Source organism: Budorcas taxicolor, chromosome 1, assembly GCF_023091745.1.
Source record: "Budorcas taxicolor isolate Tak-1 chromosome 1, Takin1.1, whole genome shotgun sequence".
NCBI classification, from domain to species: domain Eukaryota; kingdom Metazoa; phylum Chordata; class Mammalia; order Artiodactyla; family Bovidae; genus Budorcas; species Budorcas taxicolor.
In genome coordinates this window covers 206303330-206447508 of record NC_068910.1, presented here as the reverse complement: position 1 = coordinate 206447508, position 144179 = coordinate 206303330, and the positions used below count along the sequence as shown (strand labels likewise).

Genomic DNA, 144179 nt, shown 5'->3' with positions numbered 1-144179 from the left:
TAAAAGACTGTTTTTGTTTCATTTGTAGATAAATGGCATTACTGCCATTCTTCATGGCACTATAGTGTGGAGCTCTCAGTATAGAGATCTCTCCACACTGAGCTTGTCAGAAAATGCCTCCAGTTCAAGCCTCCAGGAGGTGTGGTTCAGTGATGCAGGTCCTGGGGTGCCCACCTGTTGAGGTGGGAGTCAGTGCATGGGTCACTGTGGTCGGCATTACCCAGAGGGAGGTCCAAGGTTATGGTGTCATCCCAAGCAGGGATGTGAGCCAGGGAGGAAAAAGATGGATGGGAAGAACTGATCCCCAGACTGAGGCAAGCTTTCATACAGCAAGAATATCAACTTGTGCAGCAATCTCTGCAGGGGAAGCCTTGAACATCCTGCTAAATTTCTGATCCCACGCAAGCAAGGGTAGATGAAATGACTCCAGCCAGAGGTCCCCATCTGGACAAAGGTTTTAATCTGGAGAAAGAAAGTTAAGGTTCATCCCTCAAGCTAAGTTGGACCCGTCAGGAAGGCTGTCATTGCCTTCATCTCTATTATACCAAGTCCAGACTCAGCAGCCCTCGGTGTCCTGATTGATTGGTGATATCTGCCAAGGGAAAAGGCAGGGATAGTCTACCTGGTGGGATGCACCCTCCCTGGGTAAGTCAGTTGTTTAAGTTGTTCAGTCGTGTCCAACTCTTTGCAGCCCCGTGGACTGTAGCCCGCCAGGCTCCTCTGTCTGTGGGATTTCAGCACCTCCCCGATTTTTAGAATTTTCCCAGGAAAGATGTGGTCTTATATACAAATAGACACTTGGATCTTTTTTCAGAAGTCCATAATAGAAGCATTACTTGTCAGAGATTATACAGTTAGGCATATATGTAAATCTAAAAATATCTTACACCAAATGACGTCTATATAATGTACAGAAAAAGAAAGTCGCCATGTTCTGCGGGAAAAGTTGTCTTTGGGTACATGAACTAAGTGTACCCTGGAGAGTGGATATCAGTACTATTGAAAATTATGAGTATCCAGGAAAACGTAGTTATGTGGCCACTGTGTGTGTATAGTTGCTAAGTTGTGTCTGACCCTTTGTGACCCTAGGGAGTGTAGCCTGCCAGGCTCCCCTGTCCTTGGGATTCTCCAGGCAGGAATAGTAGAGTGGGTTGCTGTGCCCTCCTCCAGGCCACTGTGCATTGAACCTGAATTTTTATTGTGATCGTATCTCACCAGACTTTGTGTGCATTTCCCCTGTTGGGGAAAGTAAACTACTATTTCATTGATTGTTTTGCAACATAATTTAAATGATGCTTTATCTCTAGAATGCAGGCTTAATAGCTCAGTTGGTAAAGAATCCGCCTGCAATGCAGGAGACCCCAGTTCAATTCCTGGGTCCGAAAGATCTGCTGGAGAAGGGATAGGCTACCCACTCCAGTATTCCTGGGCTTCGCTGGTGGCTCAGGTGGTAAAGAATCTGCCTGCAATGTGGGAGGCCTGGGTTCGATCCCTGGGTGGGGAAGATTCCCTGGAGGAGGGCATAGTAACCCACTCCAGTGTTCTTGCCTGGAGAATCTCCATGGACAGAAGAGCCTGGAGAGCTACAGTCCACGGGAGCACAGAGTTGGACACGACTGAGCTGCTTTCACTTTCATATCTCTAGAATACTAAAATTTTATTATTGCAGCTTTAAAATGTTTTTCATCTGCAATCGTCCCTCAAACTGTAGTTTTTCGTGTAGGTTTACGAATTTCCCCTCATGTAGTGTTTATGCTGGGTAGGTGTTCCAGACCTCTAGGGGAACATGGCAATAATCCCGGAACAGGAGTCTCCTTGGGAGATTTCAATGTTCATGATGCTCCGCTGAGAGAGTTAGCTGCAGCACAAACAGCCCAAGGCCTATTGACCTACAAGCATTTATGTGGTTCCCAACCGAGCCCTCCAGCAGAGCTGTGCGTGCTGGTCCGGAGCTTCAGGTAGGAAGCGCTGGTTAGCTCCCTGACCCCTGCAGAGGTCAGTTCTCCACTGAAATCCACTGCAAAACTTTCTTTTTTTTTTTTTTTAATAAAAAAGTTTATTTATTAATGTAAGTGAGTGCAACTCACACAAAGCAACCACATTTAGGACATCTTCCTAAATGAATGAATAAAAGGTAGATAGATGATAGATACAGATGTGGATGGATGATAGAGATAGAAATAGACAGATAATAGATGAATGATATATAATGGATGGATAATGGATAGCAAGAAGGATGAACAGACAGATAGATGATAGAAAATAGATCGATAATAGATAGTATTAATAGATGGATAGCTAGCTAGCTAGCTAGTGGATGGATAAATAGATAAATAGATGGATGATGAATAAATAATGAATTAGACAGAGGGAGATATGACAGTTGAAAGGTAAAAAAATCTTTAGATGAGTAAATGCCTGACTTGGTCCCTTTTGCTAGTCTTTATTTGACTGCTGCTCTGAGGTCTAAATTCTGGGCTGAGGACACAGCTCTTCCTGGTTGAAGGTTTGCTTTGCCTTCCAGAGCCCACTCCTTAAGGACTAGCCGCCTTGCGCCTAAAGGACTGGCTCCACTCCTTAAGGACTGGCCGTGTGGGCTTCTGGTTGTCAGGACCTCCGCCATAACGTCTGATCACAGTAAATAGCCTGGTTTCTCCTTCTAAGCTTCTTGCTAAGCCTCCTGCACACCCTCTCAGCCTGAGGGGAGAAGGATGCAAGCAGCCAGGCTCCCAAGCCCTCCGCCAGCCTAGTGGTGTCAGACTGCAGCTGGCTGGGCAGTGTGCCCTCCTGGAATGTGGTCACCACTGCACTGATCCTCACTACAGCTGCTGCGTGTAAAATAGACCTAGCAGTGCTCACCCCGGAGGTGGAGGAGACGCGTGTCCAGGTTGCCAGCAGCTGGCCATCCCTTCAGCTCATCACTGGCCTGCAGAGTCAAGTAAAATAGAAACATATAAACATGGGCTTCTGATCAGCTGGCTTGTTTATAAGCCCTAGCTAGTCTGTTTGATACACTAGATTTTAATATTTCACACTTTCTCCCAAGTAGAAAATGTTTGCAAACTGTTTCCATTATCATGAAAATAATAATTTCCTTTTACCAACTGTCTTACATATGCCTGGCACTTCCTTGAGCTGTTATGTTTCCCACACTTCACTCCTTAGGACAGCCTGTCATGTCCTGTTAGCCTCTCAGTCATGTCTGACTCTTTGTGACCCCATGGACTCTGGCCCACCAGCTTCCTCTGTTTTTGAGATTGTCCAGGCAAGAATACTTCAGTGGGTTGCCATACCCTTCTCCAGGGGATCCTCCCAAGCCAGGGATTCAACCCGGGTCTCCAGCATTGCAGGCAGATTCTTTACTGTCTTAGCCACCAGGGAAGCTCAGGACAGCCTAGAGGCAGGGTATTATGTGGGGTGACCAGCTATCAGGTTTTTTTCAGAACTGAGAGGAGGGGTGAGGCGTTCCTTGGATGTGGGTCATAAAATAAACAATTGTTTGTGTGCACTTGTGTGTATGATTTATGTAAAGTGTTTTCTTTTAAGTAGATATGGAACTATATTTGACACATTACTTTTTTATCACATGAAAGTATTCCATAGCAAAATACAGATATCTTGCCAATTGTTTTATTGACCACATCATTGAATTGTAAATGCCATAAATTATTCAGCCACTTCTTTATGTTTGAACATGGAATGTCTGCCATTTTTTTTTTCAGTTAATAAATGCAACCCTAGCTACATTTTTTTCTTTGTTCTTTCCCAGCTGATCTAAATGTCACTTACATCTCAACTTAATTCAGAGAATGGACAACAATATTGCATTCTTTGTGAGCCATGGTTTTTCCTTACCTTAGTTTTTTTCTAAGAAATTGACAATATTTTTACATGTATTTTTCCAGTTTTGCCTCTTATATTTGAAACAGGGTTTTGCTTTGCTTTGGAAGGACTATCTTTTCCACTTGCTCAACTAAGACTGTGAAACACTCGCTTTCCAATAAGAGAATGGTCACCCACATTGCTAATCTCCTGTTTTAACCAAATGACACAGATGTGAGGGGTGAGTGAGTTTCATCAACTGGAAAACTAAAAAGCTACAGCTTTAGGAAGTGGTGTGTTGAGAATGGCCATCAGCTAGCTATTGGGGGGTAGGGTTGGGGGTGGGGAAGGAAAGGAATGTCTCTGACTTAGAGAGTTTCCCAGTTTCCAAGTGCAGATGCTCCCACCACTGACCAGTTTCAAGTTCCAACACAACTGCCCTGACTACAGCGTTAGGAAGGGACCGTCACAACGTATTCCCACCATACAGGTACCACTGACGTCAACAACCTCACGAACACAAGGAAAATGTGCTAAAGATGATCACGAAGTGGTGTGGTTTAAGTGTTAATTACCTCTGGTTTTAAAATTCCTTAATTTTGAAAAATGACTGGATTTGCCATTGGCTCTTGTGGGCTGGAGGAAGCCGACACGGACCTACCCTGGGCGAGGTCCCAGCCGTGTGCTCGGCCACCTCCATATTCCTTTCCTTCTGCCACCAGCCCAAGGCACAGCGCTCATGCAGGGCAGGCTCGCCTAAACAATGTGGTTAGCTGCCCAAGGGATTCTTCACTTCTGCACACAGAAAGTGCTTATGGTTTTAGAAAACTATCTTCCCACCTTCTAACCATTAAGGTCTAAAGAAAAAAATCTCAGGCCCAGTTTTCCAGTAGGCCCCTGAGAGGTTAACTCAGGGAGCTCCTCACTGCTTTTCCACACACACACATTTACTTTTTCCAACAACAAAAACCATTGGCCTGGGTTAGTTTATTTGCCGAACAGTTTCATAATAGTTCAAGTAAGTTTTTGCAGTTGTCCATTTCCTGTGACTATTTTAAAGGCTGTTTTTAGTGCCTCAGAGTCACGTGGTCCGATGAAGTGATCTCTGAGAGTTGGAAGAGCCAGCCTCCGCTCCTGACCCTCAGCTCACCCACATGTGGTCCTGGGCAAACTCGTCTTTCCTCCTACCTCTTCCTTTGAAAGGGAGAGGGCATATCCTGCCAGGAAGGTGCAGGAAACTCATGCTGCCCAAGCGTAAGATCTGAATAGAGAAACTGTGGCCAAAGCTGGGTTAGAAATTCCTGAGACCCCGATAGGACATGGAGGTATAGAGCCACAGCCTCAATGGGATCTGGTATTGGAAGCAGGTGTGAAGGTCAAGAGTGAGCCAGCCTCCACTTAAAACCAGAGAGGGGCAACCCAGCCTTGCTGGTGACAAGCAGCAGAGAAACAGCTGCTACAGACGGCTCTGTGGTTGATGTCCTCTAGGATGAGGACAGCAGGGAAGTTATGGGTATCATCAATGCTGTACAGGGGCCCCCCAATCACAGAGAAGGACAGAAGGCTGGCCTGGGTGGGGAGGATGTGAGGGGGCGAGTCAGGCACAGAACCAATGGTGAGGGAGACGGAGGCCCAGGGGGACAGATAGACACAAACAAAATTCTTACCTACAATGAACCTGCAACCCTAAATCTAAAGTTCAAATGACCAGCCTACAGAATCAACATTGAAGCATGAACTTACTCCAAATAAAGTTAATTTACCAGATATTCTGGCAGACACAAATTTTAAAAAAAATGTTTTAAAGAAAAACTTTTATGACAAAAATATGTATACAGAAAAGCCACTCAAAACTGTTGGAAAGGAAAGATAGAATTATTCAAATAAAAATTAAAACACTTTTATACCTGATAAAAAAGAATAAATTAATGTACATAAAGGGAGAAATTGTTGTTATATTATAAATCAGATAGTTGAATGAATAAATAAATAAATAGGCTGGTTCTCAAAAAAAAACCTCTATTAGAATAGAAAAACTAAGAGTTAACCTAATTATCTAAAAGGAACAGAAAATAAAAACAGATTTATTGATGGTTCTTGAAGCTTGATCAAGGGTATAGTCTTTGTCATACTGTTCTCTCCACTTTTATGCTTAGAAATTTTTATTACAAGGTAAAGAGAAAAAGACAGAGAGAGAAAAATAATGAGGAAATATTAACCAAGAGCTATATGTTAATATCAGACAAAATGTAAGGAGAAATCATAACAGCAAATCAAGAGTGTGGGTTCCCAGCCTAAGGTTGCACTCACAGCACAGCTGGACACTCAGGGTCAGCAGCTAGCTAGTCCCCAGCCCTCAGTCCCACTGTCCGATGGCGCCCCTGGACCATCAACTTGCCCTGCATCTCTTCCTGCTCTGCCTTCTGCCGTCCTGGATAAGCCTTCAGATGCAGAGATGAAGATACTGGTAGTTGGAAGTTGGACAAAACATCCCTGAGGGACACAGATGGGCACTAACAGACCGGTGACCAGTGAGAACAGGCATTTTTCAGGCACATACAAAACATCTACAAAAATCTGCCTGCAATCTGGGACACAGAGCCAGTCTCAAAAGTTTTCAAGCTTAGCTTCATTGCATCACATTCTTTGTCCCTAATTAAGAAATTAATCATAGAAAATAACCTGGGGGGACTTCCCTGTGGCCCAGTGGATGAGAATCCACCTGCCAATGCTGGGGACCTGGGTTCAATCCCTGATCTGGGAAGATTCCACAGGCCACAGAGCAATCACGCCCATGTGCTACAACCACTGAGCCTGAGCCACAGCACTGAGCGGTTCCCACAAGGGAAGTCGCCGCAGTGAGAAGCCTGCCCGCCAAAAGGAAGAAAAGCCCCTGCGTAAACAAATACATAACCTATAAAAAATAACTTGGGGATGGGGAATTAATAAGTATACTTCTAACTAATGATTTTAAAAAAAAAACTAAATTGAAATTGTGCTATGTGCTAAGTTGCTCTAGTCATGTCTGAGCCTTTGTGACCCCATGGACTGTGTAGCCCACCAGGCTCCTCTGTCTGTGGGGTTCTCCAAATAAGAATACTGGAGTGGGTTGCCATTTCCTTCTGCAGGAGATCTTCCTGACCCAGGGATCAAACTCACTTCTCTTATGTCTCCTGTATGGACAGGTGGGTTCTTTACCACTAGTGCCACCTGGGAAACCCCAAACTGAAATTAGAAAATACTTTTTAAAACCATTACATCTTAAATCTAGAGGGATGCAACTAAAATATTTTTTAGATAAATATTTAAATTCTTCCATCAACAGACAGATGGATAAGGAAGAGGTGATAAATCTGTCTATCCATATCGATCAATATATATACAATGGAATATTAGCCATAAAAAGAATGAAATTTTGCCATTTCTAACAACATGAATGGACTTGCAAGTTATTACGCTTAGTGAAATGTCAGAGAGAGAAAGACAAATACTATCTGATATCACTTATATGTGAAATCTAAAAACATAAAGCAAACTAGTGAATATAACAAAAAAGAAACAGACTCCCAGGCTGGTAGCAGTTATCAGTTGGGAGAAGGAAGAAGAGAGGGACAAGAAAGGGGAAGGGGATGAGGCACAAACCACAACGTATAAAATAAATAAGCTTCAAGGTTATGTTGTCCAGCACAGGGAATAAATCAATATTTTATAATAACTAATTGTGAATCACCCTGCTTATTTAACTTATATCCAGAGTACATCATGAGAAATGCTGGGCTGGAAGAAGCACAAGCTGGAATCAAGATTGCCGGGAGAAATATCAGTAACCTCAGATTTGAAGATGACACCACCCTTATGGCAGAAAGTGAAGAGGAACTCAAAAGCCTCTTGATGAAAGTGAAAGAGGAGAGTGAAAAAGTTGGCTTAAAGCTCAACATTCAGAAAACGAAGATCATGGCATCTGGTCCCATCACTTCATGGCAAACAGATGAGAAAAGAGTGGAAACAGTGGCTGACTTTATTTTTCTGGGCTCCAAAATCACTGCAGATGGTGATTGCAGCCATGAAATTAAAAGATGCTTACTCATTGGCAGGAAAGTTATGACCAACCTAGATAGCATATTGAAAAGCAGAGACATTACTTTGCCAACAAAGGTCCATCTAGTCAAGGCTATGGTTTTTCCAGTGGTCATGTATGGATGTGAGAGTTGGACTGTGAAGAAAGCTGAGTGCTAAAGAATTGATGCTTTTGAACTGTGGTGTTGGAGAAGACTCTTAAGAGTCCCTTGGACTGCAAGTAGATCCAACCAGTCCATCCTAAAGGAGATCAGTCCTGGGTGTTCATTGGAAGGACTGATGTTGAAGCTGAAACTCCAGTACTTTGGCCACCTGATGCGAAGAGCTGACTCATTGGAAAAGACCCTGATGCTGTGAAAAATTGAGGGCAGGAGGAGAAGGGGACGACAGAGGATGAGATGGTTGGATGGCATTGCCAACTCAATGGACATGGGTTTGGGTGGACTCTGGGAGTTGCTGATGGACAGGGAGGCCTGGCATGCTGCGGTTCATGGGGTTGCAAAGAGTCAGACATGGCTGAGCAGCTGAACTGAACTGAACTGAACTGATGTTGTATACCTGAAACTTAGGTAATATTGTAATTCTCTAGGCAAGAATACTGCAGTGAGTGGCCATTCCCTTCTCCAGGGGAATCTTCCCAGCCCAGAGATCAAACCCAGGTATCCTCCATTGCAAGTGGATTCTTTACCATCTGAGTCACCAGGGAAGTCCGTATTAACTTTATCTCAATTAAAAATAATTTTTTTACAGCCTCAAAGCTTACGTTAGAAAAAATAAAGCAGAGACTAAAACGATAATAACATGTTTCCAACACAAGAGGTTAGAAAAAGAACAAGCAAATAAACCCAAGGAAAACAGAAAAAAGGAGCTAATTAATTAGCAGAGCAGACATTAATAAATCAAAAGACAAATTGTACCAGATGCCATGCGTAGCTCAATTCAGCCTGGCCTCTGTCTGCTGCCTGCTGTGGTCTCAGCCTCCAGCTGATGGCCCTCACTTCACCCCACATCTCTCAAGTCTTCTCTGATGAGGAGCCCACTCAGTACTCACCCCAGAGCAGCCCAGAAGTACAGGAGGTTACCATCCAATGGGATAACTGTCCCATTCCTACCCAGGGGAAGCCAGAGTCCTGGTCTTTTATTTCTTGGACAGAAATGTCTGGGAGAATTCTACGCCCAACTCAATAGGTCCCAGCCAGGCCAAGCCCCAGTTACCCATGGCAGTGGCCAGCAGAAAAGCTGTATTCCTTCAAGTCCATGTGGAAACAGGCTAACTTATGAGTGAGGCTTTTTTTAAGTTTCAACATTCTTTTTAAATTGCCATCATCCAGAGCACATTCTCAGACCTCAATGCAATTAAACTACAAATCAACAACATAAACTCTTCCAAGATGTTTAGGAAATTTCAGTGTTCTCATAAATGACTTGAGTTAGGAAATTGCAATAGAAATTGTGAGACACTGGTCCCACCAGAATGGATGATTAGCACAAGAACACAAAATTTCATAATGTTACTGAGTCCAAGCTAATACTGCTCACTGCACAGCAGGCAAATAAATTGAGAGATGAATTGTTAGAGGCAAGAAATAACAACTTTATTCAGAAAGCTGGCCGATGGAGAAGGTAGTGGACTAGTGTCCCAAAGAACCATCTCACTCAAGTCAGAATTCAGACATCTTTCTCACTCGGAGGGGAGGGAGTGTGGTTGGTTGTTGCAAGCTTCTTGATGTCTGAATCCGTCCATCTTGCAGGGGTCTCCTGAGTTCTGGTCACAGTATTCCAATAAAACTCTAAGATAAATGTTATTCCCTGATCAGAAACTTTTCATCTTTCTGTGAATGGAAAATGTTATACTTTGGAATGAGGTCAGAGCCTTGAGAAGGGACCACCCTGTATGTTTCAGGCTACAGGCAACATTCTTAGCTTGTAGCAAAAACTATAGAATAAAGGTTAAAGTATAAGAAACAGATCCAATATGGAGTCCGATCTGTTCTTCCCTATGACAGTAATAGTCAAATATCTCTAGAAACAACAACAAATCAGTAAACTTAGAAGTGAGTTCTTTGTAAAAAGAAAAAGCTAAGAAAACAGACAAATCTACAGCCAGAGAGATAAAGAAGAGGCAGGGGCAGGAGGGAGGAGTAGGAGGAGGGGGGAACCATGACTCAGAAGGATGAAAGGTGGGGTTTAACTGCAGTGAAAACTAAAAGCACATTTAAAAGACACTATGAATAACTTAATCCAATGACTCTGAAAACAGCAATGAAGTGGATAATCTTTAGAAAAGTAAAAATCGCCAAAATTGAATCGAGAAGAAAACAAAAGCCTGAGTAAACCTATGACCTCTTACATAAAGTCAGCAGTTAAAAGTTTCCCACCTTCCCAGGTATCCCAGGCAGATTTTCAGGTGAATTTTATCAAATATTCAAGAAGTAGATCATCTCCATTTTATACAAATTGTTTCAAACAACAGGAAAAGAGGGAGTGCTATTACAGTTCATTTTAAGCTGCCAATACAAGTTTGATGCTTTTGAACTGTGGTGCTGTAGAAGACCCCTGAGGGTCCCTTGGAGTGCAAGGAGATCCAACCAGTCCATCCTAAAGGAGATCAGTCCTGAATATTCACTGGAAGGACTGATGCTGAAGCTGAAACTCCAATACTTTGGCCACCTGATGTGTAGAGCCGACTCATTGGATAAGACCCTGATGCTGGGAAAGATTGAAGGCAGGAGGAGAAGGGGACGACAGAGGATGAGATGGTTGGATGGCATCACAGACTCAATGGACATGAGTTTGAGCAAATTCTGGGAGACAGTGAAGGACAGGAAAACCTGGTGTGCTGCAGTCCATGGGGTTCAAGAGTCGGACACAACTTTATCGACTAAACAACAGCAGCAACAACAAGCTTGATAATAAAGTATGACTAGGAAGATATATTAGACCCAAGTCTCTTGTGTCTCCTGTATTGGTGGGTGAATCTTTACCATGGCACCACCTGGGAAGCCCCTATTTATGTGCAACTCAACCGCAAGGAGTACACGAACTAGATAAAGAAATCCTACAAACTAATAGCTAAAGAATCCGAACAATCTAACATTTAAAGTGTGCAAAGTTGACCAGCAAGAAATTCACAGAAGAAATTCAAGTGTCTAATATACAAACACAAGAAAAGATGCTCAAATTTGTCAGGAAACACTGACCTAGAAAGTAAAACAATGAAATACCATCTCACGCTCGTCAGACTGGCAAATAGCTTAAATCTTTAGACAAAATATTACAACCACTTTGCAGGGTGAATGGCAGTCTTTGGTGAATTTGAAGACACTTGTCTTCTACAATGTGGCTCTTTCGAGGCCGACAGAGACAAACCGCTCAGTCCAGGTACATGTTCAGCTCAGGACAGAGCCGGGCTCTGTCCATCAGATGGCCTGCCTCTCTACTCAGGGGGTTCATCCTGAGTGGTGATCAATTTCTAACAGCACTTGGACATTTTGATAAGGTATGGCTTTTGTTCACTCTAAGAGTGTCTCATAACTTAAAAAAAAAAAAACACTTCCAAAGTGTTTAATCCAAATAGAAGTTCTAACCATAAGATGCCACCCCCTTGAGTGTGTCGATATAAAGGAAGTCAAAATTGCAAGTAGAGAAAAAGACAGTGGGTGTATTTTCAGCTTTAATGCTAACACAGATCATCCAGTGCAATCATGTGAAAATGTTTCCAAGAACATTTTAACCACTTAAAAGTGGCCTGTTTTCTAAAAGGAAACTGAGGCTATTTTACTGGGGGAAATCCATGTTTCTAAGAGGCCGAGTCAGATTCTAGGTGAATGGCCAGACCACTTTCAGGAATCATCTAAATAAGGGACCACTTTTAGGAACCATGTCCCCCGATCCTACCACATAGACTGTGCTCCTGAGGCCAGGCTTTTAGCTGGAAAGAACGCAGTGTGTCTGGCCTGGGCTCTTTAATTTACAGATGAAGAACAGCATGTGTATTTTCCCTATTTCACTGGGAGTTCTTGGGGAGACATTAGAGTGTCTCCTAGCCACCTGGTCTGCCTGGCCATCTTTCTCTGCTCTGGGGGAGCACAGTGTCCCTGGAAGGAAAGGTGCCCTGAACTTGTCAAGAGGCACATGGACTCCTCGGTGCCACCGGGTTTTCTACGTTCAGATGTTGGTCCTTAAAATCAGTACCATGTGGAGGTTCCAGAAAGAAGCATGAAAGCAGTTCCATCATCATCCTCTCTGTGTCTGTGGGGCTCTAGGGGATGAACAGGCAAGAGGACAGGCAGACAGATGGTGACCGTGAGCTCTGATCTGTCAGGGTGACCTGCAGAGCTGGGAAATAGAGCACGGGAAGGAAAAGACACATCCGTACATACCAAAATAAGTCCTGGTAGTAGCAGCTAAGTGCTCAGTTGTATGCGACTCTTTGTGACCCCATGGACTGTAGCCCGCCAGGCTCCTCTGTCCATGGGATTTCCCAGGCAAGACTACTGGAGTAGGCTGTCATTTCCTTCTCCAGAGGATCTTCCTGACCTAGGGATCAAACCTGCAACTCTTGTGTCTCCTGCATTGGCAGGCAGATTCTTTACCACTGAGCCACCTGGGAAGCCCTTGAGTTTATTTAAAAGGATTTATCCCTGGTGGTCACTCATTAAGACTTCACCTTCCAGAACTTCCCTGGTGATGCAGTGGATAAGAATCCACCTGACAATGCAGGGGACACGGGTTTGATCCCTGATCCAGGAAGACCCCACATGCCACAGAGCAACTAAGCCTGTACACCACGACTACTGAAGCCTACATGCTCTAGGGCCCTCGATCCAGAACTAGAGAAAGCCTGCATGTAGCCACAAAGAAGCAGATCAGCCAAAAGTAAATAAATAATAAAAACACATTGCCTCCCAATGAAGGGGGCACGGGTGTGATCCCTAGTCAGGAAGCTGAGATCCCACATGCCTTGTAGCCAAAAAACCAAAACATAAAACAAAAGAAATATTGTAACAAATTCAATAAAGACTTTATGTTTTAGAAAAAATGTTTAAAAAACATTTATCGAGCAGAGGCTCTAATGTAAGTCATCATCCGAGGCAGGTGCTGAAAGGGTGCTGAGTTGGGGACACTTTCAGTTCAGTTCAGTTCAGTCGCTCAGTCGTGTCCGACTCTTTGCGACCCCATGAATCACAGCACGCCAGGCCTCCCTGTCCATCACCAACTCCCGGAGTTCACTCAGACTCACGTCCATCGAGTCAGTGATGCCATCCAGCCATCTCATCCTCTGTCGTTCCCTTCTCCTCCTGCCCCCAATCCCTCCCAGCATCAGAGTCTTTTCCAATGAGTCAACTCTTCACATGAGGTGGCCAAAGTACTGGAGTTTCAGCTTCAGCATCATTCCCTCCAAAGAAATCCCAGGGCTGATCTCCTTCAGAATGGACTGGTTGGATCTCCTTGCAGTCCAAGGGACTCTCAAGAGTCTTCTTCAACACCACAGTTCAAAAGCATCAATTCTTCGCTGCTCACCTTTCTTCACAGTCCAACTTTCACATCCATACATGACCACTGGAAAAACCATAGCCTTGACTAGATGGAACTTTGTTGATAAAATAATGTCTCTGCTTTTGAATATGCTATCTAGGTTGGTCATAACTTTTCTTCCAAGGAGTATTCCCCCTTTAAAGGAGAGAGTTGAACTATAAAGAAAGATGAGTGCTGAAGAATTGATGCTTTTGAACTGTGATATTGGAAAAGACTCTTGAGAGTCTCTTGTACTGCAAGGAGATCCAACCAGTCAATCATAAAGGAAATCAGTTCCAAATATTCATTGGAAGGACTGATGCTAAAACTGAAGCTCCAATCCTTGGGCCACCTGATGTGAAGAACTGACTCATTGGAAAAGACCCTGATGCTGGGAAAGATAGAAAGCAGGAGGAGAAGGGGATGACAGAGGATGAGATGGTTAGATTTTATCTCTGACTTGATGGATATGAGTGAGCAAACTCCGGGAGTTGGTGATGGACAGGGAAGCCTGTCATGTTGCAGTCCATGGGATTGCGAAGAGTTAGACACGACTGAGCAACTGAACTGAACTGACTCCCCGTTTGCTCAGGCATCATTGTTTTGTAGAAGCTCAGAGGAGAAAGTACTGCCACAGATTGGAGCAACGGGATGTCTTCCAGAAAGAAGTGGGAGTGTGTCAGGTGTGTGTTGGAGCTGGTCAGATCACCAAGCAACCTGGCATATGGTCCCTGACTTTGACCATCTACAGCAGTTCATCCCTGCTTTACAAAGGCAACTTCAAAACTACTACTGAGGTCATTTCTTACAAAAATACATCAGATTACCTATTTGCAGGGCAGAAATAGAGATGTGGGTGTAGAAAGCAGACATGTGGGCACCAGGAGGAAAAGGCGGATGGGATGAATTTGGAGAGTAGCGTTGGCACATACACACTGTGCGTGCATGCTAAGTCACTCAGTTATGTCCAACTATTTGTGTAGCCCGCCAGGCTCCTCTCTCCACAGGATTCTCCAAGCAAGAATGCTGGAGTGGCTTGCCACGCCCTTCTCCAGGAGATCTTCCCAACCTAGGGATCGAACCAGCATCTCATCTGTCTCCTGCATTGGCAGTACAGTTATTTACCAGTGACACCACCTGGGAAGCAAAGCAGATAGCTAGTGGGAAATTGCTGTAGAACACAGGGAGCTCAGCTCAGTGCTCTGTGATGACTTAGAGAGGTAGTCTAGGGAGTGGGGGGAAGAGGGAGGTCTAAGGAGGAGGGGGTGTGTATATACAAAGAGCTGATTGTTGTATAGCAGAAACTAACACAATGCAAAATGGCAACCCACTCCAGTATTCTTGCCTGGAAAATCCCATGGATGATGGAACCTGGTAGGCTACAGTCCATGGGGTCGCAGAGTCAGACACGACTGAGCAACTTCACTAACACAATGCAAAGAAACTAGAGTCCAATTTACAAAAAGGGAGGCACTGAAATTGCTTCCAATTATTTGATATTAGGAATATCAAAAAACTACATCAAATTAAAACATCTAAGAGAAGGTATGAGGAGCCAAGAAGCTCTGAGAAGTTGTGATGGGAAGGGTGCTGATCACAAGGTCTCCACAGCAGGCAGAGGGCCCAAGATGAAGGGGAACAGGCAAGAGCTTGATGACTCTGGGGAAAATGTGGATGGTTTTTGAGAACATTGCCCATGATGAAACAAAATTTATCTTTGAGGCAAAACAAAAAAATTAAACATACATTTCTTACCGGGTGTTTGGGGCTTCTCCCTCCCTCCCTAATGTACAGGATGTCTCTGCCTTACACACTGACCACACCTTCTCCAAGGAGGGAAGGGCTGCTCCACTGTAAAGATCCATTATTTTTTTCCTTTCTTCTGACACTAGCAACGTAACTTCTTCAAAGAACATAGTTCTTTTCCAGCTCCACAGGAGGTCATGGTGACCTGCTGCTTGCTTGATATGAGTTTACCTGGATTATGTTTCCTTGGTGAACTTGATGTAAAATAGTAGCATGTCATTTTGACCGGACGATCCTTTGTCTCAAAAATGTACATAACTGTGCCTTAACTTCTAAGGGGCAGAACAGTCCTCAAAGTTTATATATATAGTCCTCAGTGTAGATCAAATAAAATTCTCTTTCTTCCTTCTTAACTTGAGAGTTAATTGAATTTTCATCAATACCAGGAAGAGCAGGAATACACAAGTTGCTTCCCCTGCTGAAGGTGTTCCTGGCAGGTTGAGGCTTGGTGTGTCAGGGAACTCAGGTGGCCAAGGGCAGCAGATGGAAGAGTGTATATTGCAAAGACATCCCACAGCTAAAGCTCCCTCCGTGGAGGTGTTGCTACTGCTGCTGCTGCTGCTAAGTCACTTCAGGCGTGTCCGACTCTGTGCGACCCCATAGACGGTCAGCCCATCAGGCTCCCCCGTCCCTGGGATTCTCCAGGCAAGAACACTGGAGTGGGTTGCCATTTCCTTCTCCAATGCAGGAAAGTGAAAAGTGAAAGTGAAGTCGCTCAGTCGTGTCCGACCCTCAGCGACCCCATAGACTGCAGCCTTCCAGACTCCTCCGTCCATGGGATTTTCCAGGCAAGAGTACTGGAGTGGGTTGCCATTGCCTTCTCCGGGAGGTGTTGCTAAATCTCTCTGAATTCTCAAAACTGAGGTTGTGGTGCCAGAACAATTGTCTCTACCAGAACAAAGGTAACGAGACTGAAAGTTAAATAGGATTGTTGTGGATGGACCTAGAGCCTGTCATATAGAGCAAAGTAAGTCAGAAAGAGAAAAATATCATATATTAATACATGTATGCGGAATCTAGAAATATGGTACTGATGAACCTATTTGCAGAGCAGGAATATAAACACAGACACAGACAACAGACACGTGGAACAAGGAGGGAGGTTGGATGAACTGGGAGGTTGGGATGGACGTATGGGCACTGCCTTATGTAAACAGATAGCTAGCAGGAGCCTGCTGTATAGACAGGGAGCTCAGAGCTGTGTGATGACCTAGAGGGGTGAAATGGTGGGGGTCAGAGGGTGGGAGGGAGGCTCAACAAGGAGGGGATATGCGTATACACACGGCTGATTCACTTCACTGTACAGCAGAAACTAGCACAACAGAGTAAAGCAACTATATCTCATTTAAAAATTTTTAAATTAAAAAAAGAATTAAAGCATGGGTGACAAAGACATTGGCAACAAGATTTCTGTATGAACCACAATATATGTTTACACATATGTATATTGGGATCCACCCTTGTTCCAAAAAGTGAATGGTGCCGTTTGTGAGCCTGTTGCCTGATGGCTCCCACGGTAAAGCGTCTGCCTGCAATGCGGGAGACCAGGGTTCGATTCCTGGGTCAGGAAGGTCCCCTGGAGAAGGAAATGGCAATCCACTCCAGCACTCTTGCCTAGAAAATCCCATGGACGGAGGAGCCTGGTAGGCTGCAGTCCGTGGGGTTGCAAAGAGTCGGACATGACTGAGCGACTTCACTTTCACTTTTAAGATAATTTAAGGGCTTCCAGGGTGGCTCAGATGGTAAAGAATTTGCCTGCAATGCAGGAGATGCAGGTTCGTGTGGGAAAGATCCCCTGGAGAAGGAAATGGCACCCTACTCCAGTATTCCTGCCTGGAGAATCCCATCAACAGAGGATCCTGGTGGGCTACAGTCCATGGGATCACAAAGAGTTGGACACAACTGAGTGACTAACACTTTAACACTTCAAGATAAGAGCTGAAGAACGGGCTCTGACTCTGGCAGGCTTTGTGTGTGCTGACTTCTTTCAGTTTACCAACCCGGTAATGAAAAATGTCCCGCCAACTGGCTCAGGCAGGGCTGACTTGCAAGCATGTGGTCCAGCTCTGCCATATGATGAGCCTGGGCTCTGCCAGGGGCTTGGCCCTAGCCTCGTATGAGAGATGACATCATTGGTGCCCTCCTGGGCGCCTGTGTGCCTGGACTTCCCACTTAAGGGAGCCAGCAAGCGCTCTGCTCTGCTTAGGCTAGTTTGAGATGGTTTCAGCTCAGAGTCCTGAGTAATCAGCCTTTTATGATAATGGCTTTTAAAATGGCCTTTTAGGAAATTATAGCTAATTATTGCCCCAAATAGAAACAACTGGCTATTAATTCGGGCCATTGAGAGAGGAATGTTCTACATTTTAGAGGCACAAATACACCTTTGCAGTATACATTGTTTCCTCAAACACACACTCTCTCTCCCTGTCCCCTTTCTCTCTCACATACACACTTAGAGAGTGTTAGGAGATGAAATCAACTTTCCCATGTTCTAGGATGTCATCAAGTACTGGAGAGTGGTAATTTACTAAATGGCCTTCTCCCTTTGGAAAAGTTAATAGAACTTCCAGAACAACGCCTGGCTCACTTTCTCAGAGCAGTTTTTGAATTAGTTAAATCAGGCCGAATAGTTTCAGAAAATTCCCAGCTCTGGCAGTAGGCTTCATTATGAATGTAAAGGAGATATTGCCCTACTTTAATGCAATCACTTGGGGTCTCAGACGACAATCTGGAAAGTTCTCCCAGATCAAATGTGCTACCTCTTCCCTGACAATCCATATAGGGGGTTTCCTGAGGGAAAAGCCCCACCCTGATTCCTGTCGGGGGATCTCCTGGATGTTTCTAGGTCAGGGGTCCCCGTGCTCCTTCCCACCACAGCCAGCAGCCCTCCTTGCTGTCCGGAGCCCCAAAAGACACAGAACGGGCATTTACGTTGGGACCTGGACTAGCCTCCAGGCTCAGAGGGATCCCACTTCAAGGCCCCCTGGACACCGGGAATCCTGATCCCTGACTCAGCCAGTCACACCACTGCAAGCCCCTGTCCAAATGCCGAGGTACTGGTCATTTTCCATGGCTGCCCCCTGTCTCCCTGCCCACACCCCTGGCCGCCACAGAGGGACAAAGCTCTGAAAATAAGGCAACACTGGCCCAGAAGTCACAAGCCTCCGCATCCAGACCAGCTCTGCGCAGGGGGCTCTGTGGCCTTGGACAAGCCACTGAGCCTCTCTGGGCCACCAATTCCCCATGGGAATGTGAACTAGGTCAGTGAGGGAATTTGGGCTGGGCCAGTGAAGGAATTTGGATGGGTCAGTGCTTTTCAAACAATTACTGCCTACAGCTCGGGCCAGGTGGCAGGGCTGGAGGGCAGAGGCAAAAGTGTGAGTCTCCTGCCCCCTCAGCAGTTGGGTGATTCCTCTTCCACCAGAATCACTGGGCGGTGGACTCCTTGGCTAAAAGCAGTTTGAACCCCACCTCCCACCCCCAGCCCAGTACATTGTCCTCAAAGGCCTTTCCAAGTTGTGATACAATGAATGGGATTTACCCACAGGGCATAGAAGATATAATCAATCCAGAGAGAGCCAGTAATAAGTTGGGGGTGGGGGGAGCAGGGGCACTGGCCCAAGAGTGTCTCTGGGCCTGAAACACGATTGCCTGGTTCCACAGTGACATCACCTCTCTCACTCATCAGTGAGTGCTTCATACATACCTGTTAAATACTAACAAAACACGAAACAGGAAGCTTGTTTTTTTTTTTTTTTTTTTTAGGAAACTTGTTGAACCTAATTTTAATTTCACATTTGAAAGAGAATTCTTTAGCTTTGTAAGAAATTTTACTTACATTTGCATTTAAGATCTCTCTTGGAAATGAAAATAAATAGTAATGTAGCTTTTACTGACTGTGATATTCAGAATTTTTTTAAAAATCCCTCTTGGAAATAAGGTTTTTTCCTATCATACAGGGTTAAGACTGACTAACTGGAAGGGGAAATATTATTCCAGGGTTTTATTTATTTTTATGGAAACTTTTTTTAAGCACATTGTTAACATTTTAAGAATCTGCCCAACATTTTAAGAATTAGAAAATTAGAGAAAGGTCAGAGAAGCAGGCTAAAACCCACAATGCTCTGATTGTTCTAAATTCAAAACCTAGAAGAGAAAATATTCCCACACTGTCATTTCCAGAAGAATTCCCTGTGGCTACTGCCAAGTCACCCAGCCGCTTCAGGAAGCACTCAGGGTATAACTTCCAAGTTGTAGGCAGGGGATTCCCTGGTGGCCCAGCAGTGGACTTCACCTTCCAATACAGGGGCTGTGGGTTTGATCCTACATGCTTCCTGGACAAAAAAAAAAAAAAAATCAGTAAAGACTTTAGAATGGTCCACATCCACAAATAAACAAAAAGAGCTGCAGGTCTGATTCCACATCCCAGACAATTACCACATCTGCACTGTTAAGCAGCCTTCACTCTAGCTTAGCTGCAGAGAACTCTGCATTTGATAATGCTCTGGGCCTGAGTCTCCCCGGCAAGGTTGGGAGCACTCGAGTTGTCAAAGATTCAAGCAGCAGGCATGACCACCAGGCCCCTTTCCAGGCCAGCTAGAGCACGTCCCAAAGTGACCTGCACTCCATTCCCAGACCCACGCACAGTCCACCTGTGTTCATAGCACAAACCTCTGAGGCCTCCAGACATAGTGGCATATCCAACCAGAAGGCAGGGCCCAGAGGCAGCCAAAGACTCTCCACACTGAGCCCTGACTGTGACCTTTTAAGGTCATGTCGCCTTGGGTCTTGTTTTTCAGCTGGCCAGACGGTCACTGGCAAGCTCCACAAAACATTTAAGGCAGAAAAAATATTAATTCTTCATCATTTTTTCTGAACAATAAAAGTGAAGGGAAGACTTTCCCCTTATTTTTTTGTTATACATGCACATGTATCTATTCTTTTTCTAATTCTTTTCCCATTTCAGTTATTACAAAACATGAGCAGAATTCTCTCTGCTATACAGTGGGTCCTTGTTGGTTATGTATTTTACAGATAGTAGTGTGTCCATGTTAATCCTAAAACTCCACTCACGTCCCTTTGAAGCAAACTTTGGAAATCCATGTCTTCCTCTTCCCACCTGTCAAGTTTTGAATGGTAGGCTGATGGTAAGAGTGCAGACGGAAGGGAGAAGTTACACACATAAGCAGTTATGTAGGTGGTGTGCACACCTGTCTGCCTGCTAAAGGCTGCTCCATCTCTGCTCAGTATTTGTATGTCAGCAAGTCAGTTGGGAAATTAGTGAGTGGTAGAACATTTGTTTTGCTCCTCTGAGCTCCAGGCGCTGTGCTAAGGTTACCCGATGAATAGATATTGTTTCAGCTCTCAAGGACTTTATTGTCTAAGGCGGGAGAAGGACAAACAAATAATAACTGCATAAAAAAGCTTCAATCACAGCACAAACAGTACATTTCTGGAAGCAAGAAGAAGTCATGCACTTGTATTATTTTGACATTTTGTGTGAATATTTTTATTTGAAATATATTTAGTTTCTTTAAATTGTGATTTAAAACAAAAACTTTAAAAAGGGATACCAATTATTGTGGGACCCCTAATACATGTGCAGACTGTGTATTACAAAGCAGAGACATCACTTTGCTGACAAAGGTCCGTCTAGTCAAGGCTATGGTTTTTCCAGTTGTCATTCAGAGATGTGAGAGTTGGACCATAAAGAAAATTGAGCATTGAAGAACTGATGCTTTTGAACTGTGGTGTTAGAGAAGACTTTTGAGAGTTCCGTGGACAGCAGGGAGATCAGGTCAGTCAATCCTAAAGGAAATCAGTCCTGAATATTCATTGGAAGGACTGATGCCGAAGCTGAAGCTACTTTGGCCACCTGATGCGAAGAGCGGACTTGTTGGAAAAGACCCTGATGCTGGGGAAGACTGAAGGCAGGAGGAGAAGGGGATGACAGAGGATGAGATGGTTGGATGGCATCACTGACTCAATGGATGTGAGTTTAAGCAAACTGAGGGAGATGGTAAAGGACAGGGAAGCCTGGCATGCTGCAGTCCGTAGAGTCACGAGTCGGACACTACTGAGCGACTGAACAATATGTGTGCAGGTGAAAGGTATGAAAACAGTATTACAAAGGCAGGGATGTGGAAAGGAAGACGCACCACTGCAGGTGCAAGGTTTGAACACTGAGTGAAGAGGTGCAATGTTATTTGAAAGTTAAAGATACAAAAGAACGTAACACTAGTAACAATACCACGCCCACAAATAACAAAGTATGAGAGCACAACTAATAAGCCAGTGAAGTGAAGTGAAGTGAAGTCGCTCAGTCGTGTCCGTCTCTTTGAGACACCATGGACGGTAGCCTACCAGGCTCCGAGATCCATGGGATTTTCCAGGTAAGAATGCTGGAGTGGGCTGCCATTTCCTTCTCCAGCCAGTAGAGGCAAGCAAATGGAACTCTAAATAGTATTCAGTTTAAAACAAATGTTATGTATATTTTACCAAAATTTTAAAAAATATCCAAAGCTCAGCTGATCAAATAAGGGAGAGAAAAAAAAGAAAAAGTAATAAGATGATAGATTTAAACTGGACCATATCCTAAATTGAGCGAAACATTCCAATTAAAAGTCAGATATTGTCAAAGTGGATCAAGAAACAGAACCTGAATTCATATTTCTATAAAAAACCCATTTAAAATATAATGATACAGATGGAGTAAATGTAAAGGAATAGAAAAAGATATAGTGTGCACGTACGAGGCATGAGACTAGCTGGAGCAGCCGTGTGAATACAGACAGACTAGCCTTCAGAACAAGGACCATCACCAGGCATAAAGAGGACATTCCAGACTTCCCGGTGGTGCAGCGGATAAGAATCCGCCTGCCGATGCAGGCGACATGGATTCAATCCCTAGTCTTGAAAGACTCCGCATGCCACAGAGCAGCTAAGCCCATGCACCACAACGACTGAGGCCATGTGCGCCCTAGAGCCTGTGCTTGGCAGCAAGAGAAGTCACTGCAATGAGAAGCCCATGCAGCAACGAAAAGCCAGTGCAGCCAAAACATCAATAGACTGTTTAAAAAGTGCATCTCAAAATGATGATGAAAATTTCATCATGAAGATACAACAATTCTAAATGTGTTCAGTTCAGTTCAGTCGCTCAGTCGTGTCCGACTCTTTGTGACCCCATGAATCAAAGCACGCCAGGCCTCCCTGTCCATCACCAACTCCCAGAGTTCACTCAGACTCACGTCCATCAAGTCAGTGATGCCACCCAGCCATCTCATCCTCTGTCGTCCCCTTCTCCTCCTGCCCTCAATCCCTCCCAGCATCAGGGTCTTTTCCAGTGAGTCAACTCTTCACATGAGGTGGCCAAAGTACTGGAGTTTCAGCTTTAGCATCATTCCTTCCAAAGAAATCCCAGGACTGATCTCCTTTAGGATGGACTGGTTGGATCTCCTTGCAGTCCAAGGGACTCTCGAGAGTCTTCTCCAACACCACAGTTCAAAAGCATCAATTCTTTGCCACTCAGCTTTCTTCGCAGCCCAACTCTCACATCCATACATGACCACTGGAAAAACCATAGCCTTGACTAGACAGACCTTTTCTGGCAAAGTAATGTCTCTGCTTTTGAATATGCTATCTAGGTTGGTCATAACTTTCCTTCCAAGGAGTAATCGTCTTTTAATTTCATGGCTAAATGTGTACACACCTCATTACAGGGCTTCAAATGTACATAAAGGGAAAACTTCTAGATCTAAAAGGAAACAGACAAATCAATAATTGTAGTTGGACATTTAAATGTTTCTCAATAATTGACAGAACAAATAGAGAGAAAATTAGCAATAATATCACCTTTACTCGAGAACACAGAATCAATGCACTTCCCTAATTTGTGGTTTCAGACACTCCACCCAACAATTGCACCATCCAGTTTTTTCAAGTACACATGGAACATTCACCCAGAGAGACCATCTGCCAGGCTACGAGTCACAGTAAATGTAGTGATTCAAATTACGAAATGTCCATTCCTTTACCGTAAAAGAAGAAAACTATGTAGAAACTCTCCTTAAAAAAAAGGAAATCTCCTAAATATTTGGAAATTAATCATGCATTTCTAAATAGTCCATGGGCTTCCCTGGTAGCTCGGTGGTAAAGAATCTGCCTGCAACGCAGGAGACGCAGGAGACTTGGGTTTGATCCCTGGGTGGGAAAGAGCCCCTGAAAAGGAAATGGCAACTCGCTCCAATATTCTTGGGCTTCCCTTGTGACTCAGCTGGTAAAGAACCCGCCTGCAATGCGGGAGACCTGGGTTCAATCCCTGGATTGGGAAGATCCTCTGGAGAAGGGAACAGCTACCCACTCGAGCATTCTGGCCTGGAGAATTCCATGGACTGTATAGTCCATGGGGTCACAAAGAGTTGAACACAATTGATTGATTTTCACTTTCACTTTCTTGTATGCTTGCCTGAGACATCCCAGGAACCGAGAAGCCTGGCAGGCTACAGTTCATGACGTAGCAAAAGAGTTGGAGACAACACACACACACACACCCATGGGCCAAAGAAAATTCACAGAAAAAAATAGGAAATATCCTAAATAGAGTGAAAATGAAATCAGAGCATATCAAAATTTGTAGGAGGTAGCCTAATTAGTGCCTAGAAGGAAATTTATAGTTTTCAAGACTTTTTTATAAGGAAAGAACAAAGGCCTCAAATAATTGATCTAAGTTTACTAGACAAGAGACTAGAAACACAACAGTGAATTAAACCCAACCTAAGAAAAAATAATGACTGGTAGTGAGCACTTGCATGCATGCTCCTTCACCCAGTCATGTTTGACTCTTTGTGACCCCGTGGACTGCAGCTCGCCAGGCTCCTCTGTCCATGGGATTTCTCAGGCAAGAATACTGGAGTGGGTTGTCATTTCCTCCTCCAGGGGATCTTATGGACCCAGGGATCAAACCTGCATCTCCTGAACTGCAGGTGGATTCTTTACCACTCGAGCCATCAGTGAACAGTGGTATCTTCATACAACAGAATGACACTCATCAGGACAAAGTCTTCATCACCAGTACATACAACACTGCAGCTCTCAGAATACCATGCGAAGGGAAAGAACCCTTACACACAGAAGTACCTGCTGTGCAGTTCTGTTTACATGAAGATCGAGAACTGGCGAACTAACTAGAGTGGAAAAAATCAGAACTGGGTTGCCTTCGTGTCGGGAGAGGGCTGGGAAAGACCTTGAGGGAATGTTAATTTTTTTTTTTTTTAGATGTAAGGATTTTTAAAAGTTGCATTTTATTAAAATATAGCTAATTTACAATGCTGTGTTAATTTCTACAGTATAGCAAAGTGATTCAGTTATACATATATGTACATTTCCCATATTCTTTTCCATATAGTTTATGACAGGATATTGAATATAGTTCCCTGTGCTGTACAGTAGAACCTTGTTGTTGATCCATTCTAAATATAATAGTTTACATCTGCTAATCCCAAACTCCCAATCTATCCCTTCCTCATCACTTTCTCCTTTGGCAACCATGGGTCTGGAATTTTCTCTATTTTGATAGAAGTTTGGGTTAGGCTTAAATTTGATATATTTTGCTGCTTATAAATTTTATCAAAAAAAAAAAAAAAAACCCATAAACTAATACAGTAAGTCCCATACCTATGAGCCTTCATGCCGGGAGCCAGCGTGAGGAATCCCACCCGTGACAAGGTCATGCGGCAGAGATCTGATGTGCAAGGTCGAGTCAGATCTCAGGTTTTCCCCCTGGTATTTCCTGAGCATGTACCCGCCCAAAATATAAGAATATGCCTGCCTTATTGTATTGTACTTTTCCACTCTCCTGACACACTCCGGAAAAAGTCATCTCAAGGCTTTAGTCTTCTGCATTTGAAAGGGTGTTTCAATTCAAAAACCCCTCTGATGGCTTTCTAGCCTGCCTGCAGGACTCGTACAGCTGCCCATGTGATTGTTTGAGGCCTCCTGACTGCGGGAGGCACAGGAAGCCTAAAACATCCTAGGAATGTAGGGGCTTCTGAGGAGTCAAAATCATTAGAATAGGACTGATTAAAGGTTTCATTTGTTGAGCCAATACTTGCTGCCAAATTTTCATATCCTCTATTTTTAGAGATAGTTGGTATATAGAAAAACAGGTACTGGCCCTGGTATTAGCAACACTAGATCTTTGAGTTAAGTACTTTCTTTGCTATAACCCACTGCACCTTTGTTCTACAGGAATGCAACTTTATTTAGTACTTTGAGGGTGATGCAGAGTAAAGAAAAAACACTTCTAGGGAAAAGGAGTTTTCTGGTTGATAGACAATTATCCAGGAAGAGCGCCATAAAAATGTTAACAGGCCTCTTGGCTAAAAGATAATGTAAACCACCTGAGACCTTTTGTATACGGGAGGGTACGCAAAAAGAAAGCCTTGTCTCAATGAGCCCTGCATAACTCTGCATATTCCATTATGTACAACTTGGGGTATATAAGCTGATTTTGAAAAGTAGTTTTTGGAGTCTTACACCGATGTCCCCATGTCGTTCTTTTCTCCCTTTTTTGGCTGAATTCCCATCTGGGGTGTGGAGGCTCACCATGTTTACTTATTTGTCCCGGCTTCTAAGATCTGTAAGAGAGAGAGCCCAAGGAGGGGCACTCTCCGATATTCAAACGGACGCCGGTGGCTTAACGTAGATGGTGCAATTTCCTTGTCTGGAACTTTATTGGCTTTCCACGTAGACCAAGTTATTCAGCCTCATTTCTCCACTTAATTTTCCCACGATACTATTTCATCTTAATCTAATCTTATATTAATAAATAAATAAGTTTTTTCCTCGCCTATCCGTCTTCCCTTCGAATCACCCTGGATCCACCGGGGCTGGACCCTGGCACCTTCAAGTTGCAAACTTTCAAAGATGTGAACATGCTTTCCCATCAAAGTCTGGCATGAGTAACACTGTAGCTTGCCCTTCATCTATCTCCAGTGATCCTTCAGTTCTACCATCTCCAATCTCCTCTCCTTCCTCTAGTCAGTAACTCGTCTTGTCTGTTCACCCAATACCAGCCCCTGTATATCAGCTGCTGTACTGGACTACTGTGCTTTTCAAGGTGCTCTTAGTTTAGTTCAGGCATTCAGTCGTGTTCGACTCTTTGCGACCCCATGAACTGCATCACTGGACATGGAACAACAGACTGGTTCCAGATAGGAAAAGGAGTATGTCAAGGCTGTACATTGTCACCCTGCTTATTTAACTTCTATGCAGAGTGCATCATTAGAAATGCTGGACTGGAAGAAACACAAGCTGGAATCAAGATTGCTGGGAGAAATGTCAATCACCTCAGATATGCAGATGACACCACCCTTATGGCAGAAAGTGAAGAGGAGCTAAAAAGCCTCTTGATGAAAGTGAAAGAGGAGAGTGAAAAAGTTGGCTTAAAGCTCAACATTCAGAAAATGAAGATCATGGCATCCGGTCCCATCACTTCATGGGAAATAGATGGGGAAACAGTGGAAACAGTGTCAGACTTTATTTTGGGGGGCTCCAAAATCACTGCAGATGGTGACTGCAGCCATGAAATGAAAAGATGCTTACTCCTTGGAAGAAAACTATGACCAACCTAGATAGCATATTCAAAAGCAGAGACATTACTTTGCCGACTAAGGTCTGTCTAGTCAAGGCTATGGTTTTTCCTGTGGTCATGTATGGATGTGAGAGTTGGACTGTGAAGAAGGCTGAGTGCTGAAGAATTGATGCTTTTGAACTGTGGTGTTGGAGAAGACTCTTGAGAGTCCCTTGGACTGCAAGGAGATCCAACCAGTCCATTCTGAAGGAGATCAGCCCTGGGATTTCCTTGGAAGGAATGATGCTAAAGCTGAAACTCCAGTACTTTGGCCACCTCATGTGAAGAGTTGACTCATTGGAAAAGACTCTGATGCTGGGAGGGATTGGGAGCAAGAGGAGAAGGGGACAACAGAAGATGAGATGGCTGGATGGCATCACTGACTTGATAGATGTGAGTTTGAGTGAACTCCGGGAGATGGTGATGGACAGGGAGGCCTGGCGTGCTGTGATTCATGGGGTCGCAAAGAATCGGACACGACTGAGCAACTGAACTGAACTGAACTGAACTGCAGCATGCCAGGCTTCCCTGTACTTCACCAACTCCCAGAGCTTGCTCAAACTCATGTCCATCAAGCCAGGGATGCCACCCCACCGTCTCATCCTCTGTCATCCCCTTTTCCTCCTGTCTTCAACCTTTCCCTGCACCAGGGTCTTTTCCCCAGTGAGTCAGCTCTTCACATCAGATGGCTAAAGGATTGGAGCTTCAGTTTCAGCATCAGTCCTTCCAATCAATATCCGGGACTGATTTCCTTTAGGATTGACTGGTTGGATCTCCTTGCAGTCCAAGGGACTCTCAAGAGTCTTCTCCAACACCACAGTTCTAAGGCATCAATTCTTCGGTGCTCAGCTTTCTTTATAGTCCAACTCTCAAAACCACACACGACTACTCGAAAAATCATAGCTTTGACTAGATGGACCTAATGCACTATACTCTAAGATTAAAACTGTTTTCTTTATTTTTTGTGTTTTGTATAATTATCTGTGTGAAAAGTATTATAAACCTGTTATAGTACAGTACTATAGTGCTTCCCAGGTGGCACTAGTGGTAAAGAACCACCTGCCAATGCAGAAAACATAAGAGACATGGGTTTGACCCCTAAGTTGGGAAGTTCCCCTGGAGGAGGGCATGGCGACCCACTCCAGTATTCTTGCCTGGAGAATTTTACCGTGAAAAGGAAAAAAGAGGAATGAGTTTTTCTCTTTTCCTTCCCTGAGAACAAAGAAGATAAATCGAACAATGAGCAGGCCTGAACATTCCTATTTTATTTATTTATTTATTTATTTTACTTTAACTGCTCTTAACTCTGCATGTTTGTAACTAAGTTTGTTTTTTTGCCCCCTAACTCTGCAGGAACTACAGGTCACATTTTTTTTCCTTTGATTCTAAGCTAAATACATTCCCTGTCTGGTATTTATCCTTACCACACCCTTCCCCTTGTAGTTACATATCAGAAAGAAGGAAAAAAGGCTGCACAGCAACCGAACTGTCAGACTCAATCACTGGGTTACTGACGCCAGTTTATGACTGTCTTTGAACCAATGCAAGAGGAAGAAATCAAGTTCCTACCATCTTTGTTCCTCATCACTGACTCCTGGCTGCAAATCCTTGCCTTATATACGCCCTTAGACTCCTCATGGAAGAGGGGCACAGTTCTTGAAGGGTGAGCCTACTGTGTTTCTATCTCTGTCGGCTATCAAAGCCACCTTTTTATTTCCTCCAAACTCTGTCTCTGTATGCTTTTGTTTTTTGTATTCGGCTTCGGTGGGCAGAGAAGGCCAAGAGTTTGGCCAGTAGAAAGAATCCCATGGACAGAGGAGCCTGATCACAAACAGTCAGACATAACTGAAGCCACTTAGCACAGGCACGGTACTATCTTGTTGACTGTGTTAGCTAGGCTAACGTTGTTGGACTTACAAACATGCTCTCAGACCGGAACTTGTTCATACATTGGGAACTTACTGTAATGAACTCTAATTAACGATATGCATACTGAATCATTTAAACAGTGAAATATATTGCTATCTAAAATGTTAAGGTGATTCCAAAACAGCCTGGATTAATGGATGGAGGGATAGACAGATGTATGATAAAGCAATTATAGAAAAATATTAACTTTAGAATATAGGGCAGGGGTGGATAAACTTTTTCTGTAAAGGGTCAAATAGTAAATGCTTTAGACTTTAAATATTATCTGATCCATCCATTCAGCTCATTCATTGGTGCAAGAGATCCACCATAGACTATATGTAAATGCCTGAGCTTGTGTTTCCATACAGCTTTATTTAGGGATGCTGAAATTTCAATTTCACATGATTTTTGTGTGTCACAAGGTATTTTTCTTCTTTTGAGTGCTTTTTCACCATTTAAGAATATAAAGACAGCAAAAAAAATTGTAATTATCCTCCAATTAAAATAGATAAATTAATTTTAAAAAAGGAACATAAAGACTGGTATTCTTAGCTCACAGGTCCTACAAAAACAGGCAGTGGTGAGGTGGGGCCCACGGACCTCAGGTGGCTGACCCCTGATCTAAGGGCTGGGTATATGAGTGTTCAGTGCATAATTCTTTCAATTTTTCTGTTGTTTGGAACTTTTTCATAGTAAAATATTGGGCAAAATACCAAAAAAGGGTAAAAAAATTAACCAAAGCATGTATTTTCTTAAGTCGGCTATTAGTGCTATGATCCTATGCATATGTCACGGTATCTCCTGTAATTCTTACTCTGTACATGTTGAAACCTGTCCTGTGTGTTCATGCCTGGGACTTGTTGGTTGTGAACCGCATTCTTGATTCATCAAAAGAGCCCTTCTTGGTCTTGCTCAATGCTTTTCTACTTAAACCCACCTGGCCTCACATAACCTACCTGTCTTCACACCTATCTTCTGGGTTAAAAGTGCCCCCTGGATAAGGCACAGAATTGCGTTTTAATTGTTGAGCTTATTCCACTTCTAAAAGACCTACAAGACCTTTTAGAACTAACACCCAAAAAAAGATGTCCTTTTCATTATAGGGGACTGGAATGCAAAAGTAGGAAGTCAAGGAACACCTGGAGTAACAGGCAAATTTGGCCTTGGAATGCAGAATGAAGCAGGGCAAAGGCTAATAGAGTTCTGCCAAGAGAATGCACTGGTCATAGCAAACACCCTCTTCCAACAGCACAAGAGAAGACTCTACACATGGACGTCACCAGATGGTCAACACCGAAATCAATAGATTATATTCTTTGCAGCCAAAGGTGGAAAAGCTCTATAGAGTCAGCAAAAACAAGACTGGGAGCTGACTGTGGCTCAGATCATGACCTCCTTATTGCCAAATTCAGACTGAAATTGAAGAAAGTAAGGAAAACCGCTAGACCATTCAGGTATCACCTAAATCAAATCCTTTACGATTATACAGTGGAAATGAGAAATAGATTAAGGGACTAGATCTGACAGACAGAGTGTCTGATGAACTATGGATGGAGGTTCATGACATTATACAGGAGACAGGGATCAAGTCCATCCCCAAGAAAAAGAAATGCAAAAAAGCAAAATGCCTCTCTGAGGAGGCCTTACAAATAGCTGTGAAAAAAAGAGAAGTGAAAAGCAAAGGAGAAAAGGAAAGATATACTCATTTGAACTCAGAATTCCAAAGAATAGCAAGGAGAGAAAAGAAAGCCTTCCTCAGTGATCAGTGGAAAGAAATAGAGGAAAACAATAGAACGGGAAAGACTAGAGATCTCTTCAAGAAAATTAGATATACCAAAGGAAAATTTCATGCAAAGATGGGCTCGATAAAGGATAGAAATGGTAGGGACCTAATAGAAGCAGAAGATATTAAGAAGAGGTGGCAAGAATACACAGAGGAACTGTACAAAAGGGATCTTCATGACCCAGATAATCATGATGGTGTGATCACTCACCTAGAGCCAGACATCCTGGAATGTGAAGTCAAGTGGGCCTTAGGAAGCATCACTATGAACAAAGCTAGTGGAGGTGCTGGAATTCCAGTTGAGCTCTTTCAAATCCTGAAAGATGATGCTGTGAAAGTGCTGCACTCAATATGCCAGCAAATTTGGAAAACTCAGCAGTGGCCACAGGACTGGAAAAGATCAATTTTCATTCCAATCCCAAAGAAAGGCAATGCCAAAGAATGCTCAAACTACTGCACAATTGCACTCATCTCACACACTAGTAAAGTAATGCTCAAAATTCTCCAAGCCAGGCTGCAACAATGTGTGAATCATGGACTTCCAGATGTTCAAGCTGGTTTTAGAAAAGGCAGAGGAACCACAGATCAAATTACCAACATCTGCTGGATCATAGAAAAAGCAAGAGAGTTCCAGGAAAACATCTATTTCTGCTTTATTGACTATGCCAAAGCCTTTGACTGTGTGGATCACAATCAACTGTGGACAAGTCTGAAAGAGATGGGAATAGCAGACCACCTAACCTGCCTATTGAGAAATCTGTATGCAGGTCAGGAAGCAACAGTTAGAACTGGACATGGAACAACAGACTGGTTCCAAATAGGAAAAGGAGTACGTCAAGGCTGTATATTGTCACCCTGCTTATTTAGCTTCTATGCAGAGTATATCATGAGAAACGCTGGGCTGGAAGAAACACAAGCTGGAATCAAGATTGCCAGGAGAAATATCAGTAACCTCAGATATGAAGATGACACGACCCTTATGGCAGAAAGTGAAGAAGAACTAATGAGCCCTTTGATGAAAGTGAAAGAGGAGAGTGAAAAAGTTAGCTTAAAGCTCAAAATTCAGAAAACGAAGATCATGGCATCTAGTTCCATCACTTCACGGGAAATAGATGGGGAAGCATTGGAAATAGTGGCAAACTTTATTTTGGGGGGCTCCAAAAAAATGCAGTTGGTGATTGCAACCATGAAATTAAAAGATGCTTACTCCTTGGAAGGAAAGTTGTGACCAGCCTAGACAGCATATTAAAAAGCAGACATTACTATGCCAACAAAGATCCATCTCGTCAAGGCTATGGTTTTCCAGTGGTCGTGTATGGATGTGAGAGTTGGACTATAAAGAAAGCTGAGTGCCAAAGAATGGATGCTTTTGAACTGTGGTGTTGGAGAAGATTTGTGAGAGTCTCTTGGAGATCCAACCAGTCCATCCTAAAGGAGATCAGTCCTGGGTGTTCATTGGAAGGACTGATGTTGAAGCTGAAACTCCAGTACTTTGGCCCCCTGATGTGAAGAACTGACTCATTGGAAAAGACCCTGATGCTGGGAAAGATTGAAGACAAGAGAAGGGAACGACAGAGGATGAGATTGGTTGGATGGCATTACTGACTCAATGGACATGAGTTTGAGTAAACTCCAGGAATTGGTGATGAACAGGGAGGCCTCACGTGCTGCAGTCCATGGGGTCGCAGAGTAGGACACGACTGAACGACTGAACTGAACTGATTCCACTTGTATTTAATGACCCAAGGTGTGTGTGATCATCCTCTTGAACTTGTGTAGGGTATGCTTCCTGTTTATATAAGAAGACAGGACACCCATACACAGACTCCTCGCAGTGTGAACTGCTAGGCAATTCCTCATTCATTCAGCCCCACATACTCAGCTTCTCAGAACCAAAGCAGGTTTGGGGACCGCCCCCCATCAGCCCGTCCATCTAACCCAGCCTCCTGAACCCACCCACCTCAGCTCAAGGCCACTTGCAGGGTGCCACCTTCGGGGAGCTCCCCCTCCTCGCTGCCCCTCCCCTTTCACCCCCCTCCCTCCTTGCTTTCCCCCTCCCATCCCCTCTTCCCTCTCCTCTTTGTGTCCACCCTGCCCCTCCCCACATCTCTTCTTCCTACCCTGTCCCCTTTTCACAGGAGTCTCCTGAGTCTTTATTTTCTCATCTGAAAAGCAAATGAGAAAAATAGAAACTTCCTCCTGAGACCTTGGTGTGAGGAGATTAGGACCACAAGTATTTTGAAAACTCAAAGGGGCTACGTTTGGTACTGTTTATACAAATAGGAGCAGCCTTGTGAGCAGGGTCGCAGGTAAACTGATGTGTCCCGGCCACCGGGGGTGGCCACAAGCATGCACCTTTGTGTGTGTGTGTGTACATGTGTGTGTACATGTGTGTGTGAGCGTGTAACCTGCTGAATAAGCAAACAAGTCGGTTAACATTTGCCTGTGAGTTGCTGCTGCCTCAAGCCCATCACATCTCTGATTGGAAGTGATTCTAACTATGTTTGCAGTCATGGTAAAACCTGGCTCTGTTCCCAGTCGGAGCTGCTCGGAGCATCCTTCTTGTCACTGCTTATCATCCTAAGTTTAGCTTCTTCGCACCGTAAGAGAATGTATTCATATCCCTTGTGGCCACAGGCACTCGGCCATACCCTGAGACGTACGAGGGCATCTCAGGGAATCCTGCAGCCAGCAGTGCTGGAGCCATCCGCCTGGAGACCTGTCCTTCTGCCGTCTCCTTGTCTGCATGTCTCCCATCTCTCCCTGCTGTCTACCCCAGGTCAGCAGGCCTTCCTGGAGGAAAGCTGCTTTCCCACCACTTCCCAAGTCCAGAAAGAGGCCGCATGTCCTGCTCTTCATTGGTTCCCTGACTTACCACCTGCCTCAATGCCCGCTGGCATTTCACAGCTGCGTCCTGACAGGACAGACAGACAGCATGAAGGCCCACAGCTGGGAGGGGCCTCAGGGACCCAGTGGTCCTGCCCTCCCACCCCGCCCTTCCCAGGTGGGTGTGTCCCCCTGGGGATCAGGTAGGGACAGTAGAGGAGCCCCCCACTTAGTGACAAGCACAGAGGATGTTGCAGGCCCACAGTTCAAGCCAGGCCAGGAGCTTGCAAATGGCACCCCATGTTTGAGTATCACGGTCAGAGTACTCTGTGGTAGTTTGTCCCAGCCTGTGTCTGGGAGGCTACCGTGGTGCTGACGTTCATCAGGGACAAACGTTCAGTATTCCATCTGCAAAATGAGTGATCCTGAGAGTCGTCCACGTGGACCTGCACATAAAGAAGGCCCCGGGCCCGCCAGCAGAGCCAAGGCACCCCGCCAGACTCAGCACCTCTCCTGGAATTCCATGTGGTCTCTCCCCCAACTCCACCCATCACCCTGCCCACCAGTAACTACACAAACACGTGAGGCAGGTGAGGCCTGCAACCTTCATCAGCGCCTCCACCATGTGCCTGGTGGGTGTGGGCAAGTAGGGAGGTGGGGCAGTGGGGAGAGCCCCCCACCCAGACAGTCTCCCTGCTTCCCCGTCTCACCAGGGGCTCTGGGAGCTGTTTCCTCATTAACCACCTCACTTTTGCTCCTGCTGATCCTCTGAGCACATCCAACCCAGGATCTCAGCTCCCAGGATCCCCCAAGAGGCCACTAATCTGGTCTAGACCCCCAACAGATCCCTAGATCCCTAGATCCCCAACCCCTGTGGGTTTGCATCCAGAAGCCGTTTGTTGGGGATGTTAGGTGTGCAGGCAGAAGGGGAGGGGCTCCCTCCAGACTCAAGGGGATGGGGCAGGGGGCCATTCTCTCATCCCCTTGACATGCCCTGGAGAGCCTTACAAGCTAGGAACTGGCTCCCTCCACAGCTGTCAATAGCAGGGCTTCCTCCTGGGTCCTGGGAGAGACCTGAAGGCCTTACCCACTGAAAACAGTCCCAGCTCCTTCCAGGGATGTTTGTCGAGCACCTGCTATGTTGGGGTGGTTTTGGGCTCTGCACAGCCAGGGCCGGTGGCAGAGAGAGAAGTGGCTGGGTTCCGAGTCAGAGGTCGGGGCTGGGGGGCACTGTGAGCTGAGATGGGAGAGGCCAGGGGTGGGGGGCAGTGAGCACCCAGGATGGGCACTCCACCCCACCCAGGGCCAGGAAGGTGGCTCCGGCGTGGTACCTGCAGGGCCAGCTGGACAATGGGACAGGCAGAGTGGGAAGGGGTCATGCCACACTGAGGATTCTGGAAAGTGTAAGAGGTTCAGAGGACAAGGGCACGAAGCAGCGGGACTGGCAGGAGAGTCTGCGGTGGGGAGTGATTAACAACCAGCTGTCTGCAGAGAGAAGCATGGGCAAGCATACAGATGTCAGTTTAGTCTCCATTTTCCTGAGATTAAGAAAGTACAGTATGCCGTTTACACATAATAACAAAAGAGAAAGTACTTTTTGTTATGAAGTCCCTGTGGCCATGATTCACTCAGAATGCTTTGGTTGATTTTTGCCGTTTTTTTTTTTTTTACTAATAAGTTTATTTTGACCACAGGGCATTTAGAACTTTCCCGATCAGGGATCAAATCCCTGCCCCCTGCATCGGAAGCATGGTGTCCCAACCACTGGACCAGCAGGGGAGTCCTCATTTCTTGTCAAAATCTTGCGTCTGTAGCCAATTTGGAGTTGCAGTTCAGCTCTGATGGGACAATTTTCTATGCTATTCACAATGTAATAGTCACAAACACGACCTACCTTTAGGTCAGTCTGCATTACTAATCTTTTCTCCAGCACTTTCTAAAGATTAAACCATCAACGCAAAATATATCAAGCCTGATCTGTAGCCTCTGCTGAATTCTGGGATGTAAACACTGCCCCCGTGGCCAGTTTCAAGCTGCTGCCATGATGTCCCTGAAGACAGAGTCAAGAGCGTTGTGCAGGAGTGAGGGGCTGCAGGGAACCGGGGATTAGCTAGGACTTCTGCCCCTCAGAGGTAACAGAGGCCAATAACCGGAAAGGCAGAGATGACAGCAACCTGCAATAAAAGGATGAGGAAGTGATGAGCCTTTTTCCTTTAAACTTTTTATTTTATAGTGGGGTACAGCCAATTATCAAGGTTGTGATAATTTCAGGTGGACAGCAAAGGGACTCAGCCACACAAACACATGTACCCATTCTCTTCGAAACTCCCCTCCCATCCAGGCTGCCCTAGTACACTGAGCAGAGTTCCCTGTGCTAGACAGTAGGTCCCTGTTGGTTATCCATTTTAAATCTAGCAGTGTGTACACGTCCATCTCAAATTCCCTAACTATCCCTTCCCTGTCCCCCACCCCCACCCCAGACAGACATAAATTCATTCTCTAAGTCTGTGGGTTTCTTTCTGTTCAATTGCATCATTTCTTTTTCAAGTCCACATATAGAGGATGTCATACAATGTTACTCCTCTGTCTGACTTAAGGAAGTGATGAGCTGTGAGCATTTGTTTCCTCTGTTTTTTAATATATTTAATTGCGCATTTATATCTGCTTCTAATAACAACTGTTTCGTAACACTCAGCTCTCAAAAGCTAATCTGCAGGTAGAGACTGGACCTTGGAGGGGGCGGTCAGTCCAAGCGACAGAGGGGAAGGTGACCGTGGAGACATAGATCCCGCCATGCCTCTCCAGGTCCCCATCCTGGAATTCGCGAATGTATTATTTTACACGCATGAAGGATTAAGGGGAGCAGATGGAACTGAAGTTGGTAATCAGCAGGCCTTAAAATAGGGAGCTTATTCTGGATTATCAGGGTGGACCCAGAATAATCAACCAGATCTGCAAACCTGGCAGAGGGAGGCGGCAGAGAGACTCAGAGTGATGGGACATGAGGAGGCCATGACCTACCATCCTGCCCCTGCAGATGGAGGAAGGGCCACAAGCCAAGAACTGAGGCACCCCTTGAGTTGCAAAGATGAATCTTCCCCTGGAGTGTCCCAGAAGGGCCAGCCTGCCCACACCCTGATTTGAGCCCAGTGAGACTCACGTCAGAGATTTAAGCCCTGACATGTATGATGATCGATTTGTGTAGTTTTAAACCGCCAAGTTTGTGCTGGTGTGTTTCAGCCACAGGACAGGAGTGCACCACCTTCCATATTTCTGAGTCCTGTGAACAGCCCAGCGAGGGAGCAGCTGGGAGTCTGTGCTGACCCACCGGGGCCTTGGGCGGGACTTAGCTCCTGAAAGAATACCCGGAAGAGCCGCCTTGATCTTGGTGGGTTGTTATGAGGACTAAAGAAGATCACAAGTGCAGAGGTTTTAGTGCCTGGTGAAGCTCCGATTGCCCATGGGCCACGATTATCTTCGCACCTGCAGAAACTGGAGGCAGGAAGGGGCCAGTCCTTATGAAGCCAGTTTCTCTGGGAGGCTGGGTCCAGAGTCAGCCACAGATGGAAGCCAGACCTCCAGCTGGCATTGTTTCCCACAGCTGTGGCTGCAGCAGCTCCCCAATCCTGACCGCAGCATGGCCCCTGGCCAGCGAGGCCGCTGATGTGTTTGCCTGCCTTTGTCTTTAATGTCTTGGGCAAAAGCCATCTCTGGGCGACACGTCCTTCAAACGGATCAACAAAGCAGAAAATGCCCCTTTTCTCTGCCACAGCTGGACGGGTGGGGGTGGGTGGGGAGGGGGAGTGTCAGCCCCTCCCCTCAGCCTCTGGAGCCCACATCCCGGATGCCCAGGGCTCACATGGAGGTGCCCACCTCCAGTCCTGCGTGTGGTCTCACCTGAGAGCAGGTGTTGGAGGCAGAGCAGGTATAAGCGCGGGCAGAGGCCAGGACGTGGGCCAGCAGACCGCACTATCTCAGAAGCACCTGCTGAGAGAATGAGGGATAAAGACCAGAAACCAGGACAACCGGCTCCTGTTTGCAAGGTTCCTCCCACCTGCCAGAGGAGACTGTCTAGTCTGGGCCGAGTCAGAGTCCCTCTGAATTCAAAGATACAGGCCAAGGTGGACGTGGACAGGAAGGGACAGACTGAGAGTTTGTGGCTGGGAGGTGCAAACTATTCCATATAGGATGGATAAGCAGCAAGGCCCTTCTGTAATGCACAGGGGATGGATAAACAGCAAGGCCCCTCTGTAATGCACAGGGGATGAGCGCTTAGTCTTGTCTGACTCTTTGCTACCCACGTGGACTGCAGCCCACCAGGCTCCTCTGTCCCTGGGCTTTCCCAGGCAAGAATCCTGGAATGGGTTGCCATTTCCTCCTCCAGGGGATCTTCCTGACCCAGGGATCAAACCTGCGTCTCTTGCATTGGCAGGTAGTTCTTCACCGCTGTGTCACTTGGGAAGCCTGTAACACGAAAGGAACTGTATCCAATTTCCTGGGATAAACCATAATGGAAAAGGATATTTAAAAAAGAATGTCTATATGTAAAACTGAGTCACTTTGCTATGCAGCAGAGATTGGTAAAACACTGTAAATCAACTATACTTCAATTGAAAAAAAAATACAGGCTTCAGAGCCTAGAAAAATCCACAGAATTGAGCTGCTGCAGCAGGGCACACTGAAGCAAAGTAGGGAGCTGAGGGTGAGCTGTGGGACGGCAGGCTCCCCTTCTGCCTGCCCCCCCCCAGCCCCCTCCTCCCGCCCTGCTCCGGGTCTCCATGTACTGCTGGACTCTTCCCCAGGGAGCCCCGTACAGGTGCCACCAGCGTGCCACCCCAGACCCACTCTCAGGAAACGCTTCCTGCCACGTGCCCGCTGGCCCACCTCCAGCACAGCCAGGCTTCCTGCCATGCGCTCTGGTTCAAGTTCACACTCCGCCTGGTGCCTGTACGAGGGCTTCTCAGTGGGAGGGGCTGCCAGTGCCCCCACCGGCCCCAAGAACCACCAAGGGTCACTGATGGTGAGCACCCGGCAGGCTGGCCCTCCCTCAGCTTGGCCACCGTGGCCACAGCACATTTGAGGTCATAGAACTTTCTGGACTGCACTGGAAGGGGAGGGCAAGGCTACAGGAAGGAGGTGTGGGGTCCTGTCTGCATTGCCCAAATATTCTGAGATCATTTTCACACAACATTTCTTCTAAGGCTGCCAACCCCAGCTAAGCTCATGCCAAGAATGCACGCATGCCCAGACCTGAACACTCAGACCAGATGCTGGCCGTGCCCAGGCCCCTGTCTCCTCCCAGGATCACAGTCCTTGCTTCCTGGGGGTGTGCTCCCTGCTGGCCCTCTGTCATGTTCCCTGTCCCCTGCCTTCTCTGCCCCACATTGCCTCCATCTCCTGTTACAGGGTGGAGAGACCTCAACATCACACCTTAGCATAGACGTGGCACCCAAACTCAGAGTCACCCTGCAGGGCTGTCCTCTCGCCTTACCTGGCGTGGATGCGATGAGCTAGTTGTAACTTGTACCAGGTGGTTATATTCAGGGCTCCACAATCTGTGGAGAACTTGTCGACGATTTGGGGGTAATTTTCCACTGAAAATTCTGTATGCTAATTATATATATTTTTTTCTCTGTGTCTTAGTCCCTTGGGGTTTTGTTGTTGTTTCTCATTCTCCCTCTCTTTTTTTCTTTAATCACAAAATCCACAGAGAGAAGGCTGGAGTTAGCTGGTCAGCTTTGCAATACTTGGGCTTCCTGGCAACAACTTGGTGAAAAAGACACCCAACAGTGTTGGGCCACCGGGAAGGAAGCCTGGCTGTGCCGTGTGCAGGACTCTGGCCCCAGGTAGACAGGACTTCTGCCTGGGGAACTCCTGCCTGTGGCCTCAGGGGACTGGCCCGGGGCTTCAAAGGTTGTGAAACTGGACAGACGCTCTGCAGGAGGATGGAAAATACTGTGAAGCGCTTCAGTCTGATTGATCCCACCTGGAATCAAACCCCAAGATGGCCATTAAACCTTGAGCCCGCCTGCGGTGCTTTCTGCCCTGGGCTGAAACACCCCGGTCCCCATGGTTACCAGCATGCGTGTTTCACTGAGATGATGGCAATTTCAACAACGTTCTGAAACATATTTATAAACACTTGGAGAGATGTGTAAAATGCAGTGCTGCCCAAAACGACGGAGGGAATGTCTTCCCCTGGGTACTCTGATCACCCCATCCCCCTAGTGCTGGCTGTTACACATGGCCAGGTCCGGGGCTTTGAGCTGAGGCCGCCCCCACCCCCTTAGCCCAGCTCTGCCTGGGTCATGGGGTGACCTCTCTGCTCTGTAAGGAAATCAGAGCTGGGGCAGAGAGGGGCCAGTCTCCTGGCAGCCTGGGCATCTCTTTAGCCAGATTCGGCTCTCAGAGGGGCCCTCGATGACTTCTGACAGCCATCCCCTTCTGCACCCACCCCCCCCACCCCCCACCGCCCCTGTGCAGGAGAGGCTCAGTGGGGCTAGGGTGTTGAATCCCACACATTCCAGTTCCAGCAGGGTCCTAGGAAGGTCCATAGTCAAAGCTATGGTTTTCCCAGCAGTTATGTATGGATTTGAGAGTTGGACCACAAAGAAAGCTGAGTGACAAAGAATTGATGCTTTTGAACTGTGGTGTTGGAGAAGACTCTTGAGAGTCCCTTGGACTGCAAGGAGATCCAACCACTCAATCCTAAAGGAAATCAACCCTGAATATTCATTGGAGGGACTGATGCTGAAGCTGAAGTTCCAATACTTCGGCCACCTGATGTGAACTGACTCTTTGGAAAAGACCCCAATGCTGAGAAAGACTGAAGGCAGGAGAAGGGGACGACAGAGGATGAGATGGTTGGATGGCATCATCGACTTAATGGACATGAGTTTGACCAAGTTCAGGGAGTTGGTGATGGACAGGGAAGCCAGGCATGCTGCAGTCTGTGGGGTTGCAAAGAGTTGGATGTGACTGAGTGACTGAACTGAACTAAACTGAGGAATGTCCACCTGATGAGGCTGTGTGTGCACCCAGGGACCCAGGCTCTGCTTGGTATTCCTGCTTATGCTGTGAGTGATGAGGGAGCTGTGGGCTGAGCACCTCAATCTGGCCTGGCAGGGGAAGGGGCTGGGGTCTGAGTAGTTCAGGTCACCAGTGTAGCTGCTCTATGCCTACACAACTGACCAGTAAAACTCTGGACACAGAGGCCTGTGAGCTGCCCTGGTTGGCAGTGACCCACATGGGTCATCACATGCCATTGTCAGAGCTTAGCATCGTCCGCAAGACAGGACCTCATGAGCTCAGCCTGCTCTCCCCTGGGCTCCTCTCGTGTGTCCTCTCTCTTGCTGATCCTCATCTGCATCCTCTCACTGTAATACCGGCTTCCCTGGTGACTCAGATGCTGAAGAATCTGCCTGCAATGCGGGAGACCTGGGTTCAGTCCCTGGGTCAGGAATATCCCCTGGAGAAGGGAATGGCTACAGCCATGAAATTAAGACACTAACTCCAAGGAAAGTTATGACCACCTAGATAGCATATTAAAAAGCAGAGATATTACTTTGTCAACAAAGGTCCGTCTAGTCAAGGGGCTATAGTTTTTCCAGTGATCATGTATGGATGTGAGAGTTGGCCTATAAAGAAAGCTGAGCGCAGAAGAATTGATGCTTTTGAACTGTGGTATTGACTCTTGAGTGTCCCTTGGACTGCAAAGAGATCCAGCCAGTCCATCCTAAAGGAGATCAATCCTGAGTGTTCATTGGTAGGACTGATGTTGAAGCTGAAACTCCAATCCTTTGGCTACCTGATGCGAAGAGCTGACTCATTTGAAAAGACCCTGATGCTGGGAAAGATTGAGGGCAGGAGGAGAAGGGGACAACAGAGGATGAGATGGTTGGATGGCATCACCGACTCAATAGACATGGGTTTGGGTGGACTCCGGGAGTTGGTGATGGACAGGGAAGCCTGGTGAGCTAAGGTTCATGGGGTCACAAAGAGTCAAACATGACTGAGCGACTGAACTGAACCCACTCCAGTATTCTTAACCAGAGAATTCCACAGACAGAGGAACCAGGCCAGCTACAGTCCATGGGGTGATAAACTGTAACTTCTGTGCCTTGAGTCTCTCTAGAGGGTCATCAAACCGAAAGGTGGTCTTGGGAACTCCGGTACACCCTTCTCTGCAACAATGTCCCTGACTGGTTGTGCTGTGCTTAGTCACTCAGTTGTGTCCAGCTCTTTGTGACCCTATAGGCTGTAGCCTGCCAGGCTCCTCTGTCCATGGGATTGTCCAGGCAAGAATACTGGAGCAGGTTGCCATGCCCTCCTCCAGGGCATCTTCCCAACCCAGGGATCGAACCCAGGTTTCCCGCATTGCAGACAGATTTCTTTACCGTAGACTGAGCTACCAGGGAATCCCAAGAATACTGGAGTGGGTGGCCTATCCCTTCTCCAGGAGATCTTCCCAACCCAGGAATCGAACCGGGGTCTCCTGCATTGCAGGCGGATTCTTTACCAGCTGAGCTACAAGGGAAGCCCATCCCTGACTGGAGCCTCCATCAAAACAAGATCAAGACGATTCCTGCCCTTTATGGGGCCTTCTCACATTCTCATGACAGGAGGAGGGGTGGACAGTTATGAAGGGGAGGAAAATGACATCACCTCCTTCAGTGCGTCTAAGACTTGAGATCCAGCTGACGTGGCCCAGCCCTCATCTGCAGCACGAAGCCCAGGAGAAGGCACTGGGCCTCTCTTCACGGGTTCTAGGACAGTCAGAACAGCGCGGTGCCCATCCTGATTACAACTGGGTCTTGCTCCCAAGCTGGGGCTCCTACACTGAAGCCACGCACCGTGGTCGGCCACTCGGAAGCCTGGCCCCGCCACCACCCCGGGCCTCAGACAAGTTTCTTCCTCTCTCTGGGCTCAGTTTACCCACCTGAAGAATGTGGAGCTGGGTTCCTGCCTCAAAGGGTGGATGAAACTGTAAGATCTGTGTGAAACCTGAGGTCCTATCAGTGTGAGCACTGGAAAGAGTGCCCATGCCCAAGTCAGAGGCAGAGTCCCAGCCCGGAACTCTGATCAGCGGGCCTGGCAGCCGTCACCCCCCTGCCAGGTTACTCAGCCACAGAGAGCTGAATCTGGTCACTGATGGGGCCACTGGGAGATGACTGAAGACTAGTCAGAGGGGCGGATGGGAAATGATCTGGGGGAACCCAAGGGCTCAGCCTGGGAGACAGACGCCTGGGAGACACTTCAGCAGGCGTCAGGGTGACGACTCTCACCAGAGGTCTCATCAGTGGCCTGATAGACGCATCTGGAATGTCACAATCCCTGGTCTCAAGTCCAGACCCAACCCTCTCCCACTGTGACAGGATAACTTGCTTAGAGTGGTAAAATTGTTTCTGAAGTGGAGAAGCCTCTTTTAACTCTAGGGATGTTTAGAATCACAGGCAGATGGTAAAATAAATCAAACCCATTGTATTAATTCTTTCCTGTTACGTTCAGGAAGAGTCTGTATATTTGCTTTAAAATCTACAATATTTAAGAGAATGAGGCACGTTAGAGGCTCCCACAACACAGATTTTTTTTCTCTAGTTTATCCCATAAGTGAAAGAAAGTGAAGTCGTTCAGTCGTGTCCGATTCTTTGCGACCCCATGGACTGTAGCCTACCAGGCTCCTCCCTCCATGGGATTCTCCAGGCAAGAGTACTGGAGTGGGTTGCCATTTTCTTCTCCAGGGGATCTTCCCAATCCAGAGATCAAACCCAGGTCTCCTGCATTCCAGGCAAACACTTTAACCTCTGAGCCACCAGGGAAGCCCAGTTTATCCCATAGAATAGCTAAAAAACTGGCTTACAGTTCAACATTAAAAAAAACTAAGATCATGGCATCCAGTCCCATCACTTCATGGCAAATAGATGAGGAAGAAATGGAAACAGTGAGAGACTTTATTTCCTTGGACTCCAAAATCGCTATGGACAGTGACTGCAGCCATGAAATTAAAAGACGCTTGCTCCTTGAAAGAAAAGCTATAACAAACCTAAACAGTGTGAAAAAGCAGAGAGATCATTTTGACAACAAAGGTCTATATAGTCAAAGCTATGGTTTTTCCAGTAGTCATGTATGGAGAGTTGAACCATAAGAAAGGCTGAGCGCCAGAGAATTGATGCTTTTGAACTGTGGTGTTGGAGAAGACTCTTGAGAGTCCCTTGGACTGCAAGGAGATCCAACCCGTCCATCCTAAAGGAAATCAACTCTGAATATTCATTGGAAGGACTGATGCTGAAGCTTCAATACTCTAGCCACCTGATGTGAAGAGCCAGCTCATTAGAAAAACACTTGATGCTGGGAAAGACTGAGGGCAAGTGAAGGGGACGACAGAGGATGGGATGGTTGGATGGCATCACCGACTCAATGGACAAGAGTTTGAGCAAACTCCCGAAGATGGTGAAGGATAGGGAAGCCTGCTGTGCTGCAGTCCATGGGCTTGCAGAGTTGGACACAACTGAGCTACTGAACAACAAGGAATAGAAGAGCTGAGTCTAGTTTAAAATACCCTGCTCCAGAAGGGGGTTCAGGATGGGAAACACAAGTACACCTGGGGTGGATTCATGTCGATGTATGGCAAAACCAACACAATATTGTAAAAAAATAAAAATAAAAAATAAAGGAATGTAGAAAGAAAAAAATTTAAAAAAAATAAAATGCCCTGCTTCTTATAGGCTTGTACATTCAAGTTGAAAGGCATAAGAAAAACGGACTTGATATGTAAAGAGAATCCGTATGTGCCTCAGACCCTGAGACCAAGCGTCCAGGCTTGGTCTGTTCTCAGCAGCCTCACTGGAGATTTTTAAAGCACATGGGTCATACAGCTGAAGCTCCTTAGAAGGAAAAATCAAAGAAATCAAATTTGTAAATACAGTTTTAAATGCCCAAGGGAATTTAGTTAACAGGATTGGTCACAATAGTTCCTGTCACTTTTCATCAGACTCCAAGGTCCCCTTCAAAGTGACTGGTAGAAGTCCCCAGATGCATGCAAAATAAATTTAGAAGATTCACAAGTTGAATTTAATTAAAGAAAATGAATTGTCTTTTAAAAATCAACCTCAGAAATGACATATTAAATTTTCAGTCGCCATGAAGGTGTTTTCTGCACCTAGCAGCCTCCCAGGGCATCAGAGCCCCAGAACTTGGTCAGCAGCTGGCAGGAGTGGTACCCAGACGTCCCGAGGACTGGAGGCGGGAAGCCTCCAGTGATGAACAAGCCAGGGTAGCAACCTGGATACTGTGCTGCGTCCCATCCCTCCCCAGTCACAGGAGTGGGCCTGGCTGCAGGCCCGCAGGTAAGGGAGGGGCCCGGTGGAGGCGACCCAGCAGGCGTGGGGGCAGTTGCCCACCCAGCACCTGCCCCCTTCTGGGTGTGGATGGGAAGCGGGTGACGGATCTTCGCTGATCTGAAAAGCAGGCCACCCGGGCACTGGGCTGCCCACGCGGAGTCCCCATCCACTGCTCCGGGCAGGGCTCCAGGATCAGCTTAGTGGTAGCACTTCTGTCCATGACCGAGGTGTCCAGGGGCTCCTGGGGCAGGCAGGGTCCCGTCTGTCCACCCCTAAGGCAGTACATGGCCAGACCTGGTGAAACTCAAGAGTTACAAGAGGTTTGCTGGGAAAGAGTGGAGAAGGCAATGGCACCCCACTCCAGTACTCTTGCCTGGAAAATCTCATGGACGGAGGAGCCTGGTGGGCTGCAGTCCATGGGGTCGCTAAGAGTCGGACACAGCTGAGCGACTTCACTTTCACTTTTCACTTGCATGCACTGGAGAAGGAAATGGCAACCCACTCCAGTGTTCTTGCCTGGAGAATCCCAGGGATGGGGGAGCCTGATGGGCTGCCGTCTATGGGGTCACACAGAGTCGGACACGACTGAAGTGACTTAGCAGCAGCAGCAGCTGGGAAATAGATGGGACGTCTGGTGAGCCAGACCTCTGTCATGGGGACCAGGCCTCTGGAGAGGGCAGCTAAGGTTAGAAACTGGATTGGGGTGACGTGTGGGGTGCTGGGGTGGGGACACCAGGCAAACGATGGCTGCGGTTCCATCTCGGTGAAAGGGGGAACTAAACCTGAGAGAGGCCAGTCCTTGGGACAGAAGTCGACCAGCTCCCAGGAAGGCCTACGCGCTCCTGAGGCTGGGCCAGCCAGCCCCCTCCCCGAGGGAGCATGAAGCCCAGTCCAGGGGTGGAAGTGTCTCCTGAGCGCAGGGCCACAGCGGGGCTGGAGGCCTCGCCGGGCTCCACGGTGACGCGACCTCCTGGACGACGCGAGCACTGAGGTGGCCCATTCATGCTCAGCCCAAGCTCCACAGCCGATCCCTCCCTGAGCTGGTCTCCTCCTCCTCCAGGACTCCCCGTGGTGACTGGGCTACCGGGTACCCCGGACACAGACAGGACCCCTCAGCCGCTTGAGCGGGTGGTGGACTGGGTCTCCATCCCAGGCCTGGCCACGCTGCCACCCTGACCTTCATTCTGTGTCCCTGGGAAGAGACGTGTCCAAGACTCAGGACAACCGCAGAGAGTATTCAAGATGCACCCCAGGGGCCCGCGCCCACGTGAGGCTGGTGATGCTTAGCCCGCGCCTGCCCGGTTCTAGGGCTCGCCTCCCCATGCCAGCTCCTGCTGCCGGCAGTCCCGCTGTGGTCCCGACACCCCAGTGCCGGTCCGGGGAAGTTTACCCCATGTTTTACTGCACAGAGACACCGTTTCCTGCCGTGGCTGCCCTTTTCCTCCCAGAAACAAAGAGGGGTGAGAAGGAAGGCGCCCCTCCCTCGGGAAGTCCAGGCAGGAAGGCAGAGTCCACGCAGAGCCAGCCCCACAGCCGCCCAGGCGGCGCCTCTAAGTCCCCTGCTATGAAGGCACTGGCTCTGCCCACCTTGAAAGACCAGGGATGAAGTAAAAACTCACATCTTAAGGCAAAACAAGGAAACTTTGAATATAAGCCTTTTCCTCTGCTATTGGGCCTGCTTTCCCCCGCCCCCACCCCCGCCTCCCCTCGCTCTGGTGTATTGTGTCTTAACCAGACCTCCCTAGAGCAGAAATTCCTGCTCAACCCTAAACATCAATTTTTCTTCCCCTGACACCAACCCCATAACTCCTTAGAAGACAGCTTCCCTTTCTCAATCCTGTGAGGGGTCACAATGACCCTACACTCACCATGTACGCGCAGACATCTTCAGTGAACTGGATGTAAAATGCCAATATATCATTCCCCTTAAAGGTAGCCATTGGAACAGACTGCTGAGATGACCTGCTGAGTGCAGGGCTGCACTTCACGGAAGTTCTCAGCTGAAATACTTCGTGTGTATTTCACAACCCCATGGACTGTAGCCCTCCAGGCTCCTCTGTCCTTGGGATTTTCCCAGCAAGAATACTGGAGTGGGTTGCTATCTCCTCCCCCAGGGGCTCTTCCCAACCGAGGGATCAAATCCATGTCTCCAGCTTTGGCAAGTGGATTCTTTACCACTGAGCCACCTGGGAATCCCTAAATACCTACTTATGACCTTGTTAACTAACGTTACTTGCTGTGTTACTTGTATCCCGTCTATTTTACAAGATAACTGTTTCTTGCATTACCAAATGTGTGACGGAGACTCAGGTAAAATTCATAACATCTGTGTGTTCAGTTGCTCATTCTTGTCCAACTTGACAACCGAATGAACTGTAACCCACCAGGCTCCTCTGCCCCTGGATTTCCCAGGCCAGAGTACTGAAGTGGGTATCTTCCCAACCCAGGGATCCTCCCGACTCAGGGATGGAACCCACATCTGCTGCACCTCCTGCATTCCAGGTGGGTTCTTTACCACCGAGCCATCAGGGAAGTCCCAAGGACAACTAGGTGACCTGGAATGGTCGACCAAATATGTAGTCCTATTAGAAAAATGATTGTAATCGTGTAATTAGTCATAGAAAGAAGCAACAAGAGGGACCCATTTCCTGGGCCAGAACAGACCAGTAGGACAGGCGGCCCAGAAGTTTTGGGCCCCTGTCATCAGGGCCTTGTCCAAGAACAGTGCATGGGGCAGCCTGTCAAGTCCGCATCTGACCCAGGAATGAGCATTCTTAGGGCCTTGGAACAAGCTGGTCATGAAATGCCTGCAAACGTTGGTTGAAATTAAGATCAAAGGGGAAGGGACTGTAAAACAGGAACACGGCCCTCCCTCCAGTTCCACGAGAATCAAGTCAGCAAGCTCTGCATTTGCTGACCTACAAGGTGAAGATCCGGATGAGGCCCTCTGTGCCTGGGGAAGACCGGCCCTCAGACAGTCAGAGATTTTCAGGAGAAATTTTGTATGATCCTGGATTCTTGCATCTTTCCATACTCAGGAAAGCACCCAAACCTGATGCTGTTCCTGGTGACAGCAGCAGCCTTCCAGTAAGGTGTTTGCTCGACTGCACACCCCCTCCCCCAAACCACACCTATACTAAGCCTCCCCCTCTTTGGAACATTCCCGGGAGCTACTGCAAGACATCTCCTGGGTGATAATCCTCAGGTTGGCTAGAATAAAAATTTTCATTTCATTCTTAGAGTGACTATTGATTAATTTTTTCCTCACCACCAGCGCGGTTGTCTGACCCAACCCCAGCAGACACGTGCCCCTGAGACCCCGAAGCTCTGTGGAATGATTTCAGATTTCCTTCCTTCGCAGCCAAGAAGCTCAAACAGGGCGAAAGCGTTCAAACCAGAGAAGCAGGGCGCTGGCGGCTGCAGAAAAACGGGTCTCCCTCCCTGGTCTGCGGCGCCATCTCGTGGTGGCTTAGGGGTAGCGCAGCTTGGGCCGGAGGGTACCGGGCGGATGCGGTGAGTCTCCGCCTCCATCAGATCCCTGATTTTCATCAGACTCTCCCTAGCAGAGAGGATCACAGAACTTTACAAGCAGGCAGGCCTGGTTTCAGTTCCAGTGTCTCCACTTACTACCTGTTTAGGAAAGTTGCATAACGACTCCATTTCCCCCACTTTCTCCATTTTAAAGTGAGAAGGTGTATAATTAATATCTACAAGGTGTGTGCACAGGCTTCTCTTGTGGCTCAGCTGGTAAAGCATCCGCCTGCAATGCAGGAGACCTGGGTTCGATCCCTGGGTTGGGAAGATCCCCTGGAGAAGGGAAAGGCTACCCACTCCAGTATTCTGGCCTGGAGAATTCCACGGACTGTAGAGTCCATGGAGTCGCAAAGAGTTGGACACGACTGAGCAACTTTCACTTTCACGGGTGTGTCATACAATCCCCGCCCTGGTTAGGCAGGACAGCCCACTCTGTCCGGGGAGGGGTCTTCTGGAGGGTCTCAGAGGTTCCCAAGTCTGGCCTCACAGAGTGTGCCTTGCACAACTCTGAGGGTGACCTCTGCATTGAAAAGCAGGGAACAACCTCTACAGACGTCCAGGGCCGCCCTGGATCCTGCCCTTCCTCCTTCTGTGTCACAATGCTTTGAGTTCAGTTCCTGAGCCATGCCAGCAGAGTTTTCGACCAGAGGGATTAAACAACAAGCAACATGCAGCCTGAGCCTACCTTTACCCAGCAGCACCCCAGACTCTCTTGGAGAAGTAATGTGAGCACACGGGCACACATAAGCATAATTCTGGCTCCCTCCCTCTCTCCTTGACTTCCCTGACTTTACTGCACATAGGATTCATAGGGGCTTTTCTTTAGCTGGATGTTGAGTTTCTGGGGACACGGACTCTACTTCACTCTGCCTTCCGAATGCCAGTATACGGCTTCCCAGTAGCGCTAGTGGTAAAAGTAGGAGGCTTAAGAGACACAGGTTCTATATCTGGGTCAGGAAGATCCCCTGGAGGAGGGCATGGCAACCCACTCCAGTATTGTTGCCTGGAGAATCCCATGGACAGAGGAGTTTAGCGGGTTACTGTCCATGGGGTCTCAGAGTCAGACACGACTAAAGCGGCTTAGCATGCACGCACACAATGTCAGCATAAGAACGGGAACTCAACGATCTTTGCTGGTTGGATGGATGGATGAATGGGAGGAAGGAAGGTTGGAGGGAGGGGGTGAGGGATGGGTGATGAGTGGTTGGGTGGATGGGCAGAGAGGAGAATGGTGGTTGGGTGGATGGGCAGAGGAGAATGGTGGATGGGTGGATGAGTGGATGGGTGGATGGGTGGAGCAGGTCAGTGCACCTCACGACACACACGTTCTTGCCCCTCTCAGTACTTGTCATGACCCCATCATCAGTTTTGAGTGTCTCTCCCCCACAAGACCATGTGCCCTTTGAGGGCAGAACCAAGCCTGCCTCTCACGATCTCCAGCTCTGAGCTCAGGCCTTGGTGCATAGTATACGCTCAGGAAATATTTGTCGAAGAAGGGACTAGGGCAGTGGAAGGAAAAAGAGGGGGTGGCCAAAGTTTCATTATTACAGAAAACACTAGTGAATGGACACAGCGGTTGCTGAGATTACATGAACACTGCGGATGAAGTTTAAAGATGGAGTTCTAAAGTCCCTGTCAACCACTTCACCTGAGATCCACACAGCCACAGGTCTCAAGCCTGGGCTTACTGAACACTAACTGTCTCTTCCTCCAGGAAGGTCAGTGAGAGGTCCTGAGCTGATGTCAGAACAAGTGGACACAGCTCAGGAAGAGCCAGAGATGGGCCCCTGGTGTCCTTGAAGCACAGCATTTGCGGATGCTGAGTGAGCTTGTGAGGTGGATGAAAACGGACAGAGCAGCCAGCACGGGCCTCTTTCAGTGTTGTAGCAATTTATTCCATTCGCTCAGAATCGTTATCCATGGTATCACATATTGTAATTCTATCATAACTCTGAGATTTTCAATAAATCAAAATACATTTCCCTACTGTCCCGTGTTAGTTACACTCAATAAAATTAATCCTATGAATTAAAAACATTCAATAAAATTAACTCTATGAATTAAAAACTAAGACCATGTTCTAAGTTCAAGGAAAAACGCTATACTCTCAGGTGTTAGGTATCAAATACAATTCCATGTACTTCTAGTAAAGTAAGAAGCATAATCACTTAGCATGGTGCGATGAAGAAAATTCTAAACTAAAACTTAGTTTCTAGACCTATTTCCTCATGAGCTCATTTTGTAAACTTATGTAGATAACTCACCCATTCATTTTATGGTTAACCATTATGCAATGGGTAAATAGTGCCTCACCCCCAGGTAAATTATTTATTTTAGTATCTGTGAAAATGCTTGGAAAAATATAAAATAGGGAGATATATATACATATATAAAATGTTTTCCTACTTGCTATAAAAATTTTCATATTAATAGAGTGCTTTTTGAGTCGCTGTTGTGTAAATAGAAACAATATCTTGGTAATAATGCAGGACTGAAGTCAAAGGGTATATGTGTCTACTAAAAATCACATTAGTAGTATGTTTTTATGACTGACCTAGTTTTAAAAATAGGATTTCAAGTGTGATGTCAAATATTTTTGAGAAAGTGAAATATTGTGTATTTAACAGAGGGGCACAAAGATGGATGGGTGGGTAGTAGGTGGTAGATGTCAACAGTGAGCAAAGCCAAGACAGGGGCTTGGCCCACTTGCAGTGGTGACCGGGCTGGGAGCTCTGGGTGGTGGCGGTGACTGGGTGATGGCAGAGCTGTGTTGGAGCTCGCTTTGAAAATCCCTGTGTCTGGGGCTCCTGGCGTCCGGGTTCCTGCAGGCTTCTCCACCAGCTCCTCTCACCCTCCTGGCACTGCTGCTTGTCTGGGACCCACATGGAGGACGGGCCTCCTGGGGGCAGGCAGAGTCTGTGTGTTCTCCATCTCTGGGGCTCATCGAAGCCTGGATGTAGGACAAAACAGCCTCCCATCAAGGCTCGAGTGAAGACCGGAACTTGATCACGGCTACCTGTGTCGGGAAGATCATCTGGGTCAGTCTGTGCCAGGAAAGGCAAGGTTTACGCTGGAAACCCCGGGAGGGTGAGGAGGGGAGAGTTTCTGCCGATCCTGAGGACACGACATCTGTGCTTGCTGAATAGGGCCAGGCTGGGCCCAATATAAGGGCAGAGACTCCCAGGAGGTATGGGAACATGGTCTTGGGTGAGGCCCACTCCCTCTGGTAGGCAAGCAGGCGTGACAGGTGCACACACCTGAGCCAGACGGCCACGCCCTGGGGACTCTGTGCCTTTGCACAATTTGTGGGCCACCCACCCGGACACAGGGCTCATCGCCCAAAGGGGCTGTGCCAAGTGTCAACCTCGGGGATGTTTGTTTGATGTTTTCCAAAGAGCAGATTTTTGCAAGAACTTGAGAACTAGTTATAAGTTTCTTCCTTATATACTTTGGAAGACAGGAGTCCCAGGAGCTTAAGAAAAGACCAGGGGCCAATTTTCCCTCTGTGTTTTAATTCTGAGGAGGGGCCAGCCTCCCTGGTCAACTCACCAGATTTCTTTGGAAATCCCCCAGGACAAGTACTGGCCTCCTTGTTGTCATTCTTATTTTATATCTGAAGTAAGAAACTGAAATTTCCTTGTGATTCTGTGCAGGGTGGTGATGGGCCGGGGCCCAGTCCTTCCCATGGGGATGTTAGGGCTCCAGGGCCTGGAGTAACAAGGGCTCTCAGGTTGGTGGGGGCTGAGACCAGGTGGGATCAGGTGAGGACATCATGTTCCCAGTGTCTCCAGGACCAGCTCCTGGAGCAGAGGACAATTTCTCTGGTCACAACAAAGTCAACCAGAAGGAGACGCTGCCTCATGAAGAAGTAACCCAGGCTCTGCTGTGTGACCGACCCGGGTGATTGACCTGAGCTCTCTGAGCCCACTGTCTTCATTTAAAGAATGAATCCCGGGTCTACCACACTGTAGAACTGAATTGTACTGAAGGTCTGTTATCTCGAGAGAATGACAGGCTAAGCATGGGGACGGAAGAAGGGGATGTGGGCTAGCCCCCGCAGCACCCCCAACGAGGACAGTATGGAGCAGGGTCAGTAAGTGGAAGGGTCTGCATGACCACACCTCGTGGGTCCCAAACCGGACGAGAAGGTACCCGGCCAAGGCAGCTGTTGTCTTTAATGTTAGAGGAAAGTTGAGCTGAAGTTGAGCTTCCCAGGTGACACTGGTGGTAAACAACCTGCTTGCCAACACAGAAGATATAAGGGATGTGGGTTTGATCCCTGGGTCGGGAAGATCCCCTGGAGGAGGGCATGGCAACCCACTCCAGTATTCTTGCCTGGAGAACCCCATGGACAGAGGAGCCTGGGGGGCTACAGTCCATGGGGTCACAAAAGAGTCAGACATGACTTAGCGACCAAGAACACACACGTGTACCAGGAACAGTGGATGAAGACCAAATATATATTTCTATTTAAAAAAATCACACAGTATTGCAGGCATGAGACACCAACACCCACAAATCTACCTGCAGCCAAAACCCCCGGATATGCTGTGTGGTCGCCATCAGTGGTGAAGGCAGGACTCGCACGTCAGAGGTCTCGCTTGGCACCCACCTGCAGGGCAGCCGGGCTCCTTACTCGTGGAACGCCTGGTAGCTGAAGTTGTCGGACCGGGCTTTGAAGTCGTATTTTCCAGTCATTCTCTGGTAGTGCCGGACAAGGAGGGCAGCGGCCCCGGCCACCAAGGCACAGGCGGCCCCCACGATGAGGACCAGGTAGCCGGCTCCCAGGCCCGGGCCTGCCGCCAGAGGTGACCCTGTGTTGCACAAAAGAAGCCAGTTTTGACTCCATGTTGGAACTGTTTCTTTAACATTGCTTTTGACTGTTATTACAATCATACACGATGGTCAGCCTCAGAGGACTCTGTCCCTCTGCATGTCTGTCAGCTAGAGTGCCTTTGCTCAGCTCACAGATAATCGGACCCTATCCACATGTAGAGTACATCATGCGAAATGCCAGGCTGGATGAAGCACAAGCTGGAGTCAAGATTGCCAGGAGAAATACCAATAACCTCAGATACGCAGATGACACCACCCTTATGGCAGAAAGTGAAGAAGAACAAAGAGCCTCTCTATAAAAGTGAAAGAGGAGAGTGAAAAAGCTGGCTTAGAACTCGACATTCAGAAAATGAAGATCATGGCATCTGGTCCCATCACGTCATAGCAAATAGATAGGGAATCAATGGAAACAGTGAGACTTTATTTTGGGGGGGGGGGGGGGGTGGTCACTGCAGATGGTGATTGCAGCCATGAAATTAAAAGACGCTTTCTCCTTGGAAGAAAAGCTATGACAAACCTAAACAGTGTATTAAAAAGCAGAGGCATTGCTTTGCCCACAAAGATCTGTCTAGTCAAGGCTATGGTTTTTCCAGTAGTTGTGTATGGATGTGAGAGTTGGACTGTGAAGAAAGCTGAGTGCCAAAGAATTGATGCTTTTGAACTGTGGTGTTGGAGAAGACTCTTGAGAGTCCCTTGGACTGCAAGGAGATCAAACCAGTCAATCCTAAAGGAAATCAGTTCTGAATATTCATTGGAAGGACTGATGTTGAAGCTGAAGCTCCAATGCTTTAGCCACCTGATCTGAAGAACTGACTCACTGGAAAAGACCCTGATGCTGGGAAAGATTGAAGTCAAGAGAAGAAGGGGACGACAGAGGATGAGATGGTTGGAATGTATCACTGACTCGATGGACTTGAGTTTGAGCAACCTCCAGGAGTTGGTAATGGACAGGGAAGCCTGACATGCTAACAAAGAGTAGGACACGACTGAGCAACTGAACTGACCCACCTGTGAGTAGACGTGATTAGCATACCCCTTCCAAAGGTTGGCCATTCCCGTGGAGATGTTTTTCAAGACTGCAGACCCTTTCACTTTACTCCCCCACTGCCTCTCCCTCTCTGTTCTGCCTTCTGCCTTTAGTTCCTCCTTGCTTCCTTCTTTCTGACTCTATAAAGGAACCTGGCACCCAGACCCCAACAACATGGTTATTTTGAGAAACAAGCCTGCCATCTTCTTGGTCAGTGGGCTGCCTGAATAAAGTTGCTTATCTTAACCCCTTGTCTCTCAGATTTATTGGCCTATCATGCAGCGAATGGAGCGAGCCCTGACTGGGTAACACCTACAGGGTTGAGACGGTGCGGGTGGGAGGTCCACCCACAGCAGCGGGGCCAGGTCCTGGCTGGGCCCCAGCATCGCCCCTAGAGAGAGGATTCAGGTCAGAGCCCATGAGGGAGCAGGCTCTCCCACGGCAGCTGCTCAGTGTGCCCATTAACCCGCCGGCTCCCAGAGGTGCCAGGGCAGGTGCCTCAAGCCCAGGAGAGCACAGCAGAGGGGACAGTTCCTCCTGCTCATCCTCTGGATGGTCACTGGCCAAGAAGAGGAGGCCATGTGGGAGCCACTGGCAGTGCAGGCGGGGGCAGAGAGCTCAGTGGACTCGGCACAGGGACACGTTGCCTGTACCCACATGCAACTCAGCACCAGGGAGCTGGCCTTCCCCAGACTCAGGGGCAAGAAAGCACATGGAGTCTGGACCCAAAACTGCTGAAAACAGGGATGCAAATACTCATACATGCAGGTTCACAGCAGCGGAAAGGGGAAACAGACCCGAATCCATCAAAGGCTCTGAATGAACAAACAAATGTGGCCATCACCCAGAGGAATGGTGTTCAGCCATGAAAGGGAGGAGGTTCTGCCACACATTATGTGGGACCCAGAGGAGTCTTGAAAACATCCACTCCGCTGAGTGACAGGCACGGTTGCCGAAGACCACAGGTAGTCATGTGATCCTGTTTTTAGGGAAACTGGAGTCAGAAAGCCGACCTCATGGTTTCAGGGGTGGGGGTGGGGCTGAGGTTCACTCTCTGTGGGCTTGGAACTGCTTTGGGGGATGAATATGTTTTGGAACTAGAGAAAGGTAATGGTCGTACCACACTGTGAATGTGCTAAATTCTACCCAATAGTTTATTTTAAAAGTTAACTTTATATTAGGTAAATTTTATCTCAATCTTATCACAGGAGCTTATCAGAAAGGTCTGGGTATGAAAGCCTTCCTGGGGAACAAGGGACACTTGAGACCCCGTTTCCCATTTCTGGGGCTATGGCCTGAAGTGCCTGCTGCTCTGGGCCCCCCAGTTACAGCTCAGGCATGCGCAGCGAAGTGGTCACCTATGGCTTAGAAGAGGCTCCCTTCAGACAGCCTATATGAGGGGTCAGCTGGAAACCAGGCAACCCCATCCTCCGGAGGGAGGGCCACACTGGAATGAGGATACTGGGAATGATTGCTGGAGCACCTGCAACCTTCTTAGAAACCTGAGGCCCCAGGACTCTGGGTCACCAGCTTCCTAACAACTCATTCACAGCTGGCCCTGAAATCCAGCCTCCAGTGGATGGTACCATGGAGACTCCCCCCTCCTCCTGTATCTCACGTCAGGGGCCAACTTGTGACCATAAGGGGGACTGTCTCCCTTGAGGATCCTGCAGCAAAAAAGCAGAAGGTCCCCCCATGGTTGGCCCCACGGAGTCTAGCCGCAGCCCCAGACTGCCAGCTCCAGAGACAAGGGAACCTGCTTGGTTGCTGCCTCTCCAGCTGGGTTTCTGTTCCCTACAGTCAAGTGCTCTTAACCAGCCACAGACTCAGAGCTGCTCTGAGTGGAGTCCACAGGCCAGCACTGCCCCCTGGTTATTTGGGTCCAGGAATGGTTCCTGGTTCAGGAGAGATGCTTACAAATAGAGAGGGAGCCTGTGCTGCAACGTGACCTGCACCATCAGTGGGAATGTCTCCTTAAACATAACATCCACAGGTCAGCCCTGATGGATGAGACACTTAGAAGACATGGGTCTTCCCCCAGAAGTGTGATCACCCATGCGCAGCGCGGTGGTGACATCATGCTGTGATGTACATGACCACTCCTTCTGCAAAGACACTGACCTGTCACTGCCCCTGTGACGGGGACAGTCTCAGTGAGGGGTAGTGATGGAAGTGTGCAAGAACCCAGGAGCTGGGAACCTAGAGCCCAGGCTCCTTCCAGAGGCTGAGCTCAGCCACCATCTGAGGACCCCCAGGCTTCTCACTTCTGAGCCTCCTCCACAATTGTTCCAGACCGTTCCCACTGGTTCATTTCAGGAGCCTATAGGACATTAACCTCAAACTTTCTCAGCTTCTTCTTACACACAAACACACACAAAGCTGTAGTGACTGAGAAATTATGTTCTCTGGAAAAGCAAATGGCGATGGATGATTTCCAAAAATTAAGTGCAAAAAGTATGATGCTGATAGTTGATCTGTTGGCAGCACAGATTCAGGGATTGCCTGGGTGGATTCTTCTTTTAAAAGGCCAGCAAACAGTGTTACATGTTGAAGCACAATCCTCCAAAAAATATGTGTTGGGTTTGAACCCCCCAGTGCCTCAGAATGCGACCTTATTCAGAAATATGGTCCTTGCAGATGTCATTAATTAAGAAGTTATACTGAAGTGGGAGAGGCCCCTAATTCAATGACCAGTGTCCCCGTAAGAAGACAGAGGTGCTCAGGAGAAGCCACGTGATGCCAGAGGCAGAGGCTGGAGGGAGGCGGCCACAGCCAGGTCATCCAACAGGACCTGCAGAGGCTGGGAGCCAGGCCTGGAACGGAGGCCCTCAGAGACTTTGGAAGGAGCCAGCCCCACCCATTATGTGATCTTGGATTTGTGTCTCCAGATTTCAAGAGTATTTTCTGTTATTTTAACCACTCAGTTTATGGTTCTTAGTGAATGTAATTCACATATATGTTCTCTTTCATATTAGAGCCCCAGATCAACCAGCTCTCGGCAATTTAAGACAATGAAGAGGGCAGGAAAAGCATTGTCCCAGGACCCAGGCCGGTGATCGCCCGAGGACCAATGCAAACGCCAGGGCCTGGAGTCCAGCTTGGGAGACCCTGAGTGGACAGGCCTGGGGCCTGGCTGGGGACCTGTGATCTTTTAAATCTCTGAAATGTTCTGGATGAGAACCAGCAGCTGAATATCACTGGCCAAAAGCCTTCCCTCACAAGCTCTGGTCAGGACTCCTGTCCTGGTTTACACCGTGCCTCCAGAACCCAGAAGTTCTTGAACAAGAAAATAGAGAGACAAAGAAGGCCATCCAGATTAGGAAGAAACAGAATAAAAAGAGAAAATCAACTAGGATTAGGTTTAGCTGAAAGAAAGAGAAAACCCCAAAATAGCGGTACAAAGAAAATGGAAGTTTCTTTCTTTCTGGCATAAAAATGGGAGGTCAGAGGTCAAGCCTGGCCCCACAGCTTTGCTCCAGGGTGTCCTGGGGCACCAGTTCCTTCCAGCTCCTGTCTGGATGGTCCTCATGACCCCAGGTGGTGGCTGGCTGCAGCCGCCTCCCCTGTATTTCAGGCAGCAGGGTGCATACCAGGTGTTTATAACGAGGGCATTTGACACTCCTTTTGCATCTTACTGGGGCTTCCCTAGTAGCTCAGACGGTAAAGCATCTGCCTGCAATGCAGGAGACCTGGGTTTGATCCCTGGGTCGGGAAGATCCCCTGGAGAAAAAAATGGTAAACCACTTCAGTATTCTTACCTGGAGAATTCCATGGACAGAGGAGCCTGGTAGGCTACAGTCCATGGGATCGCAAAGAGTCAGACACAACTGAGCGACTTCACTTCACTTCACTTCGCATCTTATTAACCGAGTTCACTCATGCAGCCACTCTTGCTGCGAGGTTGGCTGGGAACTATAGTTTTTCCTGGCAGCCACCTGTCCCCTAAAAACTGAGGGTTCTATTACCATTGAAGGAGGGAAGAGCAGATATGTGGGGACAGCTAGCAGTTTCTGAATCCATACCCAGGTTTAGTTGTCTAGCCCGAGTCACCTGCTCACCTTCAGACCGAATCAGGGGTCCCCAGGACATCTGGTGCATCACGGATGCCTCGCTGCTTCTCAGTGACCGAAAGTCATCACAGTTCTGTTGTTTGCATAGGAAAAAAGTGTTCACATTAGTTGAACAATGGTTATGAGAAAGATACTCACTCTCAGGGATGTTACGCTGATTCGCACACGCTCTTTCCTGCTAGAAACGTCAAGTCCCAATGGATGAGTTCAATCAGCGGGGCGGGATGTTGGGGAGGCCAGATCACCTGGACTGTGCCAGGCTGGATGCCCAGCAGAAGGAGGGGAAGACTAGGCAGCAGGCAGGTTGGAGGAAGCGAGATGTAGCCCCCTGAGCTGTCTCCAGTTACTAGCTTTGGCCTCATCTCAGAGTCGCCTTTGTGTTCTTCACAGCCTGCTGCAGACACCTGCTCCTCTTAATGCCTTTGCCTTACAAAAAGTTTCAGTGACATAGAATCTACTTGCTATACCCCTGTGATGGAGTGCACTGTGCTCTGCCCCCAAAGACGTTACAGTCCTAACCCCAGTACCTGTGGATGTGACCCTAGGTGGAAGCAAAGTCTTTGCAGAGGACCCAGGTAAGATGAGGCCATTAGAGTGGACCCCAACCCAGTGTGATTGTGTCCTTGTAAACAGGGGGCATTTGCACACGGACACAGGCATGCACAGAGGGAAGATGTGTGAAGACATAGGGAGAAGGTGGCACCAACCAGGCAGAGAGCCAAACCTCAACAGAGTCTCCCCATAGCCTCAGGAGGAATAACCTGGCCGACACCTCGATCTTGGACTTCCAGCTTCCAGAGCTGTGCGAGGAGAGATTTCTGCTATTTAAGCCTATGGTACTTTGTTACAGCAGGGCTTCCCAGGTGGTGTTAGTGGTAAAGAATCCTCCTGCCAATGCAAGAGATGCAAAAGATGCGGATTCGATCCCTGGGTTGGGAGGATTCCCCCCGAGGAGGGTATGGCAACCCACTCCAGTATTCTTGCCTGGGAAATCCCATGGACAGAGGAGCCAGCAGGCTAGAGTCCATAGAGTTGCAAAGAGTTGGACACAACTGAAGCAATTTCACATGCTCGTATGCACGCACACACTTTGCTACAGCAGCCCTGGGAAGATAATACAACACCTGTCCCAAAGGAAGTTGGAAAGAAATATGTGCAGCCCGTATTATAGAGAATTTGAGAACTGGCAGCTCCTTACCGAGGCTGTCATGGCCGTTAACATCCTTAGTGCTGGAACCTCCCTGGTGGGCCAGTGACTAAGACCGTTCCATGCTCCCAATGCAGGGTGCCCGGGTTTGATCCCTGGTGAGGAAACTAGATCCCACACGCCCCAACTAAGAGTTCACATGCCACAGCTAAAGATGCCGTGTGCCACAATTAAGACCCAGTGCAGCCAAATAAATACATAATAAGGGTCAGGGTCCCTCCACAGGCAAGCACTGTGTCCTCTCTTCCTGTTGTTTCCAGAAGATCTTCTGTTTGAGAAAAAGTAACAACAAAACCAGGAGTCGCTGGGCTTCTCCTGTGCATTCAGACGATGCCCTGCCGCTGATCACCCTGGAAACCACCCAACTTCCATGAAGAGCATAGGAACAAGCATGCCCCCAGAGGAAAAAGAAACAGGTAGTGGCTGACCCAGAGACCAGCAGAGCCCTCAACGCTATCCTTCGCCACAGGCGACATGTGACAGTCACTGCACCTACTTGTCTGTGCACAAAGAATAGCCCTCCAACCCGGGAACACAAAGCACATCTCAGTTTCAAAGGTCTGAAGAAATGAGAATGTAAAGTTATTCATAATCCCAGCATAAATGCTGAACGGGAAAGAAAAAAAAAGATTAAACAGGGTGATGGCTAGGATTCAATAGCGTTCCGTCGACTTGCTAACAAGAATTCCAAATTAAAACATTTTTACACCTAAATACGTGTTCGATCACCTTGAAGAGAGGCACTACAGCACCATGAGAAGGAAGGTCTGATGTGACGGCCAGTGGAAGGGTATGGCCCCAGGAAGGGCTCCAGTGAACCCCCCAGTGACATCGGTCTTCCACCCAAGGCTGTCCACCATCAAGACCTCATTTCATGCCTTTTAAAAGCCAATTCTGTGGGGCCCAGAACCCTCTCCATGAAGTCGGTTCCCAGAGCTGCCCAAACCCCGGGCTTCTGATCCCGGAGCCTCCCTCCTCAAAGCACAGAGCGTGAGTCCAGAGGCTTAGAAGAGCAAAACACCTACTATCTTGCATGTGGCTCCGGGGGATTCCATGCAGACGCGGAGTTTGCAGTGCAAATAGACTATGGAGTTGTTGATGAAGGAAAAGATTCTCAGCTTAAACCGGGCCTTGTTGGAACTACCGTTCTCGATCACGTTCGTGTGTGTATTGGGGATGGGGCAGCTGGGAAGAGAGAAGGTGACTCATTAGTTCAATACTGGCCCTCCTGTCCTTGTTGCCAGATGAGTTTCCTTACATCGCACCTGAGTGCAGCTGGAGCATGCCCGCAAGCCTCCAAGTAGGCAAGGATGGCTAGGTCTCCAGTTCCCAACAGGAAGGTATCCTGAGGGCACTGCCTACACCCAGGTCTGCATCCACATGTATCTGGGAATTCTCTTGGAAGTCCTTTTGACTGCAAGGAGATCAAACCAGTCAACCCTAAAGAAAATCAACCCTGAACATTCATTGGAAGGACTGATGCTGAAGCTGAAGTTGCAATACTTTGGCCACCTGATGTGAAGAGTGGACTCAGTGGAAAAGACTTTGATGGTAGGAAAGATTGAGGGCAGGAGGAGAAGGGGACAACAGAGGATGAGATGGTTGGATGGCATCACTGACTCAGTGGACATGAGTTTGACCAAACTCCAGAAGACAGTGAAGGGCAGAGGACCCCGGTGTGCTGCAGTTCATGGGGTTGCAAAGAGTCAGACATGGCTGAGCAACAACAGCAAAATCAGGCTACACAGCAAGGGACAGGTGCCCAGTGGCCCCTGAGCCCTCACCTGTTGTTAATGAAACCAAACATGATCGGGTCCCTGGCATTGCTGGATGGCGTGGCCCAGCATTCAGTCAGGACCACCTTCAGGTTGCTTTTCTGTTTATAGAGCCCTACTTCGATCTTGACATCATCGCTGGCAGACACGCTGTAATTTTGAGGAATTGGAGAGTCTCCAATAAATAACTGCATTTCAGTGACGAAACTTCCAGCACCGTGGAGGTCCTCAATGATGGTGTAAACCCTGCAAGACAGAGTGTTTGCAGGGGTTGCTTCTTTGACCCACTTGTTCCCATTCCTCCCCAAAATGCAACTCCAAAGAAGGGTGGAAATAAAAGAAGACCAATGAGAACAAGCAGAGAAAGGCTATTTTTTTCCCTAAGCTGGCTGGAGCTGGGAGCAGCCCCGGTCACTAGAGCTTGGTGGAGACCTGAAGGCAGGCAGAGGAGGGGTGAGTTTCACAGGGGACAGGGGAGCTCAGGTGTGCCCTGATGGCATCCTCTGTGACTGGCTAGGGGAGCAGACCTGACTGTCTCTGGTTGGTTCAAACTGGAAAAGGGGACAAGTCTAGGGAAACTGGCAGTTAATCAGTTCCTGGCCAGTATCCACTTGTATGTTCAGTCTTTCAGAAGGGTCTTCAAGTGACTGAAACCCTAAAGAAGCCTCCAGGTGAAGGCACTGGGAGGAGTATGAGCCCCGGGGAATAGGGGAGAGACCTCTGCACTCACCCCCACTCGGGCGTGTAGCCGGATGAGGTCAGGAGGTCATTTTGGAAGGCGCAGTGGATGGGGCTCTCAATCTTCATGTGGTGGATGATGCCCTCTGGGGACATGTCGTTCCTCAGCATGGTCCTCACCACCGTAGTGGTCATGTTCTGAGAACAAACGGGAAGTGAGTGAGCTCCCGGGTCCCGGTCAGCCCCCACCGTGGCTGCCGATCACGGCTCTGGGTGCAGGGGCTGTTTAAAGTTTATCCCCTCCAAGTGTGAAAACGCTGACAACTTTTCCCCAGTATAAACTGCAAAAGATAACATTGGGACACCTGATTTAGCCTATTTCCTGTGCTCCCTTTCTGCATTAAAAGAGAGCCAGAGACAAACTAGATCAGATACCCCAAACAACAGATCAGGCTCCTGCCCAAATAATCCTCAAGGGCGTTTCTGAACACGAGAGTGCAGAGCACTCACCAAAGAAATCGAGTTAAAATAAATCGGTTAAAGTCCGCGACTCAGAAAACTGCACTGTAATTTTGCAGAGAATTTTGCACAGAACCAAAGATCCAGAGGGCAACCTAATGAAAATGAATGTGATCTGGAAGAGGACTGGGGGATGTGAGGCGATAATGCAGTTTACGCCTGAGGACACGAGTCCCCAGGGAACACTGTGATGCCTGTTAGTATTAACGAGGTTAAGCCCATAAACAGAAGTGCAGAGCAAATCGGTTTCATGCTAGGGAAATGACCCCAAGGTCAGCTGGCATTAAGGACTGGCTGCTCAGAATGTGAATGTTTAGCAGAAAAAAAAAAAGAGGTTTAGCAGAGAAAAAAGAGGTTTTCAGACAGTTGTGTACCAACTAATACAAGGAGATGGGCTTGCCAACATCAAAGAGAGTTCTGAAATTTCTCCAGAATCAAAAGCAGAGATGAAAACCTTGAGATGGGCAGCTCCATCATTTGATTCAGTGGAGAGAGCATTGTAGGAGGAGATTAAGAATTTCTGTGAAAATTGCCATCGTTATGAAAAGTGAAGTCACTCAGCCATGTCCAACTCTTTGCGACCCGTAGACTGTAGCCTACCAGGCTCCTCTGTCCATGAGATTTTCCAGGCAATAGTACTGGAGTGGATTGCCATTTCCTTCTCCAGGAGATCTTCCCAACCCAGGGCTCGAACCCGGGTCTCCTGCATTGTAGACAGACACTTCACCATCTGAGCCACCAGGGAAGTCCTGCCATCGTTATACTGAAGCCAAAGTCTTTTGTTTGACAAAATACCTGAAGTTGTAATTGTCTGTTTGAGTTGCTTTACTTGCTAGTGGCTTGGAGTTTGATTGTCACGGTAGTGGCTTCCCCAAGATCAATACCCCTTATTGACACCTTCAAAAGTATCACCAGAAGGACAGAGCCCAGGACCAACCAAGAACAGCCTGGGTGACCTGTGCTTGTAATGCTTACTGTGCATCACGGCCAGCAGTGGGCCTTGTTCTGCTTCTGTTAAAGTCACCAACCTTAACAGTTTAGAACTAGACAAGGGGCATTTTGTGTGAAGAGGAAACAAGAGGCGTGGCTGAAAATTATGCCAATGAAGAAGCTGGAATTAGAGTTGGTGGAAATACACAGCCAAGTAAAGTAAATGTTATTGGACGGCTTGAAGGACGATAGAGCAAAGCAGAGTATGAGCCATATGACAAATGGCCTAATCCTGATAAGGCTGCCAGTAGAGTATCTGCTGAAAATAGAGATTCTGAGATTACCAATACTAATGTGACCTGTGCCTCTAACTGACGAGAAACCCAATGGACAATGAAGCCTTGACTTGAGTGGGTCTGAAAACAAAACTTCATCTGCAGGACTGCCGGGAGCCAGCGTGAGGAACTCCGCCCATGGCAAAGGTCATAAGCCTCAGGAAACCCCCTGTTCCTGAGCATCTAACCCCAAAACCAGAGTCTGTTTTATGCTCTCACCTACACCTCTGACTTTACGGGGGGCTCTCCCCCATAACCATTTCTCTCGGAGAAGGAGTAAACGTGCAGCTCCAAGGCAATAAAAATTCCTGGGCGTGACAAGACTGTTTCAGCTTATGGACTGCTCTGAAGGTTATCTAGCCCGCCCGAATAGGTTCGTCTGGCCACACGTGATTGTTTACAGCCTCCCAATCTGAGAGGCACGAGATGTTTCAGACTTACTAAAGGCAAATTATTTGGGGGAGTTAGAAATTATTAGTATAGTGGGTTGGTTAGGAATTATATTGGTGAAGGGTTTTTCATTTGTTGTGTCAATAATTGCTCCTAATTCCCTGCTCTGGGTGGGACAAGGATATTTCAGGTCAAACCTCTCTGCTGACAGACTAGCTTGTGTGACAGGATTATCCATATTCCTGCCACTATGCACATGATTGTTTACTACCTCTTAACCATAAACAGTACAGAGAGTTTTGGAGTATTTTGAGAGTCTTAATTAGCATAGGGCTTTTTCTTCTTCTTGAGTCAATGATTGCTGCCAGGCCTCCATATCCTTAGGCACCTGGGAATATATAAATCAATGTATTTGGAATATAGAAAAGGAAATATAGTAGTTTTTGATGTTAGCAATACTAGACTTTTTGAGTTAATGGATTTTCTCTTTTGTAATAGATCACTGTACTTTGTCATAAATCACTGTGTCCTTGCTATGTAAAAATGTAACTTTATCATATCTTAAGACTAAATAGATCTTAAGGGGAGCATTGGTGAAAGGATTTTCATTTGTTGGGCTGATGTTTGCTGCTAAATCTCCATGTTCCCTACCCTTATAATGAATATAACTAACATATAGGAAGAATTAAGTATTAACCTTTAAGCATATAGCAGAAATAAGTATTAACCTTTAAGACTAATCATGTTAACCTCGGGTTAAATAAATTCCTTTCTTGATTGTAACTCACTACACCCTCACCCTATAGGAATGTAACTTTATTTGGAGGGTGGTGCCTGGTTTAAGAAAAAAACACCCTTGGAAGAAATAAGTTTTTTGGTTATCAGAAAGAAAGGATCATAAAATGTCAGCAGGTCTCACTCATGGCCAGAAGATGATGTAATATCCCTAAGACCTTTTTTTATACATTTATGTGAAGCATCTGATTTTGATAAAGGTCAGGACTGCTGACCCCCGCGTGACTCTGTATTCATCCCTATGTGTAACAAAAGGTATATAAGCAAACCCAAAAATAAAGAAATCGGATCAGTTTCCGGAAAGACTGATTCCCCCATGTCGCTTCTTTCTTGCTCCCGTTTTTCTGGCTGAATTCCCACCTGGAGCATGGATGCTATTCCACGTAATCCAAGTTATTCAGCCTCTTTTTCTCCACTAATCTTCCTACTATACTATCCATTTCTAATCTCTCTATATCTGTGATTAAATATGTATTTTTCCAAAGACGCCGACTCCGTCCCCACCTTCGAATCACCCTGGATCCACCCGGGCTGGACCCCGGCACAGGACAAAGCTTAGAGGAGTAGGAAGGGAATGGTCTGCTCTCTGATGATCAGAAAGTTCCTGAACAGAAGGACACTTTGAATTATCTTTTCTTCTACAGCTACTGCATCTACTCCTTACTTGCTGTTTTATAATAAATTATAGAATGAGTATGTTTTACTTGTGTGCATATTAAACAGACCTGGACAAACTGGCAAAGCTGTTCGTATCAAAGAGTCTTCAGCTCTTTAACATCACACTGAAAGCTGAAAGCACTTCCTCTAAGATCAGCAGCAAAACAAGAATGCTCACTGTCACCACTTTTATTCAACAGAGTATTGAAGTCCTAGTCACAGCAATTAGACAAGGAAAAAATAGAAGGAATCCAAATTAGAAAGAAAGAAGTGAAACTGTCACTCTTTGCAGATGACATGATGCTATACATAGAAAATCCTAAAGTGAAAGTCACTCATGCCTGACTCTTTGTGACCCCGTGGACTACGCAGTCCATGGGAATTCTCCAGGCCAGAATACTGGAGTGGGTAGCCTTTCCCTTCTCCAGGGGATCTTCCCAACCCAGGGATCAAGCCCAGGTCTCCCACATTGCAAGTGGATTCTTTACCAGCTGAGCCACAAAGGAAGTTCAAGAATACTGGAGTGGGTAGAATAGCCCTTCTCCAGGAGATCTTCCCAATCCAGGAATTGAACCAGCATTTCCTGCATTGCAGATGGATTCTTTACCAACTGAGCTTTCAGGGAAGCCCCCAAATCCTAAAGACATCACCAAAAAAAAACCTCATCAATGAAATCAGTAAAGTTGCAGAAACATAATTAGTATATAGAAATCTGCTTCATTTCTGTACACTGACAGGAGCTATCAAACTAACTAATAAGCTATCAGAAAGAGAAAACAATCTCATTTACAATTACATCAAAAAATAAAATTAAAAACCTAGGAATAAATTTAAATAAGGAGGTAAACGACTTGTACTCAGAAAACTGTAAGACACTGATGAAAGCAACTGGAGCCAACAGAGACAGATGGACAGGTACGCTGTGGGCGTGGACTGGAAGAATTAATATTGCTAACATGACCATTCTACCAGGGCAATCTACAGACTCAAGGCATAACCAATGGCATCTTTCACAGATCTAGAACAAAAAAATCTAAAATTTGTATGGAAACATAAAGACCCCAAGCAACCAAAACAATCCTTAGAAAGAAGAAAAAAAAAAAACTGGAAGTATCATACTTCCTGACTTTAGACTCTACTACAAAGCTACAGTAATTAAAATAGCATGGTATTGGCACCTATGCTGACACGTAGATCTATGGAACAGAGTAGAGAGCCTAGGAGTTAACCTACACTTACTTGGGAAATTAATCTATGAGAATATACGATGAGGATAAGTCAACCTTTCCAAAAAATGGTTTTGGGAAAACTAGACAGCTACATGCCAAAGAATCAAACTGGTTTACTCTCATGCCATGCAAAAAAAAAAAAAAAAGTTCAAAATGGATACAGACTTAAATGTTAAATCTGAAACCATAAAACGTGTGGAAGAAAACATAGGCAATATGCTCTTTGAAATCAGTCTTATTAGTATTTTTTGATATGTCTTCTCAGGAAACGGAAACAAAAGCAACAGTAAACAAATAGGACTACATAAACTAAAAACTTACATAATGAACAAAAGTATCAACAAAACCAGGCAACCTACTGAATGAGAGAAGATATTTGCAAAGGACACATGGTGGCTCAGTTGGCAAAGAATCCACCCGTAATGCAGGAGACTCAAGTTCAAATCCTGGGTTAGGAAGATCCCCTGGAGAAGGAAATGGAAACATATTCCAGTATTCTTGCCTGGAAAATCCCATGGACAGAGGAATCTGGTGGGCTGCAGTCCGTGGGATTGCAAGATTCAGACAAAACTTAGCAATTAACCCACCACATATCTGATAAAGGGTTAATATCTAAGACATAAAAAGAACTCACACAACTCAACATCAAAAAAACAAACCCAATTTAAAAATGCGCACAGGACCTGAATAACCCTAAAAGATGATGCTATCAAAATGTTACACTCAATAAGTCAGCAAATCTGGAAGACCCAGTAGTAGTGGCCACAGGACTGGAAAATGTCAATCCTCAGCCCAATTCCCAAGAAGGGTAGTGCTAAAGAATGCGCTGAGCATTAGACAATTGCATTCATCTCCCATGCTAATAAGGTTGTGCCTACGAACTTGCATGCTAGTCTTCAGCATTATGTGAATCAAGTACTTTGAGTGAGTGAGTGAAGTCGCTCAGTCGTGTCCGACTGTTTGTGATCCCATGGACTGAAGCCTACCAGGCTCCTCGGTCCATGGATTTCTCCAGGCAAGAATACTGAAGTGGGTTGCCATTTCCTTCTGCAGGGGATCTTCCCAACTCAGGGATTGAACCCAGGTCTCCTGCTTTGTAGGCAGACGCTTTACCATCTGAGCTACCAGGGAAGTACTTCAAGGTGTACAAATGAGTTTTAAAAAAGGCAGAGGAACCAAAGATTGAATTGCCAACTTTCGCTGGATCATAGAGAAAGCAAGGGAATTCCAGAAAAACATCTACCTCTGTTTCATCAACTACACTAAAGCCTTTGACTTTGTGGATCATAACAAACTGTGGAAAGCTCTTAAAGAGATGGAAATACCATACCATCTTAGCTGTCTTCTGATAAACCTGTATATGGGTCAAAAAGCAACAGTTAGAGCCTTGTATGGAACAACTGACTGGTTCAGGATTGAGAAAGGAATACCACAGTGCTGTCTGTTGTCACCCTGTTTATTTAATCTATATGCTGAGCACATCATGAGAAACGCTGGGCTGGATGAATTATAAGCTGGAATCAAGATAGGCAGGAGAAACATCAACAACCTCAGATATGCAGATGATACCACTTCAATGGCAGAAAGCAAAGAGGAACTAAAGAACCTCTTGATGAAAGTGAAGGAGGAGAGTGAAAAAGCTGGCCTAAAACTAAATATTAAAAAAAAAACTAAGATCATGGCAGCCAGCCCCATCACTTCATGGCAAATAGAAGGGGAAAAGGTGGAAGCACTGACAGATTTCCTCTTCTTGGGCTCTAAAATCACTGCAGATGGGGACTGCAGCCATGAAATCAGAAGATGATTGCTTCCTAGCAGGAAAGCTATGACAAACCCAGATAATGTGTTGAAAAGCAGAGTCATTACTCTGCTGACAAAGGTCCATATGGTCAAGGATATAGTCTCCCCAGTGGCCACGTACTGTGAGCGCTAGACTGTAAAAAAGGCAGAGTGCCAATAAATTGATGCCTTCGAACTGTGGGGCTGGAAAATACTTCTATGAGTCCCCTGGACAGCAGGAGACCCAACCAGTCAACCTTAAAGGAAATCAATCCTCCAAACTCGTTAGAAAGACTGATGCTGAAGCTGAACCTGCAGTATTTTGATCACCTGATTCGAACAACCAACTAATTGGAAAAGTCCCTGATGCTGGGAAAGATTGAGGGCAGGAGGAGAAGAGGGCATCAGAGGATGAGATGGCTGGATGGCATCACTGATGCAATGGACATGAACTTGGGCAAACTCTGAGAGATGGTGAGGGACAGGAAGGCAGAGGGACAGGGATCGCAAAGAGTCAGTCGTGACAGGACGACTGAACAATGATATACATAATGGAATACTTCTGAGCCATAAAAAAAAAGAATGGAATTTCGCCATTTGCAACAACATGCATGGACCTAGAGGGTATCATGCTAAAGGAAATAAGTCAGACAGAAAAAGGCAAATACTGTATGTTATCCCTTGTATGTGGAATCTAAAATACAAAACAAATGAACAAATGTAACAAAATAGAAATAGTTATAGATACAGAGAACAAAGAGTGGCTCTCCAAAGAGTGGTTCTCCAAAGAGAACCAATACTCTTGGATAGTATTGATCTCTCTAGGTTATTATACAAACACTGAAATTAGAGTGAAAGTCATCATAATTTTTAGGGTTCATTTTCCTTGGTAGAGACTCCAGATGCACTAGCGTCTAGGAACAAAGTCACACAGGTTCTTAAGTAAACGATTCAAAATGAAAACATTTAAACATCTTTGAATTTACACCTATCTCCTATGATTGCTTTTTAAAATAAAGTGCTTGTGTTCATATCTCCAGGCTTCCCAAGTGGAGCTGTGGTAAAGAATCCTCCTGCCAATGCAGGAGACACAGTAGATGTGGGTTCAATCCCTGGGTCAGGAAGATCCCCTGGAAAAGGAAATGGCAACCCACTCCAGTATTCTAGCCTGGCCAATTCCATGGACAGAGGAGACTGAGGGCTACAGCCCATAGGGTCACAAAGAGTCAGACACAGCTGATCCATGAAGCACGCACGCATGTTCATCTTTCCACGTTTCTGAATGATCTGCATGATGTTTATAAGTTCCGTGTTTTTTCAGTTCATTAACAGAATCTCATGGAGCACATCTGGTTTTACAAAGCCAGGAAGTCACATCTTGGATGGGCTTTATTAAAGACAACGAATCTGGAACACGTGCCCTCCCAGCGGTGGACGTCATGTGCCTTGACTCACTTTGAAAACCGCCTCAGAAAACCTGGGCAGTCTCCTTCCGTCGTTGTACGAATTTTACACAAATTATGAAGATGATTCGGAACTCCAGGAAATCTTTGGGGCGTGGGCTCATTTCTGTCTCTTCCAGTGCTATGCTGTGATCGGTCACTCAGTCATGTCTGACTCTTTGAGACGCCGTGGACTGTAGCCTGCCAGTCTCCTCTGTCCAGGGGATTTTCAAGGCAAGAACACTGGAGTGGGTTGCCATTTCCTCCTCCAGAGGATCTTCCTGACCCAGGGATCAAATACATGTGTTCTATCTCCTGCATTGGCAAGCGGCTTCTTTACCATTGAGACACCAAGGAAGCCCTATCTCTTCCTAGCCAGATCTAAATCATCTGTATAGAGTGAATCAAACTCAGAACTGAGACCCCAAATTTCACTTTTATTAAAAACTAGGAAGTCAATAAAATTTAACCAAAAATAAAAAGAGGCAGAACCCACTAACAGCATATACTCTGCTGTATTTGTATAAGGAAGCCTTGGGGAGAATCTTAGTTTTTGACAAATTTCAAAACACTTAAGAGCTCCTGTGGCTTCCAGGGCTTGGATATGACTCATAAGACATGCATTTCCTTTTGTTCTGAATGCGCTCCGAGTCTTACTGAATTTAATTGCTCAACCAGGTGTTTGTCAGCTCAGAAAAACAAGCAAGCAGGAGAGCTGACAACTGCAGCCTTCTCCTTGTCTCTGGGCCCCCTGTCTGGCCCCCTTCAGCCTGAGATGCCGCCTCCCTGTGCCCTAGACTTGGGGTCATCAGCAAGCTCAGGCCAGCCTGTGCCCAGGCTCCCTCTCCCCATGAGAGAGCTCACCAGGGCTCCAGCCAGAGCCTCTGGGGGTCCCACCCTGTGCCGTTGAGACCCTTGGAGCGGCAGAGTCACAGAGGCTACAGGGTCCTCGGAGGCCAGGCAACCTCGACCTTGCCCTACCCCTTAGACCTTGGTGAGCTTCCGGGTCCCATTGATTACACATGGATAATAATACCCAGGGGCTTCCCTAGTGGCTCAGAGGGTAAAGCGTCTGCAATGCAGGAGACCTGGGTTCAATTCCTGGGTCAGAAAGATCCCCTGGAGAAGGAAATGGCCACCCACTCCAGTACTCTTGCCTGGAAAGTTCCATGACGGAGGAGCCTGGTAGGCTACAGTCTGTGGGGTTGCAAAGAGTCAGACATGACTGAACAACTTCACTTTCTTTCTTTCTAATAATACCCAGCCTGGCGCTGATGAGGGAGCTAAATACCCAGCCAGCAGGTCCCAGCACCCTCCTCACCCCTGTTCTAAGAAATGAAGCCAAAGACCCTCAGGGCCCTCGCCACCCAGCAGCGCAGTTAATCCAGCAGTTTCCCTGATAAGGACTACCCTCCCCCAGGGCCATGGCCGACCCCCTGTGAGACCCTCCCCAGCCTACCTCCAAAAGGGGACCCTTCCCCTTGGTGCGGCGCTCCCGCCCAGAGCCCAGCCTTTCCCACTGGCCAGAGCCATTTAGATACCCTCTATCATGTAAATTCCTGGTCTCCCTCATCGGCCACCAGCACTTGTCCTCGGCCACAGGCATGGTCCCCTCCATACATCCCTTGGGACCATTTCAGCCTCCTTGTACAGGCTCCCTGCAGAGGCCTCTCCCCACCCTGGGGCACAAGCCAGGTGCTGGGCTGAGTGCTAGGCTGGCCCCACCTAGCTTTACTGGGTGATGGCCCCCACTCCATGCCAGGACCAAATGTTTCTCCAAGGACAACCTGCTCGGGGCTGCTTCTTCTCCCCGAGTCCCGGCGCTGGCTGAACCCACAGAATGCATTGCTACTGCCTGGTGTGGCCCTGAAAGCAGAGCCCTTGTGCTCAGGGGCCAAATGTAGGGAGTGGGGGGGGCGGGGGGATGGGCGGAAGTAGGAGTGTAACCGTGGCTTAGAGACAGCCTTCAGAGACTCAGGACCTGGAGCCGTCAGCCCGCCATATGGGGATGCTGCAAACCAGAGATGCGGAGGGGGGCCTGGGAGCTGGCCCAGAGTCACCCCAGCAGTCGGTGGCGGGGGGAGGCCAAGAGCCCCTCTCTGCACGTGAGATGTAAATGCCTTCTGGCCAGGACAAGCCCACTCCCCACACTGCACCACAGAGGAAAGACCCTCAAATATGATTTTGGATGGCCCTCCAGCCAGGTAACCCCCGCCAATGCACGCACACACACAATTATTCATACATTCTTTACAAACATCCCCCCCAACACACATGAACACTGACACACTGTCATACACAAACATACATGCATACACAGGCTCCCAGCTTTCCTGCCACTTCACACACAACCGCTGACACAGGTGCACACGGACATGTTCTCATACACAAACACGCGTGCACACAGACACCTCCTCATATACATGCACACGTGAACACACATGCACACACAGGCTCCCAGCTTTACTGCCACTTCACACACAACCGCTGACATGCATGCACATGGACACGTTCTCATACACAAACACACGTGCACACAGACAGGTTCTCATACACAAACACACATGCACACAGACAGGTTCTCATACACAAACACACATGTACACAGACACCTCCTCATACACATGCACACGTGAACACACATGCACACACAGGCTCCCAGCTTTACTGCCACTTCACACACAACCGCTGACATGCATGCACATGGACACGTTCTCATACACAAACACACGTGCACACAGACAGGTTCTCATACACAAACACACATGCACACAGACAGGTTCTCATACACAAACACACATGTACACAGACACCTTCTCATGCACATGTACATGTGAACACACATGCACACACAGGCTCCCAGCTTTCCTGCCACTTCACACACAATCGCTGACACAGGTGCACATGGACGCGTTCTCATACACAAACACACATGCACACAGACACCTCCTCATACACATGCACACGTGAACACACATGCACACACAGGCTCCTGGCTTTCCTGCCACTTCACACACAACCGCTGACACACATGCACATGGACACGTTCTCATACACAAACACACGTGCACACAGACAGGTTCTCATACACAAACAATGTGCACAGACACCTCCTCATACTCATGCACACGTGAACACACATGCACACACAGGCTCCTGGCTTTCCTGCCACTTCACACACAACCGCTGACACACATGCACATGGACACATTCTCATACACAAACACACGTGAACATACATGTACACGCAGGCTCCTGGCTTTCCTGCCCCCTTCTTCTCCTTCACTACCTATCCTTCTGGCCCGTGCATCCAAATCACCGGGAGGATTTTATGAACGCTGACTTCACACCTATTGCCTGATGAGAACTCCACCCTGTTCTAACCCCTGGCTCTGTTCTGCACTCAGAGTCAGAGACTCCGGAGTGCAGCGTCTTCCCAGTCCCCCAGGCCAGACGCTGACCCTCCCCACCCCGAGATCAGATGCCCGGAGCCTTCTCCCCAGCCTCACGCTCTGCAGGGCGGTCCCGCACTCGCTCCACGCGGCTGCCAGGGTCACGTGTGTGCTGTTTCGGTCGCTGATGTTGCAGGACGGCTGCCCCAGGTAGAGTGAGGACTCGGGGATGCCCTCCTGCTGCAGAAAGCGCCTCTGGATGACAATAGCCACCTTCTCGATCTCACAGAGCACCCTGACCGCCCCAGTCAGGTTCAGCCGTGGGGAGAGGCCCTGGGCGGCAGGGTGGGCACCTTGCACAGAGGCAGCTTCAGCTGCCGTTGGGGTTGGGGGCTGTTCTGGGCCAGGGGCCTGGGTTGTGTTGCCAGGAGAGTCACCTGTAAGACAGGAGGAGACAGGAGCATAGAGTGGGTCTGTGTTTAGGGTCAGCCACGGGAGCCTGGCCAGCGGGGTGGCACAGGGCGGGAGGCTGTGGGCAGAAGGTGGACAGCAGATGGGAAGCACTCACACCCTGCAGCCACGCATGATGAGGCTACACATGCCAGCACGGCTGCACACACACACGTGTTGCCTGTTCCCACCAGCCCATGCAGCTGGGCATGCCCTGGCTCACTTTTGCCGCCATGGCCGTGGAACTGTAGGGCCCTCTGCCCTCCCAGGCTGATGTTGGGCGTGTGATGAGCCCATGGACTTGGGACCAGCCATCACCCCCGGGGGCCCCTGAGTCTTCTCTGTAAAATGGGTTATGAAAGACTTTTATGGTGGTCCAGTGGTTAAGAATCTGTCTGCCAATGCAGGGGACACAGGTTCGATCCCTGGTGCAGGGAAGATCCCGCATGCCACAGAGCAACTAAGACCTTGTGCCTCAACTAGAGAGTAGCCCCTGCTCGCTGTAACTATAGAAACCCACGCGCAGCACCAAAGACCCAGCAGCCAAAAATAAAGTAAATAAGTAAGTAAAACAGGTTAATGAAGTTTACTCTGGATCCTCAGATTCCTCACTCCTGCTCAGCTTCCCGCTCCCCTCGAAGCACACTCAGTTTCAACCTCTGGGAGAGCACAAGGCTCTGTAAGAACATCCCCCATCCTCTGAGGGCAGACCCAGGACATGCCCAGCCCTCCCGGGGCCTCTGCCACAGCCCAGCTCCACAACCTGCCCCTCAACCCATCCATCTCGAGGTGCTCACCAGCTGCCTGGCCCCAGGCAGCAGCCCAAATCCCTGTTCCCAGTGCTCACAGCCTTCTCAGCTGGCTGCATCTGGCCTTGCTGAGCAGCCTGCTCCGGCTCTCCCACACACCTCCTGCAGGCACTAGCTGCAGCCAGCCCAGGTGGTGTGCCTGGACCCTGCCCACCCTCAACAGCTCTGTTCTCACTGCTGCACCCACCACCACACCCCGCCCCGCAGCAGCCCCCTCTACCAGATGACGACTGCTGCTGCTGCTGCTAAGTCGCTTCACTCGTGTCCGACTCTGTGCGACCCCATAGACAGCAGCCCACCAGGCTCCCCCGTCCCTGGGATTCTCCAGGCAAGAACACTGGAGTGGGTTGCCATTTCCTTCTCCAATGCATGAAAGTGAAAAGTGAAAGTGAAGTCGCTCAGTGGTTTCAGACTCCAAGCGACCCCATGGACTGCAGCCTACCAGGCTCCTCCGTCCATGGGATTTTCCAGGCAAGAGTACTGGAGTGGGGTGCCATTGCCTTCTCCCAGACAACTGAGCCATCCTTTAAGACTGGTGCTAAGACACCTCTTTCCTGACCACACCCTGACCACACCCATGGGACTGAAGCAACTTAGTGTCCTCTGGGCCTCCTGCTTCTACCTCAGGTAGCCCACATCTCGCATCCCCTGAGGCATCGTGTTCACTCCTATAAACGTCTGTCTCCTCCATTTGACCACAGATCCCTAGAGGGCAGGGGTCATCTCAGGGTCAACAGTGAACCCACAAAGGTCCCATTTAGTGGAAGAAGCGCTGCATGGACAGTGGGGCTGAGCGGAAAGATTTCCGTGCGACGTTTGTCACACAGACTTGGGTTTTGAAAGATCATCTTTTAGCATTTGAGAGGACACACCTGAGTGGTTGTGTGTGTTTTCTCATCACGGGCATCAGAAGAAGCACTTAGGAGATGAGGTGCCTCCAGAAGGCTGGAGGAGTGTGGAAGGATGGGGAGGTACCAGAACATATACACGTGCACACACAGGCACACCCATGCACAAGTACACACATATGTATCTACACATGCACATGTGTGGCACACACATGCACACACACACTCCGGAAACTTGCCCAGGACTTACAAATATGTTGACCTTATTTAGAAAAGACGCACTTTGGGGATGAGCGTCCTTAAAAGAACAGACTATCTGATGGTATTCCAGACAAAGGATCCTGATAATATTACCTTCGCAGGGTCTTCCAGAAAATTCCACTAGGAGGTCAGGGGCGCCTCCCTCGCAGCTGCAGGTGAAGGAGCCCAGCGTGTTGCGGCAGGCAGAGCCCGGGGCACAGTCATCCTCTCGGCTTGCACACTCATCAAAATCTGCAGCATGCGGAAAGCAAGACGGGAAACCCTCTTGGGGACCTGAGAATCGCGGCTGCGCCGTGGTTCACAGCAGCTTGATGGGAAAGGTGCATCTTGGGGAGTAAAATTAAAATTATCAAGTGACAGCAAAGATGACCAGTTCTGGAGGGCTCAAGAGCAGGGTGGCTCCTTGAATTTCTACGGGGGATGGGGTGGGAGCAGGTGGCAGACAGTCTGCTAAGATTGTTCTGGAAGGAGGATTCCTGGACCCGGGGATGCTGGGGTGGGGAGGGGCACAGCAGCATCCCGTCAGCTCCCTAGAGACCAGGGGACAAGGAGGACCCCACCGCCACCCTGGTCTCAGGCAGAGGGACCCCACCACCCACCCGCTCTCATCTCGACACTCAGTTACTCATCTTACCAGCAATAGTGCAGCTTTACTAAAAAAATGGATAAAAACTCAAAGGGCTTGGCAAAGCCTTCCATCTTGGTGTTTCATCTTTCACATACTGTCTATTTGGGTCTTTTGTACCTGTGTCTATTGCGTTTAGTATTTTCTTACCAATGCAAGTGATCACTCTATATTTGGGATATAACTCTTCACCAGATTGTTGAAACTATTTTTTGGTCTGTTGCTTGTTTTACAATGGTGGTGACTATTTTGTTTGATATGAGAGCTTGAATTTTTTGTAGAGGTAGCTATTCCAGTCTTTTTCTGCATAGGCTTAACCCTTCTCATTCCAAAAATCAGAAAAATATTCATCTACATGGTCTTTGATTTTACCCATACATGTAACTCTAAGCCTTTTATCGTGTATTCTTGGGCCTGATATGTGCTAAGGATGGAATTGTGTGCCCTCAAAATCTATATGTTGAAGCCTTGACACCCAGTAGGACTGCAATTCGAGATGGGCCCTTCAGAAGATAATTAAGGTTAGCTGAGATCATAAGAGAGGGGCGCTGATCTGATTAGGACTGATGGCCTTATATAAGAGACACCAGAGCCCTCTCTCCACACACAGAGAGGAAAGGCCACTCAAGGACACAGCCGCAGGGTGGCCCCTACACGTCAGGAGAGGGCCCTCACCAAAATCAGCTGGCATCCAGTGTCTAGAATTGTGAGACAATAAATGTCGGTTGTTTAAGTCACTCCATCCATGGTTTTTCTTTTTTTTTTTTTTTAACGACAGCTTGAGCTGATCAATACAATATGAGAAGAGACTCTAAACGGCCTTTACTCCCTGCTTTTGTCTTCAGTTATTCTTCCTAGGATCTCCTTGGCAACTGTGCTGGGGAGGAAGTCTGGCTGCAGAGAGGGGCCTGTCTGCCCTCTGTCCAGCCCACTGAAGAGCAGCAGAGGAGGAAGGAGCGGGGTGCAGAAGGGAGGCAGTGTCCCTGGGCACCCTGGCAGGTTCACCAGAAGATGTTTTCAGCCCTTACACCTTTTCAAAACAACCATAGTACCAATAAGAGAGACAAGGGTCCTACAGGTTTCCACTTTCATCCCATGCAGGGAAGCCCTTACGAGGAGGCCCATCTTTCAGAAATGAAGCCAGTGGGGGGATTTCACTGCGTCCTTTGGAGAGTAAGTCTCCGTCGGGCCTGGCCTTCACTTACCCCCTATGAGGGTGTCGCCCCTGGCCACCTCCAGCAGAGAGGTGTTCTGAAAGGCGGCCAGGAATGCAGCAGACACCTCCCGGACATCCATGTCTGTGGTGGCCAGCAAGGTGAACTCCACCACGACGCTGCCGTTGGAGATGCGAGTCACTTCTATGCGCACCCCGCCTGTGTCCAGGCGCTGAAGCATGAAGGCTGGCAAGGAACTCCGCACCTTCAGAGAAACAGGGCTGGTGAGAAGAGCTGCCCGCTGAGAGAGGAGACAGGGTACTTGTTCTAAAGTGGTTCCTCTGGGGACTGTGGCCAGCAGCATGGCTGGCCTTGGGAAAGGCGTCAAAGCCACGGGTCAGCTCTGGCCTGGTCCCCAGGCCCAGCACAAATACCAGTGGAGTCTGAGACGATGAGCCCTGTCCTTCCCACCGACCAGCCGGTCAACACGGGGCTGAGTGCCAAAGCCCCACCCTATGGGGCTTGTAACCTGGTAGGGGGCTCACGAGGGCAGTTAGGATCTGCTGATCACTCTTGGCTCAGAGCCGTGGGGGTGGGGGACGGCTGAACAAGTGGTCAAAGGGAGGGACCCCACGTCCCCTGCTTGGTTTGCTCCAGAAGAGTCCTTGTGATTCTCACGCTGCAAGACATTCCCCTTTCTTTTTCGCTGCCTGCCTTCCCAAAGACCGCTTCCCTTGAGCATCCCAGCTATTGTTGCTGTTCACTTGCTCAGTCGTGTCCGACTGTTCATGACCCCATGGACTGCAGCACACCAGGCTTCCCTGTCCTTCACTATCTTCTGGAGCTTACTCAAACTCATGTCCATTGAGTTCGTGAGACCATCCAACCATCTCATCCTCTGTCGTCCCCTTCTCCTCCTGCTTTCAATCTTTCCCAGCATCAGGTTCTTTTCCAGTGAGGCAGCTCTTAGCATCAGGTGACCTAAGTATTGGAGCTTCATCATCGGTCCTTCCAATGAAGATTCAGGACTGATTTCCTTTAGGATTGACTAATTGGATCTCCTTACTGTCCAAGGGACTCTCAAGAGCCCTGCCCTTATAAGCTTTGCTTATTATTCTATCAGTTTGGACAGAACTCTGTATGTAATAATAACCATATTATTCCATTCTAACCTATCATGGCCTAAATGCCTAGAAAACTACCCCCATCCTATGATGAGCTTCGAGTGGTCCATATAGTGCAAATCTGCCATGGAAAAGCCCACCTCCATGGTTTGCCCTCATAAGAATACCCCATCTGCGTCTAAACTGCATGAGGTTCAGGCACAGCCTTGTGGATTCCCAGCCTTGGGACAGCCAGTGTGAGCATATCACCCACGAGAGACTGTGGATGCTCAGGAGACCCCAAAGCCGCCTGCAGTCACGTGGCTGCCACCATTGTCACTGAAAGAGCTGGTCTTCTCTCTGTCTCTCTTTCTTTCTCTCTGGGATTTCCAGAGACGGCTCTGTCAGAGCCTTGGGTTAAAGTCACTCTTGTCTGCATTACAAGCCAGTCTCAAAGCAAAGCTCCAAGCCCTTTGCTAGGAAGTGACAAAGGAGAAAGCAACACATTATCCCACGACATCCCAAAATGTGTCCTAATGTCCTATGTAGGTGTTAAGTTGCACAGTTATTTGCTATCCAGAAATTCCAGATAGCAAACTGTCCCCCCAAATAGGCAAAAATATGAAATGCTTTTAAAAAGAAAGGTTAATCAAGGAACTTGAGTGGTAATGAAGCTGTCTCGTGAGGCCACTAGAGCTGTGTGATCTGATCTCAGTGACTGTTGCTTAATGTGATATGTGTTGTCGTTAGGGGCCTCCCAGGTGGCTCAGTGGTAAAGAATCCGCCTGCCAATGCAGGAGACACAGGCTCAATTCCTGGTTCAGCAAGATCCCCTGCAGGAGGGCATGCCAACCCACGCCAGTATGCTTGCTGGGAGAATCCCATGGGCGGAGGAGCCTGGTGGCCGGGCTACAGTCCGTTTTCAGTCACTAAGTTGTCTCTGACTCTGCAACCCCATGGACTAGGGCACACCAGGCTCCCCCATCCTTCACTATCTCCTGGAGTTTGTTCAAATTCGTGTCTGTCGAGTCAGTGATGCTATCTCAACATCCTCTGCCGTTTTCTTCTCCTTTTGCCTTCAATCCTTTCCAGCATCAGGGTCTTTTCCAATGAGTTGACTCTTTGCATCAGGTGGCTAAAGTAGTAGAGCTTCAGCTTCAGCAGCAGTCCTCCAAGGAATATTCAGGGTTGATATCGTTTAAGATTGACTGGTTTGATCTCCTTGCAGTCCAAGGGACCCTCAAGAGTCTTCTCCAGCACCACAATTTGAAAGCATCAACTCTTTGGCTCTCAGCCTTCTATATGGTCCAACTCGTGATGTGCAACTATCGTTTAACCCAAGGAAGCTGGTGATACACACGTGAATCAGACCATCAACAGCTCTTGAATCCATCCACACACTGGGCCAGGAGCTGGGAACCTCAAGATAAATAAAGCAGGATCCCAGACCCCAAAGATCACCAGTGGGACGGTTCCTGGAGGCAGTATGCCTATTTTATCAGTAACGCTGATGGGGTTGGAAAGAATCACCAACCATTGCAGAGCCACCAGCATTGCAGCCACCAGCATCGCTGAGGCTTCGTCCTGCTATGACTCCACCAATAGGTGGCGCTGCCGAGCTCTCTCAGTTCTGCGTCTTTAACTCCCAGAGCAAGGAAAAGCTAAAATATCTCAGATGTCCTCTATGTCAGTGGTCTCCAACCTTTTTGGCACCAGGGACCGGTTTTGTGGGAGACAAATGTTCCACAGACCCAGGGGAGACGGCTTGGGATGATTCAGGCACATTACATTTACTGTGCTTGCTATCTCTATTTATTACTACTCCAGCTCCATCTCAGATCTCCAGGCATTAGATCCTGGAGGGTGGGGACTCCTGCTCTATGCAAACAAGGCCTCAACTAGTGCATTCTTTATTCAAAGGGTAGCCTAACCACCAGCAAAAAGAACATATTGCTACTCTAAATAAATTCTAACAATATACATTCTTTGGGGTGAAAAAATGCCAAAGGGGTTGCAGACTGCACTGCAAGAAAGAGAAGGAAAAGGAATTTTTTAAGGCTGGAATCACAGCAGCATTATTCCCAAAAGCCAAAAAGCGGAAGCAGCCCAAATGTTCATCAGTGGATGATGGATAAACAGAACGTAGTCTGTCTTTACAGAGGACTATTACCCGGCCATAAAAAGGAATGACGTTCTGATATTGGTACAACAGGGATGAACCTTGAAGATATTATACCCAGTAAAATAAGCCAGACACAAAAGTCATGTATTGTATGATTCCATTTCTGTGAAATATCCAGAACAGGCAAATCCATAGAGACGGAAAGCACACATCTGGTCCCAGGGGCAGAGAGAAGGGGAGATGAAGAGCTAAACTGGTTTCTTTCTCAGAGGATGAAAACGTTCTGGAATTAGATGGTGGTGATGGTTGTACAATTTTGCAAACTGTCTAAATCGCTGAATCCCACACTTTAAAAGAGTGAGTTTTACGGTGCGTGAAATAGATCTCAATTTGTAAATGCTTTTCCTTTTTAAGGCACAGGGGAGGCTTTCTTCTCCACAGGGTCCCACATCAATAGAGACTGAACTGAAAACAACGTGAAGCAGAGGAAAAGATGTGTCCCTCACCAGCTGGTGTGTCTATTTAATGACAGATCGGAACACACGGGCCCTTCAGCAGAGCTGGATGCCCCAGCTTTCTCCAGAAACTGAGGAGTCTGTGGCCCTCCTCAGTCAAGCCTGAATCCCCATTGGCTGTTCAGGATGCTACCACCTCCCTCTTTCACATCCCAGGAGAAAATAAGGACCAATTCCACCAACTTACCGTCCTCAAGAAGAGCTCTAGGAAGGCCTGGGACTGCTCACTGCTGGTGTTGCTGAAGGATTCTAAATACCTGACGTTCACTATTCTGACTTTCCCACTGAGCTTCTGAGCCGCTGCAGGGTGGAGAATAAACATGTTTGCCATGGTAAGTGTCAGATAACAGGTTATCATCTCTGTCTTAATAGTAGTATTTTCACATCAGTCAGGAAGAACATCAAAGGGAGGCTGGTTTGCACTCTGTAAAGAAGGAACAGCACCCGGTATGTATAGATACAGCCCCTTGGGTCCAGAGGACAGTGGGACAAAGCCTGGAAACAGGCAGACGCCTTTCTGGAGCCACAGAACCAGATCAGCCCTTGCACCTTGGACTCGTCCCGCCAGCAGTGACCTCCCCTCCTCCAGCTCACCGAGAACTTGCACTTGGCACCCTCACCCACCACCTCCTTTCTATATCCCAGTCCACAGTGAAGTCCTGCTTTAAAGCATATAAGCAAAATTCTAGACATTTCTGACTGCACCCTAATGGGACATCTTAGGTATCACCCAAGATGTCCCACCTTGGAGATGACTGTTACCAATTCTTGGATGGCTGCCCAAGATTTGATAACTAATCTGCAACACCAGGGCTGCCCTTGGCTGCTCAGGCAAGTTAGATATTCAAGAAAATATGTGGATGACAAATGCTAATGAGGAGAAAGGAGGAATATTGTCGGAATATATACCTATCGACAAGAATCACCTTCACCTTGGGATTGCCCTGGTGGTCCAGTGGTTAAGAATCCTCCCTCTTACACAGGGGACTAACACAGGTTTGTGTTAGTGGTTATGAATCCTTCTTCTAACACAGGGGACTCAGGTTTGATCCCTGGTCAGGGAACTAAGATCTCACATGCCTTGGGGCAACTAACAGGCATGCTGTACCTACTGAGCCCACACTCTGCAACTTGAGACGCCCTCATGAGCCACAAGCTCCCACAAACTTGTACAGAACATGAGCACCACAACGAAGACCCTGCCCCCACCCCCACCAAAAAAAAAAAAATCAGCTCCACCTTATCAGAGTCTGTTAATACATTTGACTTGCCTAATTCTACTCCCCTCTCTTTTACTCTGCAGCCCTAGGCTCAGGGTGGGGCACACTCACAGATCTATCCATCATCATCTTTCCTGAAGGCCATGTCCACTAGGAGTGAGAGAGGTCAGAGAAATCGCATAACCAGCACTGCACAAGTGCCGCAATAGCTCTAGTGGGTGAAGAACCTGTCTGCTGATGCAGGAAATGAAAGAGACCCTGGGCCAGGAAGGTCCCCTGGAGAAGGGCATGACTACCCACTCCAGTGTTCTTGCCTGGAAAATCCCATAGACAGACGAGCCTGGTGGGCTACAGTCCACGGAGCCGCAGAGTCGGACACAACTGAGCACCCAGCACAGCATGGTATCCATTTCCCTGCCGCGTACCCATGAGGACACAGGTGATCGAGGGCCTGCAGCCTCTGCAGAGTCTGGACATCGTGCAAAGCAGCCCTGTCCCTGAAACGGGGCTTCCTTGGTGGCTCAGATGGTACACAGTCTGCCTGCAGTGAATGAAACCTGGGTTTGATTCCTGGGTTGGGAAGATCCCCTGGAGAAGGAAATGGCAACCCATTCCAGTATCCTTGCCAGGAGAATTCCATGGACAGAGGAGCCACAGTCCATGGGGTCCCAAAGAGTTGGACGTGACTGAGTGACTTCACTCATTCATTCATCTGTCCCTGAAATAAGCCCCCTCACATATGGCCTTTGAACCCCAGCTGAGGAAGAAGCGAGCCAGGTGTTCATGTACTGAGAAGAATGGAAAGCCAACATCATACATAAATGCAGCTGTTTTAAGCCTTCACCCATTGAAAACTTCTTTCCTACTTTTTCTCCTCCCTTTAAGAACCCATGGTGACATTGTTTCTAGAGCCTCTTACCTGTCCTCACTTTCAGCTGGGCTTTGGCACTTTCTCGCCCACATGCTCTGGCCACGATCTCCACCAGGTACAGGACGCCGGGCTCCAGGCCTGACACCATCAGGCTTGCTTTCTGGGTCTGCAGGTGCACGATGGAGCTCCGAGCAGAAACCAGGCTGAGCTGGAAAGTGGGGCGCAGGGTGGGATCCGCCACCCAGGCCACATGAAAGCCCGTGCTGGTCACATTGGAGACAGTGACCCTTCCGATAGGGACGGGAGCTGAGAAATGGAATATAAATGCCCCTGATTAAAATCAATCCAATGTTCCCAGTAACAGGAAGGATAGCTTCACCCCACCATGCGGGGACACAAGCATCCTCAGGGGACGCCAAGTTCACTTGCCGCCAGCTGCACGCTTGGGTGCAGGGTCGCTGGATTGCCCCCTGAGCCCTGGGCTCCTGGGCATGGCTTCCCTGCCCTCAAGTTGGCTCTGTGGCCACCTTGAGGTCCCAGGACCTCCAGAAACAAAGTTTTCTTGAGGGGGTTCTGGGCGGCTCCTCCAGGGGTCCCCCTCCTCAACCCCCAGGCAGACTTCTCAAGGAATCAGCCAGGTGGCCATTGCTGGTCACACACCATTCCTGCAGGTGACTTGGGGCTGTTTATGCAGGCTCAAGAGTTTAGTCTGGAATCCAGCCTTGGGCAGCAGACATGCATCAGTGGAGCCACAGCTGACAGTGGGTTCCACGTGGACGCAGCCCAGGGTCAGACTGGCTCAGGGAACTCACACAAGGGTGCCAGGGCTATCTCCTTCCATGGGAGCCGCATCGCCAGGCCTGTTTCCTTCTCAGAGTGGCCACCTGGCTCCTGGGGTATCACCCTGGACTATTGATGATGGCCAAACCTCCGCAGGTAGTGGGTGATGTGGAGCTGCTGGGGGCAGTGTGGCTGCGGGTGGCGGGAGGAATACAGAACTGCTGGGACTGCAGCAGGCTTGAGGGTGCAGCACTGCTGGGGTCTGTACCTGGATGAGGGGTGCAGTACTGTTGGAGAGGTGCAGAAAGGCTGGGGCCCAACACTACTGGGGGGAAGTGCCCCCGTGCTCAGGGCCCTTCATGTGACAACTGCTCGATTTCCTGCTCCTGCTGTTGGCCAACAGGGAAGCAGGAAGGGGAGGACAGGGCTGGAGAGAAAGAGGGGACACCAACTTCTCACCCTAACTAGACTGGGAGCTGGCCTCTCGGGGACTGGGTGTGCTGCAGTGGGTCTACACAGCATACAATGAGGGCCCGCCCGGTGCTGCTGATGGCCCTGGACTGTGTGAGCCTTTGCTTACGGGAGCTCACACACCACATGGCTCCACACAGCCCCAGGACACACTCTCCGTGCCACTCACCACAGGCCGGGGTCTTCAGAGATGCAGGCGTGGGGGCCAAGGGCTGGTCTGGGGAGCTGAAGGGCCCGGGGTCCAAGTTCTGCGCCCACGTGGGATCCAGAGGTGCTGGGGGTGTGTCCCTCACGGGGAAGCTGGAGTGCCACTCGATGTGGGCTGTGGGATCCGGGGCAGGAGTGGGCCAGAAGGGCAGCTCCACAGTAGAGTTAGGGGGTGACTGTCCAGGGGCATCTGGCAGACTGTCCGTGGCCCCAAGAGAGGAGCTGTGGGTTGGCCCAGGAACCCTGGGGGAGAAGGCCACCCTGCTGGCCGTCCACTGGCTGGTCCCCAGGCCTGGGGCCATGCTGGCCTTCTCCATGCCGTGCCCAGTGCTGTTACCACTGTGGCTGCCCAAGCTGCTGACTCCTCTCCTGGGTGGGAGCCCTAGGGTCCAGGCCTGGCCTGCTGCAGGGGTGCTCCATAGGTGTCCAGGGCCGGTGGACAAGGCAGGGGTCTCCAGACTGAAGGATGTTGTTTCTGTGCTGGGAACTGAGGCTGTGACCTCTGACACTGGAGACGGCACATCCGTGGGACTCTCCATGTCACCTGCCAAGACACAGCCAGGCTCAGACAGGGCATCTGGTCTACCCTGACCAAGCACACCCACCCCTCAGGGGAACTCAAGGGGGACACAGGCTGTCCCAGTGGGTGATTCAGAGTGTTTAACAGGACCCATGGTTTTGGTTTCCTAAGAGCTCTCTTTAAAGGCCAGGGGGCTGCTTCATTTGACAAGTGAGGATGCCCCTACCGTGAGTAAGGGGTCCACCCAGTGACTGCAGAACTAGAACAGAAATGCAGGGCTTGGTTCCTGCAGGCCTCAGATGGGTGCATCTGACCCTTAAGAAACTTGGACAGTTTCCCCCAAATGTGTGCTCAGTGTGGGGGTTGGTGCTGGTCACTCTTACCAGCCTGCTGGGCATTACACGTGTAAGGAAAAGGATAGGGGGGAGTGACTGTGTGGTTCTCAAGAAGCAGGACAGTATACACAGTACGTAAGGACTAGAGGCTTGTTCCCTAGGGAAAAATTCTCTGCTGCTGCTTCCAGCCAGAAGGCTTTAGCAGGGATGGCAGAGCAGACAGGTGGCTGAGCATCTCCACTGCCCACCTGCCCGGAAAGCAGACATTGCTAGTCAATCACAGCACTGCGAATCTGTACATGACCTCCTCCTGCGGCTTGGCTCAGCACTCCAGGTATCCCCAACCAGCTGGTCAGAACTGCACCCTATCCCCAGAATCTTGGGGCCAAGATGTGCCTAGAATGGGGCTCAGAGGCCTCACCTCAAGGCCTTCTCCATGCTTACCTGGGCTCCTACCCCTCTCAAGATCTGGGCCACCCAGGAAGGGGTCATCCTCTCCCTCCAGGGGTTTCATCAGGACCTTCTCAGGCCTTTTCATTCAAAAAATTAATAATTTAAAATCATACTTTAAAACTGTATTGGTCCAGGGGCTTCCCTGGTGACTCAGTGGAAAAGAATCCGCCTGCCAGTGCAAGAGATACAAGTTCGATCCCTGATCCGGAAAGTTCCCATGTGCCACAGAGCAACTGAGCCCGTGCACCAACACTGCTGAGCCAGTGCTCTAGAGCCCAGACGGCTGAAACTACTGAGGCCTGAGTGCCCTAGAACCCATGCTCTGAAACAAGAGAAGCCAAACAATGAGGAGCTTGTGTACTGCAAACAGTGTGCACGGCAGCAGAGACCCAGCACAGCCAAAAATAAATGAATAAATTTTCTGAAAACTGCCTTGGTGTAAAGACTAGGTTCATAATTGATATTTAAACTGTGGAAAATTCTGAAAGAGATGGGAATACCAGACCACCTAACCTGCCTCTTGAGAAATCTGTATGCAGGTCAGGAAGCAACAGTTGGAACTGGACATGGAACAACAGACTGGTTCCAAATAGGAAAAGGAGTACGTCAAGGCTGTATACTGTCACCCTGCTTATTTAACTTCTATGCAGAGTACATCATGAGAAACGCTGGGCTGGAAGAAGCACAAGCTGGAATCAAGATTGCCGGGAGAAATATCAATAACCTCAGATATGTAGATGACACCACCCTTAGGGCAGAAAGTGAAGAGGAGCTAAAAAGCCTCTTGATGAAAGTGAAAGAGGAGAGTGAAAAAGTTGGCTTAAAGCTCAACATTCAGAAAACGAAGATCATGGCATTCGGTCCCATCACTTCATGGGAAATAGATGGGGAAACGGTGGAAACAGCGTCAGACTTTATTTTTCTGGGCTCCAAAATCACTGCACATGGTGACTGCAGCCTTGAAATGAACAGACACTCCTTGGAAGAAAAGTTATGACCAACCTAGATAGTATATTCAAAAGCAGAGACATTGCTTTGGCGACTAAGGTCCATCTAGTCAAGGCTGTGGTTTTTCCTGTGGTCATGTATGGATGTGAGAGTTGGACTGTGAAGAAGGCTGAGCACCGAAGAATTGATGCTTTTGAACTGTGGTGTTGGAGAAGACTCTTGAGAGTCCCCTGGACTGCAAGGAGATCCAACCAGTCCATTCTGAAGGAGGTCAACCCTGGGATTTCTTTGGAAGGAATGATGCTAAAGCTGAAACTCCAGTACTTTGGCCACCTCATGTGAAGACTTGACTCATTGGAAAAGACTGATGCTGGGAGGGATTGGGGGCAGGAGGAGAAGGGGACGACAGAGGATGAGATGGCTGGATGGCATCACTGACTTGATGGATGTGAGTCTGAGTGAACTCCGGGAGATGGTGATGAACAGGGAGGCCTGGCATGCTGCGATTCATGGGGTCGCAAAGAGTCGGACATGACTGAGCAACTGAACTGAACTGAACTGATTACTATATTAATTTTTTCTTTTGGTTTTAAAAGGAATTGAATCATTCTCATGGGTCCCTAACAGTATGGTGGGCCCCAAGCACTGTCCCCACCCTGCTGGATGGAGGTCGGCCCTGCTGCAGCCCAGGCCCTCGGGGCGGGGGCTCAGCCCAGAGCTGGGGGTGGGGAAGGAGCGCACCGTGGCAGACCCGGCCCGGTCTGGAGGGGTTGGCGTCCCTGGCTGTCCGGCAGCGGCAGGTGTAGGAGCCCTCGAGGTTGATGCACTGGGCCGCCGGCGAGCAGTCATGCTCCAGGCTGTCTGCACACTCGTCCCAGTCTGCGGGCGGGAGGGAGCGAGGATGTGAGTGAACACGGCCATGTGGTAAGAACACGGCAGAGGCTGCTCAGAGAACAGGATAGTCGTGGCATCGAGTTCTCCGTGACCGTCTTTTCAGCGAACGCACAGAGGGCTGGGGCAGGGCGTCAGTGAGGCCCGGGAATCCAGCCCCTGGTGTAGGGATGGGGACCCTGCACAGGGCCCTCCCAGAAGCTTCCATCTGAACCAAGGACCACTTGAACGGAGTGTCTGCCGGCCTCCACCGCTGTCTGATCTGGAGGCAGAGACTAGGCAACGTCGGTTCCTTTGGGGGTACTAGCGCCCATGGGCTTCCCTCATAGCTCAGTTGGTAAAGAATCTGCCTGCAATTCAGGAGACCCTGGGGTTCGTTTCCTGGGTTGGGAAGATCCCCTGGAGAAGGAAAGGGCAATCCACTCCAGTATTCTTGCCTGGAACATCCCATGGACAGAGGAACCTGGTGGGCTACAGTCCATGGGGTCACAAGAGTCAGACACGACTTGGTGACTAAACCACCAAACCACCACCACCAGCACCCACAGGTGTGAATATAGTCCTATCTTGTTTGTTCTTTGCTCCCAAGGGGCTGTCTCTTCTCTCTGATGCATCCCTTAATATTTAGTGTCTCAAGAAAGAAACAGGAAAATAACTGATCCAGGAGGTGTCCAGTCACTACATCATGAACCTTCTGAGACCCAGGGCGGCCCTTGCACACCTCCTCTCTGGGTCTGGGAAATGACCAAGAGAGACTCAAAGGCCTCGAGCCACCAGAAGCCCTGAACCTTCTGAACTGGGCAAAGTAGGCTGTTAAGTGAGCCCTGTAAATACCCACTGCCCCCAGCCCTGTAAATCCCCACAAATCCTCCCGTCCTTTCTCAGCCAGGGCCAGCTTTAGGGAAAACTCATCAGGAGCATCCCACCCGCCTCCTTCTCCCACCACCCCCTCCCCTCCCCTCTTCTGGGCCCCCTGGTCACCCCCAGCTCCATGTGTGGCCCTGCTGGAGGAAAGAATCCAATAGCTTTGGGCATGTTAACTCATGACTGATCAATAAGGTGCTACAGGAGAGATAGCAGGATAAAACCTTAAGGAAAAAAGACAAACATATGTCACTTATATGGAAAACCTGAAAAAAAACAGGGGGGGTTCAAATGAACTTATTCACAAAACAGAGAGAGAGTCGCAGATGTAGAAAACCACCTTTTGGTTACAAGGGGAAAGAGGGAGGGGATAGACTGGGATTGACATGCACAGTACACACCCTACTGTGTAATAAAATAGATAACTAATAAGGACCTACCGTATTGCACAGAGAAATCTGTGCAATCTATGTATATGTATTTCCAGCAGTTTTTCCAGTAGTCAGGTACGGATGTAATAGTTGGACCATAAAGAAGGCTGAGCCACGAAGACTTGATCCTTTTGAACTACAGCGCTGGAAAAGACTCTTGAGAGTCCCTTGGACAATAAGATCAAACCAGTCAGTCCTAAAGGAAATCAACCCTGAATCTCATTAGAAGGACTGATGCCGAAGGTGAAGCTCCAATACTTTGGTCACCTGATGTAAAGAGCCGATCCATTAGAAAAGCCCCTGATGCTGGGAAAGATTGAGGGCAGGAGGAGAAGGGGACAACAGAGGATAAGATGGTTGGATGGTGTCACTGACTCAATGGACACTGGTTTGAGGAAACTCTGGGAAAAAGTAAAGACAGGGAAGCCTGGCCAAGAGAGGTCGCAAAAGTTGGACACGACTTATCTACTGAAGAACAACAAATGTATATGTAAAACTAATTCACTTTGCTGTATACCGAAAACTAACACAACATTGTGAATCAGCTATACTCCAATTTAAAAGTAAACAAAAATAAAATACTCAAGCTCTATCTCCTGGGAGGAGCCAGGTGGGGGAGCAGTCTTCCCCCAGCCCTGGAAATCCATCCTTCAGGTCTGGCTCTGTGGGTCACTGCCTGTCCCACCCCCACTCCAAGAGAACAAGTGGCTCTGAGCAGAGTCACCTTCTGTCATCAGAGGAAGCTGGGTACCTTGAGGGGGCTGAGGGTCCCCGTGAGGGATGGTCACCAGCCCTCTGCATAGGTTCCCCAAGAGCTGTAGGGCAGGTTCCCTGGCCAGGCTCCGGGTACCTGAGGAGCCTGGACTTGGCCGGGCTTTGAGTGAAAATAAGGCAGAAAAGGTTCAGTTTTGTGCAGAAAAAGCTCTGCAGCCGGGTGCTCAGAGGCCTGTTTTCTGGTTTTCAGTTTTGCTTCATCTGATCTTCACGGAAGACCAGCAGACTCATCAGCTGATGCAACAGTTACATGCCGACCCTGGGCTCCCCGCTGGCCCAGATCCCCTGGAGTGCTGCCCAAACTCCAGCCTGCAGGGGCTCAAAGGTGCTGATGATTCAGGCCAGGGCCAGAGCCAGGCCAGCCCGGGCAGACGACCACGAGGAGAGTGGAGGCCCCACTGAGACCTGAGTTCAATCCGCAGAGCTTCGGAGGTTATCGTGGGGAGGTGGTTCCCTGCTCACTCAGCCAGCACAGGGCTCAGGAGCAAGCCGGAGCAACTCTGTCTTGTACCAAAGCCTGGGGCCGTGCAGGTCTCGGCTTCAGGCCTGTGAGCCGAGGGAGCTGCCGAGCAGCCTTCGTGCCTCCCGGACCACCAGACGAGGATGCAGACAGGATCCCCTATGGGGCCTGCGCTCTGCTCCTGCCAGCAGGAAGCTGGGACGAGGGTGTGGCCCCCTGACTAGAGGAGGGGGAGGCCATGGGAGAGCTGCAACTCCCCAGGTAGCCCTCAGGAATGCGGCAGGGAAGCCCAAGGACAAGCCACCCCATCCGTGCAAAGGCAGGCTCCTCGGGAGGCTCCCAGCTGTCTTGGAGGTCCGGGTGGCCTTTGGGGGTGAAGCCTGCCTGGCCAGAGCCCTCAGCCCTTCCTGGGGGCGGGCATCAGAGTCTCACTCAAGGAGGCAGGTAGGCACAGAGAACTGGGTTCTAACAGCAGCTGGTGCCAAAGGCAGCACCACCGATGGTGGAGAAAGAGCCCTATCAGCAGGTCAGGGGGGTGGTGACAGTCCCGGGGCCAGGCTCCCCTGCCCATGCCTTCTCCCACTGCCCGCAGGGGTGACAGGAAGGGCCCCAGCATCTGCGAGGCTGTCAGGAGCCTGTGGCCAATGGGAAGTTTTGGGGAGCGTGGCTGGGCCTGTCCTGAGCTCACAGGAGGAGGCGTTGCTGCCCGGGTACTGCGGTGACCCAGGCGACCCCTCACACTGAACGGTGCCACCGTCAGGGCCTTGTTGGGCCGAGGTCTGCACACAGCATGATGGCATGAAGCGGCCACGTGGACACACGTGGAGGCCCGGTGGGTCATCTGCACTTGGAGCAGGTGCGCAGCACAGCCCTTTCTGAGCAGAGTTTTAGGAAGGGGTGGGGGGCGAAGGCTGCAGTGACAAGGGGAACAAGGGGAAGGAGGAGTGAGGAGGACTGATGGGGGACCGTCCAGGCCCGAGAACTCTTCCAAAGTACGGAAGTAGGTCCTAGAGCAGCATTGCTCTGACGTGTTGGGTGATGCTGTCAGACATGCGCCAGGCACGCGCTAACTGCCCCCCATCCCCCTCAGCACTCCCTCATTTACCCACGAGGTGGGATGTGTCCTCACCTTCCCATCTCCCAGATGAGTACACTGAGGCCCAGGAGGCAAAGTCCCTTGTACAGTGGCCCACAGCAAGCCAGCATCAGAGCTGAGATTCCACCACAGCCAGCCCCCCTCGCTGGGTAGAGTGGACAGGATCTGAGAACCAGGGTGCTGCTCAACACTGGGCCTCCCCGCACATGTACACCACCCTAGAGGAAGACCAGGGCACGCGGCCACCCAGTGTCTTGGGGGAAACGGGCCTCAGGGAAGTCATGAGGTCATAACAATATGACGGCCACGCTGCTGGGACCTGGTCATCTGCAAAAACCCTTCTTCCAAATACAGTCACATCTGAAGTTCTGTGTTCTCTTATCTTGCAGGATCACCATTCAACCCACAGCCTCACTTGACAAGGATATGGAGTAACCTAAGCCTTGGTGCTGGGAGGTATGGCTGGGAGGCACCTCAAGGAGGGCTGGATCTTCCAAAGACGGTGCAGATCTGCCTCAGGTGGGCCCTGGGGGATCTACACACAGGCTGCCTGGCATCTGCCCGGCACTTGGCCTCTGAGCCCAGGCAGGCAGAGCTCATCATGTTAGAGAGGGCCGCCACCATGTCCATTCCCGTGGGGGTGAGTGACAAAGAGATGGCAGGCTAAGCTGGCAGTGTGCTCCAGGTGTGACACTCCAGCGGCACTTTCCCTGCCTTCTTGGGTTGGGGGAGGTTGAGACAGCAAGCCGGAAGGGACTGAGCTCACAGGAGCTGGCAGCACCCACTCCACTGAGGGGTCAGCCATGCCCAGACTGAGCCGCACACAGGCTTTTTGATGTAGAGACTGTGGTGCCCTCACACGCGAGGGAACTGCATCCCCAAGCAGACGGCAAAACCTTCCTGACATGACAGCTCACTGTCTCTGTCGTCTCTGTAGCTCTGTCTCTCCAAGTCCCTGCCTCTCCCCACCCAGGCCGCCCTGGATCCCCTGCATCTCTCTCTGTCTCTCGGTTTCTCCGTCTCTGTCTTATCCCTGACTCTGAGCCCCCTGCTCCCCCATCTCTCACTGCCCCTGCCCCCGCCCTCCCCCCACCGTCTGTTTCTCCATCTCCCCCTCTTCCCTGATCTGTGACTTCCTGCGTCACCAAGTCAAATTACAGGTATTTGGGTTAATGACATAGCCCCCCATGCTGGCGAGTCACACAGCGGCCAGCTGGCACTGGGCCCCCACGCAGACCCAGGAAGCCCCCGCTCTTGTGCCCCTTATGATTCCTCCAGCCTGGTTCTGCCCTGGGTTCCGGGCCCACTGCAGATGAGAGGCTCCATCCAAGGGAGTGAGTGTCTCCAGGCCCCGCAGGTCACTTCTCCTGTCAGAAACAGGAGGTGTGGGATGCACGTGGGCTCCATGGTTTTGGGGGGCCTGGCCCCAGGCCCCAGTTCCCAAGGAGGAACACAGAATAAGGACTCACATTTCATTTACTTTTGGGCTTCCCAGGTGACGCTAGTGATTAAAAACCCACCTGCCACTGCAGGAGACACAAGAGACCCAGGTTCTGTCCCTGGGTGGGGAAGATCCCCTGGAAGGGCATGGCAACCCACTCCAGTATTCTCGCCTGGAGAATCCCATGAGCTGAACAGCCTGGTGAGCTTTGCCCATAGGGTCCCAAAGAGTCAGACACGACTGAAGTGATTTACCACCACCACCATCTACCTTTTGGAATAAAGTGAATGTTGACCAGAACTGATGCAGCCTAGACTCAAGGGCATGAGGGTGGCATGCCCAGGGTGTGCGGAGGGGGACCCACCTTGCACGTGTGTCCCCTGCTGGTCAACCTGGAACACGGTGCTCGCCCACAGAGCCGGGAGCAGGGGGGCCAGCGTGGACACGCCCACTGGGAACTCAGGGTCCCACACGGTCAGCCTGAGCTTCACCACCACGCTTCCAGTCTGGAGAGACACGACCTGCAGCCTCAGCTTCCCTCTTCGGTACAAGTCAGAAACGGCTGGCGGCAAGGAGGCGGTGACCTGGCCCGGGAGAGGCGACAGATGCTCGGATGGAGCAGACTTTTCCATCAAGGTCTTCACTGCTCATTGGGGCCCCCGGAGTGGCACATGGATGGTGCACAGAATCCACGGGTCCCCTTCATGACCAAGAGGAGGCTCCCACTCACCCACCTCTTGGGGCAACAGTGTCACCCCGGGGATGACTGGAGCCCTGGGAGAGTGGGCCGGGCCTCATCAGCCTTTCTGAGGATGCCGAGACCACGACAGTCAACTCCCCATCCTGCAGCCCTAGATGCACGGCCCACTCCCTGTGCCCCGGAAACCAGTGTGAAGGTTAACATGTGTGTGAGAGGCAAACAGAGAGCTGGGTTGACTGGCGGACTGGTGGAATGACCAAGAGGAGCAATCACCTGGCTCTTTGGCACTGTCCCCTCTCCCTAGGCTGTATCCTCAGGAAACGCAGGCACAAACAGCTGCTCAGGGCAGCCTGTGCCGGAGCAAGGAGACCCCACCCTTCCCCAACCCCTCCCCACCACTCCTGCCCCCCAAGGCCAATCACTGCTAAAAAGCAGGAAGACTTCTCCAAGAAGGGTAAAAGACTGACCCCTACCCCCCCAGATGAACGTAGAGAGGCAACCCTCCTTCAGGGTGTCCCATTTCCACACATCCTGCAAGTGGAGCTTGCAGAACTTCTTTCTTGCTCCAGAATATCTTTCCAAGACACGTGTGTGATGAACGCCTTGGGAGAGAGAGAGGATGGCCGGATCCAGAGCAAGGGCAGATCTGTCTGTCTGATGTCGCAAAGATAACGTCTCTTGGGAGCTCCCTGGTGGTCCAGTGGCTAAGACTCCAGGCTCCCAATGTAGGGGGCCTGTGTGTGATCCCTGATCAGGGAACTACAAGCCACATGTCACAGCAAAGTAGACATAAAAATAAAAAAATAAAAGCAGATATATTCATTGGAAGGACTGATTCTGAAGCTGAAGCGCCAATACTTTGGCCATCTGATGCAGCAAGCCTATTCATTGGAAAAGACCCTGATGATGGGAAAGATTGAGGGCAGGAGGAGAAGGGAGTGACAGAGGATGAGGTGGTTGGATGGCATCACTGACTGAATAGACATGAGTCTGAGCAAACTGTGGGAGATGATGAAAGACAGGGAAGCTTGGCTTGCTGCAGTTTATGGGGTTGCAAAGAGCTGGACATGACTCAGCAACTGAGCAATAGCAACAAATATATTTTTAAAAAATAAGATAAGGTCTCTTTCTGCAAGGTTCAGGCAGGTTTGCATGGGGATCGTCAGCAGTGGTCAGAGGTCCTGCATGTGCGTCAACCACACGCAGAGGGAACCGGGTTCCCTCTGTGTCACCCGCTCGGGACTTGGGGGCCAGCAGGGGACCTGGCACCCATCTGATGCTCATGCTGCCTGCTCTCCCGTGAGCAATGAAGTCCTTATCTCTGATCCAGGCATCTCGTGTCCTCTGCCAGCGTCCATCCAATAGTCTAACTTACTAGCTTGCAGGCAGGGCGAAATCCTAGACCTTTCATAGTTTCTGACAGTTCAGCATTTTGTTCTTTTCTCCTATTCAGCTTATGAGGATAGATGGTAGTTGCTACTGGTCCTGTTCTCCCAGGCCTTGTGCTGGTGACTCCCCTCAACCCCAGGGAGGGACGGATGCTGTGATCCCTGGTAAATACTTCTTCAGTGAAGCTGCCCCTAAGCAGGAGGGCAGCAGCCCCAGAACCCCAGATGGAAAGGTCAACAGAAAACCCAGCTAAGCCATCAAGTGGTCCAGCCCATTTGAATCCAAGATGCTTTGGCCCCAAATCTAGGTAAGTTATCCATGAAAGGGGTATTTTGAGTAATTACCATGGGATTTGAGACTGCCCCCTCCCCAGCCCTGGTGACTGGTGCCCGTCCCACACCCGCACTGACCTCCCATTGGGTTTCTGGCTCGGACCCTTGGAAGCCCCTCTCCCAGGCTTTACCTCATGCATCAGTTGCTGGGAGAAGTCCTGGAACTCAGGGCTCCCGCGGTCCAGCAGCCCCTCTGTCATGCTGCGGTTTAGGATCCTGACCGTGACTTCAAACACTCGCGCGTCTGAGACAGACAATAATGTGAGTTAGCTGAAATCCGTGAGCTTTTCTGTTAACATTTTCCAATGTCCCTTACTCTTTGGAGGGGGAGGCTTTAGAAAACAGATTGAGGCATGAGTCTCAGGTTGGTGGCCACATTAGGAAAAACCAACATAAGGAATATGATCCGTCTGCACTGGCATGATGGAAACTCAGACGCAAACACACGCCTTTAGAGCCAGAGCGGGGGAATGAGGTATAAGTGTCACATAGTCCATAGCAGCGGGAACTGGCCAACCAGCCACATAGGCTATGAAGACCCCTCCCTCCAGCAATTCTTCACGAGGTGTGGCCGCTGCTTTCCTTGTCCTGGATCACAAGTGCATGTCCCACCCTCTCAGGTGACCAGTTCATCCTGATTTGCCCAGGAGTTTCTGGCTTTCCCAAAATAAAATTCCCACCTCTCCAGGGCCCACTCCAGGGCAATATGTTAGGGCTGGTCACCCTACAAGGAAAGTTTGGTTTCCTGTGGACGTAAGCGAAGCTGGAAGCATCAAGGTGGGATGTGGGAGTTTACGTACGTCTCTTTCATGATCAAAAATGATGCCCACACCCACAGCAGATGCTGCAGCAGCTCTAATGACCTACAGGCCACTCACACTTCTTTCCCACCCTGGCTCTCTCCTCTAGCCAGCAAGGGCAGAATTTATCACCGCTGCACACACACAGCCCCAGAAATGTCCCCAAGGTTGAATAGTGCCCATTTCTAGACCAGGGCTCCTCTAAACCTTCTCCCACCTCAGCAAGAGAAACAAATGAACCTTGAGGCCCAGGATTCCCGAGCCCCAGCCCTGCCCACATCACAGAGCCTCCTGAGTAGTCAGTATCCCCCAGTGCTTGGGGAACCCGGATTCACCATGAGGCCCTGGGTCTCCATTGCTACAATAATCTCCACTGCCTCCAACATTGCAGGCTTGTACCAGTGTCAAATTAATTAGATAAGACCTCTAAAGCCAATCAAGCTTCTTTAAAAAAAAAAAAAAAAGGCTCTGCAAATAGAAGGCATTTTTGCAATATAGAGAAGGAAAGAGAATCAGCTGGGGAATGAATAAGCTGATAATCAGCAGTCTTCTGGAATCTTCCAAATTATCTATCCTGCATTGGAAGAGAGGGTAGGGGGCACAGAGTCAGTAGGAGTCGGGGGGAGATACGTGTTCCTACTACAGGTCCTAGCAGAGATGAATTTGCGCTGGAATGTTGGCTCCATGAATGGTCATGTCTGAGGCAAGCTGGAGGCAGGTAGAGGGCAGAGGGTGGAAGACAGAAGCCAGCAGGGACTCAGAAGGGCTGGGCCACCCCCAGGATGACCCACAGGGATGAGCCCCGCCCATCCCTGTCTCCTCAAAGGAAAGCGAGTGCCCCCCCCCCCCCATTTTCTTCATGGAACAATTTGAAAATAAAACAAGAAGAGAAGACGGCACCAGTTTGGAAATTGGAGGCTTGTGCAAAGTCAAGGGCTTACATTTTTTGCATGGCTAGGGCTCCAGGGGCCCTCTGGGTAGGGACCTGTGCTGTGTGATTTGACGATTTCGCATGGGGCAGCCCTGAATTGGTTCATAAAGGGTGTAACGCTGCTCCTTTCATACCTCACTCATTCAGTCATGGGCATTATCCCTGTGCATGAAACTGACCCCCAGAGGCTCTTTTTCTTTTTATCTTTTTAAAAAAAGTTTTATACTCTAGTAAAGTTGATTAACAATGTTATGTTAGTTTCAGGTATAGAGCAAAGTGGTTCAGTTATACGTACACATGTGTCTATTCTTTCTCAAATTATTGCAGCATTTAGGTTGTTACCTAATATTGAGCAGAGTTCCCTATGCTCTGCAGAAGGTCCTTATTGGTTATCCATTTTAAATATAGTAGTGTGTACATGTTGATCCCAAGCTCCTAGTATATCCCTCCCCCCACGCTTTCCTCATAGGGTCTTTCATGCAGGGATTTCTGCGCTTTGCCTGCTCAGCACCCCTAGGCTGGGGCTCCCCCTCTCTGGTCCCCAGAACGTCTCAGAGCCAACTGTCCCCCAGTGCACCCTTCCTTGTCCTATCGCCGGGGGCCAGCCTAGGAGGGAACTCCCCACCCCGGGGGGCCAAATCTGACAGAAGTCTCTAGAACCCAGCTCCACTGAGAGCAGGCAGAGGGGAGGTGGCCAGTGTCAGCCACCAGTCAGAGTCACATGGAGACTGGAATCCCCAATTCATGAATATGTTGTGTTTTTGTTGGGGGGGAATGTCTCTTCAGCTCTAGGTCACTTGGAACCTCTCTCTATCTGACCGCTTTATGCATCCCTTAAACCCCAGCAAGATGAGGTCTCCATAGAGCCCTCCTCACCCCCAGTGTCAGGAGAGCCCTCAGTCAGGATGAGGTGCTGGGGAGCGAGGAAGCCTGTGCAGGCAAGGAGTGCCGTGGCACTGCTCCAGGACACGGAGCGCGCCCACTGTCCCCCTCCCAGGAGGGGTGGGGTCCGGCCAGTGACCGCCCCTGCTCTGCTCACGGGAAGCACAACGATTTGAATCACTAGGGCCAACAGAACTGGACTAGACTGAGACACTCACGGGATGAGGATTTGGATGTGGCCTTACCGGTCCTGGCAGCAACCATGGCAGTGATGTGGGCCCTGCATGCCTGGTAGCCGGTCTTCACCCCATACCTCACTCCAGCCTGCAGCCCGGCCACCTCCAGACTCGTTCCAGAGGTGCTGGCACTCCTGAACAACTCTTCGCCCTGGTAAACCTGCACCCAGAAAGTGTGGTTCTGGGTGGAGTTTAAGCTCCAGGACACTTGAAAGCTGCTGCTGGTGACATTGAAGATCACGAGGTCTCTGATGGGAGGGTAATCTACAAAAGGGTAGAACAAGAAAGATGCAGAAAACATCAGAGGGAAGCAAAAGAAGCGAAAGTCAACGAGTGAACCAACATCAAACTGAGAAGCTGCTCCCTGGCAAAGGAAACCAGCCACAAAATGAAAAGGTAACCTACAGGCTGGGGGAAGATATCTGCAAATTATTCAATGATCAGGGGCTAAAATCCGAAATATATATGAAATCATGCAACTCAATAGCAAGAAAAAATAATACTCCAATTTATAAATGGATGGAAGATCTGAATAGACGTTTTTCCAAAGAAGACATACAGATGGTCAACAGGGACAAGAAAAGATGCTCAGTGTCACTAATCATCAGGAAATGGAAATGAAAACCATCCTGAGGTAGCAATTCATAAGTGTTAGGATGGCTATTATTAAAAGGGTAAGAGAGAATAAATATTGGTGAGGATATGGAAAAATGGGAAACCTCTGATGGTTTCAACAGTGTATACTTATCTTCAAACTCATCAAGTCATGTGCGTTAAATACATGCAACTTTTTATATGCCAATCACACCTCAATAAAGTGATTTTAAAATGTGAAAAAAAAAAGAAAAATGAGAACCCCCATACACTGCTGGTGGGAATATAAACTGGTGCAGCCACCATGGAAAACAGCCTGGAGTATCCTCAAGAAAAGAAAAATAGAACTACCAGGCTGCTGCTAAGTCACTTCAGTCGTGTCCGACTCTGTGCGACCCCATAGATGGCAGCCCACCAGGCTCCCCTGTCCCTGGGATTCTCCAGGCAAGAACACTGGAGTGGGTTGCCATTTCCCTCTCCAATGCATGAAAGTGAAAAGTGAAAGTGAAGTCGCTCAGTCGTGTCCGACTCTTAGCGACCCCATGGACTGCAGCCTACCAGGCTCCTCCGTCCATGGGATTTTCCAGGCAAGAGAACCGGAGTGGGCTGCCATTGCCATACAATCCAGTAATTCCATCCCTGGATATTGATCTAAAGGAAACTAAATCACTAGCTCAAAGAGACACCCACACCCCCATGTTCATTGCAGCATTATGTACAATAACAAAGCCATGGAAATAACCAAGCTGTTTTTGTAGCTGCGGTCAAAAACACATTATGGTGTGTGATGGACAGAATTGTATTCCCCTAAAATTCATGTGTTGGGGTCCTAACTCGAAATGCCTCAAGATGTGGCTGTATTTGAAGGCAGAGTATTTAAGAAGTTATTATGTTAAAGTGAGGTCATTAGGCTAGATCCTAACCCACTGTGACTGGTGTCCTTATAGGAAGAGGCAACCAGGATGCAGAGAGATGGCCCTGTGAGGATGTGGGGAGAAGACAGCTATCTACATGCCAAGAGGCCTCAGAAGGCACCAGCCTGCCCACACCTTGATCTTGGACTTACAGCCTCCAGACAGAGAAGGTAAATGTCTGCTGTTCGTTGTGGTTGTTCAGTCATTCAGTGGTGTCTGACTCTTTGTGATCCCATGGATTGTATGGCTCCTCTGTCCATGGGATTCTCCAGGCAAGAATATTGGAGTGGGTCGCCATGCCCTCCTCCAGGAGATCTTCCCACGCGGAGACTGAACCCACGTCTCCTGCGTCTCCTGCATTGGCAGGCGGATTCTTTATCACTGAGCCACCAGAAAAGCCTGACTGCTGTTTAAGCTCCCAGTTCGTGATGAGTGTCATGGCAGCCTGAGCAGGTTAACACACGGTGTGAGCTTTCTGTGCTACGTTTATCTCAACGCAAAATCAAAGGGCCCGCTCTTCTGATTCACAAACACTTCATCACTTGCCTTTGGACTTCTGCTTGGCTAATTCATCCCCAAAACAATGGCCCGGTAGGGAAGCAAGACCAGACAGAGTCAGGCTGAGGTGCTCTGTGTTCTCATATCGAAATTCATATTTTAAAGAGCAACACTTGAATATAACAACCAAAATATATTTTAATGCTCACATGGAATTAAATCCCTTTTGTGCAAGAAAAATTCTGGCTTTACAGCAAGCAACTGGGCAACATGAATTATACAAAAAGTAGGGTGGCCGAAAGTCTAGGCACCATTACTTTTACAGCAGAATTCAAGTTCAATAAGAAACAAGCAAGAAGGCAATTTTTAAAAATCTTTTGTAAAACCATACTAGAGAATAAAGAATTAAAATATGCGTTGTTTCCAAAGCCCTTCTTATAAGGATTCATAGGATATATGTTTTCAAATATTATGAAAAAATGTCTTTTCAGACAAAGGTGTATGCTTCCTTTTAGTAAAAAGTATCACTGGCACAAGTCAACCATCTCCCTTTTTGCCCTGGCTGCCAAGAGGCTCAGAATCAGATCAGAGTCCCTCCCTTGCCCTGCAGCCCGGCCCTGTGTGTCCTCCCTGAGTTGCCCTTTAGAAATGGCAGTGCCCAGTGACTGTGCTTCCCCACCAGAAGCCCTTGCAAGTCTCCTCAAAGCAGAGGGCATAAACTAGTGGATGCTGGAGAGACATGTGAGCCCAGCTTCCCTCCATCTAAATTCCCGCAGCTTCCTGAGACCTCTCCTTGCAGGAGGAGGGAGCCTGTACACGTCCGTCCTTTCACTGAATCATCCAGTGTTTTTCTGTGCCTTTGTCAAAAAAAGAGTTTCCATTCTTTACAACACCATCTTTTGTTTCAGCTGAAGATTGGCCAACAGCTCAGACCCTGAGACCACAGGTCTCATTCCCACGTCCCCACCCACTGGGACCCTGAATCAAGATGGTCACCTGCTGCAGGTCTAACAACCAAAGAGCTTTTAGGTCTGTCCCTGGGAACATATCTCACTGAAAAAGTAAGGAAAAGCTACAGCTTTCCTAAAAAGCTGTAAAAGCACTGCATGATCTGATTCACGCGGTCACACCACACGACACCAAATGCGTTTTCAGTCCCACAGGTGGTAACTCAACACACGCCAAACAGGACAGTGGGGCTGAGAATGAGACGCGAGGCCTGGGCGGCAGCAGCCAGCCCTCATCAGGCTCCGACCCCACTTCCTGGCTGTCATTCAGGCATCACTGGACATGGAACTGCCAACAAATCCATGTTAAGGGCTTGTGTGTGGCCCTTTACAAGCAGGTGCTACAGACAGTGTCTCCAGGGCTGAGGGAAATTAAAACGGAAAGTGGCCCCTAGTTCTTGGAGAGAACTCCCAGGGGCTGACAGTATCAGGCTGGCTGGAGACACATTCACTGGTGGGGTTTTTTTTTTAAGAATTTTTTTTTTTCTGGCCTTGCTATGTAGCCTTCGGAGTCTTAGGGATTGACCCAGGGATTGAATTCATGACCCCTGCAGAAAGTGCAAAGTCTTAAGCACTGGACCACCAGAGAAATTCCCATCTTCACTGTTTAAATTAAGATACCATGGGTCCCTGGGTCACTGGGCTGAGGAGCCATCAACGGCCATTTTGATGACTGTCAACCCTCAGAAGCTGCCATCTATCCATGGTTCCCTCAGTGAAGATGCTGTGGGTACATGGCCCTCTCATCCACAGACATAAATCCGCCCTGCAGACGATCCTACCTCACTTGTTTTGTCGTTGCTCAGTCGCCCAGGCATGTCCAACTCTGCGGCCCCATGGACTGCAGCATGGCAGGCCTCTCTGTCTCTCTGCTGCGGCTGCTGCTAAGTCACTTCAGTCGTGTCCAACTCTGTGCGACCCCATAGACGGCAGCCCATGAGGCTCCCCCATCGCTGGGATTCTCCAGGCAAGAACCCTGTCCCTCACAGTCTCCCAGATGGTGAGGTGTAGCTTTCTCCAATGGAGACATTTGCCACTGTCCAGATTCCACTGTGTTTGACCAACTGCAGTGGCAATTTCACATGGTTTGATGTTTCTTGAGTACCTACTGTACCCCCAGGCAGTGACGGAAATAAAGATGAGTTAATGTCCACAGCAATACCAGACACATGTGCGGGATGTGCAAGCCAGTGTGGCTGGCATCGTATCAGCAGAGGGGACGCCGAGTTTGGGAGCACCCCCTCCCGTGACTCCATCACACTGCTGGCCATGCTATCAGCGACACACTTAGAGATGCCAGTGGCTGAGTGCTGTTGCACAGGACACGTCATACCGCACAGCCTTGCCAACAATACCAGGTACTACTATGATCCCATTTTACAGAGGACAAAACTGAGGCCTAGAAAGATCAAGAAGAAAGTAAGTGGCAAAGCTACCTAATAACTAATGACAAAGCTCCCCCCTGTCCTGTGCTGTACTCCTAAATGATCCCATCACCAGGAACAGACTGACCTCCAAAGACAGCAGCTCCTGATCCCTAGAACTTGCAAATGTGACCTTATTTGGAAAAGGAGTCTTTTCAGGGGTGATGAAGTTAAGGGTCTTGAGAAGAGATGGCCCCGGATTGTCTGGGTGGGCCCTCGGTGCAATCACAAGACGGGAGAGTGGGCACACACACAGAGGAGGAGAGCACGTGAAGGAGCAGAGGAACTGAAGACGCTGTGTCGGCCTCGGAGGTGGGAGTGACGTGGCCACAAGCCAAGGACTTCACGCTCCCCCGGAAAGAGGGACATACAAAGCAGGGGTGTCCCTAGAGCCTCCAAAGTGGACCTGCCCTGCCAGCACCTCGACCTGGACCCAGGGACAAGGATGACAGGTTTCTGCCCTTCAGAACTGTGAGAGAATGAGTCTCTGTTGCTTTAAACCCCTAGGTTTGTGGTGCTTCGTGATAGCAGCCCCAGAAAATGAATCCACCACCCCAGTCTAAGTGGTTCTCAAGGCAGCTGTTGGCGAGACAGCACAGCTGGTTGGAAAGTTCTCCATGCTGCTGCAAAACCAGCCAACTTCTGACACGCTAAGGCTACTCCCTCCCTCTTCTTAGGACAGACCTTGAGACACTGTAAGCTGGAAATAATCTGTCGTTTCTGACCCTGCCACCTTCCCTCTGACTTGGATTTCAGTTCATCGGCCAGGACACTTTCTGTCGCTGCCCCCGTCTCAGCAACGCCCTCTCCTTTTAAAATGTGGTCCCAGAAAATAAATCAGTCGATTCTCGACTGTGAGTGATCCCCGGGTACCCCTGCCCTGTGGCCCTCCTCAGGCTACAGCTGTGAACCTGAATTCAAGAGTCAACGTTGATCTCAGTGAAACACGTTAGATTCTCTGTGTCCACGGGTCTCAGCCCTTGTGTTTTCCAGGCAGCCCTGACCCATGTCTGGAGGGGCAGGAAGGTTGATGCCCACGCCATGGCCTCTCCCACATCTCCCGTGTCAGGCTGCGCTCCTCTCTAACCCCTGGACCTCTCAGCTGGACCCCTGAACCTTGTAAACACTGAGGACTAGAGCCAAGGTGTTGAGCCTTCAATTGTCAAAAACCTGGTTGCAGATCAGGCTTGTGAACTTGAGTGGCTGTCTTTGGCAGCCTGCTTTCCTCAAGCAGCAGACCCAGGACAGTTATTTACCAAGAGGCACACCGTCATCAGGCCCCAGCTGGGAAAGGACCATGTTGAAGGGAGTTAGGATGACCCTTGAATCCAGTTCCATCCATCCTAAACGCAGAACACGTTCCTGGAACATTAAGTGCAAACTGGGCAATATCTCTTACAGTTTTTGTTTTGTGCAAGAATCCAGCTGCCCCGTGTGTCATTAATTGGGTGACTAATTTCACAAGAAAAGCATCTGAGATTTGTGCTGTATTTTCCATGGATTTGTACCTCTAACTCGTTCCAGCAGATAGCTCATTTATTATATTAGCTTCTAAATTTAAAACATGTGCTGTTTCCCTTAGCCATATACAATTGGAATTCACTCTAAATTTCTGATCTGGAGACACTAGCTATGTCTTTCCTGCCCTGTTGGAAGTGAATCTGGGGTGGTGCGCTTTCTCTATTTATTTATGTTCAGCTGTCAGGTGGCCCTTTATCTTGAGGGAAACTTACAATGCAGCAGCATGGCAGTTTGGCAGTATTTCTCTCTGTAAATGGAGCCTGATGTTTTTGCAGATGCCTGAGCAGATGACTATTCCAACCTTCTATGTTCATGGGTCATCCACAGATGGCACTTGTTGTTGAGTCTCTCAGCCGTGTCTGACTCTGTGACCCCCATGGACTACAGAACACCAGGCCTCTCTGTCCTTCACCATCTTCCAGAGTTTGCTCAAAATCATGTCCATTGAGTCAGTGAAGCTCTCTAACCATCTCATCCTCTGTCACCCCCTTCTCCTTTTGCCTTCAATCTTTCCCAGCATCAGGGTCTTTTCCCATCAGTCACCTCTTCACATCAGGTGGCCAAAATGTCGGAGCTTCAGCTTCAGTCTTTCCAATAAATACTCAGGGTTAATTTCCTTCAGGATTTAAAGAATCTCCTGCCAATGCAGGAGACATAACAGACTCGGATACAACCCCTGGCTGGAAAGATCCCCTGGAGGAAAGCATGGCATCCACTCCAGTATTCTTGCCTGGAGAATCCTGTGGACAGAGGAGACTGGTGAGCTGCAGTCTATAGGGCCGGGAAGAGTCAGACACAACTGAAGCCACTGAGCATTCCTCATGCTCATTGGGGATCAGTCCAGGTGATCTGGGATGGTCTGTAGGGGTTCTGTGAAAAGCTCGTGGGTGCATTTGTGCACAGAAGAGGCACAGGTTCTAACCAGACAAAGTCCCAGGGCACAAGAGAGGAGTGTTTTGTTGCAGAAGTGGGGCTGGCAGGTGCTTTTTTAAAAGAGAAAAAGACAATGTGGTCTGTATACACACACACACACACACACACACACACACACACACACACACACACAACAGAATATTACTCCGTCATTAAGAAATGAAATAATGTTGTTTGCAGAAACATGGATGGACCTAGAGAAAGAAGTGTTGTGTGACATTCCTTGTATGTGGAATCTAAAAAGAGAGGATACCAATGAACTTATTTACAAAACAGATGGTGATGAAATTAAAAGATGCTTACTCCTTGGAAGGAAAGTTATGACCAACCTAGACAGCAACGACCAACCTAGACAGCATATTAAAAAGCAGAGACATTATTTTGCCAACAAAGGTCCGTCTAGTCAAGGTTATGGTTTTTCCGGTAGTCATGTATGGATGTGAGAGTTGGACTATAAAGAAAGCTGAGCATCAAAGAATTGATGCTTTTGTACTATGGTACTGGAGAAGACTCTTGAGAGTCCCTTGGACTGCAAGGAGATCCAACCAGTCCATCCTCAAGGAAATCAGTACTAGGTATTCATTGGAAGGACTGATGTTGAAGCTGAAACTCCAATACTTTAGCCACCTAATGTGAAGAGCTGACTCATTTGAAAAGACCCTGATGTTGGGAAAGATTGAAGGCAGGAGAAGGGGACGACAGAGGATGAGATGGTTGGATGGCATCACCAACTCAATGGACATGAGTTTGGATGAACTCCGGGAGTTTGTGGTGGACAGGGAGGCCTGGTGTGCTGCAGTTCATGGGGTCGCAGAGTCGGACACGACTGAGTGACTGAACTGAACTGAACTTAGCAAACAGAAACAGACTCATATACTTAGAGAAAGAACTTATTTAGAGTTGTCAGGTGGGTAAGAAGGTGGGGTAAGGAAGTTAGGGAGTTTGGGATGGTCACGAGTATACTGCTTTGTTTAAAATGAATAACCAACAAGGACCTACTGTATAGGACATGGAACCCTGCTCTATATCATGAGGCAGCCTGGATGGGAGGGAAGTTTGGGAAAGAATGGATCCATGTATATGCATGGCTGAGTCCCTTCACTGTCCACTATAGCAACATTGCTAATAGGCTATGAGTATGAAAGTTGCTCAGTGGTATCCAACTCTTTGTGATCCCATGGACTGTAGCCTTTCGGGTTCCTCTGTCCATGGAATTCTCCAGGCAAAAATACTGGAGTGGGTAGCCATTCCCTTCTCCAAGGGATCTTCCTGACCCAAGGATTAAACCCAGCTCTCCTGCATTGCAGACAGATTCTTTATAGTCTGAGCCACCAGATACTCCAGTATAAAATAAAAAGTTTTAAAAAACCCAGAGACTTTAGGAATAGCCAACCCCTCCCTTCAAAGGGAAAGAACATGTGGATTAAATTATTAATTCAAACTCAATTGTAACAATATTCTCCATAACCACTTCACAACATTAGCAAGACGTTCTAGTCTTCAGAGCAGAATGTTGGAGGTGACCTAAAAGCTGCCCCTGAGGGAAATAGCTAAGCGCATTTTATCACTGCTGTAGCATACCACTGTTACTCAACCATTGAAAATCGTAATCACAAAGACCAGGTTGCTTCTCAGAAATCTTTACATGACATAATGGGAAGTAAAGAAGCCAGATATAAAATCGCATATGTAGCAGAATTTAAATAAGGTTAAAAAAAAAATACTGGAAGGAAACAGGGGAAAATAAAAATAATTTGCTGGGATGCTAAGACTAGGGGTGACTTATCCTTCCACTGCTGTTAGCATGTTATTAAAGTAATAGGTCAGATCCCAGAATGATAAGAGGAAGTTCTGGAGGCCAGATTGAATCAGGTGTACCTGCATTCCTGCTGAACTGCTTGAGAGGAGATACTAAGGCCATCAGACCTACCCAACAGCATCCTCTTCTGTCCCCCTGCTACTGACCAGGGTTCTTGGCCTCTTTAATAGTAGAAATTCAGGCGACGCTCCATAGGGGCCCCTGCTGTAGTGGGGGTGGGGTGGGTGGGGCAAGAACAAGGAACAGTTTCCCTTGCTCACTCCCAAGGTGTGAGGTGGGGGCCGTGAGCTGGTTCTTCACATGGGGCTCTGCTCCTCCATCCTTGGTATCTGGGGCTCATCCACAGGCCCCTGCATGACTCTGATGACCAATGGGATTCGGCCTTCATAGTCCCCTGCCCAGCAGGCTCATGACCTTCACCATGACTGGCATCAGTAGACTGGCTTTGTAACACAGGAGCAAATGGACCCAAGTTTGGTTCGGTAGCACTCAGGTCCAAAATTCAGATGAGAAAAAAAATCCTTATCTTCACTGACCTCTGTCTAAAACCTCACATTTCCTTTCATTGTGACGTTGGTGCGCACACACATCCCAGGAGGTCTCACGTCGCAGGACCATGTGGCCCGTCTTAGTGGCCCCTGCGCTTCTCGCCCCCACGGCCAGGCATCGAGGTTTGATAAATGAGTGAAGATGGGTTTGCATTACTACTTAGTGTGAGTTCTCTGGGGAGCTGGCCCGGAGACAGGGATGCCACAGCCCACGGTTTGTTGGGGACATTGGGGCATAATGTGGTCACAGGAGGAAGGAAGGTGGCAGTGAGATGTATGTCATTCAGGCAGCGAGCAGAGTGGGACCCTTCAGGAAAGTCCGGAACAGGGTGCAGCATACGTACCCCATCCCCTGAAGAGCGAGGGCGCGTAGGGTGTCCTTAAACCACTCCAGAGCCATTGGTGAGGGCTTCGGAGTGAGGGGCAGGGCCCACAAGCTGCTGAGTGCAGCCCGTTCTGAATCCAACAGGTGGGAAGGGACAGCTCTGTCACCCGGTCGAGGTTGTAAGATTTTGACAGTTGTGTCTCGGTAGAGCCGGTTTGCTCTGCCACCCTATATATTCAATGCACTTGTAAGCACTCATTAACTTCACCTGATACAAAGCAGGCCTGAGTACCACTGAAAAGGCCTGCCCCAGAGCCAGCTGCAGTTTACAGAAATTCCAGCAGGGGTCATGGTGATGGGGAGCCCCAGGGATGCAAACTGGCAGACCCCAGTCAGTGGGAAACTCTGCCAGGCTAAGGGAGCAGGATCCTCCAGCGACTACAAGGAAACAGAGATGGAGGGGGAAACTTCTAGTTTAAAAAATGGCGTAAGAGATCCCATTACTAATGGGTGAGCGTGCATGCTTGTGTGCTCAGTTGGGTCCAACTGTTTTGTGGGGATGGACTCTAGCCCGCCAGGCTCCTCTGTTGTGGAATTTTTCAGGCAAGAATACAGGAGTGGGTTGCCATTTCCTCTTCTAGGAGAATCTCCCCGATCAGGGATCAAACTTGAAGCCTACTAATGGGTAGACCTGATTTAAATTGTAACTCAAACGGAAAAATTATGAAAATGAGATCACTAGGTGAGACCACTAGAAGTTTCAACACACTGTTCAATGATATTAAGGAATTATTGCTTTGTTTTTTTTAAGTGTTTTAAAAATCTCATTCTTCTCTCCTAGGAATTCATTCTGATGTAGTAACAGATGAAGTGGTTTGAGGAAGGAGACTTCAGCATAATGGGGGTGGGGGAGGAGGGGGTGGATGGACGAGGGGATATGAAACCAGGGTCCTCTGAGTATCATCAGATTATCTGTTATACTCTTCTCTCTGTGTGTATACTTGTCTACAATTTTCTAGAGTAAAACGTTACAATTTCCCGTGGTCTTGCCGTGTCTACACTATGTGGGCCCTACCTGGCTCTGCCTCCTGTCCCCAACCCTCCTACCTGGCTCCACCCCCACCAGCCTCCTTGTTCTTGAATTCCGTGCTGCTGGGCCCTGATTCCTTGCATTAGTTCCCTGTGGCTGCTGGGAAGAATTACCACACAGTTTGGGTTTCCCTGGTGACTCAGACAGTAAAGAATCTGCCTGCAATGCAGGAAACCCAGGTTTGATTCCTGGGTTGGGAAGATCCCCCGGAGAAGGAAATGGCAAACCACTCCAGTATTCTTGCCTGGAGAATCCCATGGACAGAGGAGCCTGGCGGGCCACGTAGTCCATGGGGGCATAGAGCCAGACACGACTGAGTGACTAACACTTTCACTTTGTTGTTGTTGTCCAGTCGCGAAGTTTTATCTGGCTCTTTGAGGGTCTCCTGTGGACGCGTGAGTCAGCAGTGACCTGCTGATGGGGCACTGCCAGCAGCGGCCCTGGGAGATGTGTGTTTGCATAAGCCCTCGTGGAAGTCACCATTAGCCCGATCATAGAGTTTGTAGACCCCAGGACTGAGTTGTCTCAGGGCAACCAAACAATTAACAGGGAGGGAGCGCAGCCCCACTCATTAGCAGAAAATCAAAGATTTACTGAGAATGGCTTTGCCAACCAGAGCAGGACCCAGTTTTCCCCCACAGCCAGTCTCTCCCATTAGGAAGCGTGCATAAGCCTCTTATCCTCATCCATCAGAGGGCAGATAGAACAAACAAGAATGACAATCCCACAGTCTCCAGAATCAAAACCACAATCCAGAAAACTAACCAAAATGACCACATGGATCACAGCCTTGTGTAGCTCAATGAAACTATGAGCCAAGCCGTGTAGGGCCACCCAAGACGGACGGGTCATGGTGGAGAGTTTGACAAAACATGGAGAAGGGAATGGCAAATCACTCCAGCATTCTTGCCTTGAGACCCCATAAACAATATGTAGAGGCAAAAAGGTATGACATCAGAAGATGAGCCCCCAGGCTGGTAGGTGTCCAATATGCCACTGGGGAAGAATGGAGAAATGGCCCCAGAGAGAGAGAAGGGGTGCACCAAAGTGGAAACGATGCCAGGTTGTGGATGCATCTGGTGGTGAAAGTAAAGCCCATGCTGTAAAGAACTTTCATTCAGAGGCTGAAGACAAGAGGAATGGTCTCTCACAGCCCTGGAGGCTGGAAGTCTAACATCGAGGTGTGGCTGCAGTTCTTCCGGAGGCTCCAGCAAGAACCATCTCTTTCTGCCCTAGTCCCTGGAGGGCCACACACGCTGAGGCTGGTGGTCCCGTCCCGCCTCTGAGGCCAGCGAGGCGGCTCCTCTCCCCTCCCTGCCTCCCTCATCATATCTGCTCTCTCTGGCTCTGACCCTCAGCCTCTCTGTCCTGAGGAGTCTCTGATGACATTGGACCCACCCAGATTATCCAGGTCACCTCGTGTCAAGGTTCTCAGCCTAATCCCACCTGCAGAGCCCGCCCCCCACCCCATGGTGTGAGATGTCCTACTCACAGGTACTGGGCTAGGGAGCGGTCATGTGGGGATCATGGCTCAGCCCACCACCTCCTCCTTGTCCCTTGTCGGTCTCAGGACCCCCTCACACTCAAAGCTCAGCCCACCCCAGGGGCAGCCCCAGCCCCTCCACCTGAGACAACGCACCTGCCCATCTCTTCCCTACATCATTTTCCTCCATAGCAGAACTGTCGCCCCATAATTTGTATCATATTTGCCCACATCTTTTTCATCTTCCCCGCTGAAATATGAGTTCCAAGGGAACAAGGGAATCTCGGACTCTGAGGAACCCAGCTGGAGCAGTCAGTGACTGGCACACAATAGGTGCTCTTTACTATGTATCCGGTAAGTGAATGGATGTGCCCCTGACCCTCAGCACCCTGTCAGTGCCAGCTGAACCCCCTACCTCTCCATCTCCAACCCACTATTTGAAGCTGTGAGAATCAGTGTGTCTCTTCCACTGCACACAGATATGTTTTGGCACCACCATCTTTAAATAAGACCCTCCTGGAAGCTCAAAGAGTCAGACACGACTGAGTGACTGAACTGAGCTGGAAGCCCATATCTCCTCCAAATTCTGCTTGATCTCTCTGAGCCCCTTCTTGGTAAATGTCTGTAAAGCATCATCCATTCTTGACTTCTGGGCATCATCTTTCCTGCTTTTCTTTCCACCTCACTTCACTTCTGCAAGCCCCTCCTCCTGGTGTCGTTTAGTCACTCAGCATCTGACTCTTTGTGACCCCAGGGACTGTAGCTCACCAGGCTCTCTGTCCCTGGGATTCTCCAGGCAAGAATACTGGAGTGGGTTGCCATTTCCTCCTCCAGGGGATTTTCCCAACTCAGCGATCAAACCTATGTCTCCTGTATTAGCAGGCAGGTTCCTTACCACTGTGCCACGTGGGAAGATGTTTAAATACACGGTTCCTTCCCTTCTCCCAACCAGCCCAGAGTTCAAATGCCACTTGCGCATGGACGACCCAGGTTTACTGCATCCCAGGCCCTGCTCTGAGCTCCAGCCCCAATGATCCAACACAGTCAGCACCTGGCATCTCCACCTGCTTTCATCTCCATCTCAGTCTAAACTGTCAAACATGATTATAATAACCCCAGCCTTCCTAGTTCATTTGCCATCTATTCGCGGTTACACCAGGACACGCTGCCTTGTTCCTCTTTTCCTCTTCTACATTTCATTAATCAGTAAGTGCCAAAGCTTCAGTCTCTAAAATATTCCTTGAATCCGTCTCTCCTTGCTGGCTTTCACCACCTAGACTCAGCTCTTCGCGAAATACAGTGATTTCTTACAGGGGCCAATCACATACACCAGCAGCTTGCTCACACCTGGATTCCACAAGAGATGGCCCCCTGGCCAGACCCACACACAGTAGGACTTCCTTTCAGGTGTGTCCACCAGCACTCGGCACTTCCGTTTGCCGTCCAGTTGGTTGCTTTCAACTGCTTTTTTAACTAGTTTAAACTGGTGTGTTAGTTCTAAAAGTTCTTGTAGGTCTTCATAAAACCGTTCAACTTCAGCTTCTTCAGCATTACTGGTTGGGGCATAGACTTGGATAACTGTGATATTGAATGGTTTGCCTTGGAGACGAACAGAGATCATTCTGTCATTTTTGAGATTTTTGAGATTGCATCCAAGTACTTCTTTTTATGAAGACCTACAAGACCTTTTAGAACTAACACCCCAAAAAGATGTCCTTTTCATTACAGGGGACTGGAATGCAAAAGCAGGAAGTCAAGAAAAACCTAGAGTAACAGGAAAATTTGGCCTTGGAATGCGGAATGAAGCAGGGCAAAGACTAATAGAGTTTTGCCAAGAAAATGCACTGGTCATAGCAAACACCCTCTTCCAACAACACAAGAGAAGACTCTACACATGGACATCACCAGATGGTCAACACTGAAATCAGACTGATTATATTCTATGCAGCCAAAGATGGAGAAGCTCTATACAGTCAGCAAAAACAAGACCAGGAGCTGACTATGCCTCAGATCATGAACTCCTAATTACCAAATTCAGACTCAAATTGAAGAAAGTAGGGAAAACCGCTAGACCATTCAGGTATAACCTAAATCAAATCCCACATGATTATACAGTGGAAGTGAGAAATAGATTTAAGGGCCTAGATCTGATAGAAAAAGTGCCTGATGAACTATGGAATGAGGTTCATGACACTGTGCAGGAGACAGGGATCAAGACGATCCCCATGGAAAAGAAATGCAAAAAAGCAAAATGGCTGTCTGGGGAGGCCTTACAAATAGCTGTGAAGAGAAGAGAGGCGAAAAGCAAAGGAGAAAAGGAAAGATATAGGCATCTAAATGCAGAGTTCCAAAGAATAGCAAGGAGAGATAAGAAAGCCTTCTTCAGCAATCAATGCAAAGAAATAGAGGAAAACAACAGATTGGGAAAGACTAGAGATCTCTTCAAGAAAATTAGAGATACCAAGGGACCATTTCATGCAAAGATGGGCTCGATAAAGGACAGAAATGGTATGGACTTAACAGAAGCAGAAGATATTAAGAGGTGGCAAGAATACACGGAAGAACTGTACAAAATAGATCTTCACGACCCAGATAGTCATGATGATGTGGTCACTAATTTAGAACCAGACATCTTGGAAAGTGAAGTCAAGTGAGCCTTAGAAAGCATCACTACAAACAAAGCTAGGGGAGGTGATGGAATTCCAATGAGTTGTTTCAAATCCTGAAAGATGATGCTGTGAAAGTGCTGCATTCAATATGCCAGCAAATTTGGGAAACTCAGCAGTGGCCACAGGACTGGAAAAGGTCAGTTTTCATTTCAATTCCAAAGAAAGGCAATGCCAAAGAATGCTCAAACTAGTGCACAATTGCACTCATCTCACATGCTAGTAAAGAAGTCCTCAAAATTCTCCAAGCCAGGCTTCAGCAATATGTGAACCGTGAACTTCCTAATGTTCAAGCTGGTTTTAGAAAAGGCAGAGGAACCAGAGATCAAATTGCCAGCATCCGCTGGATCATGGAAAAAGCAAGAGAGTTCCAGAAAAACATTTATTTCTGCTTTATTGACTATGCCAAAGCCTTTGACTGTGTGGATCACAATAAACTGTGGAAAATTCTTCAAGAGATGGGAATACCAGACCACCTAACCTGCCTCTTGAGAAATCTGTATGCAGGTCAGGAAGCAACAGTTAGAACTGGACGTGGAACAACAGACTGGTTCCAAATAGGGAAAGGAGTACGTCAAGGCTGTATATTGTCACCCTGCTTATTTAACTTATATGCAGAGTACATCATGAGAAACGCTGGACTGGAAGAAACACAAGCTGGAATCAAGATTGTCGGGAGAAATATCAATAACCTCAGATATGTAGATGACACCACCCTTATGGCAGAAAGTGAAGAGGAGCTAAAAAGCCTCTTGATGAAAATGAAAGAGGAGAGCGAAAAAGTTGGCCTAAAGCTCAACATTCAGCAAACGAAGATCATGGCATCCGGTCCCATCACTTCATAGGAAATAGATGGGGAAACAGTGGAAACAGTGTCAGACTTTATATTTTTGGGCTCAGAATCACTGCAAATGGTGACTGCAGCCATGAAATTAAAAGATGCTTACTCCTTGAAAGAAAAGTTATGACCAACCTAGACAGCATATTCGAAAGCAGAGACGTTACTTTGCCGACTAAGGTCCGTCTAGTCAAGGCTATGGTTTTTCCCATGGTCATGTATGGATGTGAGAGTTGGACTGTGAAGAAGGCTGAGCGCCGAAGAATTGATGCTTTTGAACTGTGGTGTTGGAGAAGACTTTTGAGAGTCCCTTGGACTGCAAGGAGATCCAACCAGTCCATTCTGAAGGAGATCGACCCTGGGATTTCTTTGGAAGGAATGATGCCAAAGCTGAAACTCCAGTACTTTGGCCACCTCATGAGAAGACTTGACTCATTGGAAAAGACTCTGATGCTGGGAAGGATTGGGGGCAGGAGGAGAAGGGGACGACGGAGGATGAGATGGCTGGATGGCATCACGGACTCGATGGACGTGAGTCTGAGTGAACTCCGGGAGATGGTGATGGACAGTGAGGCCTGGCGTGCTGCGATTCATGGGGTCACAAAGAGTCGGACACGACTGAGCGACTGAACTGAACTGAAACTGGTGTGGAGTTGCCCACACCAACCCATGGAGAGTCCAGGTTACTCCTGGGGACCCAGTGTCAGTAGTAATCATGCCACCTTCACTCTTAAAGAGTCCCAGTTTAAACAATAAATTATACTGGCATCCTGTTTACATACCAGCCAGGAGAGTATCTGGCATGTTCTCTACTGAGTTCCCCGAGAGCAAAGATTATGACCTGTTCATGTATCTGTCCCACCATATTCATAAATGTTTACCAGCATCTAGCATGGTGAATTGAAGAAGGCAATGGCACCTCACTCCAGTACTCTTGCCTGGAAAACCCCATGGACAGAGAAGCCTGGTGGGCTGCAGTTCATGGGGTCGTAAAGAGTCAGACACGACTGAGCGACTTCACTTTCACTTTTCACTTGCACGCAATGGAGAAGGAAATGGCAACCCACTCCAGCGTTCTTGCCTGGAGAATCCCAGGGACAAGGGGACCTGGTGGGCTGCCGTCTATGGGGTCGCACAGAGTCGGACACGACTGAAATGACTTAGCAGCAGCAGCAGCATGGTGAATGGCACATAAACAAACATTTGTTAACTCAGAGAGGATAAGAATAGCCCACTTTTTTCACAGGGAACTCTACTCAATATTTTGTAATACCTATAAGGCAAAAAATCTGAAAAATCATATAAATACACACACACATATATAACTGAATCACTTTGCTATACACCTGAAACTAACACAACGTGGTAAATCACTACAATTAATAAAAAGAAAAGAATATCCAGCTATGAGGTCGAGAACGCTCAAAAGAACTAAGTGAGCCTTCTCTTCTGTAAGCCAGTCTTTCCCTCTTTGCAGAAGAGAGGGTCTTGGGGTCAGAGGACTGTCCGGCCTGGAAGATTCCTTAAAGCCCTTCTACCCCACCCGGAAAGCCCAGTCGCTCACCTGCACACATGCCGTCCAGCCCCGGGAGAGACGAGCCAGGGGACTTCAGGTAACCCACACACTGGTGCGAGCCCTCCACGTTCAGGCACAGTTCCCTCCCTGAGCAGGTGTTGAGTTCACCATAGGAACATTCATTCACATCTACGGAGAAGGAGAACAGGTGAGGACGCTCATCGGAGCCATCCCCGTCAACCTCGAGACGTGTGTCACACGAGCTGAGGAAGTGGGTGAGGCTGCGGTCTTGGGGGCCCTCTTGACGCCCTGCCCCAGAGGCCTCATTGGCCACAGCCTCCTCCACCGGAGCAGCCAGCCCACAGCTCAGTGCATGGCTGTGGCCTGAGCGAATCACCCTGGGGCTGTGTTGAGTCTGATTTCATGGGGTCTGGGCATCCTCCCCAAGCATCAGCCCTGTGGACAGCAGTGTGTGGACGGGGAAAGATGGCAGAGCAGCCCCTGCTGTGCAGAAGGGGCCTGGTCCTCCCCTATCTGTTGGGAGCACAGCTCAGAACAGGCAACCAGGCTTCTCCATGACCAGGACAGAGTGACACAAGGCAAGACCATTTATCTAAGCCATATGGGAAAAGACCAGCATCCTCCACTAAATACCAACCCCCTCTCTTGGCCACAGTGATGGGCTATTCATTCTTCACCAACCCTCGCACATCTTCATGCCGGCTGCCCCTTCCTGTGGGTAAGATTTGTTGTGATCCCAATCACAGAATTGCCTCTGCTTTGGGACAGCATCCAAGCTAGAACAAGCCCCACATCCTCACCCCTTCTTCTCCCAAACCACCCACTTCAAGCTGTACCCATAATGGATGCTCTCCGATGCCCTCCCCCATGAGATGCAAGTGATCGAGACACAATCCCTCCTTGTTCACCTACAGGGGAGTTCTCAGGGTCCCCCCGTGGAAACCTGGCAGAACAGACAAGACAAGTGCTTGGCTTACAGGCACTGGTCAGTCTGGTTTTCAAGAACATTTGTGGAATTTGAAGATAATTAAAGGCCATCATTAGAGCTTTCCCCAGGCTTCCCAGGTGGCTCAGTGGTAAAGAATTCACCTGCCAATGCAGGAGATGTAGGTTCCATCCCTGGGTCGGAAAGACTCCCTGGAGACGGAAGTGGCAAGCCAGTCCAGGATTCTTGCCTGGGAAATCCCATGGACGGAGGAGTCTGGTGGGCTATAGTCCATGGGCCCTCAAAGAGTCAGACACGACTTAGTGACTAAATAACAACAGGAGCAAAAGAGCTTTCCCCAGGCTGCAGACTCTGGCCTCTTGGTGTGTGACCTTCAGCGTCCTGGAATGAGCTGTCTCACAAGAGTGGCCACCCTCTCAGGGGCACAGCAATCTTCAGCTGCCTCCTATAGCTCAAAAGAACCTTCTATTGAAGTCCACCCATCTGCTCATGGACTGGCCACAGCTGCTTTCATGCCACGTGGCAAAGCTAAGCAGCTGAAACAGCCCATGAGACCCACAGCCAAAAAAAAATCTACTATCTGACCTTTTTCAGAAAGTTTGCTGACCCCTGACATAGACACACACACACACACACACACACACACACACACACACACACACACACACAAATACCAGGTAATTTCTTCCAGAAACACATTGATGTACTTCACCAAATTCAGCTCTGTGTAAATTCTGGTTCAAGACTCTTTGGGGACTTGCCTGATGGCGGACTTGCCAGTGGTTATGAATCTGCTTTCTAATGCAGGGGACTCAGGTTCAATTCCTGGTCAGGGAACTAAGATCCCACAGGCCATGCAGCATGTCCAAAAGAAATCTTAAAAAAGAGCCTTCTAGATACAAGGATGTCCTTGGCAAGGGTAGGAAAGAGACTAGAGGGCAATCTGGGACCCCAAGAACAGAGGAAGTGGATTACTTGAGGGGTATTCTGGGACTCAGCGTCCAGTTCTATCTGAATGGAAGGAGAAACCCGTCATGAGAGGTGGACAAGGTGGGGCGAGGGGAGAGGAAGGCGATGCTGGTACAGAATCAGTTCTCAAAGTCTTGGCTTCGGCATCTAGAGTTTAAACTTTGAGCTGGGGTGAGCCAGAGATGAGTCTGCCCTACCCCCTCAACTGGATGATTCTCCCAGCAGTCCTGCGGCCCCTGAGCCAAGGGGACCACCGAGGGGAGCCCCACCTTGCACTTGGACATTGATCACTTCATAGATGCGCTTCACCATGCCGTCCAGCACTGCAGAGACGCGGGCCACGGGCATCGGCCTTGGCAGGCCCAGCAGCAGCCAGGACACTGTGGTCGAGGTGTCCCCCCCGGCCGAGTGCAGGTGGTGGACGGTGGTGTCCAGTGGCTGCAGGGCGCTGGTGACCTGTGAAACCAGGGTCAGAGCATCAGGTGGTAGAAGGGCACCCCCTCAGGTAGACTGGGAGAGGATGGAGGTCCAGAGAGGTTATAAGCTACACGTACACGGTACACGCACACACGCACTATTCTCCTGTGCAAAAAAGAGAATTCTCTACAATATTTTTACTTCTGCCTTCATTCCAATAAAAGTCCTGCAAACCAGATATAAATACTTTGGGGCTGAATCGTGTCCCCCCCTACCAAAAAACAATCCCCACATTGGAGTCCTAGCACCTCAGAAGGTGACCTCATTTGGAGACAAGGCTGATGCAGATGTAATTATTAAGATGAGCTCATTAGGGTGGGCCTTGCTCCAATGTGACTAGCATCCTTCCACCAAGGAATTTGGACACAGATAGACACTGGCAGGAGGGAATGGTGTGAAGACACAGGGAGAAGCCAAGGAGAGGTCTGACATGTACCCCTGCCTGTGTGCTCTGCCACGGCAGCCCCGAAAAGGGACCCCCCACCCCTTGCAGCTGACAGCAGAGAATCAGGTCTGGAATTAGGTGTCAAATCACGTCTGATATTTTCTGACGTTTAATGATCCCTTTTCTTATTCCACTTGACTTCCTTTTGCTCCAGTCTAGTATCTTGACATCTCAAGGTACTACTTGCCTTGGGAAGCCAGGCAAAGCAGCATGACCACCAGGAAAGCCTCACTGAAGTGGGCTTTGCCAAGAAGCTCCCGAGTCTCCCTAGGGAACCAGAAGGTGTTTGGGGCAGGGGCATCAAAGCCTGTACCCTCCTCAGCAGGCTTGAAACCCTTCACATTGGTCGGCAGGGCAGAAAGCCAACACTGGCCTCTTGCAAACCCCTTAGTCAAAGTGCCTAACATTTGCTACAGTCAGGAACCCGTGTAGACAGGCTCCTCCAGCAGGGAGGAACAAAGCCTGCACATACGAAGAGATAAAGGGTGACAGGAGAGAGTGACATACAAAACCCAGCAACCGCAGTAGCTCAGAACCTACCCAGATCAGCATCATCGTAAGCTCTTTACATGGACTGTCTCAGCCTCACAGCCACTGTCTCAGGTAGGATTGTGATTATTTCTGTTTAACAGACTCTAAGGCACAGAGAGTTTAAGTAACTTGCCCAAGGTCACACAGCTGATGAGTGACAGTGCTGGGATTTGAATCCAGGCAATCTGGCTGCAGACCGGCCATGTTCCTACTGGCCTACTGTGCATCCCAAACTCTGCAACAAGCTAAGGAGAGACAGAAATCTCTTCCAGTGGGGGCACTTCCAGTTAAGGACACTTCTGGGCCAAGGTGATGACTGAGAATACCTCTCAAACCAGCTGCTGCACAGCCCAGAGCAAGGGGAGGGAGTGCGCCCTCTGTAAACTGGGCTCACCCCAGCCAAATCTGGGTCTGATGTCATGGCACATGAGACACATCTGCGGGGCCTGATGCTCAGGCGGGACCAGCCACACCGTGTGGAGCCCAGTGCACAAGGAAAACATGCAGCCCCTTGTTCAGGAATCATCAAGCATTTCAAGAGGCAATGGCCGAGCATCTCACCAGGCACAGGGCCCTTCAGAGCATGTGGGGGATTGTGTGGGTCATTCGCCTGAGGTCAGACCACCATATAGAGCAGGCTCCTCACAGTGGGTGACAAGCAGTGCCTGCCCCTGCCAGCTGGGTTCCTAGGACCTGGGTGGGGGGCGTGGGGGACATCCAGCAGGTGGAGATATCCTGCTGGTTGGAGGCGTTGCTGAGGCGCCAGAAAGTTGGAGCTGTGTCTAGGCTGGGGCTCCCCAGGGGGCCAGTGTCACCCCTCAGGGGACCTGTGGCTACGCCTGGAGACAGTTTTGGTTGTCACAGCTGTGCACGTTTTGTGCTTAGAGCCAGGCCTGCTGCAAAATCCTATGGGACAGGCAGCCCCACAGCAAAGACCCATCCAGTCCCAATCGTGGATGGTGCTGTGGGGGTGGAGCCCTACCTAGAGGCCCCATCCAGCACCTTCCAAACTTCTGAGATACTCCCTCAATTGGGAGCCAGAACTTGGGATCCCTAAGGGAGGTACTCGAGGGCACAGCTCCAGGGCCTGAGTCGGCTGCACCCAGCACCCTTGTGTTTAAGCAACAGACCCTGGAGAGAGGCAGGGTTCCCTGCTCCACGCCATGAGGGTGCAGGGCTTGTATACTGAGTACCTCAAAACACGCCAAGCTGCATGCTTGCAAGAGTACATTTTGTTGCATGAAAATCATACCTCTTTCAAACCATTTTTAAGGAAGATCTCACGTTTGGTTCAGAGGCTGTCACTTAGGGTCCCTCATGGAGCCCCTTCCTCCCCACCACCTACCATGGAGTGCAAAAGCCTCATGTGATCCAGAAGCCGTGGGTCCACCTGCTGGAGCTCCTTGAAGTCCATCTTCACCACAACGGTCACGTTGTACCAGCAACCCTCCCGGTTGCTCTCTGGAGATGCAGGAGGGAACATGGGTGAGCTACAGGCCCAGGAGAGGGTGGGGCCGCCAGAGGTCACTGGGGCGGTGTGGCACAGTCCCGCACCTCCCGTCCCCTCTCCTCTCATATTACAGATAATCCTATGTGTACTATATAAAATATTATTACATACAATGGATACTAGCTGGGCGTCCCTGGTAGCTCAGGTGGCAAAATATCTGCCTGCAATGCAGGAGACCTGAGTTCAATCCTGGGTCAGGAAGATCCTCAGAGCAGGGAATGGCAACCCCTCTTGTATTCTTGCCTGGACAATCCCATTGACAAGGGAGCCCAGCAGATAACAGTCCATGGGATCCCAAAGAGTCAGACACAACTGAGAGACAAATACTTTAACTTCACTTTGATACTAGAAATAGAAAATACTGTATATATTATTTATAGTATATATATATATATATATATATATATGTACTGTAATACCCCATGGACTATATGGTCCGTGGAATTCTCCAGGTCAAAATACTGGAGTGGGTAGTCTATCCCTTCTCCAAAGAATCTTCCCAACCCAGGAATCGAACTGGGGTCTCTTGCATTGCAGCCAGATTTTTTTTTACCAGCTGAACTACCAGGGAAGCCCTGTAGTATAATACAGTTAATTATATATGCTATTACTTTATACTACAGCATATTGGAAAGCAGAGACATTACTTTGCCAACAAAGGTCCGTCTAGTCAAGGCTATGGTTTTTCCTGTGGTCATGTATGGATGCGAGAGTTGGACTGTGAAGAAAGCTAAGCGCCAAAGAATTGATGCTTTTGAACTGTGGTGTTGGAGAAGACTCTTGAGAGTCCCTTGGACTGCAAGGAGATCCAACCAGTTCATTCTGAAGGAGATCAACCCTGGGATTTCTTTGGAAGGAATGACGCTAAAGCTGAAACTCCAGTACTTTGGCCACCTCATGAGAAGACTTGACTCATTGGAAAAGACTCTGATGCTGGGAGGGATTGGGGGCAGGAGGAGAAGGGGACGACCGAGGAGGAGATGGCTGGATGGCATCACTGACTCGATGGATGTGAGTCTGAGTGAACTCCGGGAGTTGGTGATGGACAGGGAGGCCTGGCGTGCTGTGATTCATGGGGTTGCAAAGAATCGGACATGACTGAGCGACTGAACTGAAATGATGCTAAGTTATGTGCCATACGAATAAATAATGAATTACAACATATATTGCACCATATATACTATGATGCGTGCATGCTCAGTTATTCCGACTGTTTCCATGGACCATAGCCCACCAGGCTTCTCTGTTCATGGGGTTTCCCAAACAAGAATACTAGAATGGGTTCCCATTTCCTTCTCCAGTGGATCTTCCCAAACCCGGGATTGAACCCGAGTCTCCTCTGGCTCCTGCATTGGCTGGCAGATTTCTTTACCTCCTAGTGCTACTTGGGAAGCCTACATAAAACGTATACAATCATATGTGTTTCCCTAGCTCTGAACCTTGACAAACGCCTTCTCCTAGGGGCCGGCACTGAGAACCAGGCCATGGACCTGCCAGACAGGGGGGCCCCCATGGGGCTGCACCAGCTGACAGCCCGACACCACCCAGCTCTGACACAGCTCAGCTCCCAGCAAACTCACGGGGCCCCAACAGCTTCCCCTGGTAATGTGGGGAAACTGGGGCCCCTGCTCTTCCGGAAACGTCTTCCCCACTTCGGGCATCTGTGAGCACACATTCCCCCCAGGGGTCAGTGGCCGGATATTGATGAGTGAAACAGGCCAGACACAGGCTGTAGGCTCCCCATAAAACCCAGGCTGCTGCTTCTGGAAACCCACTCCCCGCTCCTCCCAGATCAGGCCCCTGCCCTACCTGGGGCTGTGGGGGCTGAGCAACGGTGGCCCCCTGATGAGGGGCAGCACTTCTGAAGACCAGGACAGTCAGCGTCCAGGGTGCACGGCAAGGTGGACACTTCCAGCCCCACCACCGGGCAGCTCCCAGGTCTGGATGCAAACTCCTGAGACCGGTTCAGGGCTGGGGGGACAGGTGATGAGGTGATGAGTGATGAGTGGTGTTGGCTCTAGAATCCCAGTGGGCTGTTTGGTGCTGCATCTGGATGCCTCTGGGCAGAGGGATCCATCTGCGGCTCCGAGCCACGCAGAGCAACCTGCCAAGGGCCTCGCCATGCCCTGCAGAGCAGCCATTAAGACCATTTACTCTGACTCTAATGTAGCCCGACCGACTTTTCTAGGAGGAGGGCAACTTTGGCTGGAGGCCTGGGTGTCCTCTCTCTTGGCCTTAGGAGTCCGTGTACAGGGGGCCTCCACCACCCCCTGAGAGGCCCCCTTGCTACTTTGCATCTTAACAGCTCACTCACTCATCCAGTATTTACTGAGCACTTACTCTGTGCCAGGCTCAGCACAAGGTGCCCAGGACCCAGCAGAAGGCCAGAGGCAAAGTCTCTCTCTGCCTTCAGGATACTTAGAGTCCAGGGGATGGGGGCCAGTGTACAAACAGAACTATGGGAGTTCGAGCAGATGAACACTGCAGAGAGGAAGGCAGGGCCCAGAAGCAGGTGGGCAGAGAAGACGGCACTGAAGACGAGCGTCTGTAGGGCCAGGGAGGTAGGGGAGCCTGCGAACCGTCAGCCTTTATGCCTGGGCAGGGGCAGCAGTGTGCAGAGTGAGGGGTAAAGGCAAGCATGAGGAGCTGGCCTGCTGATGGCATAGTGGGCGAGCAGGTGGGCTGGGTCACGGAAAACCGTCTGGTGTTGAGACAGGGGGCCTGGAGGGTCAGGGCAGTCCTGTGATGAAGGGGATGCTGTGGCTGCCCTGCCCAGATTCTCGTGTTATTCTGACCCCATCTCACGTTATTCTGCGTCCCCATCTTCCAGGACCCTCAGGTGGCTCTTGGGGTCTGGAGCTGCCGCACACCACATGTAGAGCCTCCAGTACCTGCCGTTCGACAAACCACCTTCCCACCCCTCAGCCAACGCCACGAAATCATCCCATCCTCTGCTTCTTCCCTCCCCTAGCCTGCTTCGCTGACCTCCACGAGGGCAGTCTGACCTCCTCGTCTGAGCTGTGTCCCGGCTGCCAGGGAGGCAAGGGCCTGTCTGAGAGCCCATTGTGATGGTCCAGGTGAGAAATGGTGCAGGCTGGACCAGGGTGATGGGTGGAGACAGAGGGAAGCCTCCGATCCTGGGAATATGCAGCTGCAACTATCTGCAGGACGTACTGACAGACAGGACAGGATGTGAAAGAAGGAGAAGCTTCAGGAAGGATTCAGGCCTGGTCATCCACTTGGCCCCATTCCTGGGAGAAGCTGCAGGAAGAACAGGCTCAGGCGCAGCCAGGGTTTGGGTGTGCAGATGGGAAGCTTGGCATGCCTTCGGAACCTGCACATGGAAATGTGGGCAGCGTGGGCTGTGCCCTCCCCTGGTCAATTCCCGGGAGGTCCACCAAGGTCAGGCGGCAGGGCTGTGGGCTGCACGTCTCCAGGGCCACCACTCACAACGTGCTCTGCCTGGAGTGATACAGCTCCAGGCAGATGATGCAGATGTGCAGGCAAGAGCCCACAGGAAGTGAAAATGATGGGGGGTGAGGTGGGGCGTGCAGCCAGATGTGACTGGAGCCACCATGTGAGACTCGGGGGAACCAGTGCCCTGACCCTTAGCCAGGGGTCTGGGGGAGTCATGAGTGGGCTTTTAAAGAAAAAGGGCTTTTAGAATCTAAGAAAGGCAGGAACTATCTAAGAATCTGCAGTCTCCTAGGGGATCTAGCCAGGAGCCAGGGTGCCCATATTCCGGGATAGAAAAGCACAGAGGATGGATAGAGCGGGAACCTGGGGGAAGCTGGCTGGGGGCAGGTGGCCAGGTATGAGCCAATTCTATGAGACACTCGGTATCTAGGCATTGGGGGCAGCGGAACTGACCCCTGGGAGAGTCTGTGGGTCTGTGCAAGCCCAGCAGTGGATGGAGCTGAGGGCAGCACAGGACACCAAAGGCTTCACAGCCCTGAGCTCCAGGGGGCTAAGAGCAGCAGGGAGAAAAGTACAAGGAAGGTGAGACCCCAGCACCAGCATCTGAGAAAGGGCCTGCATGAGGTCCGGCTACCCACCCTGGGATAAGTGCTCCATGCCAGCATGAATGTCACTCAAACCCATCCAGCTCCCGCCCAGATCTACGTAAGGCTCTGTGTCCCACATGACATTCAGAAGCACAGCTCCAGGCCCCTCAAACCCCTGGAAAGTCAAAGGAGGCGTGACAACCATGCTCTGGAAGGATGCCTACAGAGCTGGGGAGGACCCCCCCCGGGGGGACTTGTGGGCTCGCCTGGTGGAAGGGAAGTGCTGAGTACTGACGGTGGTCCTCTGGGGTCCTCTGGGCTCTCTGCAGGATGCTCCACACACAGAAAAAAGGGGGTGGCCCTTCCTGCTGGGAACACATCACCAGGATGGCTGCATCGGCCAAGGAGAAGATTTAGCTGCTGAAACACATGCAGAGAGGGTCCCCATCAGCTCTCTCCTTGTGGAAGCTGAGTCCGGGCTTGGCGGTCACTCTCAGGAGTATTCTCACCATGCTGCCCTTGGCTCCTTCCTCACTTCCTAGTTGTTTTGGTGGCTACTCCGATGTCTGAAGTCCTGGAGAAGCGGCTGCACAGGGAGGGTTTTGGGGGTGTGAAGAACAGACGTGCAGGGCAGCCCAAGAGGTGGGGCTGGGATGGAAATGCGGGAATCCCTGGAGGGCCACCAACCAGGGATCCGGAGCTCTGTGCTTTCTCGCCCATCATAAAAACCGACCACCTCAGCACTGAAGATATTTGATACATGAATCTAAATGTATTAATAACCTGAGCTCCTGGGACAGAAAAGTGATGTTACGGGGGGAACGGAAATCCAAATAAAGCGTGGAGTAGAGCTAACAGTAAGGCACCAGGGTTGGTACTTGCTGGTACATGCACCCTGGAAATGTCAGAGCTAACATTAGGGACTCTGGGAGAGGAGGCGAGGGACTTTCTTTACTGTCTTTACAAATCTTTGTCTGGAAATCTAAAACTATTCTAAACCAAGAAGGATGAGCACCAAAGAATTGAAGCTTTAGACCTGTGGTGCTGAAGAAGACTCTTGACAGTCCCTTGGACAGCAAGGCAATCAAACCAGTCAATCTTAAAGGAAATCAACCCTGAATATTCATTGGAAGGTCTGATGCTGAAGCTGAAACTCCAATACTTTGGCCACCTGAGGCGAAGAGCAGACTCATTGGAAAAGACCCTGATGCTGGGAAAGATTGAGGGCAGGAGGAGAAGGGGATGACAGAGGATGAGATGGTTGAATGGCATCATCGACTGAATGGATGTGAGTTTGAGCAAAGTCCGGGAGTTGGTGATGGACATGGAGGCCTGGTGTGCTGCAGTCCGTGGGGTCACAAACAGCTGGACATGACTGAGGAACTGAGCAACAGGAGGCTTATCTGAATGAAAGGAAAATACAGGACACGGAGAAAAACTGACTTCCCAGAATGGTTGCTTGCTCACAATAGAAGTGCTTTCAAGTTACAGTTCGTCTTAATTTGAAGGCTGCTGGTAGTCTCTCTCTGTCCCTTAGGGATGGCCAGCCTACGGAGAGCCCAAGAGAACGGTCAACAGTTCCAACTTGGTAGAAAGTTAAAAATCTGCTTCTCCTTCCCTAACTCAACACAAGCAGTGCCTCCGGACTGCCCAGCACCTGGCCATCCCACGTTAGTCACGTTTCAATGAGATAAGGCAGAGCTTTCTATCTGAGCCACAGCCATGAGGACTCTCCAGGGCTGGGGAATCTGATCCACTCTGGAATAATCAGATTATAATCCGCCTCAGAATCCTCTTTCCTCAAAGGGACCCTGGCCATCAGCCCAGGAGATGGGAAGTTTGGGGTAGCCTCCCAGTCCAGCGGGGTCCTAGGCGTGTCGTGTGAAGGAGGCCAGCCATGCAGGAACTTCAGGTATTGAGCGTCCACTGTGATGCTTGGTCCTCCTCTGAGGAATCCATCCTGGGTCAATATTCCAACTTGTGTGCAGCTGTGTTTGCACCATACATTACTCACTGCAGCATTATTTACAACGAGAAACAATTGGAAACTACGAGATGTTAAGCGGTAGGAGATTGCTTAGTGCTGATCCATCCCTATGAGGTAATGCCTTGTGGGCACTAAATCATGCTGGAGAATGCGATCCATTGACACAGAAGATGTTCCAGATAAATTGCCAAGGGGTGAAGCGTGCTACAAAATGTCTTCAACAGGGTGACCATGCTTTTGTAAAATGTCTGCCCTGAAGGAAACTAGAAGAAAATGTTAACAGTAGTTATTCTTGTGGGGCAAGGAAGGGGGTGATTATGGGCAATTTCCTTTTTTTTTCTCTCTCTCTTCTTTGTTTCCAAATTTTCTCCATGGCTTGTGTATTCTTTTTTGTATTTTAAGAAGACATTTAAATAAAACCATGTATGGCTTATCATTGCTTTCAAAATGTGGGACTTAAAAAATTGGAAAGGTCATCTAGACTGGAAAACATACCATGTGTTCTCATAACGCCCTTCCCTTTTTTAGGTCCTTGGCTATTGAGCGGGAGGAGAAAGAAGAGAGCAAGGCTGAGGTTTTGGTGCTGCTGAGGATGAGACCTCTGAGCTAAGGTTGCTGAGATGTGAGAAGCCCCACACACAGGTGAGCTGCTTTTTGCCCTCCTCCTTTCCCAGACACCCTGGCTCCTCCTGTGGCCACCACGTTCGGGGGCTGGCCTCTGCCTGGTTCCCTGACGGTCAGCCCCAGCACAGGCCTCAGTGCATCACTTCCAGAGACTTCTCACTTCCGGTTCCAAACAGCCAGGCTGTCAGGAGGCATCACGGAACCAACTTTGGTCCAACATTCAGGCTTTGATCAGAGAAGCCAGGCAGGCGTGGAGAGAATTGAGCTGCCAGTACCCATGGTATAAACTCTTCCGACCGGGTACTTTCCAGCTGCCCACGTGGTGCCCCTGAGCTTGGAGTTGGGGGGAATCAAATGCTCACCGGGGGCCTCACAAGCCATAGCGAATGAGCGCTGCAGGTCCCCACCCCAGCTCTGTGCTCACACACCAGCCCCCTCAGCAGCTGCGGTGCCCAGCCGGGTCTAGACACCAAACCAGGACTTTCCCAATGGGCTCTGGGCCCAACACCACACACTGAGCCCGATGGGGGTCAGGGAGACTCAGGCCCGAGTCTGCCCCGACTTGGTCAAGGCACTCGCCTTCCCCAGTCTGCCTCCCCATCAGCTCCTGTCCAGTAGTGACCAGGAATCTCCACTGAACGTTATAGGATGCCCTCAGTCGAGCCCCCTTTACCTCTCTCTTCTCCATCCTTTGGGGCTCCTGACTGGGTTCTCTCCATATTGCTTCTAGAGTGACCCTTCTAAGGTCCGGGAGGATTGTGGACCCCCCACCCCATTTCAGCCCCCTTTGTGGGGCTTGGGGGGCCTTCTGGGTGAATGCTCCTTCCGTCACTCCCAGCGCCTCCACCTGGTCCCCACCTCAAACATCAGTCACACCACCGTCTGTAGTTCCCAGAGCAGATCTGCCCACAGGACTCTAGTTAGAATGTTCTGGGCCTCTCCTGCCTGGTGAGTTTCTATTTAAAGGCGCTCACACTTTAAAAGTGGGGCTGAGTCCCCAAGAGGCTGGTCTGCTGGGAAGAAACATGTGCGGCAGGTGCCTCCTTGCCTTCTATCTGGGAGAATTCGCTTGTCAGCGCTGCAGGGCAGCAGAGTGCAGAGAAAGGTGACCGCTGGGGCTGGGTGGGGCCAAGGATGCCTCTGGCCTTCTGTACTTGTGATCTCATCAGCCCCATGACTGCCAGCAGGTGGGAAGCGTGGTCTCCATAGGTGAAGGTGGGCAGGGCAGGGTGGCCCCTCCATCAACCAGAATCTGATGCTCCAAGCCAAGTGCCGTGAGCCCCATCCAAGGCCTCCCTAACCTGGCACACCCCCACAGGAATAGGGTGCTCCCAGGGCAGGGGCACCACCCTTTGTACATGTGGCCCTTAGAGACAGGGAGAGTGGAGAGGGGTCCCACAGTCAGCACAGGAAGAGACTCCTCGAACCCAGCACCAAGGGACAGCCCCCCCATCAACGCCCACAAATTTCCCTTTAGGGAACCAGCATGAACGCACAGCAGCCGCACAGCTCCAGACCTGACGCCCCCGACCCTTCCTGGCTTTGCTGGTGGTGGCAGTGGTGTCATTTGAAAATTCCAGGGAGAGTTTCGCTCCTCGGACCTGCTCACTCTGAGCTGTCCGGTCGTCTCTGAGTCTGGCCTCTGAGCAGGGTTGGTGCAGATGTCAGCTCTCCCGACCTCCGCAGGCTCCAGGGGCCTGAGGGAGGGCAACCTCAGAAGGACCCTGTGTTCCACCCACGCAACCATCTGCAGGGTCTGGCTGATTCCTGACTCTACATCTTATAGCCCCCGGGGTTGGGGGTATGGGGTCCACACCTAGCCTGCTGCCTGTCCTGGCCTCCGGCCCCGGCGATGGCACACATGGGACCCTCCCTGCACCCTCCCAAGCTGGCACTTTCTGCTTTTGGAGGTGGTGGCCCTCAAGTCTCAGGGTGCCCCATGGCCACCCACGGAGCCCCACCCTTCTCGCTTCCCCTCCATCACGGGTGTGAGGACAGGGCGACCTCCTGACTGCTCAGAAACCCATCTTAGCTCTGGAACTGACTCAAAGTAACGATCACACCTCCCCCACATTCACACATGCACCCGCCTGCACCCTCACCCTGGAAGAAGTCTTCTGGGAAGTTCCCTTTGGGCCGAGAGGCTGAGCCCCAAACCCCCACACAGCATGGTCCCCTCAATCTCAGACATGGCCCGGACCAGCCACACCAGTGCTGGTCACCACCCCAAGCATCTTTAAATCACCCCTGGAGGCCTCTGGACAGTTAGGGGCCCCTTTCCATCTCTTACAGATTGGAGTTCAGATATGGATTTCACAGTCTGTTGAATGAAAAACCTGGCTGCCAGCATAGAGGAGATACAAATGCTGGTTCTCAAACTTAGCTGCTGGTTAGAATTCCTGGTGTATGTTTGTGCCTGTTAAGCACTAAGTCACGTCTGACTCTGTGACCCCACCGACTGTAGCCTACCAGGCTCCTCTGTCCTAGGGACTCTCTAGGCAAGAATACTGGAGTGGGTTGCTGTTTCCTCCTCCAGGGGATCTTCCCGACCCAGGGATCGAACCCGGGTCTGTTGTGTCTCCTGCATTGGCAGGTGGGTTGTTTACCACTAGTGCCACCCGGAAAGCACAAAAATTGGAGCCTTAAAAAAAAGATCTCAGCACCCAAGCTCTGCCCCAGATGGAATCCATCGCAGCCTCTGAGAAGAGAGCCAGCCGTCGGCATTTTTAAAACTCTGGGGACTTTAATGTGCAGCCATGTCTGAGAGCCAACACCCACTACAGGTTCTCAAAGTGGGGCCTCATGCCAGCAGCTTCAGCACCCGTGAGAACGCGTACTCCACGCCTGACCCACTGGATGTGAAACCTTGGGCTGAGGCCAGTGCCCTGCGCTTGGGCCAGCCCTCTGAATGACCCAGCTGCACACGGGAGGCCGAGAAGCAGCGTTCTGGAAGGATCTAGTCAGTTCGGGGCTAAGGGCGTGAACAGTGGCTATCCCAAGACTGGACAGGACTCACGCAGGACACAGTAGAGGCCCAGCTGCTCGTAGCCCTCGCAGCAGTCGGTCACATTCCTGGGCTCCGGAACCTCCACCGCCAGGTACCGGGTCTGGTAGACGGTCTTCGGGCAGCGCCGCCAGGGGATCCAGCCGCCGCAGGGAACGCGGGTCAGGCGGGACATCTGCATAGCCTTCACGCTCTGCACGCTCTGGGCCACGCTGTAGTTGCACAGCCGGAAGCCCAGCAGAGAGAGGCCTTTTTCTAGAAGGGAGGGAAGAGGATGGAGAAACAAGAGAAGAAAATGCTAGGATCAAACAATATGAAGGGTCCTTCTGCAAGTCCCCAGCTTCTGCAAGAGCAGGTGAAACAAAACCCCTGCACAGGGCAGACCCCAGGGCATCTGCCCACTGGCCTGTATCTGAGAAGGCAACGCAGACATGGAGACTCAAGGGATAAAGCATGACACCTGTGCTGCGCAATCCTCCTCTGCAAGACAGAGACGCCTCCCAGCCTGACCCTTGCTCCTCCTCCCAGCGGTGCTGACTCTACATTGAAAGGAGGGATACAGAGGAACCAAGCACCTGGGGCTCACGTCCTGGGCTCTGCTGCGCGTCCTCAGACTCTCCGGGCCAGAGAGACTGCGCACACCTCTCATCTCCACAGTAAGGGTTGTTGTCACATGCAACATGAATACGCAGCAGTTCCCTCGATGAATACACCAGCCCCACATGTGCTGGGCACACTGGCAGTGACACCGGAATGAGATGAAATATAAACACACATGTCAAGCTCATGTGAGACGTGCATGGATGGTCAAGTGCAATCTGACTGTTGCTATCATCAGCAGGAGATGAGGGCACGGCGCCTGCAGTGAAACATCCAGGTTGCCTTATCTGGCCCTGAATGTCTTTCACCTGGAGCTTGGCTCCTGGGCGCAGATGCCCATGGCCTTCGTCAGCATCATTACTTGGTTCTCGAGACCCTGTGGCACCTGCTGTCACCAGCCCTGTGTCTCAATGTCATGGACCAGCTCACCTGGGATCCTGGGGTGTTCTATCTGCCCAGAGAGCCTCTCCTGCCTCATGGAGCAAGGACCATTATTATGGGCTGAAGGATGGCGGCTGTTGTTCAGTCGCTCAGTCATAGCCAACTCTTTGCGATCCCATGGACTGCAGCACGCAGACTTCCCTGCCCTTCACTATCTCCCAGAGTTTGCTCAGATTCATGTCCGTTGATTCAGTGAAGCTATTTAACCATCTTGTCCTTTGTCGTCCCCTTCTCCTGCCCTCAACCTTTCCCAGCATCAGGGCCTTTTCCAATGAGTCAGCTCTTTGCATCCAGGCTAAAGTGTGTCCCACCCCAAATTCACACACTGAAGTTCTAAGGCCCAGGACCTCAAAATGTGGCCTTACTTGGAAGTAGGGCTTCTGCAGACATAACTGGTTGAGACGAGTTTATACTGGAGCAGAGTGGCCTCTAATGCAACATGACCAGTGTCCTTATGAGAGGGGAAATAGACACAGAGACAGGAATGCACCCAGGGAGATAAGATGTGAGGTGAGGCAGAGATCAGATTGTTGCTCCTACAGGCCAAGGTCACTCAAATCCCAAGCAGACCCAAGCCCCTGGAAGCTGGGGAGACGTGTGTCTGGGACAGACCCTCCCTCCCAGACTCAGGAGGAATCCACCATGCCCACACCTTGATCTTGAACTTCTGGCCTCCAGATTGAGGGGAAATAAATCTCAACTGTTAAGTCCCCCAGGAATTCCTGGTGGCTCAGTGGTAAAGTATCCGCCTGCAATGCAGGAGACCCGGGTTCAATCCCTGGGTCAGGAAGATTCCCTGGAGAAGGAAATGGCAACCCATTCTAGTATTCTTGACTGGAAAATCCCATGGACGGAGGAGCTTGGCAGGCTGCAGCCCTTGGGGTCGCAAAGAGTCAGACACAGCTCAGTGACCAAACTACCACCACCAAGGCCCCCAGTCTGCAGAGCTTTGCCAAGGCAGACCCCAGGGCTGACACGGGGACCATGGGGTGCCCTCCACACTTGAGGCTAGTGTGAGACTCGCTGCATTCATGGGCTGTCAGTGAAGAACAAATGAATGACTTGAATATATCTTAGGTCTTCATATACTCAACCTCATATAGAGCTCTAAGCTCTATGAGACTGTATATCCACTGGATAGGGGCTCTACGTTATAGTGTAAACCTTCAGGGAGAAGTTGGATTTCTGGGGCAGAGCTCACAGGGGGACATCAGAAATCACCTTCATCCCCACGCCAGGACAACACCCCTGGAGACTCCCACCTTTGTCCTCTACGTGCTCAAGTGCGCACGTGCTAAGTCGCTTCAGTCATGTCCGACTCTGCAACCCCATGGACTGTAGCCCGCCAGCTCCTCTGTCCATGGGATTCTCCAGGCAAGAATACTAGAGTGGGTTGCTATGCCTTCCTAAAGAGGATCTTCCTGATCCAGGAACTGAGCCCACATGTCTTACATCTCCTGCATTGGCAGGCAGGCTCATTACCACTAGTGCCACCTGGGAAGCCCATGGGTGCCCACAAACATGCAGAAAGCGAGGCTTGGGGGTTGGTGACCCCAGAAGAAATGAGGCCAAGCCAGCCCTCATGCTCAGGCTGGTGGGAGAGCCTGCAGCCTTCTTCCGGACAGAGTCAGGTGCTGAATCCCACCACCCCAGAGCGAGTCTACTCCCAAGCCACATGGTGGCCTCCCTGGGAATGGCCAGGCCTCTGGGGGTGGACACAACCTGCACCCACAGAGACCGGGTCCCAGGAAGCCTTGGGAGGGACCAGGAGGCCCCTGGCTGGGTGGGGTGAGGCAGAAGCAGACGGCTTCTGAGGCCAGAGCTTAGAGGTGACTGAGGGGGCTGGAGAAGATGTACAGTGAGCAGGGTCACCATGGAGCAATGCGGTGAACAGGACAAAGCTTCCTGCGTGGAGAAGTCGATGAGGCCGACCTAGACCTTGTTTTTCATCTGAACTGAAGGCAAGATGCAACCACTGATGAAGATTACTCCTCTGCCTCCAGAAAGCCTCCGGGCCTGATCATGACAAGGTCCCAGCTGATTCTCAGCAGAGCCCTCCTGCACACAGGCATGTGCACACACACACACACACAGACACACACAAACACACAGACACAGATACAAACAGACACACAAAGAGACACACAGACACACACACAGACACACACAAACACACAGACACAGATACAAACAGACACACAGACACACACACAGACACACACACAGACACAACACAGAGACACACATGCACACAGACACAAACACACACAGCAGACACACACACACACACACACACACACACAGGCACAAAAACAGACACAAACAAACACAGACACACACACACAAACCTTCCAAACCTCACTTGCCTCTCCTTGTTTTGTCTTTTACATTGTGCTGGAGGCCACCAAATCCTCCCAGGCCTGGCTTCTTGCCAGAGCCCACCGCAGAAACCACTGGGCATATTCTGCTGTTCAACAAATCCTTTCAGCAGCACAGAAAGCGGGGTTCCTGGGTTCTAATCCCAGAGGGAGAAAATCTAAGTGCTCTGGTGGGTGCTGAGGTCAGCACTCACCCTAGCTCCACAAATACCAGCCGTGTGGTTCTGACCTCATTTCATGTCCTCTCGGCGCCCTGGTCTTGCCTCTTGTAAAATCATAGCTGCACCTGGGATTGTAGGAGGATTGAATGACATCATGGTCGTCGCCTCAGTATGTGGAACCTGGGAGCAGACAGACCTGCAGCCCTGATGGACCATTGAGCTGCCACCACCCAAGTCCTCATGTGCTTGAAACACCCTCTGAGATCTCCTCTGGCTTCCCGACATTCCCATTGTCCTGCCACTGGCCTGAATGATGTGCACATTACTCATTCCGGAGGAAATACCATGTTTTCTTACAAAATCACAGTTCATATAAAAAGAAATAACAAAATTCTGCCTATTTGTGAAGAAATTTTAAACCAGTTCAAAACCGAAACTGAGAGCAGGAACAGAAGGCTCTGTTTGAATTCCCAATAGAATAAGACGGATGTGCAGGAGAAAATGACTGAAAAGCTTCGCAATCTCAGCGCTCTGAAATCTGGGGCTTGAGAATCCCAGTGTGTTTGGCTGCTGACACGTGCCTCTCAAAGACCCTGGATGTGCTCCTGGCCCTTCTCATCCCCCTGAGCCACAAGCACCCTCGTCTAATGTCGAGGAAATGGCGTTGGCAAAGCCCCAGGTGAGCGGGAAGACACACATCCTGAACCCCCCTCCCTGGTGGGGGAAAGGAGGTCAGAGTCAGGATCTAGGGCAGGGTCGTCCAGGTGGAAATCTTGCCCTTGGCCAGCTGTGTGGCCCTGTGTGAGTCCCTGGCCACTCTGGGTCTCCCTCCCCTTATCTATGAATTGAAGACTAATGGGCCAAGGCTCCTGAGACTTTGATTCTCCATCTCTAGGCATGTGCTACTCTCGGCAGGCCTATAGCATCTGTGCTACTGGCAGAAATGCAGAGTTCTGGGTCCCACCCCAGACCCGATGACTTAGAACCGGCCCTTGAACACTGCTGAGCCCTAGCTGATTCTGAAGCATTCCCGTCACCTCTTTTGTGGTTACAGAAAGTTTGCCCAAAAAGGAGCCGTCCCTGACTCTCCCAGCAGGTGCATCTTTGCTGCCCCACTCTTGGCAGGGCTGTTGTCCTCAGGAGACCCTCTCCTGGGAGCCCTTGCCCCTCCAGCATTGCCCACACGGAGCCCAGACCCCTCACCTGTGAAGCTGCTGGCCTGGCTTGGGTTCATGACGATGACCAGGGCCAGCAGGCCCAGCCCAAGGGTTCTGAGCATGGCTGGGCCGTGGTGGTGGCTCTGGGTCTCTCCTGAGTGGCAGCACGAAGGGGCCTGGGCTGCCTGGACCCAGAGAGAGGGCCCGTCTCTCCCCTGCACCACTGACTGTCGCAGTGGCTTCAGACTGTGTGCTTGCCGGGAGCAGTCCCTTATGCCTGCTCGTAAACACCAGCCACCACTGTGGCCGTGTCCCCCGGGGCACCTTTGTGTCATGGCCCATTCTCCATCCAGGCAGATGGCATTTCTCAGGAAAGGTAAGTACCCACCTGCCAGACTACATCTCAGGGTCCCATCTCGTTGTTACGCAGAAAACACATTTCAGACCCGAATCTGACTCCCTCCATCAAGTCCAAAGTATTCTCTTACCTTATCGTAGCGAACTGGCAGGAGAAAACAGCAGCAAATCAAAGTGGTACATCAGATTCAGAGAGCATCCTTCGCACAATTGGACAAATAGATCAAAAGCCATAAACCTACCCCTGTGACCCAGTGATCCCTGCCTGAAGCTGGGTCTGAGGGCCATGAAGCTGCGTTCTCAGAGCTGTTCATCACTTGCCAGAATTTAAAGCCGCAGGGTGTGGAAGTGAGCCTTAGGGATGAAGGGGGGTTTAGTCAGTTAGTAGAGAGCACTTGAATGTAACATTGCCCAGACATGCACCCCGGGAGGACACTTAGCAGTGTGGAAACAGCTTCTCATCTTGTGACATCAAAGCAGAACCTCAAATAGTTCTGTCTCCAAAAAAAATAACAACTCCATGATTCTATAAAAGAGGCCCCGGCCCAGGAAGGGCCAGAGGAATAAAACATGGTAAGGATGAACTGATGCTTTCAAACTGTGGTGCTGGAGAAGACTCTTGAGAGTCCTTTGGACTGTAAGGAGATCAAACTAGTCAATCCTAAAAGAAATCAACCCTGAATATCCATTGGAAGGACTGATGCTGAAGCTGAAGCTGCAATACTTTGGCCACCCGATGCAAAGAGACAACTCACTGGAAAATACCCTGGTGCTGGGAAAGAATGAGGGTGGGAGGAGAAGGGGGCAAGAGAGAATGAGAAGGTTGAATGGCATCATCGACTTAACTGACATGAGTTTGAGCAAACTCTGGGAGATAGTGAAGGACAGAGAAGTCTGGTGTGCTGCCGTTCGTGGGGTCACAAAGAGTCAGACATGACTGAAAGACGGAACAACAACGAACGATGAGAGAATGATGGCTGATTTATGTTTTATTTCTGTAGCCATCATGTGCTGTGTGAACTGAATTTGTAAACGTCATATTGAATACTTCCTGCTGCTGCTAATTCGCTTCAATCGTGTCCGACTCTGTGCGACCCCGTAGACGGCAGCCCACCAGGCTCCCCCGTCCCTGGGATTCTCTAGGCAAAAACACTGGAGTGGGTTGCCATTTCCTTCTCCAATGCATAAATGTGAAAAGTCAAAGTGAAGTTGCTCAGCGACCCCATAGACGGCAGCCTACCAGGCTCCTCTGTCCATGGGATTTTCCAGGCAAGAGTACTGGAGTGGGGTGCCATTATGCCATCTTCTTATTCCCCTATTGGGTCATCTTTCGTTGCATGGTACAATTTTTAATATTAAACTAGGCACAACTGTGAACATTATACAAAGATTCTATACATTGGTTCTACTGAGAAAACTTTCAAATAGGATAATAAAGATCCAGCTCAGATCCATGGTTTAGATGTAGAATTCCCTTGTGCTCAGCATACAAAACAGTTGTGCCAGGAGGGCCCTTCTGGCCTAATTCCCAAAGAACATGACTACATCTTTAATTCTCCAGAGATTAACCCCTGAGATGATTAACTGCTTGTTTGCATGGTTAATGACTAGATCACAGATGCCAAGACGAGAGAAAAAAAACTGGAAATAATTGTGCAGTTAAGGGGCTCAGAGCGAGTCTCCTGGGAGCCAGTACCCTTTATAGAAAAACAGTACTCCAGGACTAACTCACAAATCCTGCTGCTCTAACAGAGGTTTAAAAAAAAAGTGTCAATAAAAGGATGCAGGCTAAAGTTGTAATAGAACATTTAAGAGAATAAAGTTCAATTAGCACTGACAGAATAAATATGTGTATGTGTGTTAGTAGCTCAGGCATGCCTGACTCTTTGCAATCCCATGGACTGCCAGGGTCCTCTCTCCATGGGATTCTCCAGGCAAGAGTACTGGAGTGGGTTGCCATTCCCTTCTCCAGGGGATCTTCCTGACCCAGGGATTGACCCTGGATCTTCAGAGTTGCATGTAGATTCTTTACCAGCTGAGCCACCAGTAGGAAAAGTATTACAATAAAGCTAAATACGAACATTTAAAATATGAGTTGAATCTGTATTCCAGTATTCTATCACCCCTTAGAACTTTAGATGCTAAAAGATATGAGCACTTCTCTAAAAGATGAGGTGGAATCAAAGATAATCTTGTATTTTGAAACTGGAAATTGGCCTCGGGCACCACTTTTTCTCACCTTCAGAACCACCCTATGAAGTAAGTCCCTTGTCTTCCTGTACAAATAAAGAGACTGAGGGTCCAAGAGGCCCTCGGCAAATGGGATTCAGTTCTGAAGCCCACGTTCTTCACACTCCACCCCTGTCTGGACACAGTTCAACCAGGAGAGAACCCAGCCTCAGACTCAAGAGAGGGCAGCAAAATCGACGTTTTGTCTGCTGAGCACTCCCTGCTAACTAGCAATTGTCCATGAAATATTGTCACAGTATGCTTTCTCTTCATATCAAAACCATGGGATTAAAAAATCCCTCAATCTCAGCAGCCTGGGCCAGGTCTGTCCTCTCTCACCCTGCATTTGCACCCTCCAGGCACAGGCAGGGTGAGCGTGTAGGCTGTGTGCTTCCGGTTCATCTACAGCTATGTTTCCCGCCTGTGTGCTCTTCTGCCTGATGCCGCAGGGATTTCCCACATTTGACTTTCCCCTGTAAACACGCTGAGGAAAAAGAACCATGCCCTGTAACCAGCAGCGCGAGGGATGGCCCTCCAGGATGTCACATCTGGGTGCATCTGGCCACCAATGTAATCAGCAAAGGGCCCCCAGGTGCCCCTCCTGGTGTACAAACTCCAGCATCCTGCCGATGCCGTGTCCAAGAACTAGGGGACTGGGGGAAGCCAGCAGGGTGCAGGCTGGATCCAAGGACCTGCACACACGCTCGTTCACACTCACACCACAGGTATCCACACATGTAGGCACATTCACACAGTCACCTATGACACACTCACACATTCTCAGTGTCACACAAGCAGGCTCACCCACACATGTCCACATTCACACCCACATGTGTGTGTGTCTGTGAGCACACATGCATGCTGGCACACACATGGGTATGTGTGCAGTCTCACAATGCTCGCAGGTACACTGCACAAGCATGCTTGCACACTCACAAGCTCATATGTGTGCTCGTATGTGCAGACACACACCCTTGCATTCTCTCACACACATACAAACACACAGGATGAGGGTGAGTTCCCTGACCCTGCAACACTCATCTTCAAGGACGGAGCGGTGCCCGCTGACATCGGTGAGAGAGCCTGGGCTGAGCCTTCTGGAGGAGGAGGGGTTGAGTTAGGAGACCTCCAGAGGCCTTTCTCGTCCCTGCTTCCGAGTTCTGTGGCCCTAATGCGAGGTGCCGCTGACTCCACTACAGAATCACACCTGCCGTTACTCTGCAGGCCAGAATGCATATGTGTCGACCTGGGATGGGGCATCATGTGCGCGTACGTGTGCAGGGCCATTATGGGCTCCAGATGTCATCTGGGGCGGGAAGCACATGAACGGCTTTACTCACAGCCTCCTTCCTCGAATCCTGCTCCACACGCAGCCCAAGTGACCACTGTCCACCAGGAAGGGCGGGCAGGCCAGGCCATGGGGTACCAGGTGCCCTCCTGCACTATCTGACCCGGGTAGGGGCAGGATGCACAGAAGAGGCATGGGTGGCAGAGGTGGGGACCGAGGGTGAGAGCTGCACGTGGGACCTGGGGATAGGGTGGGGTCTGGAGACAGCTCTGCTTGTTGTCCATTGGTGAGGCTGGTGCTGGAGATGGGGAGGAGCCCCCATCTCTAAAGGGTCATTTCCAGGGACACTAGCTATGACGGACGCAGTCCTGAATGGACAAAGTCCACTGGACACCAGCCCTGATGGACGGAGAGCTGAAGAGGAGCTTCATTAAGATGGGAAAACGTCGGATTTCAAAGACCTCTTGGGATCCTGGCTCAGCACCTGACCCACTCTAGGCCACTCTCTGCCACCCTGGTCACTTAGAGCCATGTTTCCCAGGGCACAGTGAGGACCTCCACATCAGAATCATGTGGATGACCTTGCTGGAAGTGCAGGAGCCCCCAGCCTCACCCCAAACTTCTCAGGCTCTACAGGGGCCCCAGGGGCTGAAGTCCCACAGGAGCACACAGAAGCTTGAGCACACCCACCAACCCTGAGGACACAGCCCTATGTGGAGCAGCCCCTCCCATGAAGAGTGGTTCTGCCAGAAAATTCCTCTCGACGCGCATCAAAGTTGACCTCCACTCTGGAGCCATCATTCACGGGGGTTCTGGTCCTCCCTGCAACCAGATGGCAAAACCACATCAGCCTGCCCCATGGCGGCTGACATCTCTTCTGGAGGGTTCTCAGAGCATCCTCATTTTTAGTGTGGTTGCTCTTATGGTCCCTCCCCACACACTCATCTCTCCTCCACCACAAACACATAGACACACAGATAGACACACAAACACAGAGACACATACACAAACATACAGGCACACACACAGAGACACACACACAGACAAACAAACACACAGAGACACACACAGACACAGAGACACACACAAACATACAGGCACACACACAGAGACACACACACAGACAAACACACAGTCACACAGATACACAGAGACACACACAGACACAGAGACACACACAAACATACAGGCACATACGCAGAAACACAAACACACAGACACACAGAGACACACACACAAACATACAGACACACACACACACAGAGACACACACACAGAGACACGGACAAACATACAGAGACATACAGATACACAGAAAGACACACAGAGACACACAGACACACAAAGAGACACATGCAGAGAAACACACAGGCACACACAGAGAGACACACACACAGACACACAGACACACAGAGACACACACAGACACACAAACACTCAGACACACAGAGACAGACGCACAGAAGGGGCCCAGATACAAGGAAGTGAGGTGCAGAAGGATGGCCTGGGAACAGGGGCCCATACCCAAGGCAAGCTCTGCTCCAGCTGCGCTGCCTCTGGGTGGACATCCGACTCTACCTGTGGCGCCTGGAGGCTACACCACCTGCTCTGGGCGAAGCCATCTCTGGGGCAAGCCAGTGGTAGGTGGGGTGACACTCCTGGTGGCTGCCTCACTGCCCCTCCTCCCGGCCAGAGGCCCACCCCAGGATGTCAAGCTGGAGGTTTTCACTCCTGCCTGCTCTAAGGATGGGGTGACAAACCTTCCTGGTTTGCCAAGGCTGAGGTATTTCTCAGGGTGTGGGACTTGCACTACAAACCCCAGGAAAGTCCCATGAAAACCAGGATGAGTTTGTCAACTACTGGGAATCTTGTTAAGAAACATCAGTTCCCTCTCCCCATCCCCAGCCCAGGAAATGGCTTAGAACCTCTCGGAGAGGAGCAGTTACTTCTTTTCCTTTTTTAAAACATTTTCTTTCATACTGGAGTGTAGCCAGTTAATGATGTAGACAGTGAAGGGACTCAGCCATACCTATACATGTGTCCATTCTCCCCCAGACTCCCCTCCCATCCTGGCTCCCACATAACATTGAGCAGAGTTCCCTGTGCTGTGCAGTGGGACCTCATTGATTAAGAATCCTCTCCCTTTAAGGCATTTTGAGGGGGGTGGTTTCAGGGAGACAGCAAGGTGGACAACCCCTTGTCCAATCCAGACCCAGGGCAGTTTGCCAACGAAGAGACAGAAGTGAGATGCCCTGGGACAAGGTGCCCCCGTGTCCCTGCTGAACAGCGGCCCTCCCAAAAGATATGTCCAGGTCCCAACTCCTGGTCTCTGTGAACATGCCTTTATCTGGAAATAGAGTCTTGCATATGTAACCAAGACAGAGACAGGAGTGATGCGTCCACAGCTGAGGGACACCAGAAACTGGAAGAGGTGAGGAAGGAGCCTTGAGAAGCACCCACACTGCTGACACCTTGGTTTCAGCCTTCCGGCCTCCAGGATGGTCAGAGACAAGCTCCGTTGTTTCAGGGGGCCCTGCCTGTCAGGCTGCGTTACCGTCACCCCCAGGACACTCACGCACCGCACTGGCCAGACGTGTAGTCTCAGCCATGTTTCGTTGGGCCCCCGACGGTGGTGGTACTCTTCCCATCACCCCTGCCCTCTGCCCACCTCCCCTTTTCACTCCACAGGTCGGCCCCACTTCCAGCAGAGTTTATTGTATTGAACAGTGAGAAACATTTGAAGATCGTGGGGTCTGGAGGCAACTTGTACATTCATCCTTTCAGGCAGCGTAGGCATCAACCTAAAATAACCCGGCCAGTTTCCATGGCTTCCAGGTGTGGGGGGCTTTCTGCAGCCTGCAGAGCCGGGAGAAGGCCTTCAGGAGGTGTCTCCAGAGATGACTGAGAAGTCACCGTCCGGGGCATTTCCCGTTCACCGCCCAGCCCACGGCCCTGCACTGTAAGCCATGTCCAGGAAGGTCCCTCCCTTTGACCAAATGGGTCTATAACAGCTTCGTCCCACTAGGAAAGCACCTTTTCCATCCTCTGGTGGGTGGTGGTGTGCTTGGGGTTTGGCTGTGTTGTCTCAACCACGTCTGGGTGATTCCCCTGCAGAGGCGACTCACCAGGGCCCACCCTCAGCTGCTCACGCTTGGCGTTGGCCCTACCTGGCTTCTCTGCAAACCCTCACTCACTCTCACTTAGAGATTCTCTTACATTGTTTCTCATACTGCCCACAGTAGGCGGTTTACAGTGAGTGCTGTTTTGTCCTGAGCCTTTATCCCTCTGTATAGTCCTGGGGGTCAACACTGGGGCCTTAGCAGAGCCAGCGGTGGTGCCAGAACACCCAGCACCCAGCACTGGGTGCCAGGGCCCCAGCCCAGACCCCAGCTCTGTCTCTGTGCCCGTCATGGCTTCAACCAGTAGTACCAGGCAGCATTCCTTGTGTGCTTCACAAGAAAATAGATCTGTGTTGAAAAAGTTGGCAAGTACATTGTGGACTGAATGTTTGTCTCCTCAAAATTCATAGATGGAATCTTTCATTCCATTGTGGCTGTATTTGGAGCAAGGGATTAATTAAGGTTTGTGCTTGTTCAGTCACTAAGTCGTGTCCAATTCTTTGCAACCCCATGGACTGCAGCATGCCAGGCTTCCCTGTCCTTCATTATCTCAAAAAGGTTACTCAAACTCATGTCCATTGAGTTGGTGATGCCATCCAACCATCTCATCCTCTGTCGTCCCCTTCTCCTCCTGCCCTCAATCTTTCCCAGCATCAGGGTCTTTTCCAATGAGTCAGCTCTTTGCATCAGGTGGCCAAAGTATTGGAGCTTCAACTTCAGCATCAGTCCTTCCAGTGAATATTCACGGTTGATTTCCTTTAAGATTGACTGGTTTGATCTCTTTGCAGTCCAAGGGACTCTCAAGAGTCTTCTCCAGGATTGCAGATCAACAGCACCAATTCCTCAGCACTCAGCCTTCTTTATGGTCCAACACTCACATCTGTACATTACTCTAACTGTATGGTCCATAGCTTTGACTATAATGACCTTTGTCAGCAAAGTGATGTCTCTGCTTTTTAATATGCTGTGAAAAGTCAGCAGTGGCCACAGGACTGGAAAACGTCAATTTTCATTCCAACCCCTAAGAAAGGCAATGCCAAAGAATGCTCAAACTACCACACAACTGCACTCATCTCACACGCTAGTAAAGTAATGCTCAAAATTCTCCAAGCCAGGCTTCAACAATATGTAAACCGTGAACTTCCAGATGTTCAAGCTGGTTTTAGAAAAGGCAGAGGAACCAGAGATCAAATTGCCAACAGCTGCTGGATCATCAAAATAGCAAGAGAGTTCCAGAAAAACATCTATTTTTGCTTTATTGACTATGCCAAAGACTTCGACTGTGTGGATCACAATTAACCACGGAAAATTCTGAAAGAGATGGGAATACCAAGCCACCTGACCTGTCTCTTAAGAAATCTGTATGCAGGTCAGGAAGCAACAGTTAGAACTGGATATGGAACAACAGACTGGTTCCATATAGGAAAAGGAGTACGTCAAGGCTGTATATTGTCACCCTGCTTATTTAACTTATATGCAGAGTACATCATGAGGAACACTGGGCTGCATGAAGCTCAAGCTGGAATCAAGATTGCTGGGAGAAACATCAATAACCTCAGATATGCAGATGACACCACCCTTATGGCAGAAAGTGAAGAGGAACTAAAGAGCCCCTTGATGAAAGTGAAAGAGGAGAGTGAAAAAGTTGGCTTAAAGCTCAACATTCAGAAAGCAAAGATCATGGCATCTGGTCCCATCACTTCATGGTAAATAGATGGAGAAACAGTGGCAGACTTTATTTGGCGGGGGTGGGGGGGACTCCAAAATCACTGAAGATTGAGACTTCAGCCATGAAATAAAAAGACGCTTACTCCTTGGAAGAAAAGTTATGACCAAATTAGACAGCATATTAAAAAGCAGAGACATTACTTTGCCAACAAAGGTCCATCTAGTCAAGGCTATGGTTTTTCCAGTAGTCATGTGTGGATGTGAAAGTTGGACTATAAAGAAAGCTGAGCACTGAAGAATTGATGCTTTTGAACTGTGGTGTTGGAGAAGACTCTTGAGAGTCCCTTGGACTGCAAGGAAGTCCAAACAGTCCATCCTAAAGGAGATCAGTCCTGGGTGTTCATCAGAAGGACTGATGTTGAAGCTTGAACTCCAGTACTTTGGTCACCTCATGTGAAGAGCTGACTCATTGGAAAAGACCTTGATGCTGGGAGAGACTGAGGGCAGGAAGAGAAGGGGATCACAGAGGATGAAATGGTTGGATGACATTGCCAGCTCGATGGACATGGGTTTGGGTAGACTCTGGGACTTGGTGATGGACAGGGAGGCCTGGTGTGCTGCGGTTCATGGGGTCGCAAAGAGTCGGACACAACTGAGTGACTGAACTGAACTGAACAGAACTGAGGTTTGTCATAGCTTTTCTTCCACAAATGAGGTCCAAAGAGTGGGGCCTGATCTGATAGGATTCGTGCCCTTATCAGAGGAAACTCCAGAACCCTCTCTCTCTCTCTTTCTCTCTCAGCCGCGTGAGGACCCAGCGAGAAGGCACCTGTCTGCAAGCTAAGAGGAGTCCTCACCAGCAA

At 49.4% G+C, this 144179-nt stretch overlaps 1 protein-coding gene across 1 annotated transcript; it reads right to left on the bottom strand.

Moving 5' to 3' along the window:
* Window positions 1-52876: 52876 nt before the first annotated feature.
* UMODL1 (uromodulin like 1) lies at window positions 52877-134777 on the bottom strand. The gene is made up of 22 exons (XM_052645717.1): window positions 134702-134777; window positions 129931-130173; window positions 122109-122270; window positions 120135-120250; window positions 117606-117792; window positions 115449-115589; window positions 98234-98488; window positions 95507-95619; window positions 93319-93538; window positions 87739-87876; window positions 85049-85285; window positions 84704-84919; window positions 83332-83589; window positions 81380-81492; window positions 77504-77717; window positions 75767-75904; window positions 73423-73742; window positions 61890-62035; window positions 61169-61405; window positions 60410-60569; window positions 58166-58250; window positions 52877-53058 (listed from the first exon to the last, which is right to left on the bottom strand). Exons 1-22 carry the CDS (start codon window positions 134775-134777, stop codon window positions 52877-52879), a joined length of 3957 nt encoding a protein of 1318 aa, XP_052501677.1.
* Window positions 134778-144179: the final 9402 nt, after the last annotated feature.

What these genes read in the sequence shown, in the direction of transcription:
- UMODL1 (XM_052645717.1), bottom strand. Translation starts at nt 134,777, where the DNA reads ATGCTCAGAACCCTTGGGCTGGGCCTGCTGGCCCTGGTCATCGTCATG. An exon ending in CCAGGCCAGCAGCTTCACAG is followed by an intron (nt 130,174 to 134,701) that starts GTGAGGGGTCTG and finishes CCTCCCTTCTAG; the next exon opens with AAAAAGGCCTCTCTCTGCTG. An exon ending in GCTGGACGGCATGTGTGCAG is followed by an intron (nt 98,489 to 115,448) that starts GTGAGCGACTGG and finishes ACCCTTTTGTAG; the next exon opens with ATTACCCTCCCATCAGAGAC.